The 144,179-nt window shown below is 35.2% G+C and overlaps 2 protein-coding genes across 3 annotated transcripts; both read right to left on the bottom strand.

Annotated features, from left to right (window-relative positions):
* Positions 1–33,969: 33,969 nt before the first annotated feature.
* Positions 33,970–100,635, bottom strand: LOC128859986 (hybrid signal transduction histidine kinase A). 2 transcript variants are annotated; one of them, XR_008454210.1, is made up of 8 exons: positions 99,748–100,635; positions 77,223–79,614; positions 76,729–76,906; positions 56,129–56,232; positions 43,144–43,314; positions 38,493–38,615; positions 34,659–38,087; positions 33,970–34,584 (listed from the first exon to the last, which is right to left on the bottom strand). XR_008454210.1 is itself a non-coding variant. In XM_054097176.1 (7 exons), exons 2-7 carry the CDS (start codon positions 79,152–79,154, stop codon positions 36,939–36,941), a joined length of 3,657 nt encoding a protein of 1,218 aa, XP_053953151.1. In that variant the 5' UTR covers positions 79,155–79,614; positions 99,748–100,635; the 3' UTR covers positions 33,970–36,938. The 2 variants fall into 2 exon arrangements, 1 of the variants encoding a protein (XP_053953151.1); XM_054097176.1 differs by having other exon boundaries at positions 33,970–38,087.
* Positions 100,636–107,280: 6,645 nt separating this feature from the next.
* LOC128861889 (capon-like protein) lies at positions 107,281–132,926 on the bottom strand. Its single transcript, XM_054100266.1, has 5 exons — positions 132,921–132,926; positions 132,770–132,841; positions 108,104–108,199; positions 107,859–108,026; positions 107,281–107,520 (listed from the first exon to the last, which is right to left on the bottom strand). The coding sequence occupies exons 1-5, from the start codon at positions 132,924–132,926 to the stop codon at positions 107,515–107,517; spliced, it is 348 nt and encodes a 115-aa protein (XP_053956241.1). The 3' UTR covers positions 107,281–107,514.
* Between the last annotated feature and the right edge of the window lie 11,253 nt (positions 132,927–144,179).

Raw genomic sequence — 144,179 nt, 5'->3', positions numbered from 1 at the left:
TACATAAGTGCGAAACCGAGTTGGATACACTTGGCTTGTACGCTCCGTGCAAGTAGAGTAGGTGTGTTTTAGGTCATAAATAGGCGTTAGCATGGCACAAATTCGTCGAACCCACTTACGTAGAACGTACTGACTTTAGAGCAGCGACGACAGCAAACAAATATTTTTGATGCAAATAAACATATGTGTTGGTTTTAAATGTATATGTATATATGTATATATATATATATATATATATATAATTGCCGCGTACACCATTTTTGGGTGTTTGGCCGAGCTCCTCCTCCTATTTGTGGTGTGCGCCTTGATGTTGTTCCACAAATGGAGGGACCTACAGTTTCAAGCCGACTCCGGACGCCAGATATTTTTATGAGGAGATTTTTCATGGCAGAAATACACTCGGAGGTTTGCCATTGCCTGCCGAGGGGCGACCGCTATTAGAAAAATGTTTTCTTTAATTTTGGTGTTTTCACCGAGATTCGAACCGACGTTCTCTCTGTGAATTCCGAATGGTAGTCGCGCACCAACCCATTCGGCTACGGCGGCCGCCGTGTATGGGTAAATGCTTATATGAAATCGCGTGCAGGAATTAAGCATGCACTCCCCGCCGCAAGTGTATCCCTGCAGGACATACAGCAAGTTCTTGGTATGTATGATGATTCGAGTTTCTTTTCGTCTTATTTACGATTCGACAACTTCAAAATCCTGCCAAAAGTTTCATTCTTCACAAGCAAACTTGCTGTAATTAGACACAAGGCAGGTCAAACCTTTCTCGGCGTGTTCCAATAGCCACCAAACTTGACCAACCATCGGGCAGTGTATACAAGGTGTATCTAATAATTGCCTTGAATTCATACATTTGCACGTCCAATATGAATCCCCAACACTGGTCCAAATATCGCTGTGAGTCTTCTGCCAGCTCTTTTCATTCTCGTAGCGCTTGCTCTTTCACAGCTTCCACGGACTAAATATTGGCATTTGAATTCTTGAATAGTCCTATTATTACTTTTATTTTATGAGAGTAATTACTCTACTTTTAACAAATTGAAATTTAAATACTCGTACAACTTTCTTTGATCTAATAGATGGTGGTGACCCATTTTTCGCAACACCTATTTTGATTCAGATTCAGATAATGCAGAATGAGCCGGCGCATTTCTCCGCTGCATCATTTACGATGTTTAATGCAATATTTGACTAGACTTTTCGGTGTGTTTGTTACTTGAATTTTGCCATCATCAAGTCATATACTACACTTACCTTTTATCGGTGTTTTGCTTTCGATTTTACGGATCCTTACACTTTGAAGCCTCTATTTACTTAACTCGTACGATCCAAGCTTGGAGTATGCCGCCTTTTTTTGGAGACTACATCAATATACTTGAACACATTTGAATTTCACTGAACAGCTTCCTTTATATGCATACTATATACTGGGAGCAATTGTACAACACTTCTAAAAATGTATAAAAAAATATATATATATGCATGTAAATATTGTAAATCGGAAAATTTATGGTTGTCGCTTTCGATCCTACTCTGACAAAATTTGTCAGTGAATGCAATAACAATTTAGCGATCTTAGCTCATAAGTACAAGTAGGAATATTTGTTGTACACTTTCAGGCGGAACGCTTTGAAAGGCAATATAATTACAGAACACTTCGTCAAAACGAAAATAATGCAGTGCTGCCAATTAATATGCTATTTGCTGGTGGCAGGTGGTTAGTGAATCGAAAGCAGCTATTATTATGCATCTAAAATATTAGTGCTTCCAAATTTCTGAATGGGTCAGAAACTTGCGGGCGTGTGAAAACCTATTGCTGTCAAAAAATTCCTGAAAAAATGCTTTAAAAAAATATAAATAAACAGAAAAAATAAATACATTACTTTCCAGCTAAATATTGTGCTCACTAAAAGCGCAACAACGACATGTCCTTTTCACGTTTCATTTGTCAACCTCACTGCTACTCCGCTCTCGCAAGCAAGGGAACATACGCACGAGTATTTATTTATGTGTATTTATAGCTGGTGGTGACTTTATAAATGACCTTACACAATCGTTTCGGCATAAAATGTCGCATGTTACTTATGTACAATACTTCCATTGTTGTTGTTGGTGAGTAGAAGAAAAAACATTACATTTTCAGACAATTTATATGTTGCTCATAGCGGCAAGCGTGAGCCACAGGCATTTGGCGAATGCCCACGCTCCTTCATTTTTATTCCACCGTCTGTTGACATGTTCTTACTTAGGCTTGCAAAATTTTTCTCTTATCTGGTAGCTGCTATTGCAGTACCTCAAATAAAAAAATAAAAAACAAAGGAAACGCTAAATTTGGTTCGGACCAAACTTTTCATAACCCGCGCATATTCTAGTAAAATAAAATTTGGGCTGGATGTAAATTTTTGGAATCAAACAAACTCATAGACTATAGAGAGTTATAGCTTCTAACATCAGACGGATGGGCGAAAATTTAGTATTGACATATTAAGAGTGCGTGTGGTTTTTTCATGTACCAAGTTTCATTGGAATATATATTAATTTTTGCCCCGGGTATCGTATGGGCAAGCGGACGGACAGACGGACAGATATTTGGTATATATATACAGGGTTGCCCATATTCGACGGACCCATATGGCAATCTTGTATCTTTTGACAGAGACGTCAGATCGCTTAATGACATACCGCGTTAGAAGCGTCAGTTCAAGCAGATTTTTACCATGAAAATTGTTGAAATTTACTTTCAAGAAAGAAAGTCAATTGTGAAAAGAAGAAGACGAAGAAGAAAAGAAGAAAATTGTGATGCCAAGTATTCGTCGAAAGCGTATGAGGCAGTTCTGGTTTCAACAAGGCGGCGCTCCACCACACACAGCTCGCACCACAATCGATTTTTTGAAGAAATTGTTTCCTCGTCGTTTGATGTCGAAAAATGGCGATTTTGACTGGCCACCGCGTTCGCCCGATTTAACGCCACCTGACTTCTTCTTGTGGGGATATTTAAAATCAAAGGTTTATATTAATAAGCCAAAGACCATAGAAGAGCTCAAGAACAACTTCCGTAAGGAAATAGCCGCTATTCTAGCCGAAATGTTAGCTAAAACTATGGAAAATGCTGCAAAATGGGCACAATACGCCGGACAGGCTCAAGGCGGCCATTTGAGAGATATCATATTCAAAAAGTGATGTCAACAAATCTACTTGAACCAAATAAAATCATTATTATCGTAAACATCAAAAAAATTGTGTTTTTCTTTGATTAAAAAAAAAAAAAAAAGCACATGGGTCCGTCGAATATGGGCAACCCAGTATATGCCTATATCTATCTTGATTCCTTTATATATTTAGCCGTTACATGAAAAATATACCCATGTGCATAAATGGTATAAAAAACCAACACTTTATTAAACTCCATATGCAAAGTTGACACTTCGTAATTATACCATTTCCAATGTTGTTTCTCAGAAAAACGGGTAAGAATATAACAACATAGATTAATGATGCCGAGTTAGGTGATGGATTACCTGTTTTTCGTTCTGCGCTAGATCTTGTTTGTTTTTTTAGAATAAAATATATTTTATTCGAATTTTCAACTACGTGTTACTGCATTACCATCGGATATGTAAACAACAAATTTTGTGTACTAGCGTATGAACTCTTGAAATCTGTTTAATTCAAGCTTCACTCCGATATACGATTTTGCATTTTGATATCGTTGCATATGTGGCAAGCCATCCAGTTCTAAGGAGCAAACGCTGCCAGAAAAAAACTCCTTTTTTCTTTATTAACTTTTTTTTGCTTCACAGTGAGGTTTGAATGCGAAGCCTACTCTCGAAGTGTAACTGAAGCATACTATTAATTTATATGCTCACATAAGAAATAGTAAATAGTTCACACGGGCACCCTTAGTTCACTGTGTAGAGAAGGCATATTTGAGGTGAGACTTCCGCAAGACCGGCGGGGCTTCACGAAAATAATGGCCAATATGAAAATAAAAGAAAAAAAACAAAAACTCCAACATAGTGCTAAAAAAAGTCTAACTACATGCGAAACGACATTTTAGCGAAGAACTTTTTCTCTTGCTCTCTTAATCAATCACACGTTTTAGTTAAAATTTACCACACCATTGCCCCATACACAAGTGAGTTGGTAGGTAGGTAGGTGAAATTGCTGAAGTACCACTCTGCCACTCCCCAAGTAGCACTAAAGCGCCGTTTTGATACCATCATGAGATCCCCAACAGGCAGATATTTACAGTCAGTCAGAGCTGTTAATGTAATGTAGGTTGACGCGATTTAGGTGGGAGCACTGCCATAGGCTGTCGAAGAGAAAAGTAACCCGTTATCTTAATTGTCCGGCTGCCAAACTTGGAGATTTACAAAGAAAGTGCTCAACAGTCTCTTTCTCTGAAACGTCCCCAGCTTCTACAATCGAGATTAAATAGTAAACCCGGCTTTTCTGCGTATGTGTCGATTGTCCAATGACCGATAAACACATTAATGAGTTTAGAAATTGAACTGCGTGGAGTCCCCAGAGCTTTCTGCGTGATGCGTCTATTGTACAGAGAACATAGAATTTTCGAAATAGCAGAAAAAATAAGGTTCTGATTTGTGCTTTTCTGAGAAACAAGTTGTGCAATTCCCCTTTAACAACAGGTCAGGAGGAGATCTCTGAAACCCATTCAGTCGACGCCTTACTTTCAAGCTCACCAGAAATTTCATTTCCCTTTATGTTCCTATGAAGAAGAGCGATTTGATCTCCTGCTTGCACGAGTTAACCAGTTTGGATCTGCACCATGGCGTCGTCAGCGCCTTGATCGCAGCTTGACTATCGGAAAAAATAGTGCTGGTTGTTGGTGAGTTGATTATCTCGGGAAAAACTTTAACAAAACTATTTGAACTTAAGAATGAGTTACGAACTTTTATTTAATAATATTTCTTTTAATTTGAAAGGCTCTTTTCAATATTTATTTTTATTCATAAAGTGCACTGCACTCGGATTATTAACGGGTGATTTTTTAGCTATTATCTTTTTAAACAGTTGGTTTAAACACCTGACGCACGTTTCGTGTTTTGCTTCATTGTCAAATATCTTCAGTTTGGTCTATAATTTAATCATGAATCGTCTTAGAAACGAGCAACGCTTGAAAATCATTGAGTTTTATTACAAAAATGCGTGTTCTGTTAAGAAAGTTTATCGCGCGCTTCTTCCATTTTATGGTCAGTTTAATCGACCCACTGAAGCGGCTATTCGAAGCGGCTATTGTGACTAAATTTAGAACCAAATTTACATTATTGAACATCAAACCACCAACACGCTTACGTAGAGTGCGAACTGAAGAAAATGTTGCAGCTGTATCGGCCAGTGTTAATGATGACCATCAATTATCGACTCGTCGCCGTTCGCAGCAATTGGGATTCTGTTACTCAACAACATGGAAAGGATTTAGGTGTGAAGCCTTTCAAAATACAGCTGGTGCAAGAATTGGAGCCGAACGACCTACCGCAACGCAGAATTTTTGGTGCATGGGCTCTTGGAAAGTTGGCCGAAGATTAACTTTTTTATCGAAAAATTGTGTTCAGCGACGAAGCTCATGTTTGGATCAATGGGTTCCTAAATAAGCAGAATTGTCGATTTGGGAGTGAAGATCAGCCAGAAGAGCTACCAATGTATCCAGAAAAGGTCACAGTTTGGTGCGGTTTATGGGCTGGAGGTATCATTGGACCGTACTTCTTCAAAGATGCTGCGAATCGTAACGTAACTGTGAATAGTGAGCGCTACGGTGAAATGATATCCAACTTTTTTTTGCCCAAAATGCAAGAGCTTGACTTGTATGACATGTGGTTTCAGCAAGACGGTGCCACATCTCACAAAACACGCGTAACAATGGACTTGTTGAGAGACGAGTTCGGTTAACATTTTATTCCACGTCGGGACCTGTCAATTGGCCACCCAGATCGTGGGATATAACGCCTTTAGATTATTGTTTGTGGGGCTATGTTAAAGCTCATGTCTATTCAGACAAGCCTGCTTCAATTAACGCATTGGAAGACAACATTAAAGCATTTATATGTGCGATACCGACCGAAACATTGGAAAGAGTAAGCCAAAATTGGACTAAGCGGATGGACCATTTGAAGCGCAGTCGCGGTCAACATTTGCATGAAATAATCTTCAAACATTAAATAATATGAACTGTACTACCGATTTAAATAAAAATTTCATGCATTTTTCTGAATTTTACGTGTGCTTTTTTGAAAAACTTTCCTATAGCTCTTAAAAAATCACCCTTTGTATCTTTTGCTACTGAGAAAAATTAAGAACTCGAAATTTTTTTCTCAATATATTACTTATATTTTTATATGCAAGGTGTCCGGTAGCAGACTAAGGGATTAGAAGCTAAATTGCTAAAGAATTATAATTATCAATAAGATTATTTCAATAACTACTACAGAGAGGACAAGTGCGGTCTCTATTTTTTATACATTATTTTCTCTAAATGTTGACCGTTACGCCCGATACACTTTTGGAATCTTGCTTCCATACTCCCAGCCACTCGCTAGAGAAGCAATGTTGGGGTGCCATTAACCTCGCGAACGGTTTTTTCTTTTAGTACTGTGATGGTCTCTGGGTTTGCTTCATAGACTTTACCTTTGAGGTACCCCCACAGAAAAAGATCCATATGAGTCAAAAGGGGCTACCTAGGTGGCAACGATATGACAACTTGAGTGATACGCACTCATTACTGGCAGAAAATATTCGTTTAGCATGCGCCAATATTTCAAAAAAATATAACTCAATTATTTCATTGCTTGACAATGCACACCAACAAATTATTTTGGGACTGTGAAATAGCTGTTATGTTATAGTAGTGAGTTTTACCCTTTAGGTGACCAATGGCGGCAATTTTGATTATTTACATTCACCTTTAAATATAAATGGGCTTCATCATTTCAAAATATAATATTTATCTTACGAAATCGCTCCAATAATGTCTTGCAGAAATGTTTACGTAAATTGTAATTGTTATTCTTAAGCGCTTGCACGATTTGAATTCAGAAGTGGTGAAGTCTAATATCTTCTGCACATTAGTTTCTGGACTTCACAATAGGGCTCCAGGGCCAAGAGCACCCCAGGCCTATTGGGGCTCACTCTGCATCTTCATGGAGAGTGTCAATGGCCGTAATCTAACCTAACTTTATTCGTCAATATAAGTTAAACAAACAGCGATATTCAAAGCAAGTTAGCCGCAATAACCAACTTCAAAAGAAAATTAAATTTTTGAATTTTTTTTAATAGTAAAGGAGGAATAGAAAGCTTTTCATTCCTCAGTGAGTTCCTTGGCGCAGCAACACGGAGCAAACCTAAATCATTAACTATAATGTCCTGAACCGAACCATAAGCAATGCTCAGGCCCTCTCCTAGCTCTCTGACGGTTAATTTGCGGTTATTGATCAACGTTTCTTTAACTTTACTGATTTTTTCGTTAGTTTTCAATGTCGACCGCCTACCACTACGCTGGTGGTAATAGGTCTATTTATAAGTTCGTGCGGTTTTACAACAGATGGCGTAACTTGATTATTATTCCATCGATCCACATTTCCAAACATTCATTGGAGAGCTACTGTCGTAAGGCACAAACGTCAGTATAAGTTTTTTATTTAAAGCGTAAACAACAATATTTTTACCACACTTGAAAATGTCGAATTTCGTGCCAAATAATGTGTTTTTGCGGGGAATTCTTCTTCATTATTTTAATATGAAGAAAAAAGCAGCCGAAAGTCATCGTATCTTGGTGGAAGTTTATGGTGAGCATGCTCTATCTGAGCGAACGTGCCAGAAGTGGTTTGCACGCTTTAAAAGTGGTGATTTTGGCTTGGAAGACGAAGAACGCGAGGGTGCGCCGCCAAAGTTCATGGATACCGAATTGGAGGAATTGCTCGATCAAGATCCGGCTCAAACGCAAGAAGAGGTTGCAAAAACTTTGGGAGTTGATCAATCAACCATTTCCAAACGTTTAAAAGCCATGGGAATGATCCGAAAGGTAGGCCATTGGGTGCCGTATGAATTGAAGCCAAGAGACGTTGAACGCCGTTTTATGGCATGCGAACAACTGCTTCAACGGCACAAAAGAAAGGGTTTTTTTGCATCGAATTGTGACTGGCGATGAAAAGTGGGTCCATTACGACAATCCAAAACGTCGGGCAACGTATGGATACCCTGGCCATGCTTCAACATCGACGTCGGCGCAGAATATTCATGGCCTGAAGGTTATGCTGTGTATCTGGTGGGACCAGCTGGGTGTTGTGTATTATGAGCTACTGAAACCGAATGAAACGATTACGGGGGATGTCTACCGACGACAATTGATGCGTTTGAGCCGAGCACTGCGAGAAAAACGGCCGCAATACGCCGATAGACACGACAAAGTTATTTTGCAACATGACAATGCTCGGCCACATGTTGCACAAGTGGTCAAAACATACTTAGAAACGCTCAAATGGGATGTCCTACCCCACCCGCCGTATAGTCCAGACCTTGCGCCATCCGATTACTATCTCTTCCGATCGATGCAACATGGCCTGGCTGACCAGCACTTCCGTAATTACGATGAAGTCAAAAAATGGATCGATTCGTGGATTGCGGCAAAACCGACCGAATTTTTCACAAAGGGAATCCGTGAATTGCCAGAAAGATGGGAAAAAGTAGTAGTAAGCGATGGACAATATTTTGAATATTAAATTTGTAACCATTTTACGTCAATAAAGTTTCAAATTTCGAAAAAAAAACCGCACGAACTTATTCATAGTCCTATTACATCATCCTCGATCGAGTGGAAAATGTTATATTTCTTTACGAGAAATATTCAATCTGAATGATACTAATTGTTTTTTACCACTTATATGATTTGAAGGGTCCCAAGTGTTTTTATACCGAGAGAAACTTTGGAGGTGGTGCCTTGATGACTTTGGCTGGTTCAAGCTATCACAGCAGAACACCCATGTGTAACATTTCCGGACATATGAACTCAGATGGCTACATAAATTTGTTTAGCAAGGTGCCACTTAACTTTATGAAGGACCTAGTACCATATTTCAGCAAAATAGTGATGATTAGTGGTTATATACCATAAATCCCTAACCATAACCATAATTACAGAAATACAAATTTTGGTTTTGGCACCACTAATGGAAGACAGTGACGTTATGATATGGAGGGGTCATCAGTATTCGGACTTAAATTCGATGTACAACTTGCAGCGTCATGAAAGAAGGCTCTCAAATTCCATTTTCGAAATTTCAAAATGTCGTTGCTTAAACGAAACCCCACTTTTGATCTGAAAAATAAGTTTGCTGGTTGTACTCGCTAATACGAGGGGTGCCTTTTATATGTCGGGATTTGGCAACCCTTGTGTTGCAATCTGGCAACTGACAGCTGTATCGCAAAGTTTGACACATTTTGGCTTTTATGTACTCAGAACGTTTTGAAATACCAGTGCTATTTGTGCTGTTTACAGTAACTTAAAAGATTCATCTCGGTTCAAAAATGGAATTAAATCGTGAACATTTTCGTGCGATTATTTTTACAACTTTCGACGTGGATTAACTTAGCAACATTGCATGGATGAACTTAATTCATTTTTTGGCGATGAAGCTCCATCAAGGACCAGTGTTTATCGATGGTATGGTGAATTCAATACTGGTCGTAGTTCACTCCAAGACGAATTTCGTTAAGGTCGTCCAAAATCAGTTGTTGTTCCGAAAACCATTGATGCTGTGCGCGAACTGATATTGCAAGATCGTCATGTGAGCTATCGTGAGATTGAGACAATCTTAGGCATTAGTGGGACCAGCATACATTCAATATTGCATAAACATTTGACTGTCAAAAAAATTTGTTCACGTTGGATCCCACACAATTTGTCAATCGCTCAAGAAAAGGCTCGTGTCGATTGGTCGAAGGAAATGCTCAAAAAATACGATCGCGGGGCCTCGAAACACGTCTATGACATCGTGACAGGTGATGAATCATGGATTTACGCGTATGAGCCCGAAAGTAAATAGCAGTCGACTGTATGGGTGTTTCAAGATGAGCCAAATCCAACAAAAGTTGTTCGTATACGAAGCACTTCCAAGCAAATGGTCGCCTGTTTTTTCGGTTTTCGCCTGGACATGTCACAAACGTACCACTAGAACAACGCAGAACAGTAAATTCTGAGTGGTTCACAACCGTTTGTTTGCCAGTTGTCTTCCAAGAAATTAGGAAAACCAATCGCCAAAGACGGATCACTCTTCACCAGGACAATGCGAGCTCTCACACATCGGCTCAAATAACTGAATTTTTGAGCACCCAAAACATCGAATTAATGGGTCATCCGCCGTATAGTCCTGACTTGGCACCGAATCACCGAATGACTTCTTTTTATTCCCGTACCTAAAAAACAAACTGAGAGGTCAACGTTTTTCGACACCTGAAGAAGCGGTTGCGGCATTCAGGATGCATATTTTGGAGGTAACTCATTCAGAGTGGCAAAAGTGCTTCGACAATTGGTTCAAACGCATGAAAAAGTGTACAGATCTTCATGGAGAATATTTTGAAAAGTAATAAAGTGATTTTCGTTGATTAAAATTTCTTTTTGTTCTCTAATCCCGAAATATAAAAGGCACCCCTCGTACTTCAATATTACTTATATTGTTATGAATATTGTTGTTTGCTTAAGAGGCAGTATCGAATTTCGCATTTAAGTTTGACTTTTTGACAAATAACAAAAAATATTTCAAATTTGTGTTGCCCTCAAATGAAGAACTTGTTATTTGTAAGACCTCTAGTAATAAATATTATTGCACAATGTAAAAAAATCTGTGTGCCTTAAAGTTTATATGCAAAAGTACTTCAGGTAAAACAAGGTGCCTTTACAAATTTCTGCACGCAAACCATTTTTTATAAACTTTCAGTACTTAAATTTTTATTCTTTAAACTTTCTCTTACACCTAATTCTACTTTCTCTTTTATATATTATACTTTTGAATACTAACCATTATCTAGGTGTATCACGGATATCATTGCCCTGACAATCAATTGTTGATAGTGGTTTTAAGTGGCAATGCGCATGGAAATCCCGCTGGGGCGGTCAGTCAAGTCGAGTCAAGAGTCGATGTTGAATAGTTTGCATGCACATTGTGCTACTGCATACAGTTACTTACACATATGTAGGTATGTAGATATATGTTACATCAACAAGTACATAGTATAACACAACTCTTGGCTCTAAGTGGACATGTGCGAACCCAGCAAATTACAAACTAATTCCTCTCATTCATCTTCAATGCTGGTGCTACAACCTTTCACATTTACGTACATATGTATGCACAGTTGATCGAAAAAGTGTTTTTCTTCTCTTCTTGAACTCTGTTTTTATAAAACTATGTTATATTATCTAAATAGTCGTGGACAAATTTTTGTATTATGTACTGAATTGTGTAGGTGTTTAAGCTCACATTCTTAGCTATTTTTGTCTGAAAATTGCCATTTTTAAAGAGCTGGATCACGCCTGATCTATAGCAATATCAAATTCACTCCAAGAACTAAAATCAAACAAAATGTTCATACTTTGTAGGTCGCAATATTCGCGCGCTAAAAGTTCGCGCATGAAACAAGCTGGGAGATCGTTTTATGCTGTTTTTTGTTTATATTGTAAATTTTCTTCTTAAACTAAAGTTACTTCGTATTTTTTTGGTGTTGTTCATAATTGAAAAATTTATAGGGGCCTTGGTATGTACATTTAAGTTTTTTTAAAATGTTACTTAAATAAAATATTTCACATACATTCGTTTGAATAAAAGATCACACGAAATAAACTGTGAGCTACTGTATATCATTAACCGGGACCAATGGTTTAATGGAGACAAATAGACCCTTTGTCAACATTGCTTCTGCTAATTTTTCGATTTGGCAAAATTTTCTAATGCTTTTAATATTTCCCATCTCTTTTTAAGCTAAAAGCGACCTATCTAGAGAGACCACCCTGCATAAATTTATGGTACATCGTTATAATACGATTTTGTTTTATATCATACTTATAAAAAGTTTATAGGGGCATCATCACAAAACTCAGACGCGTTCACATGAGAGTCGATTCTACGTTACCGGAACGACTCGGATTTATATCCAGTCAAGGACTGTCACTACAGCGGCATTTGCCAACGAACTAATGTAGAGGGTTTATGCAGCTAAAACAACAATAACCACAAAACTTAGATTTCAGCTGAATAGAAAATGTGTGGACCTACTCGAAGAAAATGTGTTAAAACGATTACTAAAAATAGAGTAGAGTTAAAAATTGCAATTTTACGTAAGCACCACATAGAAAGTTTTATTCGCTCCATGATTGCTAGCTGTGTAGGTTGCTAAGACATTAAAAAATATTACAAACGTTTTCTCTGTTTGCTTTTCATATTATTATCTTGGTAGAAAACATTGTAAAATCTCTTTATTGATGCGCTCAAATGAGAGTCCTTTTCATTTTGGTAATTTTAGAATAGTTTTGCACGCTAGTAGATTTTATTTTTTTCAGCCAACCGGTAATTCTAAATACCACAAGTAATAATAAGAAATAAAAAAAAAAAATTACAGTAGCAAAAATTTATGTACAAAGAAAATGTGAACAACGATTTTTCCCTTTTAAGAGTCCTAATTACTTGATGATGTGCTGGATGATACTTCGCACATTAAGTCGACTACGCAAACCGATGTTGATAGTCTTTCATCGTTCTTATTAAAAATTGTTCAGCCTTTGTTTCTCTATCCTCATTACTTCTTAACAGATTACTGGAAATAGGTGTGTTTATTTGTGTTTGAAAAGCTACTTCTACTCCATTACCTCTATTTTCAAGGAAGGTATTAAGAATGGCATAGCTAACTACAAATCTATTTCTAAATTGTCAACAGTTTCTAAACTATTTGAATACATACTCAAGCAGAAGGTGAATTTTTCTGTCAAGTACTTAACATGGTTTCGTGACTGGTAGGCCCATAGGCACTAATTTTGCAGTTTTTTCTGAGTGTTGCATGTCTGTCTTTAATGATAATCTAACTATTAGTTAACGCTATCTGTATCGACTTTTCTAAGGCATTTGACAAAGTTAGTCACTCATACTTGGTGGCAAAACTAGCTAATCTGTGAAGTCGTTGTGGTACTATAAAGTTACTGCGTGATGCCAACGAAATTTTCTACAATTTAATATGAGTAAAAGCCTCTTCTACTATCCTTTCTTGTTACTCTATAGGCAGCTCTCGTTACTCTACTTTGAGTGAGATCCGCGACTAGGGTGTTATTTTTGACTCAACGGTTTTCTTCCTGAGTTACGTTAATTTTACCATTGCCAAATGCCATGATATGCTAGCTTTCATTCGCCATTTTAACTCTGAATTTTATGATCCGTATTGCCTGAAGCTGTTTTGCGATCTTCTTGGAGACCTTATTTTGTTTATCACATTAAAAGGTATGATCGCATCCAAAGATCTGATCGTATCCTAAATGTTTCAATTTATAGAGTCTTAAGAGAACTGAATTCCTTCTCAAATTCTTTAGCCTTAAATTAATTTTTGTCTAAGTTTTATTGTATATTATTTTTAAACGAATTTTACAATTAATTTGAACCAGATGTACCCAATCGGTAAAAATATTTCTACTTCTAAATTATGGAAGAATAATTTTAGTATTCTTGTAGTTTAAGCACAGAATTTGGCAATAGTCTGTAAGTGAGCTATGTACTTATATAAGACTCAAGTAAATAAATAAGTAAGTAAAATACTTTCTTGACAATCCGTATGTGGTTACTGTCATATACGAGTACTCTTTTCCCATATGAATGCTTGTCTGACATTTCGAGCCATAGTCATCGTGCATTTTAACCTGTGAAGGCTATTTCCTTCTCCTCCTCCGAGAATAGTGCTGTTGCTGTTGCTGCACGACCTGCTGCTATCGAACATGAATTTAACATTAAATTAATTCGAATTCTTAGATGGGCGTTGGGAAAAATAACGCTTTTCAAGATAAAATAAGAGCAGAGGTTTGCCTTTTATTTGAACTTTGAACCCCACACTTCACATATGCACATACATCACTCACGAATTACTCGTAATAACATGTTGCGGCAATGCAAGTTTTTGCTTTGTTTCTGGTGTAAGTACTTGTACTTGTTCATCGAAAAGAATAAAAAAATATCGAAAGAATAAAAAAATTTAAAAAAATAGTAGTAAGTAAAGTAAGCCCATAAGTAAATACATAGCCGCCTCGGCTTATGTTTGGCAGGACCAAAAATGTATAAAGGGTGAAATGTGGACGATGAATGAAACTTGAGACACATCGAAAATGCAGTTTTGCAGTATGTTGAAATTTTTACGGGAGTCTTGTTTATTTACCCGTCAACAAAAAAAAAGTAATTGTGAAAAATTTACCTGATCTTTGAGTTCAATCAGTTTGTACTTTTCTATATCAAAATTTAATAAGTTGTGACTCCGCGAACTCGAAGTTTTACTAAAAATTCTGATTAAAAAGCTTAAAATATTGATGGTAATTTGTTTTATATCCTTTTTGTTATTTACACAATGGTTGAGACTTGAGTTGATATAGTTTTTGTGAAAGAATGAACCATATTTTGATAGACAAATTTTTAGAACTAAATAAGAAATAAATTTGTTGTTGAATCTTTTCAATAAGTCCCTATGCAGTAATAAATAAACGCAGTCTCTATATAAAAAATATAAAACAAAAAATTAAAGATGGATGAAAATTTAAATTCGTTCTTTAATTTCAAGTTATCATCAATTAAAGTTTTAATGAAATACGATAAATTATATGATTACGCCGAATTTGATACCACAATCAGAAGAAATGAATCAGAACATTGTCGACCAATCTAAGCCATTGCCTATATTAATTACTCATCATCGAATCCTCACCCAATTGTGAACCCATTTCGTCTCCTTCTCAAGAGTGCGTGACACTCGGTGAATCAGGATGCCATTAAGTTTCTGGGCTTTCTTCGTTCATGTGCTTCGTCAGAAGTGATTGTTGCGGCTTTTCAGCCGTTCCGTCCGTCGTTCGATAAAGATGTGGCCTGCTGAAGTTCAGTTCACCTTTAATAGCCCATGCAAGTGGATCTTGAACAGGGTAATATTGCATGAGTGAGTTTAAGTGTAAAAATACATCAATTATAGTATTTTTGGAATTAAATCATGTGTCGATCGACGATTTAGGCCCCTTGTTCTGTAATGCCTGAATGAAATGAAATATTGTTCATATTCTCAAAAGAGAGTACGATAAGACATTCGCAAAAAAATTTTCGAAATCGCATCTCATTTTCCCCTTCGCATTCGTAGAACTTTCAAACGAATGTAGCTTTCAAACGGCTGCAACATTCGTATTTTTTTAGGTACTTTTGAAAAGCAAGCGCAAGAACTAAAAATGTAGTGAAATCAAAGAAAAAAATTTATAAATTTCTTATATTAATACTTTTTTATTTCAAAAATTATAGTGGAACTACTAAGCGAGTTCATTTCAGCTACTGTTGATCGTCTGCAGATAATACATGGCCTACCCACTTCTCAGCCAGTTTGTAGGAAGGGTCAGCCTAGCAATATTGCTATCACATTTTCTGAGCGTATGCCAATTCAGTGGAATTTCAGTCGCCACGTCGAGCTGGTGCGATTTTTTATTGCAACAGATCCGAGTTCAATATTGTACGGGGCCAAAAAACTCGGGAAATACGATGTAGGCAGCGCTTGACAAACGTTTGCAGAAATCTCGTGATTGTCGCGGTTACTTTCCATGGCGCCGTAATGTAACCACGCAGCAGGAGAGATTTGACCTTAGTATTAAATATGTGCGATTTGGTAATGAAGTTGTTATTTATGATGTTTGGCTGATGTTGTTATTTCGCCACAAATGCGTGAAGATGCCAAAAGATGGAATAGCTTTGATAATCTTACACTCAACATCTAACTCAGAGCCGCCCTCGGAGGTGACTAAGCTGCCAAGGTAGTAAAATTTCTACACTTTTGTACTGTTGCGCACCCACTGCAGCCGGCCCTGATGTGATCTCATTGAGAAAGCAAAATAAGCAGTCCCAAGCAAAAGTTTAAAATTTTCGGCCCTGGTGATAACTTACTCCTGTATGTACCTATGCATCCCGTATGTAAATTCTATATTTTTGGGTGTTTTTTTTAGCTGAATGAGAACTATCGATATCGATAACTATGGTTTGACAGCTGAGAATGTCAACCTGTGTTGACATCTTCCTTCAGTAAGGTTTGGTAAGTCAATATGAATCGTTAACGCCAGAACAACACTTCCAAATTGTGGAAATTTATTTAAAAAAAAAAAAAATAAATCTGTTCACCAGGTTCATAGAGCACTGGCCGCATCATCGGTTCTTATTTTTTTGAAATGAGGAAGGAGCTGCGGTTACGGTGAACGGTGATCACTATCGAGCTTCTGACTTCTTGTGTCCAAAAATTAATCAGCCGAAACTTGCCATACAGAGCGCTCAACAATCGATTTAATGCAAGTTTCTGCTGCGTAGCTTAGCCAGATTTATAGTCAAAAATTGGAATCATCGAATGGCCCATACAACTTGTAGCTGAGGTGGACATATGCCGGATATCATATTAAAAAAATAAATATTATTATCTACTAGAAATTCATTTCGACAATATTTTTGGAGTATTTGTGGACTATGAACGATGACTAATTTGCGGCTGTGTTAGCCGCTTTATGCTGCTGATGAAGTTCATCAGATTTTTGATATCAAGTCCTGCAGGCGCAGAAAAGAAGTGAGAACCAAGATGCTTAAATCTTAAACCCGCGAGAGCGGAACAGCTAATGAGCAGGTGCTGAGATGATTCCACCTCATCCTCCATACAGCAGACGCAAAAAGGACTCGAAGTAATTGCGAGTCTCACGGCATGTACCTATACCCCGCGGATAGTGCCCCGTGCGGATGCCCACAAAATTTGAGAGCTCAGAATTTGGACTAAGCGAGGGGGGATGAACTCAAAGTTTCTAAGGATGCTTGGGTGCCCATATGTCAGATTGAGCCTATAGTTCGAACTCCTCAGTCTGATTACAGTACGTGCAGCGGCAATTCTGCCGTTATCAAACTCTTAAAAAACACTCCATATTTATCGTTACTGAAATAACTAACCCGCTAAAATTTCAAGAAAGAAAACACTAGAAAACAGAGCAATATTTTTTTTCTTTATTTATTCATATTTCTTTACTTATACTTTGCTTTAGGAATACATATTATATATATGCACTTCTATATATGCATTATGTATGTAGATTCGCACTCATACTCTTACATGTTGTTGCTTGGTGATTTTTTGTGTGTATGCATTTGTATATGGTAAAAAAAGCGTACATTAAACAAAAAAATAATTTCTCAAATTTTAAACATAAATTTTGACTATTTATGACAATTTTGGGGAGATTTTTAAACTTATTTTAAAAAATGTCTTTATTTATTGAAATATATAATTTAATTTTTTTCTTATTTAATTCAAGGAATTTTAGCACTCTTGCCGCCTATGAAGTTATGAAATATTTTGTTCAAATTTAATAGATGCCCTCTTTTCTTTCTTATGATCAAAAGTGTCAAATTAAAAGCAGAACTTCAGTCTCAATACTTTCATGGCTGTGTTCGTTTCAAATATTTAGAATAATAGGAGAATAAATATTGTTTAAAAACGACTTACAAAGTAGCGCCACTTTTCCTTTAATATAATATTAATCATATTTTTAAATGTAAATAACAAATGAGTAATCTCACATATACTTAAAAGAATGGTTGTTGTTACATAAGTTCTTTGATCATAAAACCAATTTCAGATTTTTTGTTTTTATGACTATTTACTTTCTTTCCTTTAATTCTAATGGTCTTTTTGATCTCTTCACTCTGTATATCCTATGCGCATGTATGTATGTAATATAAAAATATAAAAATATGAAAATATAAAAATACTAAACGTCTAGTATGAAATAAAATTACATTTATATCTTGTGCTAAAACTCAAAAACTGTCTATCTTAAAATTTAAATTAAAACCGCAACTTCCGCCGACAGCCTTTTTTGGAGTCTTTTTAGGTATGCGTGCAGATTCACAGAAAACCTAGTTTCTATCTCCCTAATGCAGAGCGTACATGCGTATGTGTGTACATGTACTTTAGATATCAGCACGTCAGCGCCTAAATGTATGCATTCAAATATAGCAGCTAATGGAATATATGTAATAAATTTATATGCATATAAAAATGTACACATGTGTGCATGTAGACATTATTAAAGCACATTTGATCTACCATAAAACCACAAAAAAAAAAAATAATAAAAATATATAAGCAAAATTCGTATACGCTAGGAATGCATAGCAAACAATTTTTTGTATGCATGTTTGTGTGCCCTGGCACGTAGGGTGCATTTGTCGATTTTCTAACCTGTTATATTTATTAGCATAAACATGAGCACCATTGATATATAGCAATTGCGTACGTACATGAGTATTACCCAGCGAATATTTAAGCTTGCGAGTCAGTTTTTTTATTAACGGTTTCGCTATAGTTTTATGCCAGCACCAAATAACAGATGGTTTTTGTTGGAAACTGTTTTATGACAGAGGCTGGGAATTGCCTTTTAAGCGGCAACGATTTGATTAATCCGCAGTGGGCATAATGCAATAGGCGCAAAAAAATGGAATGGAAAAGACGCTCACAGACGAATTATTAGACACAAGTTTCATGAACAGGCAGGTTTCCATTTCCGAATGATAAAAATTAGGCATAAAAACTGGCCTCTTTCACATTGACTAAATTTATAAATAAACACAAAGTTGTCCAATTATACTGTGTAATAACTGTGGGCAAAAAGTAAGGTGAATTTATTTGTCAAACTTCGCGGGATTAAAATTTCGCTCTAGTTATTTGTTTCATGATTTGGCAGCACTGTTAGTAACATCTGCGCCAACTTTCATGTGAATGTCATTATCAGTAATATATTTACGCTTGTGTTTACCAAACGACCAAGAGTGCATTTTTCGATTTTTACAATGTCTGATTTGATTGAGCAGAGAAGTGCCATCAAATTTTGTTTGCGGAATGAAACTTCGGCTGTGGAAACGTTTAGCATGTTGCAGAAGGCATTTGGTGATTCGACTATGTCGCAGAAAAATGTTTATAAGTGGTACAAAGACTTCAAAGAGGGTCGAGAACGTGTTGATGACTTGGAGCGCTACGGACGACCATCGACGACAACAGATGACCAACACGTCAATAAAGTGAAAGAGTTAGTGCTCAAAAATCGTCGGTTGACTGTTAAAGACCTTACTGATATGATCGGAATATCAGAAGGATCTGTGAAAACCATTTTGAAAGACCATTTGGCTATTCCCAAAACTCAAGAGACCACTCCGGGGAACGCGTTTCGAGTCGATTGGGGAGATAAAAGCTGAATCGAAGAAGGTGCTGATGGCTATACCGGAAATGGACTATTTGGCATGTTTCGAGGATTGGAAAAGTCGTTGGCATAAGTATATTTCATCGAGAGGGGATTATTTTGAAGGGGATGTTATTGATTTACAAGAATAAATAAAGATTTTTCATTTTACAACCAAATTCACCTTACTTTTTGCCCACAGTAGTATCTAAATTTCGTCGATTTCGACTAGCACTTGCCGCTGCAACGACCCTTATAGAAAAACGGCGGCAGCATAGTCATGCAAATAATTTGTTATCCGTAAATCAGTGTTGGGCGAATTCTTAATTACAAGGCGAGTAAAAATTAAAAACAGTACAATTAACTAAGCATTATTTGTTAATATTTTTATGAATCTCATTAAAAACTATTAATAAAAAAATACTGCCCAGCAAAAAATCGCTTAATCGTTTGGAAAAAAGTATGGATAAGAGTGTTTTGAGCACATTTTCTTAGATATCCTTGGACTAAATTTTTACTTCATTAAATTTTCTTAATTTTTGCTTTTTGGATCGAAAATTTGTGTGATAAAGCGTTTGGTACTCTGGATTGCAATATTAGAGGAAAATTTTCAGTATTCGGAAAATGTTTAAAGTATTCGAGGGATCCCGAGATTAACACAGGCTAAGCTAATCCTTACTGGAAATCCTTACGGGAAAACTGGGTACTGGAAAATATTGTCATCCCGGGTTTTTGGGATTCCAGGATTGACACACTTATTTGGTACTCATCTTTCATTAATTCATTTTTATTTTATTTCAACTTTCTAAATGTAAGATTTCGCAAACACTTCTTGTTTGACACTCATATTGCAGTACATTTTCTACTATATTATTTTGTTGGAAAATGTACTTTTTGACTACTTGACCATATTTTGCCCGGTAGTGATGTGAATGATGTATAGTTCTAAATTTTTCCCTCTTAAATCCAAATATATGTATTGACTTAGTAGTTTTGATGTCGGAGCTGTGACCATTTTTAGAAACATCTTTTTCTATCACTTGGTATTTCATACCCAACCTTTCGAATCTGGGCACTTTCCGCAGATAGTTACGCCCCAATATATTCGGCTACGGCGGCCGGACACATGCGTATATACAGATGAATACTATTTATGAGGAATTGCGTTCATTTTGTATCAGTAAGAAGTACTGAATTTTGTTAATGTATGCAGTAACTTCCAAATCAGGTAATACTTTTAGTTGAATTCGCTAAGATAAGTAGATTAATTATTTCTTTTAATTGCTCAATAGAACAATTAAGGAAGTTAATTGCAATTACTTTTTTAGTAAATTAGTATGTTGATTAAAAAATTTACTGATTAACGCCCAGTACATTGATACATGTTTGTAGTTCATGCCCATTATGAGACACACTCAGTCTCAGTCCATTCTGATGCTGTGTGGGGAACTTTTCTGTATCTCTTCTAAAACCAGTTTGGACTTTTCAAAAATTTTAGAAGCCCTCTGATTTCCACAGCACTAAAATCTTCCAGCTCATTAAAAAAATGGCTGCTTAAATAGTGAATCTACGTCTGCATAGAGCAGGATTGTGGCACTGAAAATGCGAGGTCGCCTCGCTCTTCCTCATTTCTCAATCGATTCTAAACAAATTCGAAGTATTTAGAATTTTTGAAAAATTTTCGAACATCGCGCAAATGTAGTCGAGTTCCTCATACGGCGAAAAAGGCTTTTGAATTTGTATGGTATTTAGTTTCTAGAAACAAACTTTTATATGGTACATAACTCCAAAATAAGCCATTGTCATTTAAGAATTCGAGTTTGTGCAAAAATTTCTGGTTGAGCGCACAGAAAAATGCATAAAACCCAATTAAGTGTTAACATTTGAACAATCTCAAATATCTATAAATATAATTTTCATACAAATTTAAATAATTAAAAATATACTGATAGCTTAAAGTCAAAATTAAGACCTCAAGGAAAAAACATTTGAAAATATCAGAAATCAAATATAAAATAAAAGAAAATACGGATGATAGTTATAGGCGCAATAGGCTTGCGTTAAAATTAAAAAATTAAAAATATTAGAAAAAATTAGTAAAAAAAAATTATTAATTATTTTCATTTGAAAAATTAATGAGACAATAACAGAAATACTATATAGCTAAAAAAATTCAAATAATTAAAAATGTACTGACACTAGCGTAATAGCCTTACAGCTAAAATAAAAGCCAAAATACTCAAAATATAGTAAAAAATAATAAATAAGTGTAACGATAATGCAAGAGTCATTTTCAAATTGAAAAATAAATAAATTTAAGTAATTAAAAGTTACCGTAGCTTAAAGCTAATTTGAAGGAAACAAAAATATTAAAACAAATCGAAAATAAAGTTTTCTTCAATTCTTTCGTTGGGTGTAATGTTGCATTGCTGCCGGCAGACACACACATTTTATCTATTCAATGAGTTTTTCAGCTACATAGAATATGAAAGTCCATATTGAAGTCTATTCTCCCTCTCCGCCCTTTCTGTATGCCTGCGTGTGCCCCAGCTGATTGTAGAAAACTGTAAGTGTGCGTGTGTTTATTTGGTTAACCAAATTTGCAGAGAGTATTTGAATATCCTCAACCTTCTTCGAAGCAATCATCAATTTTCACTCCAATGCGTATTTTGTATTTATATCATTTTCATCCATTTGCTGTTTGTCTTATATTCTACATATTTTGTGTATGAATGTACACTCGTGTGTGTACATTTATGTATATTTGTGACAGTAATGTGGTGGGTCGACATGGCGTATGATTAATATGAAAATTCTATAATTTAATACGTGTTGTTAGTGTACATGCATTCGATATACTAATAATTGGATAAATGATTGCTTGACTGTTTCATATCTTTAAATATATAAACCTAAGCTATCTGGTGTGTGGTTTAGCCAACTAACGGTACGTGTGATATTCGATAATGTTAATTTAATGCTTCATGAGCAACTACGTATCTACTATGCAAAGATACATACAGTTTTCGTTTAACTGACATGGACTGGCATTTCGCTTGTATGCATGCATATACAGTAAGTATAAAATAAGTTTCCAAAGCCATATTTATATATAAGAACGCCGCAAGTACATTAAAATTTGTGAACTTTATCTTACCATTTCAAACTACTGATATTTCAAAGTACTGATATTTAAATTTAGCGGGTACAAATTTTGTAGGTATTGGTCCTATTTTGAGTCACTGTACGAAACAACGTAGAAAAAGTGTGTTTTTAATGCAACCAAATGGTGATAAATTCGCGCCTTCATTAAAAATGTATGCACATATTTGTTACATTTACAAAAAAATTCAATTTAATAGTAAAATTTGTATATACTCGTATATATATATACATAATTGGTGCGTACACCCTGTTTGCGTGTTTGGCCGAGCTCCTCCTCCTATTTGTAGTGTGTGTGTTGATGTTGTTCCACACAAATGGAGGGACCTACAGTTTCAAGCCGACTCCGAACGGCAAATATTTTTATGAGGAGATTTTTCATGGCAGAAATACACTCGGAGGTTTGCCATTGCCTGCCGAGGGCCAACCGCTATAAAAAAATGTTTTTCTTAATTTTGGTGTTTCACCGAGATTCGAACCGACGTTCTCTCTGTAAATTGCGAATGGTAGTCACGCACCGACCCATTCGGCTACGGCGGCCTATTCGTATAGCCCTCGAAAAAATTATGAAACCTCAACATTTGACAAATTTGCTCTAGCTTTTTTAAACTGAAATTATTTTGCTATAAAAATATAGTTTATTTTGTAATAAAATTCATATTACGCCAAGTCTGGAACTTTTTACAAAAGTTTTAAAAATTCAACAAATTTTCATCAAAATTTCAAAACTTTCAATTAAAATTTAGGTACGCAGTTTTATAGTACATGAAATTTTGGTGTAATAAACAGGAAGTTTCGTAGTTTCTTATTGACGGTATTGCGTATTTTCACTATATAAAAAAAATTAGCTATATTTGTTTTATGGAAGAAAAAGGCTATAAACATCAACGCGATTTTCTAGCACCTTTAAGCTTCTCTTCTTCTTGATTGACGCGATAGCCCTTCAAGCGACAAAGCGCGCCAGTCGGAGGTTGGTTTCATGTGTAGAAGTTCAAGCAAGTGGGGAAAGTCCCTGGTCGCCATTCATTCATTCCGCTTGGGAAAGGCTAGGACGATTCTTTTGCATACGCTTCAAACAACTCACAACTTCCGGGCTTCGCCAAAGTAACCTCTGCGTAGCTTCCGAACATCTATTTGAGAGCGAGCTAATGTGAGAAGACGAAGCAGCCCAGGTTATCTGGTTGGGTTTGAGACCCGCGACGTTAAAATCATCCCGCAATGAAAACGAAAACAAAGCAACTTTGAACTAAAACTGCAATTTAAATGACTATAAAACAGCTTACCCATTTTTTATTCTGATTAAATGGCTTCAAGTTATCTTGAACAGTCTCCCAATTTTTGTAATTTTTATAGAAAAATGAACATTTGGATTTATGGTTTATGTTATTTTTTTTTAGGCAATGCCATATACTCTTAAAAGCAATAAAAAGCATAAAAAAAGGAAAATAGTCACAACTGCTGATAATTTGGAAGTGCTATATGTTTTGCTGTGGACTGTATTTATAATTGGCGTGTATATCCTTAATGGGTTGTTTGGTGATGTTGTTCTACAAATGGTAACATTTATTGTATTTCTTCTTTCTTTAAAATCCTCATTCTACTTATATTCAAAATCACTTTCTCCTACTATGGTCAGAATTAAAATAAGAAACGTTCAGTACCTAATGGAAGAGGAAAACTATGGAGAAACCATAATTTGCTTTGTAATAAGTGAAGTAAATAGTACTGGGTACTTTTTCGCACTCATCACAAATACGGCAGATACTTGATTCTATCAATCGACACGAGGAAATGATACTGAAATGAAACTACAATGTGTCATGCAGTATACAGTGAGAGTTCGTAAGACGTGCCTATCCAAATTTAAGAGCCTATCTGACGCTCTTCTGGAAGGAATTGTTTTGCTTGCTTCTATTCTAGACCATCTGGTCATTCAGTCTCATATGAAATCCATTGGCAATTGTCTCAATGCGGGCTTTGGTAAGCCGCAGAAGGGTCTGGTTCTTGGAAGATGGGTCGCTTTAGAGCGTAATTTCGCTAGGTAGTTTGCCTCTTCGTTCCCGTCATTACCGTTCTTCCTTACTGCCGAAGCATTGAAGGCAGCGAAGTATTATTCAACGCGTTTTGACGTTATTGGGGGTGACTGTAGTGTATATAAGGATACTTTGCTGTCGCAGTGGTACTAAAGAATGTGTCGAGTTTTTCCCTTTTCTACCTTCTTTTTTAAATGCTGTAACGCACTCGCTTTAACCGAAAACGATACTATTTTATATTAAAAAAATTTGCTAATGGTATGCCTCTCACTGTTTGTTTGTGCAATCTACGCAGCTCGTATTCGTTGGGCGAGAGGAGGAAAATCATTGTATTGCTATTATTAGAAAAAATATAGAATTGGGAACTTATTTTTTCCACATACTGTATATAGTTATCCATTCTTGTATGTTTGTCTGAGTACTTACGTAAATGCATATATTCATATTTATCTTTAATTCAAGTTAAAGGTGTAAATATCTAAAGCTTTACTTAAGACATAATTCTAATACCTATGAAATAACAATCGTTCCTAAGTCAGTTTTGAGTTATGCTAAAAGCCACAGGAATACTTAGAATACCATCGAACTTCTTTTGTTTAAAACTTTTTCAACATAAATTAATTTGCTGTAAACAAGACCAAACCCAATGGTACAAAGAAACTTAATATAACTTGAGCATCTATTATCTCCCCCTATTCTAAATATGTTGACTTAATTTTCTGCATATAGCTTTTTTCTCTTTTTGTTTGTATTTTGCTCACAATATTTGTTTTCTAATGCCCTGACTAAAAAAAAAAACAATTAGGTAATTTCGTCAGAGATTCTCAAAAGGTTGTCACTTTGCCCAGCCGCATGCCGAGTAGTCTACGCTGCTTCTTCGCACTCAGTTTCGTCCAAATGGTGCTACTCCCTTCGACTAGCAAAAACTCATCACATAAATCATCTGGCTCCTTGGTGTAATGGAATTCCTCGCAATGGTATTTCTCTGAACGTGAGTCGCCAGATACGAAGCCGCTTTCAGGACGTGACAGCGAGGCCGTATGCCAAGGTAATTGCTGGAACCAACGTGCCACTTTCGCCGTCGACGAAAGCTAGAAAGCGAGAGAAAAACAAACATTAAATAATAAATATAAAAATACAAGTACAAGTACATACTCGTACATATGTATATGAAAAACGTGAAATGAGTAGTGATAAGCAGAATAGGAGTAGAGGAAAATAATAAAATCGCTCAGAATAAATGACTAACGATGATATCGTCTCGCAGTCAAGTATATTGATATGGATTGAGCAAAATAAAAGCTACGCCGCTTGTAAAATATTTGCTTACAATTAATCCTAAATTATGAAGTGCGTGAGTTAATGTTTTTTCGTGCATACTACACGACCTCGTGGGATTTTCGATGTCTGATTTTATTCAAAAATTTCTTCACTCTACTTGTTTTTTTTTGTTTGCTCGCACATGTATGTGTATGTATGTGGGTGCTTGTGTTTGTTTACGCTTCCACTTGTTAGGCTGCTGATTCACTTTCATATCCTAATAGGTACAAGTAGACGCTTGAGCGCGTTGTGGTTCTTCTGCTGCGCGCAGACAGGCGTTACTGTGGAGCATGTGATAAATTGCGTCATTAAGCGCGGCGTCAAAAGGTGTGAAGGCTGTGGAAGTGGCAGTAATTGAATACCAAAACAGTCAAGTTTTTGCGTACCAGTATAAACAAATGTGTGGTTGCGAAAGGAAATCTCCCTCAATTAAAAAAGCTTTATGCGCCTTCGTGAAATATTTCATTTGAATATTTCAATAAAGAGGTATTAGCGATTTAAGTTTCATTACTGTTGCCGCCATTAAACAATTTACCATTAATTTTGTGTGAACTTGTAGCACACGTGCGAGATTTTTAATACAGTGCCTAGGATTTGATAAACATTTTGCCTTTTGCGAAATCAGTATTTTTATATTCAACATTTTTTATTACCATCTAAAGAGCAACATAATTTAGTTTAGTTGATATGTTATTATTATATTAAAATATATATAAATATATTATATAATAAGGTGCATAAAATAATGGAGCAGAAAAGCAGGAGTGATCGGTAGTATTTAAATTTATAGACAATTACAGCTAAAATAAAGCTGGATTCATATTTTATTAATATATATCAGCTGCTTTTTTATCGATAACTATGGCTTCACAGCTGAGAATGGCAAACTGGGTTAACATTTCTATTCAGTAAGGTTTGGCAAGTCATCATGAATCTTTTAACGTCAGCAAAACGATTCCAAATTCTTGAAAACAGACAAAGTTTTCAAAAGAAAAAATCTTAAAAAAAAAAAATTCATCAGGACAGTGCACCGTGTCACAAGAGCATTTTTACAATGGCTAAGATCGTTGAATTAAAGCTCGAATTGTTGAAGCATCCACTGTATTCACCAGATTTATTAGAATTGGCCTCTAGCGACTTTCATCTGCTTCCACACCCAAAAAATGCATGCGTGGAAAGCGTTTTTCATCAACTCATGAGGTCGTAACAGCTGTGGAAGCGGTTTTTGCAGCCCTTGCAGATTGTCACTTCAGGGATGGAATTTATAAATTGGAACAAGTGCAGTGATGTAATGTTGACGGGGAACTGTTCTTGCACTCTGCAGCTCCTCCGATCTGGCTATAGGCGGCTCTTTTTTTATTCACAAAAATAACCACAAAACAACCTGGCTTTTGCCCGATAGCAAAACAGAAAATCCAATCGACCATATATGCATTAGCCGAAAATAGCGCAAATGTCTGCTAGATGTCAGAGTAAATAGACGTGCTTATATTGGCTCGAACCACCAACTAGTTACGCATCCATCAAACTAAAGGTCGCGCCAGCAAAAAAGAATCGTAAGCCTTGTGAGAAACGCTTCAACATAAACCAGCTGAAAGACGGCAATATAAAATCCCTTTTTCAAAAGGCTCTATCAGAAATCGAGATAACTGATAAGTTCCAGCATAGCAGTACCAACCGTAAATGGGAGCTGTTGAAATTCAGACTCATCAATATATGCGAATCCACCCTGGGCTTCATATATCCCAATAGGTAGCCCTGGATGACTGAGTCAAAATGGTGACTGATTGAGGAAAGAAGACGGGCAAAGAAAATGCGAGATCAAGCAAAGAGCCTTAACGACAAGCAGCAAGCTGCTAAAAATTACCACCAGCTCATAAAAAACTGTGAAGAAAGCCTGTAGACAAGACAAACGCACTTGGATAAATGGGCTCGCGCACGAGGCCATACAAGTAGCTCAAGCCCAGAACACTCGCAAGCTATATGAAATAACAAGAAAAATGTCGGGAGCTCGTCAAAAAACAACTCGTGCAATCGGCGCGAAAGATGGAAGTCTATTAACAACTCACGATGAGCATTTGCAAAGATGGAGAGAACACTTTGGTGAAATTCTTAATAAACAATATTACTCAAATGGCGAAAATATCCAAAAAAATATCCAAAAAACAAAATATCCATCCAAACAGGAGATACTCGCTGGAATAAAAGCGCTTAAAAACAATGAAGCTGCCGGCTGTGACCGTATACCAGCTGAAATATTTAAAGCTTGCCCAGAACAGACTGCAAATCTTCTTCAGCCTATTTTCAATGCAATCTGGGGCGGAGAAGTGCTGACTGGTTACCAATGACTGGCTACAAGGTATATTAGTCGTCCTGCCGAAGAGAGGTGGCCTATCGCTCTCCAAAAACTACAGAGCAATTATGCTGTTGTCAGTAGCGTCTAAGATCCTGTCCAGCTTACTGTTAAATCACTCGAAGGATCCCGACGAAACTAATATCTCTTGTACGCGCGCACTACAACAATTTTAAATGCAGGATTTTGCACAATGGAAATCTGTTAGAAAGCATTCCCAGCAGTGCTGGCGTGTGGCAAGGCTGGCTGTTGTCTCTTTTATTATTTTTAATTGTTATTGATGATATACTAAAAAGCTGTATTGAGGGGAAAGGAACAGGTGTTTATTGGAACATCTCGAAGACCTTACCTACGCTGTTGATATACCTATGCCTTCTCTCCGTCAAACACACTGACATGCAGAACAAAATTGACGATCTGTCCTCAACCTCATTGAATACAGGGCGAAAAATAAATCACGAGAAAACGAAAGCCATGAAAATGCGATCCACTACCAGCCGCCCGTTCCTATTAAATGGTGATCCAATTGAGAACGTTGCCATCTTTAGCTACTTGAGTTGTATCATTGCCGCTGAAGACAGTGCGACACTAGAAGCTATCTTCGAGCATACAAAACTACGGATCTTTAAGACAAATGTACTATCAGTACTCTTGTATGGATTGGAAATCTGGATCCCAAATAATTGGAGCGAAATGAAAATTCACAGCTGTGTGAACAGATGCTTACGCAGGATATTGAAGATCTGGTGGCCCAACACCATAAGTAACAACGATCTACACGAAAGGTGCAAAATCCAGCTGGTAGCTAACATGAGAAAACTGCGAAAATGGAGGTGGATTGGGCATACGCTTCGCAAGGACGCAAATGAAATCTGCCGTCAGGCCCTAGATTGGAGTCCACAAGGTGCTCGCAAGATTGGCTGTCCAAAAATATCTTGGAGGAGAACTGTACAGAAGGAAGTTGAAACGTCAGGAAAACCGGGAACGAAAACAAGCTGCATGCAAACACTAGAATCAGATGGAGGTGTTTTACTGAGGCCCTATGTTCCAGTGGGAGAAAGAGGAACCGATGATGATGATGATGTATTGCTGTTCAAAGTGTCTATACTGAATAATAAAAAGTATTTCAAACTATGAAATTATGTTTTTAGTATCGAAGTGCAAAACTTATTAAATAACCGAGTATATTATATATATAAAACAAAAACAATTTTGGAAGTTATCTTGTAAATAATTTTATTGGCTGACATTCCTAGAGCGCTCGAGTTGTATCCCCACTTTTAGGCCTCTTTCGCCAAGAAATTAACTACAGAATGTAACCTTTAAGTTTTTGTACTCACTAACAAAACCATCCATGTGTACTCGATTTCACCTTAGCCATTCAAGACTTATTCACAAATACTCAAGTATGACCTTCTGTTATTTTATAAAATATGTAGGAACCTGCATGAAATGTGCCTGTTTCGACTGCAACTTGGCATTTTCATCGTTTTAGACAGTGCCCAAGCATCCGAGATTATTACCAAAAGATCTATGCTCGGTAGGAACGGCAGCAAAGCTTACAACTTCGATTCTGACTACTGGTACTAGAATCTACGTTCCCTTATGATGCTACGTTCCGGCCGAGTACGATATATTTTAATATCTATATTTAACTTTACTTATATAAGGTATAGCCTCGAGTGAAGTTATGTGACCTTGAAGTGAAAGTTTAAAAACGAGCATAAAATTGTTAAAACTTAATACTTTATTACTTAATCATTTATAGGTATAATGGCAACTTTTTTAAACAATCAATTAACCTTTACAAATCTTTAATACTAGATACCGTTGATTGTGTATTTAAGTAAATTTAACAATAAACAAACTTCATAATAGAATTATTATATAGGTATAACACTAAAATATTTTTTTGTGATGCTCCCATTACAGATCAGTATTCTAAGGATATACAAGACTCTGGGTTGATGATATGTATGTGGTTAAGAGCATTTCAGGTCGCTAATAAATTATAATGCGAATGCCTATATGTATATTACATGTATATATGTATGCATGTATGTATGTATGCAGAGAAGGTACATGTGTAGTCTACATACATTTGAAATACTAAAATTTATTGAGCGGGAGTTTTGAGTAAAATTTTCAATGTTTGGCTTAAATAAAACTTGCACAGTGTTCAAAATTTGGCAAAGGTTTTGATAGTTAATCTTATTTAATTAAGGAGTTGCATGGGTTTCGTCGCGTAAAAAAAGGCCTATTTTCAATATTTTGTTTTCTATGTAAAAAATTATTTATTTAATTCAAACTTTTTCCTGTCATATTTAAGGAATAATTTCTGAAATTTTCAAAAAAAAAAATTAAAACTCCTTCGTTGTGACGTCATTTCCGGTGACCCCTCGGAAAAAAGGTGCGTCCGCGTTGTCAGCATAACTCCTGACAGGATCATCAAAATGGAAAAACAAAAATAATTGCTTTAGTTAAAATCAAAAACTCGTGCTTGAACGAAGGAAAGAAAAAAAAGTAAAAATTGGAATTTCGGCAGACATTTTTCCAAAAAAATTAAAATTTCGGACAAATTTGCTTGACATTTTTTGTTTTTTTAATAGTTGTAATTGAAAAAAAAAACAAAATCCTTCGTTCAAGCACCAGCAAATGGTATCTCGAACATCTGTGCAAAATTTCATCAAGATCGGTAGAGTAGTTTTCGAGAACATTTGACAACCGACTTTGAAAACACGGTTCCGAGAAAAACGCGTTTAAAGTTTTGAGTAACAATAAAAGTGGCTTAGAGCGCACACCTTCCAAAGGCTGGAAACTATTATTCGGATCGTGTTAAAAATTTAGGATAATATTCTTGAGATGTTGTAGAAATTAATATGGGAAAAACAAAAAATCGATTTTTTGAACCCACGAAACCCGTGTAACCCCTTAAGGGTCCATGTTTTATCCGACCGGCTCCAGCTTACGAGATAATGGTATTTGGAAAATTTCGCTTGGAGCCACTGAGAAGCTCATTTAGAAACGACCTTACGGCATTCATTTTGAAATCGAAAACCATATAAATCTTAATGTATATTTAATATACCAAGAAAAAACCAGAAATGTGTGTTTAATTCAAAAAAATGTGTTTAAATTTTTTGTTTAAAAAATTTGTACAATATAAATTTTAACTTTTTTGTAGGTTAAAAATTTACACCGTTAAAATTTTACACCGCACTCTTTTTTAATATAATTTCAGTTATTTCTGAAAATCCTCTAGATCGAATCTTTTTAAAATGTGCTGTAAAGGTGGTTTCCAAATGAGCTTTTAGAGAGTTATTTCGTAAACTGGAGCAAATCTAAATAAAAATTCAACGACGTTCTGAATTTAGAAGTTCCAACTAAGTGAGATCAACAACCAAAACTCAAAATGAAAATTGAGAATCCGAGCACAGTGCAGTAAGAGAAATTTGTTTTATTGGTACTAGATTTTTATGATAAATTACATTTAACGCGTGATAACAATTGCAATACAATTTACAACAACACGAATAATACCTAAATAATGCATCTGTCACTTAAGTTGTTAATGTAAATTTATCAACCAATTTATTTTTTTAGTTTTATAATCTAAGTATGTGTGATATATCGTAAGAAATTGTAAATAATAATTGAGAAAGATCTTTTACTTTGATATGAAGCTGTGTCTACTTTAAGTAGAGCAGTTTGCATTGATATGGTTGAAAAAAATCGCGTATGTATTACACATATGTATGTATGTATGTATTAGATGATATAACAAGTTCAGAGCATTCTCGGCCATTGACTTACGAGTGCGTGCCTAATGGAATAAGATCTTACATCTGACATCTACGATTTCCATGATTTTAACGATATTTCTGACGATTGGCCAATTCAGTGCGTGCCTCATATTCGACGCCCACATTACTCCAAAATAATCGATGGAACCCCCGCTTTGCTATTGAAGTTGATACTGTAGACAACAAAAATGTTTTTGGTCACCTGATCCGACTTCTCACCTTCGCCTTAGTTGCACTGAAATATTGTATGTTTCGAGTTTTCTCTTATTTTACGTCGATTTTGGAACGCTGTAGCACACAACTGGCCTCAGCGAATATACACCCTTAAATCGGCGAGTGCCAGAGATCTCGTTTTAACTCTTCATCTATATGTACATATTATATATTCACAAGGTCTGTCTTATCATACCATCCATAAGAAATAGATCGCTGTATTGCTAATATTTTACATTCGTTACCAATAGGGCAAGCCATCTTTAACCCCTAAAGTGTAACGTTATTTTATATACTTTAAAGGTAATCCTCGTCGTTCTTTTTATTTTCGATTTTGTTTATGAAAAATGTAGCATTCAAGTTTGCCGCACTACTTTTAGTAATAATGAACTTTTACAAGAAATAAAAGAGTGTCCAATACGAGTGCATGAAGCAATAACTAGAGGTGATGTAGGATGTATAATTTTCACTCTGCGTCAGCCATCTTGAGCTACATAATAAATCCGTGATGCCCTCTTGGAAAAGAAAATTCGAAAGAAAAAGTACTTAAAGCAGAGAAAGGAAAACATTTGCTAAAAAATTTAGTAAGCAAATCTGTTGTTGTTGTGGCGCACAACGTGGTTAAGTTTGTTCATGTCCCAAAAAACAAAACATTGAAACTAGCGAAAAAGTTTGCGTGTATCGAATTTCAGGATCGAAAGTTGCCTAGCGATGCTCTTTGAAAATTTAATTTTGGCATTGCTCGAATGAGCCCGAGACGGAACATCCTTCAATCGACGATTCTATGCAAACAGAGTGAATCTTTTTTTTATTTAAAAGATGCATTGTCAATATACTTATATGTGACACATGCACGGGAATGGCTAAGTTAAAAATATAAATATTTAAGTGCCATTCATAAATAAAATAAAATAATTTTAGGGTTTACAACGACCTTTTTTAAATATTTTACTACCTTCTCATAAACTTATGTCATGGCATGGAATTACGGATCATAAAATTGTCAGACATGAACAAACTGGAAGCATTTGAAACGTGGCTTCTCGGAAGATTACTTAAATACCCTGAACCGGACAGTTCCTAATGAAGAAGTGATGTGAAGAGTTTGCGATGACAGACAGCAACTCAGCTGTATTAAACGCAGAAAACCATCGTATCTGGATCATATTCTTCGAGATCCGCAATATGAACTGTTACAACTCATATTGCAGGGCAAGGTCGAAGGGGGAAGAAGTATCGGGCGTAAGCAGTTTTCTTGGTTGAGGAACATTCTCTGTCAATCTTCGACATCAAAACCACCGCATTTGATGAATTCATGCCACCCACTTCTCTTTCTTTTACTAATCACAGCATCACCGTAAGTATTTAGGACACACGATGAGCCTCAGCCACAGTTTTCTGAGAATGGAAATAGAAAACCAAAACTTTGGTATCTTTGACTGTGATATAAAAGCTGGTATTTTTGATCGAGAATACGTTTATGCAGAACCACAAATTCCCTAATATGGTGTTATAGATATATACACAAATATTAAAGTTTATTAAAAAATATTTTCAATCTGTTTACTGAGCAAAAAAAAAAAATTACACAAAAAAACAAAATCGCACTTTTTGTCTGATGAATGACTTTTGATACTTGATGTTTACTAATTTGACAACGCTGATTCTAAATATATCCTCATTTTTTTGTAACAGCTCTTGTTTACGAGTTATAGCTATCACAAAAAATTCACTATATTTCAGTGTTAATTGACGAATATTTAAACAAATATTAAGTTTTCTTAATATTATTTGTTATGGCATCGTCAAGACGAGTTTGTATAAATGACCGGAATAGTTTTTGTTTTATTTGCGGAGAAACATATACGTTTCAAGAAAACCGTTTGAATGTGACATCGTGCGTAAATGAGGCGTACAAAATTTACTTCGGTCACCCAATGGAAATGAAAAATAAGCCTTGGATTTCACAAAAGGTATGCAAAACGTGCGTTGAGTTTCTACGTTTTGTGGACGAATAAGAAAGGAATAAATTTAGATACGAAACTGCTATGATCTGGATTGAACCTGTGAACCACCACGACGACTGTTATTTCTGTATGGTAAAAATAACTGGCATTAACTGAAAACATCGAGGCAAATGGGAATATCCTTCCATACGATTGGCACATAGACGTGTTTTGAGCCCTACGATGTCATCTGTACCTCAACCTGGTGCTTCACAGGAAGAACCTTTACATTTTGAGGCAAAAACAGACAATAGCGATAGTGACTTTGATTGTGACCTGGGAACACCAAAACCATTTAACCAAGATGATTTAAACGACCTCATTAGAGATCTGGGAAACTTTCCTTGAATATTTTGCTGAAGAAGATGACTTTGTATTTTGTAAAAATGTACCTGGTTTACTGGCTGCAATGGGAGTGAGTGGCGTTTATTTATAGGTTCATCAAAACGGAGTTTAAAATGTGTTCTCTTACACAATGGGAAGAAATTGGACTCATTGCCTATTGCACATTCTACTAAAGTAAAAGAAGAATATACAACTATTGTTCTGGTTTTAGACAAAATTAAATATGCGGAACACAATTGGGTCATATGTGTCGATTTAAAAATGGTAAACTTTCTTTTAGGCCAACAAGGTGGTTACACAAAGTTTCCTGTTTTCTTTGCTTATGGGATAGTAGAGCTAAAAATCAACATTGGATTAAAAAAAATTGGCCTGCTCGGGAAGCGCTAGTACCAGGACAACAGAACGTGATAAACCCACCGTATAATTTTACCTCCGTTACATATAAAACTGGGGCTTATAAAACAATTTGTTAAAGCTCTTGACAAAAATGGAAATTGTTTTCTTTTTCTGTCTAAAAAGTTTCCAAAATTGAGTGCAGAAAAGATAAAAGCGGGTATTTTTGACGGGCCACAGATAAGGTCGTTAATAAAAGACTCAAATTTCATAGACACTATGACAGCGATTGAGAAAATGGCATGGAATGAGTTTGTTTGGCTTGTTCAAAATTTCTTAGGAAATAAGAAAAGTTCTGACTATTCTCAGCACATCGAACAACTAATGGGTCACTTCCAAACGGTTGGATGTAATATGAGCATTAAGTTACACTTTCTTCACAACCATCTGGACTATTTTCCAGCCAATCTTGGGGATCTCAGCGAAGAACAGGGCGAGCGATTCCACCAGGACCTTCGTACGATGGAGGAACGCTATCAAGGTTAGTGGAACATACACATGATGGCCGACGATTGTTGGAGCATTAACAACAGTTCTATGCCTTCAACTTCAGCAAGGAAATCATATAAAAGAAAATTTTTTTAAACTTAAGAAGGCAATAAAATAAAATAATCTTTAAATCTATAGTGTTTTAATATATTACAAAAAGTCAAATGTGTCATATAGAGCTGATACAGGAATTTCAGTTACAGATTTGAAATTGTCATTACAAATTGGACTAAAAACATGTATCATAACCCAATCATCAGAAATGCTGTTGTGCAGTGTTATTTAGAAGACAAATTTCAAAAACGAGGGATTTTTGATCAGAACTTTTTTCGACCTTATACGTCTCGAAGATGAAGTAAAACAAAACTGGAAATGTCGAAAATAAAAGAATGCTAAGATATCAAGACTTTTTCAATTTCATCCATAATAAAAGCAAACATTTTGTATACGAATCTCACATATACTATTACGATGCAAAATTACTCCCTCGTCCACAAAACTCCAATTGGCAACGCTCTGCCAAATATACATTAAAATATATCAGATATCCGTTTTTTAAACAAGAATAATAGCAATGGAGCTCCCTTCATTCATGTATTAACATAACGCATACATACATATATATGTATACATATTCCGATGTGACTTTCCAACCAAACGAAACCAATCTCTAATATTTCAGTGCGCTTAAAATGCGGGCCATTAATCATTGGTCGTTTCTCAAGATTAGTGTTGACATATTTGAGGTCAGAACCTGTAATTGACAATACCGAAATTCACGGAGACCACCTCTACTTTGTTTAAAACCCTCTCACTGTAAGCATCAAAAAATTCAAATTTTCAATTTAAAGCCAACAAATTTTAAACTTAAATTTCACTTTACATTTTTTGGTACATATTAATACTGTTAACTAAATAAAAACTGTTACAATAAAAAACAAGCCGTGTTACAGTAACTAAATTTATTAATTGAAGTTCTTTGGAGCTTCCTACCAGTTTATTAATGGACTGCACTAATTCTAATAGATATGAAATTTCTCTACGATGGACCAATCTATCGCATCATCTGTATGTAATACTCCCTTAAGATACATAAGTATTTGTATCTATGTATGTATGAGTATTTTTAACATAACCTACTTTTATAACTATATAAGTATGTATAAGAAAAATTTTATTTCTGAAGCACAATCGACAACATTGAACGCCCAACGCTACTCTGCCTTATTGTGTATTGATAAAAATCCCACCCACCCTACTTAGTCCCAACTAGATCTCTATTATAATGCCATCCACACAGCTGTTGCCGCCTTTGCCTGTTTCCTGCTGTTATTTGGTGGTGTGACGCGCCCAAGCTGTGCGTTGTACCTGGCTCATAATTTGGCTCCGATTTGGCACTTTTTCGCTGGTGCTGCGCTGTATGAAACTCGGAGTGGCCGAGAGTTTTCGCTGGTTAGTCACGTTGCCCGCTTCGTCGGTGACCTTTAGCATCACTGTGTTGAAGCGTGGCTCGTTGTTGGCACTGCGTATGCGTGGCGATGATGGCGATGTTGAGTCCAGCGTCGACGAGGAGCGGCTAGATTCGCGCGTACCAGAGGTACTGCTCGCGGCTATGTTGCCATTAGAACTGGCCGATACTATTGGCCCGCTTAGTGGCTTCATCAGTTGTTCGTCTATAAGGTTGTTCAAATTCTGATCGATGCTGCTAAGTCGTAACGCTTCCGCTTCGTTTTGCTGTTGTAGCTGTGGGCTATGTGTATATGAATTGCGCGTGAGTGTGCTCATCGGCGATGGAGTCAGCTGACCCGACAGCGTGCTTGGCGAGCTGAGGAAATTGAAATTGCTAGCGGTGTTGTTGTTGTTGGCCGGACTGCAGGACATAGGATTGACGAAGAAGAATGAATTGCGAGGCGAGGGCGTTTGCTGAGCATTGGTCAGTGACGTTAGCGCGTTGGCATTACTAGCGCCCAGGTTAAGCGCCTGTAGGCGATTCAGCAGCTCCTGATTGACCTGAAAAAGATCTTTGGATAGCGCGTCCTGCTGTGATTGCGTAGCCTGCGCGTTAAGTTGCTGCAGTTGATTGCTAATGCTTTGCAATTGGTTCATTGTGGGGAATGAACTGTTGCTGCCGCCAGTATTGTTGTTGCTGCTGTTGTTGTTGATGGTGCTGCTGTTGCTGCTATTGGCAGCTCTCGCCGTCGTGGCGATATTCAAATGTTGCATTGAGGCGTTTGAGCTGGGTGGCGTCAACTGTTGTTGAACAGCAACTGAGGCCGGCGGTGATGGCTGCTGTTGGTGTTGTTGATGTGCTGCATTAATATTCTGGAAATTTTGTATATTTTGACTTTGCTGATTCAAACCACTCAGCTGATGACTGAGTGATGTTAGCTGCTGGTTGATGGAGCCAAGGCTGTTGATTTGTTGATTGATGGTAGCCAAATTGTTGTTGTTGCCAGTAGCTTGTAAAAACATTTGCAGCTGCGACGCGATCAGAGGAGAGGAGGTAAATATTAATGTATAAGTAATTTTCTGTTTATAATATTTTGTTTGACTTCACAAAACACAAAACACTGAACGGCAAATAGGCAGAAATGCAAAAACTTCCGAAAAAATCAAAATTGCAAAAACGAGCAAACGAAATGTGGCGGCAGAATAAAAAATAGCACAGCATGTAAACACAGCGCAGAAAAAAAAACAAAATCAAAAATATTATACTTATATAAGTGTATATGCATGCATAAAGGCATGCTGCATGCAATTACAGTGACGCCACTGGCCAGACAAGCACACTAGGGCTTCACCTTGTGGCTACGGCGGCAATGCTACTGTGCCATTTAAATAAAATTAAAACTGCAACAACAATGTGTGCAAATTGATAAATACCTGTGGTGCCATGCCGATGTTGGCCGATGTCAGTCCGGCGCTCTGTTGTTCATTATAGGCGCCCAGTGAAGCCAAATGCTCGAGCAGCTCGCGATTCTGCTGTAACAGTTGCTGAGTGCGTGCCTGGAAAGAGGTGAAATACATTATTTATTGTAGATACAAAAATTTGTTGTTTAATATATGTAGAGCCTGCCGTTTGACTGACTGAGTGGAAGCGCTTGAAACTAATATAAGTAAAACGGAAAACTTAACCAGTTAACTGTGGCGATCCCATTTAAAAGTGCGCACAGTTTTGTGTCGCCAGAATTGAGCTATGACGAGTATATTCGTCAATCACAGTTAACTGGTTAAAAGAGGATTAAGAAATGTTGAATTTTTTATTTCACACACACACGCCACTGCCCTGGAGAGAATATCTGGAATAGTTAGACAGAAGTACTAGAAGTACTATCTTTGCTGTTCATGTCACACGTTGCGCGTTTTTTCTACAAATTATAGTATGACAGCGTTAAATCCGAAATTTGAAGCCAAAATTTCATGCTTGTTGCACTTTATGAGGCTGGTTGTACTGCCTTTTCGTAAGTTATTTATGGCTGGAGAAGTTGTGAGTGTAGCTAGCTCAAGTTAGCCTGAAGAGATGACGTCATTTGTGTTTTTTTTTTCAATTTCATTATTTAAAAGTTGTGTCACTTTTGAATTTATAAACAAAATATTACACTTTTAGGGTAATTCAATTTTTTTGGACTGGTGCAGAAAAGAAAACATATAATCTTGGAAGTGCGTCATGAATATACAATTTTTCTAAAACAAAGTACTTGACTATAACTACAATTTTAGAGAACGATCGAATTACAGCTTAAGCTGTGTTCCATCACAGAAGTTCAGTTCGGTTTCGGTTTAGCTTCGGCAAATGAAACGCCGAACTTTTACGAACATTTCTCTAAATTTTTCAACTATAAAAATTTTATAATCTTTTAATATTTGTAAAATTTGTTGAAAACTGGTATCGAATCTCACATTTTCTGCTGATAAAATTGGTCAGTAAGCAGTGGTTCAATGCTCTGCTCTATACCGATAGATGATACTACCGGCGCGGTGAAAATATCGTTAAGCTATTGTTCTTACATAACAATGTACAGTCATTCAACTATGAGTATTTTTTTTCCTCATTTTTTTCTTTTTTGAATGTAAATATTTGTTAAATATTGGCTAGTCGAAAAAGTCTTTTCGTATCAATCAAATCAAACTTCCACTATTTTTTTTATATTTATAATAAACTTTATTAAACCAAATATGTACCATTTTGGTCGACCACTTTTTGCCATCAGTGTAAAACTTTTGTGGTTTCTCGGCGAAAAACTGCGACAAGTAATTTTTACAGGCTTCCCTTGAAGCCACCTTTACTCCATTAAGGGAGTTCTGCATTGACCGAAACAAATGGTAGTCCGATGGTGCAAGGTCAGGGCTATATGGTGGATGCATCAAAACTTCCCAGCCAAGCTCTCCCAGTTTTTGCCGAGTCATCAAAGATGTGTGTGGCCTAGCGTTGTCCTGATGGAAGACGAAGCCCTTTCTGCTGATCAGTTCTGGCCGTTTTTTTTCGATTGCTTGCTTCAATCTCATCAGTTGTTGACAGTAAAGTGTAGAATCAATCGTTCAAGTAGGTTGGAGCCACTCATAGTGGATGATTCCTTTCCAATCCTACCAAACACACAGCATAACCTTTCGAGGCGTCAATCTGGCTTTGCGACCATTTGTTGAGCTTCACCACCCTTGCACCATGATCTTTTTCGCACATTATTGTCGTATTTGATCCACTTTTCGTCTCCTGTTACCATTCGCTTCAGAAATGGTTCGATTTCATTTCGTTTCAGCAAAGAATCGCAGATGTTAATTCGGTCCATTAAATTTTTCACAGACAATTCACGTGGTACCAAAACATCGAGCTTCTTTTTGTAACCAGTCTTTCTTAAATGGTTCAAAACCGTTTGATGATGAATGTTTCGTGCCTTGGCGATGTCATGGCAGCTTATGTGATGGTCCTGGCCAATATTTTCCATAATTTCATCGACTTTTTCAACGATAGGTCGACCGGAGCGAGGTGCATCTTTCACATCGAAATTTCCAGAACGGAAGCGAGCGAACCATTGTTGTGCTACACGAACTGATACAGCATCGTCTCCGTAAACTTCACAAATTTCATTGGTGGCTTGCGTGGCTGTCTTCCCTTTTTTATACAAAAATTTCAAAATATAGCGAATTTCTTCATTATTTTCACTCATTTTTGAACAGCTATAACTTTTTTTCAACTTCTCCGAATTTAATTTTTTTTTTTTTGGTTAAATGAAGCTTAAAATGTCACCTTTCTAACACCGTATGATATGACACAATGCGATTAGTAGCACTGGAGATAGATGACTCCAACGGCATCTATTGACAAAATACGAAAAGACTTTTTCGACTACCCAATATTTAAAATCTCTATCTATTTTGCGCGTTAATTTTTTCGGTTTTTAACAAAAGTCCAAACAAATTATTTTGAATAGGAAATTTAACGGGCAGGTCCTACAACACTTTCAAATTTTTCTTTTTTTTTTCTTTCTTTAAAAAATCATTTACAATCTAAAGATTATCTTTTCAATGTTTTAAGCTTAATAGAAAGTCTAAAAAGGCCCTATAAATTCAGTGAAGTGATGAGCGTCGAAAGTATCGAAAGTAGGTAAGGGAGCGCGCACTCTGTGTATGCAGCCTATACTTTTTTATTTTTTACCCACATAATTCCTGTACTTTACTATTTGCAGTATAGGAGGCACTTTAAACAATTATTCGAATTGTGTAACTGTTCTTATTGTTTACACACAAACAAAGTTTATTGTTAGTATTCAGTTTAGTGCTTCGTGTTGTTATTTTTAAATCTGCTTTATAAAAATGCAAACTTTAATTGCGTTTTTCTAGATAACCGCGCTGTCGAATATAACTCAAAAAGTAATCAAGATATCAACTTACCATTTTACAGTTATATTCTTCAACATATTTGCATGTATCTCAAATTTTATATTAATTATCACTAAAAATATTGTTTTGATCAATTTGTTTATAAAAAAGTGTAATTTTTTGCTTTTTCACTTCAAATTTTAATTTTTTTTTCATTAAAAATAGGTAAGTGCGAAGCGGAATAACTCATTTTATTGACAAACTTTTGTGTGGTTGATTTCAGTTGATTGCAAGAGGCTGTACATTCTACGGCGCAAATTTAAGAAGTCCCTTTGAGCAGCTGTAGCGCATCCATTTTATTTTTCTTTTTATTTAAAAAAAATTATTGTTTATTAATTTAAGCATGAATATTAATATCTAAGTTATTTGAAGATAATAAATACTCTCAGTTTTCCCCAAAACATGATTAAAAAACTCATCGTCTGGAGGAGCTGCCCCCCTTAGTACTAAAATGCTCTATGCAAATATTTGTCGAAAAATTTCAGTGGCCGTCAATATAAGCGTTTACTCACAATTGAAAGAAATACAAATTGTGCAACTAAAAGTCTAATAAATAATCCTACGGAAGGCTACCCTTTCGTACAGAAGGTATTTTCACTGTCTCATCCTCTACAACGCAAGTTATGTATATGTTTATGTTAATAAGACCACGAATGTTAGCCTCATGTTAATAACATGCTGATAATCTTTAAACTGTTTGTGTAATGTTAAATTAAACAGTTTGATTGGATGAAAAGTACTCTTGGGTGGGGTGATTCTGTTAGAACTAAGCTGGTGTGTGATGCTTTTATTTAACTGTTTAATGATAACTGTTAATGGTACGATGCATTATTTTAGGTAATCAGCTGTTTTTTAAGTGAAGATATTCAGTCTTAAGTTGATATCAATGAACAAAGGCATTTTTTTAAAGCCGCTCGCTGTAGTTAATTGTATTATTTAAATCATATGAATGTAAAATCGGTTTATCGCGTTTGTCGACCATATTCAAACGTTCGAGCCATGCAATGCCTTCTACCAGCAATCTCCAGGTTTGTTTATAAGGAACTGTTTAAGGAGAGTGAAACCTTCTCTGATTGAGGTCAGTATGAGCTTAGTTCACCTGCCACCCCTCAGTGCTACCCAGTCATTGATAAGATAAATATTTCCTCATTTTCTGAAGGTGGCTTCACCTGTTTATATTGAACTTAATTAGGGTGTTTTAGGCGAGTTTTTTGCAAAGATGTTTGAATTTAAGCAAATCAGCAGAATATCTGATAAACCCATTAACTATCGTATTATCTTTGTACAAAACATAAATATAAATGTATTTAGATATTTTCTCTAGTTGATAGTTGGCGGCAGCCGTATCCGAATGGGTTGGTGCATGATTACCATTCGGAATTCACAGAGAAACGTTGGTTCGAATCTCGGTGAACCACCAAAATTAAGAAAAACATTTTTCTAAAAGCGGTCGCCCCTTTGGCAGGCAATGGCAAACCTCCGAGTAGGTCCCCCCATTTGTGGAACAAATAGGAGGAGGAGCTCGGCCAAACACCCAGAAAGGGTGTACGTGCCAATTATATATATATATATATATATCTAGTTGAAAAATCTAAAGTGGTATTCCACTACCTGTATATAGAGGAAACGAAATTTGAGAAGATCTTTTTTGACTCACCTGCGCCTCGATGCGCGCATTCGTTTCCGATATGAGCTGCTCCCGTACCAACATCAATTGCGCCAATGCCTGACGCGTTTGTATGGCCTGTTGCTCCAATTGATCCTTTAGTTTGCTAATTTCATGGCTCGGTGATGAGGGTGTAGTAGGTGATTTATCTTCATCAGCAGTCTGAAAAGAAGAGTGTGATACACAATAAGTAAATCGCTCCATAATAAGTAGCATAATGAAAGTACATAAGATCGAATGATTCCTCTTATAAATAGAAGGATTTGGCGTTTTTCTTGTAAGGAATTACGCAAATTGAAGTGTATGCCATGTCAAGAGGTGTATGAGAGTCCTCTCTTACCACTATATTGCCACTACAGTGCCACTATATAAAATAATTTAACTAATTTTCCAAAATATCAGACTAGTTATCGCCAAATATTATAATATGCATAAAATATCGCTTCTTGCGGTATGCAAATTTTAATTCATTACTTTCGGCTGATACGAGTATTTCATCGACAGCTAGAAGCAAATTCCATTTACCCTCCTGATTGTTTCAACTAATGCATACGTACTTACGCACATATGTATGCAATGTCATATGCAGTTGTGTACTAATTAGTTCTAATACGTGCACATGAATTCAAAAATCCGAACAGCTCATACAACAAGCATTGCTATTAAATCAAATCAAGCGAGCAATTTATTTTGGTTGTGTAAATTTGTTCACGAGTGTAATTACTTAGTTGTTTATTGCCATTGATTATTTGAAATCAAAATCAGAATCGGTTTAACCCGTTGATCATGAGCAAATAATAACACAATGAAAAACTGTAATTACTCGAGTCAGAAATACATAGTTAGGTGCACCCAATTACAGCAGCAAGTGCAATATTTAACTTTGTTCGAATACCTTCAGCATCGAATTATCAACCCTGAAATTGTACCTATTTTCTAGAAAGTTCCAACTAAGGAGAAAAAAAAGAAATTTGCTCAAGGCAAAGGTTATAAATAGCTAAATGGGGTTAGCTCTTGCATTTAAAGTTTATAACACAAATTGTTTTGACTTGGATAGTTAAAATGAAATCCGTCAGGTGTCGGAAATTTATTTTATGGTTACGTAGGCATTTACAAAACGAGTGAAAAACTACTCGAGTAAAAGTTGAGATATAGTACTCAATATTTAATGAAGTAAGATAAGATATTTCCTAAATTGAATTAAATACCATAAAGAAAATACGTTCTAATTCTGTTTAATATACGATAATAAGGTAATTCCTGCTTTAAAAATTATTTGTGTCTCCTATTTCGAACTAAATAAATGATATTAAAAACCCTATTTATCATTAATCTTCAGCAAACTTTTCCTGGATTTTAGAAAACATTCAGACAACCTTAGATTCGTACTGGAATATAAATTTCTCAAACTCCTTCAAAATTTAATAAGTGTTTTGTGTTTCACAGCCAACCTCCGCCAATAGGAGTAGTAATAATCCCACCACACAGATAATCCACCCTACACCTACACATAAGCTAGGTTGCAAAACAAACAACAGGGGCCAAACCGGCAGACTAGCAATAGAACGTCAGTCTGCAATTTTAGAAAAATTTATTGGAGTACTTTCAAAACCATTTATTATATTCCTAGCCCGCCTCAGTACCGATGTGATATTGTTTTTTTTTAGATTTAACATATAAGACTGAAAATATTTTTTGCAGAAATACGCAGAATAAAAAGATCAACCGGTCTCTGTTGTTTTTTATTTTAACTTTTTATTGCAACTAGTTCATAAATATTTACAAATGACTAACAAGCAACTTAATTATGATAACATTACACAATTTTCACTCTACATGACATAAAGCATTTCTATGGAGGTATGAGATCGCTAGGTTTAGTGCGTCTGAGCCTTCGTATTAATCCGTTGGTTTCAATTAAATTAAGTGCTTCTTCATTGATGTGGTTTATTAGTCTTTCCTTATTTGCAACTGCAATCTTTGCGATTTCAGTGTTGACGGAGTTTATTTTAAGGTCGCGCTCAATGTCGGAACTTCTGCAGTACCATGGTGCTTTGACAATGCACCTAAGGACCTTATTTTGGTAGTGTTGGATTTGGTTTTTCGTACTTTGACAGGCGCACCCCCATAGCTGCGCACCATAACTCCATACTGGCCTTAGTATCTGCTTGTAAATTAACAGCTTGTTTTCTATCGTGAGAGCTGATCTGCTACCCATGAGCCATTGCATGTTTTTGAGTTTGATGTCCAATTCTTGCCTCTTTTTCTTGACATGCTCTTTCCATCGAAGTTTGCTGTCAAGTGTCATACCTAGGTACTGCGCATAGTTTGAGTATAGGACCTGTTGATCATCTACGTATAGTGGAATATGTTGTATTTTAGTGTTTGTGAAAACTACGTGTACAGATTTTGTTTGGTTAAGTTTAATTTTCCATGTATTAGTCCACTGGCAGATCTTATTTAACGCGGTTTGTAATGTGGTTGTCGATTCGTTTTCAGTTTCACCAACTGCAATCAAGGCGGTGTCATCTGCAAGCGTTGCTGTGACGTAATTAGGATCAGACGGTAGGTTCTGTGTAAAGATAAGGTACAGCAGAGGCCCAAGAACGCTGCCTTGAGGTACTCCTGCATTTATTTGTCGAAGACTTGAATAACCATCACCTTGCTTGACTCGAAAATAGCGATCTGATAAGTACGACTCTAAGATTTCGTAGTATTGCTAAGGAAGTATTAATTTTAGTTTAAAAATCAAACCTGTGTGACAAACTTTTCCGAATGCCTTTGCCACATCGAAGAATACGCCAGAACATACTTTTTTATTTTCGAGTCTCGGTGAAGTAAATTAGAGAGTGAGTTTATTGAACAGTTTGCTTATTTATAGGTAACGGAAAATTATATACATATGTATTTAGGTAGTTCAATACTTTTTACATACTAAAGAGAAACATTCTTGGAAAGTATGAAAATAACTGTGAAAACGCAGTTCGAAAGAGAATAGGAAAATAAGCTGATAAAATAAACAGTAAGCGACTTAAGGGGGGAGACCAGTTTAGACTGATCAAAAAATCGACTTTTTTGAATGCATAAATTGTTATTATAAGAATATGTGGTAAAAATGTTAAAGCGAAATTCGCATTATTCCCAATTCTATGAGCACTTAAATGACCGCCCGTCGGTTCGGCAACGTAGCGCGCGGTAGTTAGAACGCCGTTTTTCTCGAAACGACTTTTTCCAACTGGTGGGCACTCTAGCTCAAAAAGTATTAGACCAATCGTTGTCAAATTTTTTCCGAGTATTCTTTATTCAATTCTAATTTATATGAACTTAATTCTGGGATTATATCATCATTAAAAATATTTGTTTAAACAAAATAGAAGAAAAAATATGGTATGAAAAAAGTACACTGTGTTCAAGCGCCTCAAAAATATGCAATTTTCAATATTATTTTATCACAATTAGGTTCATACTTTTAGGAAACATGTTGTTAACGAAACAAAATAATTCCTGTTGATTACAGAGAAAAATTGCAACTTCAGGAATGCCCACCAGCAAGCCACTCGGATGGCGATCGCCCATGAACAGCACGCTCTAATGCCACTATTTCCGGCGGAAATATCTTGAACAAAATTTAAAAGTTTACTTAAAAATATGAATAAAATACCCTCCAAGTTTAAAAAATTTCTGGTTATTCCCTCCTTGTTCAAAAATTCACGAAAAACACCAAAATTTCGGCCTCCCAAACCGGTTTCCCTCCTTAAACATTAGGACGCTTAGCATTTTTTCTTTAATTTTTGTATAAAATTTGATTAGTTTTAAAACGTAAACGAATTTTGCATGTTAGTGTACTGAAATCTTACCAGAAACATGTTTTATAATAAAACTATGTTTATAACAAATTCTCTGCTATTCTCATTCTAATAAGAGCATCTGCATTCAACTAAAAAGTGCTAGCCACCATAAAAGGTCATATTGTCGAACTAATTACGAAAGGCAAAACGAACAGAGTGGATGGTTATCCATGCATTTGCGTGCAAAATTTTTATCCTGATCCCGATTACTGACCGTTGGAGCAAGGCTATTATGGCAGTTACTGTAAAGAGCGGCACCAGAGCTTGACAAATAAACACCAAAAAATACTTAATTTCTAATGGATAAAAACTTGGTGAATTTCATTTTTGAGTGATTTTTCATTTTCGTAGCATTTTAGTAGATTCGTGAAATGCGATCCCGAAACGTATAGCGACATACTAAAACTCTGGAGAAGATTTTTTTCTTTTCAATTTTTGCTGAACTGTGTTATTCAATAAAATCCCTCAAAGGTTTTACTTGGATAACAAATGTTTTCTAAAAAGTCTAAATGTAACGAAGACTTCTTTGTGAAATATTAACATTTATTCACTAATGTTGAAAGTAAAATACAATGAAAAGATTGACCTTCTTTTCACTTGACCTTGCTTATAGGCATTGAATTGATTAGCATAAACCGAGAATCATATAAGGTAACAGGAAACTCACACCTGAAGGAAAGAAGTGCATATACATATGTATAGGAACACCTTTTTAAAGAAGCTATAGTCGATTTATCGAAAAATAAATACAGCTTAATGTTATTCCAATCCAATATTGTACTGCTTTCTAGTTCTTGCAATAGTTTTAACTTTCTGTTAGCTGTACTTTACTATCTCCGATTATCCCGAAAACCACCTTTCCTCATGAATTGTGAATGTCGTCATTTAAAATCTTTACACCTTCTTTTGATTCAACCATAAAAAACTTTTCTAAATAAAAAAAAATTCAACAATACTCATCACAATTTGCAAATTAGTGTTTCCATACGACGATATATTTGTTAGCTTACCGCCAGCTTACTGCAGTTCAATATTGACGAATTTAAAGTGAATTCTTTGGACAAAATGCGCATTTATACTAATTGGAAAAGGCTAAAACCTGCTATCATCAGAAAACTAAGCATCTTTTCACGCTTCAAAGTTCCATTCCACAAGACTTTACGCTAATGCATTCTCACATCGGGCTTTCTGATAGTAATTCTGTATTTTTAACGCACCTACGCATATTGCTTGGTTGCACTTGAATTTCTCCCAATGTGGTCTTCAATTTTTACACAACACTGTAGGTATTTACTATACTTTAGCTTATTTTGATACTCATACCCATAGTCGTGGGTTATCAAAAAACCGAATTAGTACTTTGGCCAAGGGGTAGAGAACTAAAAATTCCAAACTAGATGGCGGAATTGTAGCTGTTTGTGGCTAAATTCATCATAAAAATTTCAACGGTCCGTCAGAAAATTCGATGTGTTGATACGTGAATATACTTGTATGTCTACAGAGTCATACATATGTATATATAATATATATTGCATTAGCGACCGGTGTATAGAGTAATTGAGGTACGTATGTTTTTAGAAATTCTGCGCTAATTTTGGAGACGTCTGGTTGCAAGATGAAAAAATAAATACGATTTTAAATTTAGCCGAAAAAACTTTATGATACATACATACGTGCATGTACGGCAAGCTTTGACAGGAATAACACAGATATGTGCCTATGTGTGTACCTTCATTGCAAGTGAAGTATATTTATTCATACAAAAATACTATAGTATGTGTGCACTGTACACGTACATACATCGTGGGCATAGAAGACCAGCGTTTTGTTATTTTATTGTATTTTATGAAAAGTCCTTAAAGCTTAAGCTGTTATATTTTTAAACAAGTGCACATTTGATATGCATAACAAATAGTACTTTTATAAAAGGAGATTAATAATTTATACAGGCAGGCAATGGCAAAACCTCCGAGTGTATTTCTGCCATGAAAAAGCTCCTCATAAAAATATCTGCCGTTCGGAGTCGGCTTGAAACTGTAGGTCCCCCCATTTGTGGAACAACATCAAGGCGCACACCACAAATTGGAGGAGGAGCTCGGCCAAACACCTAACAGAAGTGTACGCGCCAATTATTTATTTATTTTTTGCATAGCTTTACACACGCACGTACATAATTTGAATATAGAAATAATGTAGATATATAATCTTTCACATTTTTTTCTATATATTGACGATACTAACAAAAGCAACGCTGCGAGTGTATTCGGTCATTCCGAAAAAAATTTTTGGCCAAAGAAAGAGCCTTAATATTATGCAGATGAGAATCTTAAAATACTACCAGAAATGGAAAACGAATTATTGTTTAATGATTTAAAAATTAAAACAAAATAAAAAATTAAAATTATAATTTAAACAATCTGTAAACAAAAAAATAAAATGCAGCCAACTAAAATTGAATAAAATAAAGTAAAATTAAATATAAAAAACTAAAAAAAATTAACGAAAATAATATAAAATGAAATAAATGAAAATAAAGTCATGTAAATAAATTAAACTAAAATGAAATAAAAAAATAAACAACATAATATAACATAAATTAAAACAATTGGAAAAAATATATATAACTACTTACAAATAATAAAATAAAATCAAACAAAAAGTATATAAAAAGGTGAAAAAGAAATAAAATGAATTAAATAGACTGAGGTAAAATTAAATAAAACAAAAAAATGAATAAATAAAATACAATGAAGTAAAATGAATTAAAAGAAAATTAGAATAAAATAAAATAAAAAAATAATTAGTTACTTCAAACAAAATAAAGTATAATCAAAAATAAAATTGAGTTTAACACCAAGAAGTAAAATAAAGAAAAATAATATAAAATGACAAATAATTAAAAAAATTAATAAACACTAAAATTATATGAAATAAAAAAATTAAAGCAAAATAAAAGAAAAAAATTAAAAAACTTAAATAAAAAAATTATTTATTTAAACAAAACAAAGTAAAAGGACAAAACTAAATGAAATTAATTACAAAAACGTAAAAAAGTGCAGTAAAATGGAACAAAAATGTATAGAAAAATGATAAAATAGAACCAATAAAATAAAATATAATAAAGTCAGGTAAAATTAAATAAAACTAAACATATAACAAAAAAAAAATTAAATAAAACAGAAGTTACTTTAAACAAAATATAGTAAAATGAAATAAAGTGAAATGAATAGATTAAGGGCAAAATTAAAAAAATTAAGTGGATTAAAATAAGGTAATGTAAATTTAAATAAAAATAAAAAATTAAAAAATAATATACTAAAAAAATAACCTAGAAAGATAAAATAACCTAAAGAAAATTCAACTTAATAAAAGGGCGAAAGATTCGACAACTTAAAAGAAACCCAATTCTGCAAGTCGTAGCTAAAGGAACTTATATATATTGTATATTGTATAATAACATGAACTAAACTAAAAAACATAAATAAAATTAAATCAAGAAAATAATTGTAAATAAAATACTCTGAAATAAGAAGAAGAAAGGCAATAAAAACAAATCAATGAAAATTAAAAAAAAAAATTAAAAGACTAAGAAGTAAAATAAAATGAAATAAAGTAAATAAAACGAAATGAAATAAAGTAAAGTTAAAAACAATTGTCATTAAATAAACCCAAATAAAATACAGCGAAATATAAAGAATTAAATTAAAAATATAAAATAAAGAGAAGTAAAATAATAACTATAAAAAAATAAAAAATAAACAAGAATTAATTAAACTAAAATAAAATAAATAAAAACAAAGTGCAACAAAATAAATAAAAAGTCGAAGTAAAATGATTTGAAATGAAAAGCGGGAAAACGTAAATAAAAAGTTACAAATAGAAACAAGAAATAAAAAGAAAACGGTCGTGTAATCAAAATATATTAAAACAATGTAAAATAAATAAAAACATAAATAAATATAAGCTAAAATAAGCTCTTAACCCATCTTCGGCCGCTACAAGAATTCGTCATAATTTTTCCATTTCCTTTTTAGTCAGTGCTTATAGGACCATAATCAAGAAAAATTAAAAAAATTCTGACCATCGGTGTTTCAGATATGGACTGGTCGAAAAATCGACCGCTGGCCAAAAACCGTCAAATATATTAAAAAAAAATACAACATTTATGAAAAAAATTTAGCACACGAAGTCAATTTATTTAATTTTATTTCAAATACAAACATTTTTTTGTTGTTTTATTGATAGAAAAGTCAGCTTTTATGATAATCATCAAAACATTTAGTATGTAAATGAATATTGCATTTTTTGCAAGTAAAAATAGTATGTTTCTTGCAAAATTTACACCGCCGAAATTTGTTTTCAATGCTTCTCATGACGGCGTGTACCCTTTCATTGATCCGAGGAAGGTTCGATGGACCTTCATCTCCATGTTCGTTTTCATACTCGTCCTCGTCCTTGTCGTAATTCAATAATTCTGTTGTGACTTTGGAACGAAAATCAATTTGTGACAATGGTTTTATCTTTTCAATTTTTGCCATCATACAATGAAGTTTCCATGCATTGACCATTGCGTTACCAAGAGCATTTGTCCATATTGGCCACCACTATTTTTTTCCTCTCGTACATATTCTATAATTTGCCACCGCATTATCATGGAGATCCACACCACCCATGCCATGATTATACTCTTGAATAACTTTTGGCTGCGGGATAGTGATAGTTTGTTTTTTCTTCCGACAATATCTTTTAGTGCTAATAATTGGATTGACTGTGGAGTTATTAGTTATAACATTGACTACAGCATTATCATTCCACCGAACAGTCAATATTTCTTGCTGATGATCAAGTAGTTGGTCAAATGTTCCTCGTATTTCTTTTTTTAAATTTCTCAAAGGAGTATCGCCCATTCTATTTTCGCGTATAGTACCAGTTGCAAAAAATCGACGTTCGTTCAGAAGGCACATTAGATGGTATGAAGAGAAAAAATTATCAAAGAAAATGATGTGGCACTCAGGGTCAGATACGTTGGCAAGCAAGTCTAAGACTGTTTGTGCGCCTAGACCAATAGTTTTATCGTGAGGGGTTGCTGCTCCCCCGTACAATGAACTAGAAAATAGGTACCCACTTTCAGAGCATAAGCACCATGTTTTAAACCCAAACCGGATTGGCTTTCCCTTGATAAACATTTTGCAGGAGTGGCGTCCAAAGTATGGAATCATATGTTCGTCTATAGAGAGATTATGGCTAAAGACTTCAAACTGCATACACTTTTTGTTGAGAGCGTCAGTAATTGGACGAACCTTCGCAAAACAGTCTGCTGCGTTTAAATTCGTGTTGTCAGCAAGATGGAAAAACTGCTTAATTTTTTAAACCGATTACGACTCATAGCCTGCTTCACAATTGGAACCGCCATGTCCGGTCCAACGGACCAGTAGTGGTCAATGTGTGGCAAAGTATGGTACCCCGATAGGTACAATATTCCCATAAACCCTTTTAGGATAGTTCCGCCCTAGTTCCATATTAGACGAATGAGAACTAGTTCGATTTGTAGGTATTTTCTAATAGTCCCGTACCATCCAATATAGGACAGGTTCGATTTTGGAGGTAAGGTACTAGTGCTGAACTAGAATTTTGGTTCACTAGTAGTGATTTTCCCTGCAGGGGTAGTACCTTTCCTATACTACAAAGATACTCACTTCCATCTCTTTCAATAAGAAAAAAATATTGCTAGATTTTGTTCTATCCTACATGACAGTTCCTGGCCAGCGGTCGAAGTTTACGTCCATGAAACAGTAAAAATTATTGCAATATCGATATGTTACTTTTTTGATTCTCGTAATTTTATCTTTTCTCTTCACAATAAATTAGTAACAATTATTTGTTTTTTTGTTTTTCATTATTTTTTCATCTGCACAAAAAACACGTAAAAATAGTGATAATTTCATTCTTTTACAAAAATCTGCCCTGAACCTTTTTTCTTAAAAAATTACGCTCTAGAAATTAACTAAATTCCAAATTTAAATCTTGTTAAAACTGATCAATAAATTTACATTTAGTTTCTGAGATATTGGAGTCCGAAGTTGGTGGTCGAAAAATCGACCCGCTGCCGAATGGGTTAAGCAGTTCATCCAATTGTGAGTATATGCCCAAATGTATTTCTATCCGCTAAATGACGATAGAGTCGAGATATTTCTGAGCATTATATTTTTAGTGCAATTTGACTTAAACGCAAAATATACGCATTTGTGTATGAATTATGTAAGAATAAGTAAACATTTGAAAGGAAAATAGTTATAATTGGCCACTGTGAAACAATCAAAACTATGCAGTATTCACAGTTATTGAATTCATGTATGCACAGGAAATAGTGGCACTACATTCGATAATCTCCATGAATTCAAACCTTTGCGTTTGCCTGTTTACCTAGCCAATCACTACATGCAGAAGTCCGCGAATTAAATCTGAAAAAAATTTGCTATTCGCACAGTTAGTATGGTTGCTCAAAACTAGGGCAACTAGAAAGAACATTTACCTTTACATAATACAGCAAACTAAAAAAAAAATCAGCTTAGGATAAGTGGGCGTGTGGTTATAAGCAGGAGAATACACCGAATGGTAGAATACAAGATTATGCAAATTTAGGTGGAAATAACATATAAACGTAACTTTGCCGCGCCGAAGGGTGCATGAGAGCGCTTTTTTACTTGAGCGCAACCATAAAACCTGTACTCTACAACTACTATAACTTAACAACTATATAACTTTATTAATTCTCGAATATATCAGACTTTTTATTACCAAGTATTATAATATGCATGCAAATCCTTTTTGCGGTGCGCAAATGTTAACTGATGCGGGTGTTTCATCGACAGCTAGAAGCAAATCCCAATTACCCTCCTGATTGTTTCAACTAATGCATACATACACACGTACATATACATATATGCTAATGTCATATGCAGTTGTGTACTAATTAGTTCTAATACGCGCACATGCAAGCATTGCTATTAAATCAAATCAAGCGAGCAATTTGTTTTGGTTGTGTAAATTTTTCCACGAGTTTAATTACTTGTTTATTGCCATTGGTTATTTGAAATCAAAATCGGTTGAGACCGTTCAACGCAAACAAATAATAACACAATGAAAAACTGTAATTAATCGGAGCAAAGCACGGTACAGCAAAGCAAAAAATATGCTGTCTCCCAAAGCGTTAGAATAAATTACCCACTTTAGCGAAATACTTAATAATATTTTTAATATAGTCTGTAAGATTTATGTATCTCTAAACTGAAATAAATAATGAATAAATAATGAAATAAATAAATGAGTAAAAGAATAAATAAATAAATAAATAATAAATATACAAAGTGAAGTCCAAAATAAACAAGCGTGACGTCATAAAAATGTTTTTGTTAGTGCGTTGGAAGTTACATCCCTACCTGACTTCCGTGAATGCTTGGTGACATTCGGTTCAGTTGAAACGAAGTTATTTCGTCTTAATTGTCAGTATGTTGTGTCATCTGCACAAAAGTGAGTTTCGAACAAAGAGCTAATATCAAATTTTGTTTTAAAATTGGTAAAACGTTTGCCGAAACATTTGAATTGCCGAAAACAGTTTATGTTATTGCCTATCTCGTGCCAGAGTTCGTGAGTGGTGGACATAAATGACAATGAACAGATCAGTAATCACCGAAAACTCCAACGAAATTGCTCGTAAATTTATCAAAAATGAACCGGAATCCTCGTTTTCGTTTCCAAATTCATGGAATCGGAGTTGAATATCTCGAAAACAGAATTCAACATTCGAAAGACCTCATTAAAGAGGCGGGAAAATACGGGAACTTCCTTTACAACATTGTAACTGGTGAAGAAACGTGGTGTTTCCAACACGAACTTGAAACTAAGCGTGAAAATGCCGAATGGAAGGCCGCAGCGAGTCACCACCACTCAAAATATAATTGGCGCGTACACCATTTTTGGGTGTTTGGCCGAACTCCTCCTACTATTTGCGGCGTGCGTCTTGGTGTTGTTGCACAAATGGAGGGACCTACAGTTTCAAGCCGATTCCGAAACGCAGATTTTTTTATGAGGAGCTTTTTCATGGCAGAAATACACTCGGAGGTTTTCTTTCTTCATTTTGGTGTTTCACCGAGATTCGAACCTACGTTCTCTCTGAATTCCGAATGGTAGTCACGCACATACCATTCGGCTACGGCGGCCGGGTTTGGAGAAGTACAAAATCAAGTCGATGCTCATTTGTTTTTACGATTATAAGGGAATTGTCCAGAACGAGTTCGGGCCAACGGGCCAAAACCGTCAGTGGTATTTGCTATCTTGGCATTTTGAATACCGCAAAGGAGGAAGCTGGCGCTTATTGCATAATAATCGACCATCTCATCGATCCACTCTTGTGACTGATTTTTTCACTAGAATCGCATTTCAACCATCAACCACTCACCGTATTTGCCTGATATGGCTCCCTGTAACGTCTACCTATGCGGAAAATTGAATTTGCTCATGAAATTAAAGCTTTTTACGAGCGTAGAGGTCATCCAAAAGGCTTGTACCGACATCCTAAGGACATTCCGGATTCCGGTCAATGCCCTGAAACGCTCTTTCGAACAGCTTTCAGATCGCGCAAAACAGTGTATCGAGACCAGAGGAGACTATTTTGAATAAATAAACTCGAAGTTATCTGAACAAAGCTCCTGTCTCAGTCTTGTTTATTTTGGACTTCACCTTGTATAAATAAATAAATAAATAAATAAATAAATAATTAAATAAATAAATAAATAAATAAATAAATAAATAAAGAATAAAGAATAAAAAATAAATAAATAAAGAATAAAAAATAAATAAATAAATAATATATATTGTATAATAAATAAATAAAGAAAAAAATAAATAAATAGTATACGAAACAGTTTTGCTTTAGCCGCACAGCAAAGCGAACTCTCTGTTTGTTATGCACGTGAATGTATCTATATAAATTTGTAGGCTCGCTTCAAAAGTTGAGACAAAACGAAGGATTATTACAAACAAAAAGAAAACAAAATTATAATTGGCGAATAAATTTCAAAAAACAGGTGACACTTTAAGTTGACAATCAACTTCAACTTTCTACTTACCAGCAAACTCGGTGATTTGCGCATATTTGAACTGGTCTGTGGCACCAATTCCAGATGATTCGGTCTTTGAGGGGGCTTTATGTCCGTCACAGCAGTCAATGGCTCTGGAAAAGCAAGTAAAATTTAATTGGGATTTAATTTTATAATGGTTGGTATGTCAATATTATGAGAAAAGTCTCAAATTACTTTGAAATTTTAATTCAGATGATAAATAATAATTTCATACAATTGTAATTTAAATAATAATAATTTCGTCAAGCAATCATTTTATGTGGGCAAATTTTTCAAATTTCAATGCCACTTACATGTATAAGTACGAGTATATTGCATCATGCACATACATATCAGTAGTACATAAATGCATACATAAGTAAATCACAAATTAGAATTTCTTAAAATCACCTTATACAAACTCTTTGGAAATAAACTGTTGTAAAATATTTAAATATCATAATTATTTATTTTAAATGGGACAAGGCCTTAAGTTACGAGCTATTAAAATTTAATAGCATTTCTTATAGCTTAATATGAATATACAAATCCAAAAATTATATGATTTACACTGAAATACAATATATTAAATCAACCCTACAATAATAACAACAGTTCTTGCTATTAAATTAAAGTCAATTTCATTCGAGTATATACAAAACACACATGTGTATGTATATAAGTATGCCACTTTGGCCTTACCGAAATAACTGATTCCAGTTAACTTGCACACATTGCTTTCTAGAAGGCTCCTCATCTAAAGAATGTATATGTAGATATTTACAATACAAATACAAATATTTAACATTTCGAGTAGAATTCTCAGTATACGACTACATAATGCGCACGCCCGCCTCATGAATTTTCAGTAGAAACCTAACCTTTGAAACCATTTGGAGGCGCAATAAAAACTATTTTTTATTTTTATTTTTTATTATTATTATTATTGCTTTTGTTATTGCTAATGGGCTTTAGCATACTTTAGACGCAATTTGTACTTCGCATTTTCAATTTTCAATTATGTGTGTATGTATGTTACGTATAAGTATAGCAGATGATACAGGTGAACAGATTATACACATAAATGAACCGCTTAATTCCCTCGAGTGTATTAATCTATTTCGAAGGTTTATTTATTGAAGTGTGAAAATTGTGAGAACAAAAATGCTAGGTGTTGATGTATATGTTTGCGCATCACTGAAATACACTGAAGTAGAGAATATTTGAGTATTCGTAAATATTTTTTGTATCGATTAGCAAATAGGAGCAAATGAAAATAAAGGGTGATATACGATTTTTTTGGTGTTTTTTTGAGAGGCGGGGAAGCTTAAATAGAAATGGGTTAAACAAAACTTTTTTACTTGACTTTAGTTCACATATAATACTCAATTTTGATTTTAATGTTTGTGTATGATATCCGACATGTGGCTGCCATGACTGGCACATGCATGGCGTAGTCTGAAGGTGCAATTTTTACACAGTAATTGCCGCAATAATGCACTCCTACTACTTCGGTAAAAACTGGACGAATATTGGCTCTCAAGTATTCCCAACTCTGCGTCGGAATTCACAGAGAGAACGTAGGATCGAATCTCGGTCAAAAACCAAAATTAAGAAAAACATTTTTCTAACAGCGGTCACCCCTCGGCAGGCAATGGCAAACCTCCGAGCGTATTTCTGCCATGAAAAAGCTCCTCATAAAAAAATCTGCGGTTTGGAGTCGGCTTGAAACTGTAGGTCCCTCCATTTGTGGAACAACATCAAGACGCACACCATAAATAGGAGGAGGAGCTCGGCCAAACACCCAAAAAGAGTGTACGCGCCAATTATATATATATATATATTTAACTTTACACATCCCCAGAGGAAATAATCTGAAGGAGTCAAATCGCGTCAACCATTGGCATGCCCGTTTCGTAAAATTAAACCCTCAATAAATTTAGTGCATGCTCTCGCGTACTGCTGAAATCACCCATTTGTAAAAAAAAATGTGCAAACGTAACTCGGGAGTGAGTTTATTATTCATGATAATACAACGAATTTCATGAAATTGCGTATTATTGTTTAGCATCCATGAGATCCCGAACTAAGACACAAATCTAATTCAGTGAATATGAAGAAAATACACGCCTATATGCATATTTACATATTAGCATTTTTGGCATATACACAGAATATAAATTTATTAGTTTTTTATCAAAACTCTAATCACTGAAACCTTGATTTTACTTTAGATGACTCTATTTCAAAATCATTTCACCAAATATATTAAAAAAAAAAATTTAAAAATATTTTTGCTCACACACTTCTGGTGACTTTTTTTACTTTTAGACAATTGTATTTTCTATTCCTTTTTATATTCGTATAATTTTTTAAATTACTCATACTCATCGTGGTAGCATACAGGTGAAATAATAAGAGCAGTACGAAATATTTGACACTAACTCCTTGTGTGTCTGTTAAATTTTTTAAAAGGTAAAGGACAGAAATAAAGGGTTTTCAATTGGCGCGGGTCGATTTTGGCGCCCTGTGGAAGCCATTTATTATTTTATTCCCTACATTTTTTCTCCTGTGTTTACACTATAATGAGGCACTTCCAACGTCAAAATTGAATTATTTGCTTAAGTTTTGGACTTGGTGCTATTTTGACACTTTATAATAAAAACAAATTTTATTTCAAGTATATATAATTACACATAGTTATTATATTATAAACACAAATGTAAAGAAAAATTCAGCAAAATGACTAAAAATTAGACTTTTTCATTACATTCAGTTCTGTATAAAGCAAGGCAGAGTTTTTATTTTTTCAGAATCCGGCACGGTTTCTTTTAAGAGTGGGATTAAATGGTTCACTACTTACAGCGCGACATTATGCACAGCGAAGAACATGCCAAGTCTTAATTCGAAATTTCTGGATTCATTTGGCGTACTCGATTTTTTCTTAAAAAAATCTGTATATTTTAAGTGTCTTTTTTATTGCCTTTATTTTTTTTTGGTGCATTTCTGATTCGGCGTGCTTCTGAAAATCAGACTTGCCACAGTTCAAAACTTTGTCGCACGGAGCGCATTTTCATTTGAATGGATCGTTAGCCACAGCTTCCAACCAGCTACTAAAATTGTCGTCGTCAAGCCACTTGTTATTGAACTTTTGTTTCCGATACTTGCATTGTTTTTTTCTGGTGTTCCTCCGAAGAGTCAGTCGAAGAGGGGGAACTCATATATAAGTATATATACATTTTAAATATAAAAAAAAGCTAAAACTAAATTATGGATACAAACGCTCCGGCTCTGAAAGTATTCGATGCGGTACCAGCTGGTGGTAGCAGAGAAAGAGGAAGGCCTCCTCTGCGTTGGAAAGATCAGGTGGAGAAGGACTTGGCTTCACTTGGTGTGTCCAATTGGCGCCGGTTAGCCCGAGAAAGAAACGACTGGCGCGCTTTGTTATAACGCCAATTAAGAAGAAGAAGAAAACTAAATTATTTGCGAGCTTACTTCAAAAGTGAAAAACACCAGAAAACTAACAATTTTCGCGCGAAGAAAAAATCGCGTTAGCGTTAAGGAAGAAAAAAACGGCAATGTTGCCGTATTAACGCTTTTAAAAGTATTCTGCCATAAAGAAAAAAAGTCTGGCATGAAACCTTACTGCGGATTTTTATTTTAAATGAACTTTTCTAATTTTTCCCGCTATTTCAAATTTTTTTCTGTCCTCCTGAAAATTCCTTACATTTACAGAATTTAACAAAATCAGTCCTTGTTTTCCCTACACCCACATTTTTCGACAAAAATCCCTACATGTAGGGACTTTTCTCTAAATTTACCATCACTGGTTGATAAAAATAATAATTATAATAAACTAACTAACTTTAAGCATATGAAAGTTTTTTTTTTTTATTTAAATGAGATATGAACTAACAAATTTTGGGGATTACGCTTCTATTTAGCACTGAAAAACAAATACTAACAATAACAAATGGGCTTCAATGATTTTTCAGCAATTGTTTTGAAAAATAATTTGTAGAAACTTTATTATAGATATTCAAACTATTAATAGTACAGTAACATTCTAAATCCACAAAATAGTTATGCCAACGTAAAAAATTGAGTTCACATAAGGACAAGCAATTGCGATCACAAATAACGAAAAATGTTGCGTGTGTAGACCGTTCCGAGTGCGAAACATCCATATCCTCGCATTCTAGATAAAACGTTCAACTGCCGATTCAAAACACTCTAAAGGTATAAATCACTCCTTAATTAAAAAAAACACTAATCAAAATTATTCAAATAGTAAAAAGATTTCACACAAGTACATCGAGTACACCGAATGTATACAAAAATGCAATTAAATACAAGAAATCGACATCAGAATAATCGATAATGTGGTTACGACAAACGCAAGACATCAATTTCAATTAGTCAATATAAGATTTCTATAGGGTATTTTTTTAAGAGCTTGGAAACTCATGTAGCTAAAAACACCCGATACAAAGATTAATCGCCTATTAAACTTCAAGCGCTTTCTTCAAAGCTTTTTACGAAAATGCGTCCTGCACTTGAAAAATAGTTTTTTTCTCATATATTGGAAGCTCTACTTTATGATTGCGAAATCAAAATTTCTGACAGAAGTCAGTTGTGCCAGATGATATGACGTCATTAATCACTTGAAAAACACTTAAAAAAAAGTGAAAACATTAAAAATGTAGCTCGCATATTGAAGAATGCTTGTGAAGTGGCACACTGCTTGTACATGAAATAAGCGTACGCCTTCATCAGCCCACAGCCCAAAATAGCACCGCTTGACGGATTTTAAACTTTTTCTGCAGAAGTAAACGGCATTTCACAATTTTTAAGTAATTTGATCATAAAAACTCAAAGGCAGAATTAAAAAAAAAAAATTTCAAGATAATAACAAAATTTGGCCCCCGTAGTCGAATGGGTTGATGCGTGACTACCATTCGGAGATGATCAGGTTCGAGTCTCCATGCCTGAAATAATAAATTACAGACAACGTTTTTTTAATAGCCAACGCCCTTCGGCAAGCTATGAGAAACCTACGAGTGTGTTTCTGCCATGAAAAAGCGCCTCATGAAAAGCCATTTTCCGTTTGGAACCGGCTTAAATCTGTAAGTTTTCCTATTTGTGTATTCCTTCAAGATGCACACCAACGCGCCAAGCATCCAATATAGGGAGAGTGCCCATATTGTATATATTATATATATGTAAGTATAATAACGTAATTGCCCCATTTTAGTTCGGCACTCTCTTCTTAGCTCTCGCATAAACCTTATTTATGCGCTATTTTTCCACATCCGGCTGCGTAATGATGATTTAGAACAAAATTATTCATTGTCAGCATAGCTGCACTAAGCAGATAATTCATGATACTCGTACCGTGAATAATTTCAAGCGTAAACCCTTCATGACTATTTTGACACAAGCCAAACTAGTATTGGGAATTGATTATCGACAGAGAGACCCAATCTAATTGTGGTTGCCATATCTCCTGACTATTTTCTGTAGAGTTACGTGCCTTCTTTGGCTTGACACAATGTGCCCCCTAACTACTTTTATGAGACTGAGGTCATTATTCGACAATTTAAAGTATTGTCGCGAAATTGGTTGCCACGAAGACCGAAAGAGCGCTAGTCAACTCGCTTCGTAAATTTGACAAACACTTGCTTGAGTGAGGCATCACACTTTCAATTGGTTAAATTCTAATAACTTCCAGATCGATTGGAAGAAACACTCTAAACAGCTCTGAATAAGTTTTGTTATCATATGAATTTGAAATCATTGTTATTCTAGGCATTCATAAATGTTTCTTCTTTCACAAACTTAGTCATTTCATACTTTGAAAATTAAAATTAAACACTATTTCATTCTTTTTTGACAATTAATGAATTTGAAATTGCGAAAAAACATGCAAAGGACGGTCATTCCACTGTGACATCATCCATCACACGAACAGTAACTGTCCGAGGCTGTGTTTGTAGGTGCGTGTGCATGCGTGCATATTTATATGTCATACGTATGTAATTGTGGGCATGTGGGCATGTGGAATTGTAGATTCAAATATGAACTTCGAAATCATGCCCCCAAAGTCCTTGTTAAGGTCATGTGTTGAATATAATTTTAATGAATTATATATATTAATTCTATTCTGTAAACAAAAACAAACAAAAAAGTAAGGAAGTACTAAATTCGGACCGAACTTTATATACCAGCGCACATTTTATCACATGGAATCAAACAAACTCATAGACAATAAAAGTTAAAGTTGTGCGCATGGACGGATGAATAGACAGACATGGTGAAAACGGCTCCTCCCATTATTCTAAGCCTTTTGATATGTACTGTATGTATCTGCCCATATTTATCTCGATTCCTTTATACTGTCACACACAACCGTTATGTGAACAGAATTATGATACCCTAGTACACAAGTGCGCGCGGGTATAAAAACAAAAGCAAAGAAAGGCGGAATGAGGAATACAAATACTATATTATTCAACGCGTCTAGTTGACAGTTCAGATTGTTCCATTTTCCATCTTGTCTATAGGACTTAGCAACAAAATCGTAAATATCTGTTTCTTTAGCCGCTGGCAACAATCAATCAGCAAGTCAACGTCAGCCAAAGTATACGGGTAGAGAGAAGAAATTGTGTGACCACAAATAAAACAAAGTTTTTCAGTTAATTATTTTCCAAATTGGATGAGCTCATTTCAGTCAAAAATGACGTGGCATCGAGTTTGTCCGCTAGGCAAAAGTGAGCAGTTGGGGAGGTGTCTACAGCAGGATATGGCTAATCGACATGTGCGTGCAACGATAGAGTGAGATGCTTTGAGGGATATGGAAAAGCGGAAACTTATAATAATTACAGTACGGTTGGGAGTACAAGTCCGCCTTTTAGATTTTCAACTTATCTCACAGCTAACGTTGTACTTATATGCCCACCGCGCTCATTACAAATTTTTTGCTTCTGCCTAGTAAGCATATTGCAGGTTTTTGAGCATGAGGAACGTCGACTTTTGTACTATTGAAACTTTCCTTGTTTCCTTATGAAGTCAGTGAAATAATAAGTTGTTACTGACCAGATACAATGTGGCGCAAAATTAGTCACCCTAGGGGAAGATGTTATAATTTTTGCAAATAGCGTCGTACGTCAATCATATTTGACACTTGTGAACTTGGCAGCTGCAGTACACAAATATACAAGTAATGGAGAGCTACACTCCGCAAGAGCGTGGAATCCTTGTGTCGATATTTTTGGCAATAATCGGTCGGTGGTATTGGCGCAGCGTAAATACCGAAATCGAATGGACGAGACACTGCAGTGCGTCGCTGCCATCTGACTTGTCGTGCGACTGAGAACAAAGCGGCTGTGGCTGCCGATGTCGCTGAGAAGGAAGAAACATCAACCAGACGACGGAATACACAATTGGGCATTAACTAACGCCTTCTGACCGCCAGTCGCGTCTAAATTACTGCCGAGCCATTCTCAATCTCAACAACGACAAACTAGTGGACGATTTTGTGTCGAAAGTCATCACGAGCGACGGTTCGCATTTCCCACTTAAGCACTAAAAATCCGCGTGTGAAGCACAAAGAACCAACGGCTCTGTGTGATGCAGTGTTATCGACCCTAGTCGTAGCATAGGAATAGCCTGGATAGATTCTTGATAGATATCATGAGGTTGCGAAAAAATGTGAGAAAGCGACAACTACATACATACATGGCTGATGGGCTGCAAACAATTGTGCTAGTATAGTGGTTGCAAGGTTAGTGTTGACTCCTTACATTTCATCACATTTCCTATTGCCGAAGAGCATGTTGCGTCGGGCCAGTAACACATTCGCAAAAATCAACACACTTAAGAAACGGAAACACTCATCGGATATAAGATTTTATGCAGCTACATACTTACAATTTTATCAACTCTAACAATAGAGGATAATCAATGTACAATAACTATTAAGAATATTTTAAGTTCATCGCGACAAGCTTCTTCTTTTACTTTTGAAAAGCATGCAAATTCATAAGCTTACATTTTGAAATATAAGGCGGAAGAGGTAATTCAAACTTAAGATGAGACTTGAGAGAGACCTCAAAGAAGAGTTTTGCACAATTTTTTTCGTGTACGGGTCTTTGAAGTCGGAGCAATTTCTATGACGAAAGCTAGAGATGCAGTGCTTTAACAACGTGTGTAAATATTAAAAACTTATTTCCGGTCCAAATAGTGCGATTATTGAAAAAAGGTAAAAATTATCTTTTCTGATGAAGCGCCTTTTTAATTGGTGAGCTATGTTAACGAGCAAAACTACCGCATCTGGGGATTAGAAAATCTCCAATGTGATCATCGAGAAGTCAATACATGCCCAGAGATATACAGTTGGTTGTGGATTTTGGGGCGGGCGCTCCGTTTGGTTTCAGTAGAATGTCACGCCAGGTCACATAGCCGCTGGCAAGCTCGGTAATCGAGTTATCAGCCACCTCGGCGATGTCAAATGGTCATCTCGGAGCTACGATTAGATGTTGTTAGACTTTTTTTGTGGGGTGCCGTAAAAGATCAATGTTATGCAAAGATCCATTAACGATTTACGCTCTTAAAGGCGAATATCGAGCAAGCCAGTTCTGAAACAGAGCCAGAAACTGCTCGCAAGAAGTAGGAAGACGGGCTTCGCTACAGCGAAATGTGTTTCATAAATAATGGGATGTTTATTTTTCTGTATAAATTGATAATATACCGAATCAAATTAATATTACAATTTTTGTTTTTTTTTTTTTTTGTTTTTAATCCTTTACAGTCTCAATAGGAAAGTGGACATGACATGGCACGGACTACATGACTCCGTACTTTAATTGGGAGAGAAGGTTTCGCACTACAATTGAAGAGGAGGGATGGCACAAAGGCATGAAACCTGGCCATAGAACTTTTGACATCTATACAGACGGCTCGAAAACTCCAGACGGAGTGGGAGCGGGTATTTACTGCTCAAAACTAGGAATAAGGCAGCCTATCAAGCTGCCAGACCACAGCAGTATTTTCCAGGCGGAAGTTTTTGCTGTGGGGAAGGCCGCGGAGCTAGCCTATACTAGAACAAGAAATAACTCAACAATTAATATATACGTGGATAGTCAAGCAGCAATAAGAGCAATAAGCCCATAGTGTATTAAGTCCAAAAATGTTCGACGGAGCAGGGAGGCCATAGAAAGGCTAGCCGGAAACAATAGGCTGCATATCTACTGGGTACCTGGTCACAAAGGTATGATTGGGAACGAAATAGTAGATGAGATAGCAAAGGGTGCGGTGAGACTACCATTTGAACAAGATAACGACATACCAAAACCGCTAAACACAGTATACAACGAAATGGACGACTACATGAAAGGGCAAGTGGAAGCTAGGTGGACTAACCTGACCACATGCAAAACAGCAAAAGTCATGTGTAGAACTAACGACAAAAAACTGACTCCATTCGTACTTACGCTCTCGCGAAAGGAATGCAGAACTATCATAGGTATGCTAACAGGCCACAATCTATTGGCTGCATATGCGTACAAGATAGGGATTGCTAACACGGACAAATGCAGAAAATGCAGAGAGGATGTTGAGGAGAGTTTAGAACACCTTCTGTGCGTTTGTTCGGCTTTATTAAAAACGCGACTAAGATGTCTGGGAGCCCCATTGTTTGAGGGTCTGGAAGACGTCTCAAAAGCGGAGCTCCCAGCCCGACTTAGATTCGCCAAAAGCGCTGACATCCTACATGATGTCTACTTCAGGTATTCATAAAGGTCGGTCTCCATCTGGTATCGCTAGGGACCAATAGGTCTATACGTGGCTTATTGCCAACCAGGCTAACCTAACCTAACCTAATCCTTTATAGTGAACGATCCGGACCAAATTTAGCACTTCTTGTTTATTTCAAGAAATTAAAAATTTTTTTCTCTTTTTACAAATTGCTTACTTTTTAATTTTTCCTAATAACTGCCTTAGTTTTAAAGCTATTTAGCTAAGATTTTGCAGAATAATGTTTTTTTAAATTTAACACCAGTCATTTCTAATAATATATTTATATATACATGCTAATATTTATATGAAAAAAGAAGTTTGGTTTTTGCATTTTTTATAAATGAGCCCTTAACGACTCCAAGGGAATTTTTCAAATACCGCTAATGCAAAAACTATAACCAATCTGATAAAATGGAGAACACTCAATTCAATAAGGTAAACCATCACACCCTCTGCTTAGAGCTTACACCGTATAATTGAAGGATTTTCGTTCTATTGACAAAGTCTAAGTGCTTTTTGAATTACATTTAGTTTTCTTTCAGTATACACATAGGTATATTGTTTTTTTCTATAGTATTTTCAGCGTTTTTTGCATATCTATTATTTCAACATGCAACTTCAACTAACAATCCTTTCTAACGATCACATTTTCCTGCATGCTGACTACCTGACCAGACTTATCTATTATATTTAGCCTTTTTGCTAGCTTCGGCTGGCAATTAGACAATTTTTTGTTCGTCTGCTCTTAAAATATTCTAATTTTTCTTATTCCAACATTTCTTTACACTTCTTATAAATGTATATGAAATTATTTTCGTTCATAGTTAAGTAAGATATAAATATTTGTGCAATACGAGTATAAGCATTTGTCTTTAACCGGCCACTGCTTGGTGGATTCACCAACGCAATAAATTATAAAAAGAATTTCGGAAAAAATGCGACACATGTTTACACAATGATTTTTATTTTTTTATTAATTTATCAAACCATTATTTATGGGAAAACGTGAATTTATGCGGATTTTTTGCGCATTTTTGCAGCTTATCAGTCATCCCACCAGCTAAAAATACACCAAGTGGCTGAACGCAATGTATGAGTCCAATGATTGCTGATATTTGTGAGCTCATGTGGCATTTAGTGTCGATGATGAAGTCAAGTGCTACCCCGAAGTACTGAGCTGATGTGTAATGATGCCATGGTTGTGATGTTTTTCTCATAATTTTTTGTTATGTTACTCAAGGCGTCGGTGCAAAGATACATTCATGCTTTTTATCTATTTATTGTTTAAGTTATATATTTTTAGTAGTTTTCTGTTTTTTATTTTTTACATAAATTCTGTATACTTTTTTCATTTTTATTTATGATTTTTTTTCTCCTTTGTAGCTGAATAAATGCTACGACATCTGTTATTTCCATTTTGCTATCTTTTACTTTCAGCTACATCGAAAAATTACAATTTTTGATGGTGATGACGTCAAACTGCCATCGACATGATTGCCATCAGTCAGCTGAGCGACTCACTGCTGGGTGAGGAAAATTATATTTTTCTAAGTTGGCCAAAATTCAAAATGATGACTTCAATGCCGGTGCACAATTTTTTTTGACCGAGGATATTCTACATAGTCGTGTCACGCTTTTTGTGTGGCTACTATGTATATGTGGTTGTGCTTGTGTGACATTTGTTGCTGATGAGTGCGTTGGGGGGAGTTACGATTTAGTTAGAAAGCTTTATTTTTTTGGAATTAAGTATTTTGGGGTTCAATTAGAACAAAAACTGGCAATTTATACCTAATTTTTATGTATACTATTAAATTGTTTCCATAGTATAAAATGTTGTAAAAACCCACAAATTACATTTAATTGAATGGGTGTCTCATTAGGAACACCTGTTTTGAATTTAGCGCAATTATCATATTTTGTACTTGCCGCATAGCAATTGTTTTTTTGTTTTGTAGCAGTGAAGTGTGAGCAAATACGTGGGTACGAGTTCCACGGAGTCATATAAAATTTGCAGAAAAGTGGAGAAAAAATGGAGAAAGTTTTTATAGATGGTTCGAAAATATTATGTGCGCCAGTAGTAAAGCAAAATTTTGTAAAAGAAACCCACCTGAAAATACGATTTTTAATGCTTATTAGCCGATATCCGGGGCTTTGCTGTCGAGAATTGATTTTTTTCGTCAAACATCAGATGTTAGAACTAAATCTTAGGTGATAAATCATGGGGAAAACAGGTTGCGAAGTACAACTGAGTTATTAGTCAGGCAATATGTTTTGTTTTTTCGCCATCAGCACAACCAAAAATATTTTGTTTGGTTGCCCGACTTGTGAGCATGCATCATATAACTGGCAATGTGAAAAATACGGATCTTCTGGTTGATGGTATTATAATAGAAAAAGCGAGACGGATGGATAATGGCAGTAGTTTGAAATCAAATAGCATATCGGTGCGAATATTGAGAATGGGTTGACTGGGCAAATCTCCTCCATCTGACTTTCCAATAAGAATGGTTGTTTCGGAGACATTTTCTTCACAGTAAGTCTTGGGCTGGATTAACGTTCCGCAATCAGAATAACTGGCACGCCGCCTTTGAGAGACATTTTATGTAGTGGCACACCTGGAATATGCAACAAAGTTAAAAGCTCGAGAGAATAATTTACACCTTCGTTCGCATTCATGGCTCTTTTAATCGCTTTAAATTACGTAGTTGATTGCATTAACGTCGGGGTTTTTTGCTTTCAGAATGCTTTGCTCAATGGATGATCCAACGACACAGAAGTCCAAGGGAAATGAAATACATTTTGTGATAACATCAAATGGTATTTTACCTACAAAAATATTCAACAGCTGATTGGCAAATGTGGCTGCTGATGCAAATCATGTAAAAATACGTGTATATTCATCTTTAGTGTGAACATGTTTCCAATGATGCAATGCTTTGAGGTAAGCCTTTAGCTCAACAACTGGTGTTGACGCAGGCTTCAAAGGAAGAGTTTGTCGAGAGTCGCCAGATAATAAAATAGAGCCCGTAGGAACGGCTGGTCATATGAAGGCAAAATCTTTAAAAGTTCGATCAAGCACTTCCCGTGATATTTGGTGACCCATAAAAGTACTTTGCAAATTTTTAGAACTTTAGCCATACCAGAAACTTTAAAAATTGTTCGACTCATCACCGATGCACTGCAAAACACTGAAGTACTTTTCAAATTCAACTTATTTCTGCAAATCTGCGTCTGGTATGCAAAAAATGTACGTATATACAAAGTTTCAAAAATTTAATTAAGGCATTGCCATGCAGGCAAATTAGTATCCTCCAGGTGCATTGTTCATGATTTTGAAAATTAACAAAATTGAACAGCACTTCTTCCCTCTTTCTGTACAGTCGGCGCGATGAGTTTTTAAAAAATGACAAAAAAAAAACACCCCAAATATGCTGGACAAAAATATTTTTGGAAAATTTTTTTTTTTAAATATATTTTAATATAACATAAAACTTAAAAAAATCTGTACCAAAATTTTCACATTGAATAAATTTCAAACTAATTAAATTTTTTCCAAAATTTTTTTAGTTCACTTCTTAATATACTCAACCCTACAAATAAACCGAATTTTACAAGAATTGATAACAATGTCCAAAATACTTGGATCACTTGGCATAGAAGAATAAGAGGGCTTACTTTATGAACCAGACATAAAAGCTTGAGGCTAGGTCGGTATTGCATTGTTGAAAAACGCCTTAAAATGCTTTTTTTTACAACAGCTTTTTATAAAACGGTTGCCAAAATAACTCGAAAATTATTCAATTGTACGTATGTACCCATATATTGGAAATTCGCCGAAGTTACCAAGTTACCTAAACCTGAGAAGCCACTTAACGAAATGCCCTCTTACAGGCAATATCTCTGTTGGCAGTATTGTCGAAGCTTTTTGAAAAAATACTTTTAAAATAACTAATTCCTATTCACCAATTCGGTTTCAGATAAAATCATTCAATGCTCGATCAAATACAGAGAGTCGTAAGTACCATAGAAAGGAAAAAGTGTGTTCAAGCGTTCTTTTTTAATGTATCGCAAGCAAGTATGACATGAGGGGCTCTCTAAAAAAAAATTCGAACTAACATAAAAAAACGGCGCGATACGGGTCTTCTAATTTCGCCTCTATTTTCACCCGCCACTCTCAGAATGGACCTAATTTTTGCTAACCTGAATTTGTTGCACAGTGTAACCGCAACAAGAAAAATAGCTTCTTTTCACAGTTTATTTTGTTTATTTTTACTAAAAATTCATTTTCCGAACATGAAACTGAATGTAAAAAAGTCAAATAACACTGTGGAACAAATTCAGGTTAGCAAAAATTAGGTTCATTCTGAGACTGGCGGGTGAAAATAGAGGCGAAATTAGAAGACCCGTATCGCGCCGTTTTTTTATGTTAGTTCGAATTTTTTTTTAATCGTCCTTCGAAGTTTGCAGTCAAATGCCGATTTTCAGTATATTGTTTCATAAGTACCACAAAAATTTTCGAAATGAATTTTTTCAAAAATTGTAATTGTTGCACAGGTCTCTAGCAATAATTTGGCTTTTACAGATTGAAAAAATATCAATTAGTCGACGAGTTATAGCCAAAAAACCATATAAACAATTTTGCTCCGATTTCGAACTTCGAAGGCCGATTGAAAAAAAATTTGAACTAACATAAAAAAACGGCGCGATACTGGTCTTCTAATTTCGCCTCTATTTTCACCCGCTACTCTCAGAATGGACCTAATTTTTGCTAACCTGAATTTGTTGCACAGTGTAATGCAAGGTACTTCTTTGTAAAACACGAGAATGCATATTCGTCTCTAAAAAACATAAATGCAAATGTTCCACAGGGAAGCATTTGGAGTCTTCTGCTACTACTATCCATATATCTCCTTTATACCCATGACCTACCATCGAAAAATCAGCATGTACAGTATCGGGTAAAACATTTGCAATTCAAATAAGGTTATGCAAATACGCTCGATTGCTAAGCAGTTAAATGCCTGTGACCTTTTGTATTATTTTTAATACAAACAATAGAAGTTTATTTATATAGACGAAAAAGGTTTATTCAAATTCATATCTTAAACCTAAAATCTAAAAACAAGAATGCAACGTATGCGAATGCAGTACAATATTTTTAATAAATTGAAAGAAAAACTTAATATTTCGTCGCAAACTCATGGCTGTCAATATCTGCGCTGCGCGGCCTCGGCATTGATGCTATCAAATTGTCGACGACGGTCTGGGGTATATTTCTACATACTTCCAGGACATTTTGGAAAAATTGGTCAGTATGTCACAAAGAACTGTAATCAATACTCTTTTTTAGAATTTTCCATAAGATTTCTATAAGGTTAAGATCTGGGGATTGTGGGGCTCACTCGATTATGTTTAGAAGGACGATTTAAGTATTTTTGCCGTATGCTTCGAGTCATTGCCCTGTTGGAAGACCTACGAAGTGTCATTTCGCACTCGGTGTGTGGCAGCATTACTGACTCCATAATGTATCTGTAAACATACTGATCCATTGTATCATTAATACGATGAAGCGGCCCCAAACCGGAAGATGAAAAGCATTCCCAGACCATAACATAGCTACTATGTTTTACTGTTGTAACACAGTATGATTTTTGAAGACGTTTGCTTCGAGCGCGTCGGACGAAGCATATGCCATTACTTCCTAACAAATTAAATTTGGACTCGTCACTGAAAAGGACAGTTTTCTACTTGCCTGTAACAGTTTATGTGATCGTTAACGAATTGCAACCGTTTTTGCTAATCAGTGGTTTCTTTGCGGATAGTAACTAGCCCGGTGACAAGCGGCAGTTCTTGAACAGATTGGTAACTCAAGCTCTTTTACCAACTGTGGAGCACTTTTGAAAGGAATTTTCTTTATCTCTCTTACAATGCTAGCATCTGTTTGGCCCCCACGGTGCGCTAATTTTGTTTTTTATAAAGAAATAATTTATGAAATTGACGACATATGAATATTATATTTTATAAAAATGTCTTTCTTATATTAGGATTTTCTTTATTAAAGTCACCAATAACACATAATTTGTCCGATGTAGGACTGTAACATTTGCGTATGACAGTCGATAACACTATCGAAAATGCAACGAATAAGCTACTAGGAGGTGTTAACCATATTGTTTCATAGGCTAACATATGGCTAATAAAGCTAAACAAAACCAAATCAGCACATATAGAGATTTCCCTAAAAATCGCTTCTTACTATACAAGTCAGTCATTGATGCGTCGATAATTCGATACGTGGACGTGGCCAAATATCTGGGCCCAATACTTGATGCCAAACTGCTCTGGAAAGCTCACGTCAATATTTTTAAAATTTCCTAGTTCACGCAAGGCATTAAACTTCACTGATTTTTGATTTCAAATGAGTTATGGGGTTATACGCAGTTATGACTTTCAAAAAAATCGATTTTTTTTATTGCATTTTTGTAATGTACATATATTCAAAAGTATACGCACGAAATTTGAAGTAGATCTAAGCAATACTTTCGGAGTTATACCTAAATATGTAGAGATGGCTCGGCACGTTTTAAGGTAGGTATTGAAACTTTAAACGTGTTTTTTTCAAAACGGCATTTTTCAAGTCGGTGTACACGATATCTCGAAAACGGCTTGTTTGATCGGTCAACCGTTTTAACTCAATCTTTAAAGGTACATTTTCTAGTAATTAATCGTCCCTTTTGTAAATCTGATACTTATTTTCCATTTTATAATCAATTTACGGCCAAATTTTAACGTAAAAATCGAAATAATTTCTTTTAAAAGCTGCCATTTTGTGAAAATTCACTATTTTGATTAGCCGAACGATTAATTACTAGATAATCTAATATATTAACAAAATTTGTTTGGTTTTTTGATTTCAGATAATCCAATCCTGAGTTACGATGTACACCGTAAATCGTCTTTTTTTAAAGGAGGTTCCAGAAATCGCCTGCAGCGCGCTCTATAATCAACATTTTCATAAATAAAAAAATTTGCTACGTTCTTGAAGGATGCTTTTATAACCGCCAAAAATTTTCCAATTAAAATATTCTGAAGTTTCTTCAGGATAAATCCTTGACAACCCGTCTTATATTTGCTTCATAACTGCATACAACCCCTTAAACACTCCTCATAGTGGTAGCTAAGTGGTGTTTTTCTGTACTTGCAAATACACAGTCATACCTGCATATGTGCAAGTACTGAATAAATATTTATTGGTAAGCAATTTCTTTTTTCGTTACACTAAAAATGTGTGCTAAATATTCAGTACTGCATATTTATTTATTTTCCAAGAAAAAAATCAGAAAAGAAAGCATTAAAAACTACTTTCAACCAAGATGGCCCCTTAGGTAACTCCTCACTCGCTTCCGCTAGACCTCTCCCGGGTGTATGCCTAATGTTAGTCAGATGACTTTAATCGCAACACGTCAACGATTTAGAAAACTGAAACGGATTTAATAACGCTGCTACAACAACAATTAATAAAAATTATGTTAGTTGCTCACAATCGAGCTTGACAAATAAAAAACTGCTGTTTATAAGTCTAACAGAAATAGATTTTAATACTGCTAATGACTCAAATCATCCACAAATTCGCAGTGATAGGATTTGGGTACAATATTTCTGTGTATGTATATACAAATTTTATTACAAAGCGCTTTATTTTGTTTTTACAAGATTATGAGTGATTCCGAAGAAAATATTTTTAGTTTTATGATTTTTCAATTTAAGAAAAATTTTGTATTTTTACATTCCAAATGGTTAAAGCAGCAATAAAATTTTAATGTGGTTTTCAAATCTTACATTTACTTTTGTTGCTGAAAGACACACCTGAAAAATCAAATTTAAGATTTTATACAAGCAATTCTAAGTAGAACACCTGCTATTTATGGAAAAATATAACAGAAAAAAATTCAAATATTTGATGCACCAGAGGTATTGCGAATACATATACATATGAATGAAATATATACGTGTGCGCTAGGGTGTTCATTCCACGTTTCAAAATCAGTAATTTACAAAAGTATTTTTTTGTCTATTTTCTCAACATAATTATTTAGAGTATGAGCGAATTACTGAAATAAGGGGCTTATTATTTACAATTTAGTTTAAGTAAATATTGTAGCACCGCTCTAATATTTCAATAACATAAAACAAAGTATCATCTGCTTCCAATAGGTCAGTTGGAAATCAAATCAACCGATGGCGAGTTCTGGAAGAGGACTCTCTTTCTGATCATCGTCTTATCGAATTCCTACTGGGAATTGATACAATATCAATACCTTCCGGTAGGAATCCTCGAAATGTGCACTGGGACAGGTATGGTGAGCTAACAGAGCGATTACCAAACCTGAAAAAACTCAAATCAGTAGAAATTATTGAAGATGCTACTAAGAAATTAGAGGGTACTTTAATCAATTGCTTTGAGGAACTGTGCCCACTCAGCAAATCAGACAGGGGAAAGCGGTTCCTTGGTGGAACCCTGAACTGTCGAAGCGTCGTCTACGGTCCAGAAAACTTCCTAATAAGGCCTTAAAGACACAAACAGAAGAGCACTGGGCTAATTACAGAGAGAATATAAGAAAAAAAGTACGGAAAGCCAAACTTGAGTCCTATAGAAATTGAGGGAAACAGCGAGACTTTGTAAGGTCCTTCATTTAGACCACTCAGTAAGGTTGGATTCCATTCGAAAACCTGATGGTTCATACACCATTTACAAATCGGAAACGTTTAATGCTCTACTCGAAACCCATTTTCCGGGTAGTAGAACTCTCTCTGAAGTTGAGAGTGGCATGAACAATAACGGTAGCAACGGTGGAATCTCTAGGAACAGCTGGTATATTGCTAGTCGGATAGTGACAAAAGTATCAGTAAGGTTTTCCTTGTCTTCCTTGGAGAACTTTAAGTCCCCTGGACCTGACGGAATAAATCCAGCAATGCTTAAAAAAGGAGGAGACAGGCTGTTTAAGGCCCTGAAAAGGATCTTCACAGCCGTTCTTGCATTTGGTTATATACCATCCCAATGGCGACGCGTAAGAGTAGTCTTTATTCCGAAACCAGGAAAAGATGACTATTACCTAGCAAAAAGGGAGCAATCAGTTTGACATCGTTCGTGTTGAAAAGTCTGGAACGAGTGGTGGAGAAACATATTCGCGTGGGGGTATTGCCGAGAAGTCCACTTAGTAGAAATCAACACGCTTCCAGAGTGGAAAATCATGTGAATCAGCCTTACACGATCTTGTTAGCAAGATTGAAGCCGGGCTGGAAGCTGATGAATACACAATGGCCGTGTTCGTGGACATTGAGGGGGCTTTCACTTTCCCTGCCTTTGCTAGAGCACGGCTACGAGTTTTGGGTTGCGATGTCATGAGAATGAGTAATATTCATTCTCTAAAGCTGGAGGATATTTACAGATTTGCCAAAGATTCTGGAAAACTCTTACAGGACTAACTATCTCTATCCCTGTCTCTATTCTTTCCTGTCTCTTTCTCTGATACTTTTTTCCTTCCCTCCTTGACTATCCACCCCCTTTCCAGAGCTTTAAATACAAGGGGCTTTTCAGCCTGAGTGTTTTAGGAACCACCAAATCTCGTGGTCCTCCTTGGCTCGACCTTTTCAAATTTCAATTTTCAATTTCATCATCTGTTTCAAAATTGGTCTCAGTTTCAGCGATAACCCCTTTGTTCGAGCGAAATTTCTTACCGGCGAACATTTTTAGATAAGTATGTATGTATATCTAAGCTCATAACTTGCTCAAAACTTTTTGGAAAATATGGTGAAAAATGAAATTTATTTCTTTGTGAAATAAATAATTGGCCATCATTAACAGGGCTCTGTCTGTGGACGTTCTACTATCATCGGAAACGGTATACAGAGTTCTTCCAATTTTGCACCTAATCACTTAGAGCTGGTCATCGAGTAGCCATTGTCTACACAGATTTTTCAAAAGCTTTCGATATTCTTTCGCATAGAATATCGTTGTTAATGCTTGAAAAGTAAGGTTTCCATTCAAATCTCCTTTTTTGGTGAAGCTCTTACCTCTCTAACCGAACCTCGTATGTCGAGATCACATCCTTTTGCTGCCATCTCTGGTGTGCCTCTGAGTAGCATTCTTGGTCCATGTATGTCGCATTTATACAGTTACAGAATTCCTAATAGTCGTATTTCCATAGTAAATCAATTATTGCATCTGGGTGTTGTTATTGGTCCAGGGTTTTCCTCTGTTTATTACATTAATTAGGACTATTCCAAATTGGCTTTCTGTGAATTTTTGCGCTAGGAAAACGCTTTATAACTCTTTAGTGAAGATAATTTTTTTTAGCTTTTTTCCAAATCGCGCTATTTATGCAAAAATCGATTTATCAAACACTTCTTTATAGTACGAGTACAATAGCTATTTCTATCTGCAATCGGCGAAAAAATGTGCTTACCACTAAATTAAAAATGTTTTGCGAAAGTTGAGCTCAGGGAAATACTCTGCAGCCATGAATAGTTAAATCTTTCAGGCTGTAGTGCTAAATCCCCTCATGATAGTGTCGTAAATAATAAATTAAAAACTGTAAGTGGGTCAGGCCGGCTTCATGGAAGACAAGTTGTGCAGCCAACATTCCGTTTTATTACGTTGCAAAAAAAAAAAAAAAACAGAAAAATAGGTTACACAGCTTATGCCATGAACATTAAAGGAACATTTCCAGAATCTCAATTCATTTCATTATCTCACTTTGAAAAAACTCCAAAATATGTTTTAAAATTGTTTTTGTTTTTTTATATAGACTTACCTTTTTTGTCCACCTCATCATCTGTCAACTGCTGTTCTGAAATGCGTTCAACATCTAGCAACTCCGATGAGACATCCGAGCGTTCGTCGTTGTGATCCAAGGAATTCTTATGAAGATTGAACTTGTGACATACTTCGAAGGCTTGGCCGACGGTGCGTACAATTCGCATCGCCTGTGACTGAAAGTTGAAAAAAAAGAAAAACAGATATTAATTAAATAATAAGAAAATTTCAATGGTAATCTCACAGAAGCACGCACTTGTACGTGGAATGTGCAGTTAGTGTAGAAGAGAAAAGTGTAATCGAAACCAGTGACAATGCAATGACTTTGCTTGTCTAATTGCAATCCTACCCTTAATTCTCTTAATTTCTCCTTTTCAGTGAATCTTATTCGCTCCCTTAAACTTCATTAACAATTACTGCGCATCCGGCCATTGTCTTAATTAATTAGCTACTTAATCTCTACCTGCTCACTATTAATATCTCGTATCTCACCTCAAAGTCCAATGTTAAATTAGCATTATCCACATAACAGTTTCCTGTTGCGTCTACTGTTATGTTGCTCAACTGAGCAGTGTAATTGCGGTTATCAGGTAAGACCATTAAAGCTGTGCTATTGCTGCCGGAACTCAAATTATCACAGCTCACTTTGTTCGCATTCGTATTGACAAACCCATTACTCAGGTCCATTGCAGTGTTAACAGCCGCGTCTGTCGCGTCCATGTCATGAACTTTGCCATCGGCACCGATATATTGTGAATGCTGTAGGGGTGAGCTACGACGTCGTATTCGTGGCTTATCTGCTACTGGTTCGCGAAAGGAGAGCTTCTTACGAGGTTTTTCTCCGCGCGGTGGATCGGTGCTGGGCACACCAGCACTGCCACCGCCACTTGCCATACTACTGCTGGAACTGCAATTGCCTAGTGGTGTGTTGTCGTAGTCTGTGAACGATTTCCGGCGTTGCAGCTGTACACGTTGTTCGCCACGCTGAAACAGTTGATGGTGTCGTCGTCGATTTTCTGGACTGTAGCTGCCTCCATTTCCATTTACACTACCGTTTTCTCCTGCCAAACTAATTAGAGCAGGTGAAGTGTTTTGTCGCTGCAGAATGCTACGCTTTCCACAATCACTGAGGTTTGTGCCATAATTATCAATGACCGACCTTGATGTCTGGTACATGCGTGCATTGGGTTGGGCATATTCAACACCATTGTAGTCGCTTTGATTGTGACACTGTTGATTGTTGAGCATTTGGGCCGATGTTGATCTACGCTCCGGCAGTGGTGTGCCTTCCGGTGTCAATTTCTTGAATTTAAAACGCGTACGCAATACACTTTCACCACGTTCCTGACGGTCCCTTCCACGTTCATGGTCTCGTTCTCGTTCTCTTTGTTGTTGCTGTTGCTGCTGTGGCTGCTGGTGGTAATGATGATGGTATTGCTGATAGGACTGCTGCTCCTTTTCGTTCATTGGCGAATGGTTGGTAGATACTTTACGTTTGGTTTTGCTCATTTCCCGTTTGACCGGAAGCTCTTTCTTTATCAGATAGACAATGTCCTCGTCGTTGAAGAGAATATGTCGCGATGGTGGGGCACCAATGCTGATGCTGCCCGAGGGCACACACTCTAGCTGTTCATCACTGGTATGTTGTTGCCTTTGCTGCGTCAGTTCGTGACGACCGCCCTCAACTTCATCGGTGCCATCCACAAATCTATAATCTTCTGGCTTTTCTTCATCCATCAAATCGTTATTGGCCTGACGGTAAGCTTCCTTGGCACGCATAATATTCTCAATGAACGTGTCGTCCATGAACTGACTACGCCCATTCTTCTGCTTTTCCCCACTCAATTCGTTCTCCACAGTATTGATAAGTTCGTGTATATCTAAACTTTTGTTTCTCGCTACTACCTGCTTGGGCTTCTGGCGCTGGGTGGAATTTTTCAGTGGCAGCTCCGATTTATTGTTGCTGGTTTTCTCTTTATTCAACTTATCGCCGCCGAGAATGTCGCGTATAAGGCCACCCCCGCTGCGAAAAATATTCCGATGGTAATGTATACCTGCCTCCTTATCCTTATCCGTCGCAATTGTAGTTGAGGCATTAGTATTTGTGCTTGTGCTGCTGGTATTGTTGTGAGCGCTGCTATTTGTTGACTTTGCGGCAGATGATGGCTGTTGTTTTGGCTGCTGCTTTTGCTGGTGCAGCTGTGGTTGTTGCTGCTGTGTTTTGTCAGCAGTTTTCTTGTTGCGTCCCCAAGGCAGGAAATCAAACGCCTTAGTGATGGGACTTCGTGCGCAAACTGACGCATCCACCTCATTGCGGTTTCGCCACAGTCCACGCTTTAATGACGAAGTGCCTGAAACTTGACCGGTGGCTATGCTTGGATTTCCTATAGGTATCGGCTTGATACTGCTATCGTGCTTCATCATTTCCTGTTCACTAATTACCGCCAGTTCGGAACACTAAACTTTCACTGAGTTGCTACACAACTTTTCACGGCTCTTGGCTCAACTCAAGGTTCGAGTGTGTTGCCCCAAGTGTTTTCTAGCGATTCGCGCACTGCTATTCCGTATTAATTACCGTAGATTTGGCCGAAATTTCGCATATGTCATATGTACACAAACGCATTCACAACAAAAAACTTGTTAAAATTTCAGTGACCTCGCAAACTTTGGCATATACGTATAACAACGAAAACACGGCACTTCTCCGAAGTTTATTCCCTTTTGTTATTTAGCGTCTATTTTTTTGTTTTGTTTTGTGTTTTTGCTTGTTTTGCTATACTTTTGTTTTTATTTTATTTTAAGTATTGCGTGTGCAAAATTGATTTTGAACTTGTATTTCTGAGAATTATCGCTTTGTTGGGTGTTGTAGAAATATTTGAAATACCTGCAAATCATCGCAACTATAATGATGAGATACATTTGTATGTATGTATTGTATCATGTTTTCGCACAATCTTTGGGGCACACTTCGAAGTGTCGAGATATTTCGCATTCACATTTATAAATATACATAAATATATTTTTGGCACAATAATATTCGCGTAGTGATTTTTTCCCCCGTCATATTTTATATTATATTTTAGATGTATGAGTACATACATATTTCGGCATATTCCTATACAGCTAAATATTATATGAAAAAGAGTGCAAACATATAGATAAACAAGTTAAAAACTGACTCTATTGAGGAGGAGCTGAATTTTGTATACCTGGCGAATGATTTTAGTTATCTGAAGAAGATTTTTTAACTTATGAATTCTTTCAAATACTGTACAGGGTGGTACATCTGGCATTTGGAGCTATCGACTTTCTTAACTTTGACAGTTAAAACGACAGCAGCAATATTAGAAATTTTATTTATATTAGGCATTAAGAGTGGCTGCGCTCTTGGGCAACACTCAGCACCGCTCTTCTTATCGCCTGATAACATTCTCTTCGCTTATTACTCTTTCATTGTGATAATTGCATGACAGCGGGACCAGAGATGATCTTAGTGGTACGCGAAAATTATGTATCAAGCGTAATTATAACATGTTAATTTCAAAGCAAACGAATATTGGCGCATATCAGTCCACTAAGTATGATACTTGCGCTAACAATATACAAATTTTGTTTGTTACTAAAGGCAAATGGAAACGCCCAGTCTGTTTATTCACCAGCCATCCAAAGACGTTGAAAAGTTAAAACACGAAATCGTGGTTGCCATTTGCTAACTAATTCCGAAAGAAAATTTGCAGAAATATTAGTTCAACAGTATTCGATTACTGCTTCATGACAAGATCTATTTTTTCAAAAACCCAACTGATTGAAATATTTAAACGCCTTTTATTTATAAGCAAATTACGTTTAAAAAAAAAAAAGATGTAAAAATTTTGATTCCCTACATGTGCCCAAGGGCGGCTGATAATACTACGACCTGGTATACATTAGTTTACACCAGCCTCAAGTTGTTACGTTTGAGATTTTATTTGAAAGACAATTTTTATGACTTGAAGCATTTCGGGTATTAAGAAGGTGTGGCCAAGATCAGACCGGTAACCGACTCTCAGCGAATTTGAAGGAATCAGCTAATTGGCAGACGTCCCCGGGGTCATGATAGGGGTTTGTTCAAGAAAAAACTGAGATTGCGCTGATACGAAAAAATCAGCACAGTATACGTTCATGTTTTTTGTTTTGACGGGACAACTAGCAATTGCAGTGCACCAAGTGCACCAAGGTGGCCGTTTCTTAATAGATCAGTGCCAAAGACTTCAAAACCGTCATCAGTCCAACCAGCTGTCTGCCGTCCCTTCTGCTTAATGACAGGAAGATTTGCCACACTCGGACATGAAAGGTAACATCAGTTTAGCCCATCTGTAGCCTCTCTCAGCCTGCCAAGCTCGCTTGCTAACCGTGGCTTTGATGGTTGCAGATGGGAGTGGCAGAACGGGTGCCGGACCAAAGAAGTTGGTCCAGAGCCCATTCTAGCTAAGGAGTCAGAGGTCTCGATACGTTCATGTTACTTCGATGCCCTTTAAACAGCGACTGATTGTATGAGTGTGTGAATAAATTTGAAATGAACGAACAGAATTCTGCTGCCGAGTACCCGGTGACGTAGCAGTCGAAAGTGCTCGCACAATTTTGTTTTTACCGTAGCAGATTGCCCAAACTTGGTAATCTATCACACTTGGTATTCAGTGGACTGCAGTCACAAAAAGTGCATCATATTTGGTGGCGAAAACCAATAGATACAGTCAGCAGATACTGTATTGTCGTTAGAGATCGATTTGAATATGATTAGTGAAAGATTCGTACAAAACACACTTTGGTTTTATAAGAGTTTTACCTGAATCTATTATTTCATATATGTATGTGTAAAAGATTAAAAAATTTGCAATCGATTAATACTATAGCATCCTTTCTGGTTTATATACTCATGGGACACAACTCCTGTGCAGACTGCGAATCAATAATGGCAACGTGGGTGCAGCCAATGGCGCCTATTACTCCCTTAATGTCAAATTTGCAATGAAAACTGAAAATCAAACCTCTCGTAGTGCAGTTGCAACGTTTAGCAGCTTTCGGAAAGCTAATCTTGATTTGCTTATGCTCGACTACTAATGTTTCTCGAAACGCTAGGATGGCTCATTGCACTGAAATTAGCCATTCCTAGGCAGTATAAAACTGAAATACCATAAACTAAATTTGCAGAATAATTAAGTGGCGTGAGTTAAATATTTACTCCGATAGCCAAGCGGTAATTAGGGCTCTATGGTCTATTATGGTGCATTCGAAACTGGTTAGGGAATGCCTGGTCACTCTCTCTCGATTGCATCAGAATTCTTCGATATAAAGATAATTTGGGTACCTGGTCACAGTGACATTACTGGAAACTGCGAAGCCGACGAGCTGGCCAGACAAGGGACCTGTGAGGTAGTGTATCCGCGATAGGAGAGGATCACGATCCCCTTGACCACCTGCGCTCTACTCCTGGAAGGATGGACTTTGCACCAACTCAGCGAGCGTTGGACAAGTACACGAACGTGTAAGGTCGCGAAGTCCTTCTGGCCACGTTTGAATGGGGGGTGTTCGAGGGATATTCTGAGAATGACAAAATCTCATCTCTCAAATTTCGTGGACATCGTCACGTGGCACTGTCCGGTATACACGCCGTGAGACTCGGAATTACTTCAAGTCGTTTTTGCGTCAGCTGTATGGAGGATGAGGTGGAATCATCTCAGCTGCCAAGCTCTCGCGGGACTAAGGTAAGGTTAACACAACCGCAGACTAGTCACCGTTCGTAGTCCACAAACACTCAACCTTCCCCATCCCTTTCGTCCTTTTTTTCTTCACCTCTTCTTCCCCTCTTGCAATGGTATCACAAAGGATGAACCAAACTTCTTTCGTCCAAGTGGGCCCACTCTCTGGGCAACCATCACTACCTAACCTAACCTAACCTAAGTGGCGTGTAAATTTCGGTGTATAAATGTTCAAAAGGAGTTCTAGATTTCCAAGTGTAGTTATGAAGCGGTTTCAATTTTTGGATAAAGTGGATTTCAGAAATCCGAAAATATTTCTTTCCACTTTTCCGCACTTGTAAGGTGGGCAGAATTTTCCTACGGGATGATAAACAAAATTATTTTTATTCGTAGCAGAATAATAACTAACTGAGACAAAATTAATTAAAAAGAATTTACATGAAAATATTACTGTAAATTATATGGATAAAATAAAAAAATATAAAATCATACTTTTCATTCATTAAGTACTTCACATATTTTTATTTGTTCGTGGTTCTATCATCAGAAGGTGCGAGTGAAAGTAGCTATAGGAGACAAGTTCTCACCACACTCAGTTATTTGTTATACATATGTATGAATGTATGTGTGACGGAGAGCTGAGCGAATGGATATAAACTAGCGACTTCATAGTTGTCATTTTCAAACGGTTTAAAAGTTAGAGAAACAGAGACGCAAGAGGGCAGTTAGACAATTAATTGGATCCTCTTCTTACTTGTTGCTATTCCTTTGAAGGTCAGTTCATTGTAGAAAAGCATGTAGAAAAGCATGGCAAGTGACCGCTACTTCTTATTGTAAAATACGTTATTCCATACACAAGCAGTCTCAGCGGTCGCTTTTATGATAATATACATTTTATAGAAATAATTATTTTTAAGTTGTTTTGTTAGTAAAATAAATTTAATGGACATTTCACCTTAAAACAAACAGAACACAAAGCCAAATTTATTTAAACATTCTATCCTGCTGATTCCCGGTAATCGGACCTCCTGCTGAAGTTGATTTGTCTGCTTACTACTCGTGTATATAATTGATTGGCTTAATTATTTCCCTAATATATCAATAAAACCATAAGTAAATAAATAAACGGCAGTAGTCATTTTCAGGTTCAAATCTTTTACCATACATACGAGTAAATGTTCATCAATCGATTCATAATTTCATTCGGTACTAATTGGGTTATTAACATAATTTTCTGTTGTTGCTGCTATCCGGATATTTACGAAGATCTTCTATTTTATATTGCTATTGCTTTGGAATTATATAATTCACGATGTGTGTGCTATAAAATATTTATTACTATCTCTTTCTTTCTCCCGCTACCACAAAACATATTATTATTGCAAACACTTGCCGGAGCAAGAGACTAAAACGATATTTATACAATAACTTCTACTATGCCGAAAGATCAATTAATTGCCACACGGGTGTTACAGTGGAACAATATTTTAACCCAACGCAAAATTTTAGTATCAACGCTAGCTAGTAAAACCCCAAAATGCAGGTTGTTGGGGGCTTTTAGAGGATTAAAGTTCAAATTCTGGTTACAAAATCGAATACGAATTACTTGAGATATTTTGAAAAAAATTATTTATAATAAATAAAAATAATAAAATTATTTATAACATAAAATTCAGACATATACATTTAATAAAATTTAGTGAGCAATATATTGTAGAATGCTTTAACCCCGTATCATCTTGTATTTTTAAGCATTTCTCAAAAGAGGCGTTGTGAAAATGTATAAAAAGTCAATTAAAAGTTTTACGCGTTTTACAATAATTTTAAACAGCTTTCACTATGGAAAAACAATTATAGTTAGTTATATGTAAAAAATCATGATCCACACTTCATTTCGTCCACACAATGGCTTTCGAATTCGCCAGACGCAAATTCGATGGACTATTCCATCTGGGCCATGTTGGAGAGCAAGATGAGGACTAAAAAATATGTCAGTATGGATGCGCTGGAAAAAGCGATTATACCAGAATAGGCCAAAATACCCCAAGATGACATTTGTGCAACATGCAACTCATTTTTTGACCGTGTGAAGGCTATAGTCAAGGCAAAAGGTGGTCATATCGAGCTAAAGTGAATATATGTTAAAAAAGTAATAATTTTTAAGCAATTTTGTCTTTGAAATCAATAAAAACTAATTTCACACAAAAATGTTATGTTTTTTTGAATAGGTAACACTTCATATCGTTCACCCTGTAAGTATACTAATAAGGAATTTTAATTTGATAATTTAATTTTAAAAAATATCTGCCGTTCGGAGTCGACTTGAAACTATATGGTCCCTCCATTTGTGGATCAACATCAAGACGTACGCCACAAATAGGAGGAGGAGCTCGGCCAAACACCCAAAACAGGGTGTCCTTCACATGCTGAACATATATATGTATATAGTAATATGCAAAATTTTAAACATTTCTTTCTCCATAAATTCTGGTAAAATAATTGAAACTTAAACGCACTGTAAAAAAATAAATGTGAAGAAGTGGATCAAACTCCAGGATCTGCTGCATGCAAAGCGCTTAAAACGAGTCACCAGACTATAACATCACAATAGGTGAAATTTGCATTATTTTACCCATTATCGCATCAACAAAACTTAAAGTATACCTCATCGTAGAAGATACGAGACTTTCCAACTTAGGCAACTTGATAGGGGTGATAGATTTAGGGTGATAGATTTACCAGGTTTGCCCATTAACTATGGTGAAAAACAAAATTGTGTGCGCAACTTCCGCTTCCACGTCACAGGAATGCTCGCAAGGGTGATAGATTACCACGTTTACTATTTAGCTATGGTGAAAAAGAAAATTGTGATGTGAACCGAATTCTGCACGATTATTTCACACATATTCACCGTCCAATCAGTCGTTGTTCAGACGGCAACACAGTGTCCATTGGTTGATTTGTTTTGTATATCACCAACACAATCTCATTCGCTTTGTAAACACATCTCAAGTGACATCAGTCAATCAGCTGATTCTGTCAAATAAGTTCAGAGCCAAATAACGGTATGTTAAAGAGCTCACCTTTGAAATTTTTTCACCACGAGTACTCTGCAACCGAATTCTGCCCACTCATTTCACAAGCTATTCCCATTGTTACAGATGTCGAACTAAAAAGTCAATCCCATTCTCTACATACATATATGTTACAACATCAAATATTTTGAAATCAACTTTAACTTCTGGAGTGGTAGACCCTGGCCGGAAATAAATCCGTTTCCTATGTACGTGCGTACCATAGCCTTACGTTTCGCTGAGTGGGAAATATTCAAACTAAAAAATACATCCACTCCCCTGCATCTTTCTTTTTCCACTATTCCACCAACAGCTGGAACACCATTCATCTAGTTAGTAGGATTTTCATATTATATATGTACGCATAATGCAAATTGGAGTACGTAGGTGTGTATGCATGGCTACTGTAAACGCATTTTATACACCAACTAAAATGACGCACACATGATTATGTATGTTGTAATGCAATTGCACAATCTCCACTATAATTATTTTTAAAATACAAAGCTAAGGCGCATTGACGGTTCAAGCAGCTGAAAATAATTTCAAGGTTCTTCTATTTTGTATTCAAATGCGACAAAGAAAGGGAGAGCATTTTTGTATGTACTTATGTATGGGCATATTGGGCGCAGAGTCGTGCCGTGAAAGTAAATTTAAAAATATATGTTTATATGTACATATACATATATTATATGTACATATACGTGGAGATTAATCGTTTGTGCATAGGCGTCACCGGGTCTACGAAACAGTTGTGTGGTCAATAAGTCAGAAGCTCCATAGCCACAGCATGCAAAATGGTTCATGGAGAGCCACCAACAAGTTTTAATGGCGAACACTTCCAACATTTCCATTATTTGTATGTATGTACGCATGTGTAAGTGAACACGTTTTGTACTCGTATTGTATGTTTGTATATAAAAATGTAATTATAATTATATGCATATAGTACATATAGAGGAGGGGGTCTGAAGAAAAATTCGCGAGAATTAGCTTAAATGGTGACTAACTCGAAAAAAAATTGGTTTTGTTTTGGTACCATCCAACCCGCCTGAAGGAACTTGCATAACTTTCTTTTTTGATTTGATTTGATAGGGTTCGATAATTGCTATACTTCCTTTTCAGTTTTTATTCATCCCCGAAATCATATTTCACTAGTGAAGTGTTGTAAGCAGAGCGGAATACAATGTTTGTGCAAAATATCAAAGGCCTCAAAAATCATAAAATATTCACCAAGAAGTGTTACATTATTTAATTACAAAGCGTGAAGTAACAGAGGTCATAGGTGCGTCGACCGGAATGGCAATTAATACTTTACATGATAAGTTGGCGATGAAAATATTGTCGGCCCGATCGGTGCCACGATTGCTCACGGTGGACAACAAGTGGATGCAGCTGTTAACTTCGCAGCTGTGCTTGGAGTAATTTAAGCGTGATTCGAAGGAATTTTCGCATCGAGTGGTCACCGTTAATGAAACCTGGATTCATCATTACACACCATAAACTAAGCGACAATCTGAATCTGAATCTCGTGAATCTGCTCCAAAGAAAGCGAAGACAGTCCCATCGGCCGGAAAGGTTATAGTGACATTTTTTTAGAAAAAGAAAGAATGAAAGCATTGGCCAAAATTACATTGAGTTATTGGACCGCTTTTGCAAAAAAAATTAAGAAGACACGGCCGTATTTGGCGAAAAAGAAGGTGCTGTTTCACCACGATAAGGCACTAGGACATTCATCCGGAGTTGTCGCCACCAAAATGCATGAACTACGTTATGAATTGCTGCCGTACCACCCGTATTCACCCGCTCTGGCTCCCTGCGACCTTTTCTTGTTCCCTAACGTGAAGAAATGGCTCGTTGGAAAAAAATTTAGTTCAAACGAGGAAGCCATCGCCGAGACAAAGGCGTATTTTGGAGAGTTCGGCAAATCCAATTTTTTTGATTATTATTTATCTTTCTAAAAGGGGACTATGTTAAAAAATAAAAAAAAAGGTGTGTGTGTCAGCTCCGACACGCGACTGGAGTTTACTCCTTAAGAACGATTACCGTGATATTTAAAAATATATTTAATATGCAAAAGGAGTAAATGAAGACCTTTTCTAAATTACTGGAAAAATAAAAATTTATTTATTCTATTCGCTATAGTAAGCCTCCTGGAATGAACAATTTTTTTGGGGTTTTTCTTTTTTAAGCTGTCGTTGCAATGCCCACTTATAATAGCACTACAAATATCAAATAGGTATTTTTGATCCGTACTTAAATCTTTTTCACTGGATATATCTGGTAGTGTGAATATAATTGGTTTATAATTGACGACAGAAAGCTTCTCACAATCCTTCAATTTTTTCTCTATTTCACCGTTAAAGCTTTCAGACGTAGAGCCATCAATGCATTCAAACAAATGTCTAAGCGGTAGTTCATTGGCGTGTAATTGGCAGATCAACCATTGTAAGGGTTTTTGAAGACAATCTCCTCCAAAGCTTCAGATGATATCACTGGTATATGTAGGTTCTCAACGAACGCACAAGCACTAGATAGGAAACGGAAATAAGTACCAAAATGTGGGCAGTGTTATTTCTGACTAGAAATTAGCAACCACAAGGAAATATATATTTCCTACAAGTTTGCACAAACAACCAAGCGCTACATGGCAGGCAGTGCTATTTCTCACTGGAAATTAGGAACCACAAGGAAATATATATTTCCTAGAAGTTTGCACCAACAAACAAGCGCCACAAGGTATGCAGTGCTTTTTCTCACTAGAAATTAGCACCCACAAGGAAAATATATTTCCTACAAGTTTGCACCAACAAAGTAGCGCCACAAGGTAGGCAATGCTTTTTCTTACTAGAATATAGAAAAAGGGCAACGCGTCACTTCCGTCAGCGTACACTTCCGGTGATTCACACGATTTTACTACCCATATTTTTCATACCATGGGCCTTATATTATATATCGTTTCTTAAGGAGTAAACTCCAAAAAGTTTTGATAAAATGGTGTCTTCACTTCTAACACGGATAGTTATTGAACCCTTCTCGTATAGTCCTTTAAAGTTAAAGATCTTTGGTTTCTGTTAAATCTTTTCAAAATTTAAAAAATAAATTATAATTACATAATTTAAAAAAAAAAAACGTTGTTTGGAAAAATATTTAAATTTCGTTCAAAATTTTTACGAACTATTTTTTCCATTTTTGAAAAACTCGCCACCCAGAATTTTTTCTTCGGTTTTTCACAATAGTCTAGTAGACCCGGAAAATTTCATAGTAGGATTTCCGAATTATATTCAAATATCATACCACGGCAAACCAGTGCAAAATGATTTGTGTCTGCTTACAAGTCTACGTGGCGAAGCTTCGATCGATTTGCAAGTGAACGTAGTATACAAGGCGCATACCAGTGCAAAGCTAGAACAGAATTTCGCATTGATTACTAAGCATAGTCTTAGCTATCAAAGAAAGAAAGAAAATAAGCCTGTTAATTTTTACCAAAAAATAATTTTTTTTTCAAAAAATTCTTCTTGAAAGTAGATTTTATCCTAACAAATTAAAAAAAAAACACAGTTAATAAAGGTTCTTCTTCTAAGTATATTTTATCCTAACAAATGAAAAAAAAAAACAAAAAAATTACAAAAACTTTCTCTTAAAAAACTCTATACCCAAATTTTCGACATTGAATAAGTTTCATAATGGCAAAGTTTTTTCTTAATTTTTCCAGTTTCCTTCTTATTAAACGGAAGCCCATTGAGCGTTTCCCCTCAATAAAATAAGACGAAGTTTATTGAAGAAGTTGGACGGAGAAAAATACGCAAAATCCCATAATAATAATATAAATAATGCTCAAGCCTACGATAAACCAATTTTCTGAAAAATTGACGAAAATGTCTAAAATACTTAAAGCATTTCACATGGAATCGCTCTAAAAGAGGAGGCATTTTTAAATTTTTTTTAAATGAGGACCGATCCAGTCTAATATTTCTATAACATACTTCAACCCTTCCATTCTTACAGTGGCTGGTTGAATACAAAAATGCTGAAGGTTTCATGATAGAATTATACATACAGGCGGACATTAAAGCATAGGTACATGTGTTTTTAAGATACTTCCCTACTACTGCATAAATATATTATATACGAGTATGCTTTCGTATGCACATAAAGGTATTAGCTGCGGTAAATGTAATATAAAAATATATTTACCTACGTAAATGTATATAAATACGTACATTTTTCCATCATTACAAGCAATAATATGTACGATTTGTAATTACAGCGAATTTGTGAAAAAAATTGTTTTTACAAGAAGTATTCAACATTGCCACTGCTGATTGAATTATAATGTGCTGGCTTTGGGCGGCTAGCTCGAATGTGTTAGTCGGCAATTTGGTCCACGCTAATGGACGTAGACGTGTTGACAGCTTTTTGAAAGTTGCAATTGTGTAAACCATTAGAGAATTCGAGAAAATACTATACCATGTATTTGTTTCGGAATTTCTATAAATATTTTACATTTAATTAGGAAATTACAATATTTCAGACAAATTAGATGAAACTAACATCATTTTTCAGCAAATTATTACAGCGATTTTGTATCAAGTGAACAAAGTAGTTTGGACATTGTCGTCAATAGTTTTAAATTTTTAGCTCTGAATTTCATGTGAAGTAAATTGAAACATTAAAAAAAAAGAAAAATATTGAGGTTTGTTCAGTGTTGAAAATTGTGGCATCGAGTTTTTTGTTTTTTTTTAACACCTTTTTTATAATTTTGTGTTTAATTTTGAAAATAAAATTTACTCTTTAAGAAAAATATTTGAGAAAGCACTGCCCACTTCATGAACTCAGAGTATTTCTCTGAGTCCAACTTTCTCAATAAATTTAGAATTTGTCTTTCTTTATTGACGAGAAACCCTCAATAATAATATATTGCGTAAAATAAGGAGCTAACTGAAAACAATTTTCGAAAAATTTTATAATTTTGTGATGTATTCAATGATGAAAATTATGGTGTAGAATTTTTTAAAGTGAAAAATCTATATTTTTTTTTTAATTAAATTTTTTTTTTTTTTAATTTTCAAATTAAAGCATACTCTTACAGAGTAAATTTAATAAATAAAAAAAAAAAATATGAAAAATTTATTAAAAATAAGAAGTAAACTGAAAACAATTTTCGAGAAATTTTATAATTTTGCGATTTATTCAATAATGAAAATTATGGTGTAGAATTTTTTTAAGCCAAATATCTACAGATTTGCTTTTAGTTTTTAAATTTGTTTTTAGTTAAAACTTTTTTTTTTAATTTTCAAATTAAAATATACTCTTAAAAAATAAATTTAATAAATTAGAATAAAAAAGAGTATTTGAGAAATTAATTGAAAATAAGAAGTAATATGAAATATCCACAGTTTTTTTTTTTTTAATTTTTATAGTGTATAATTTTTTGAAGTGAAATATCTAAATTTTTTTAAAATAAAAATTTTTTCTTTTATTTTTTTTAATTTTCAAATTAAAGCATACTCTTACAAAATAAATTTAAGAAATAAAAAAAAAATATGAAAAATTTATTAAAAATAAGAAGTAGGTAAACTGAAAACAATTTTCGAAAAAAATTTATAATTTTGTGATTTATTCAACGATGAAAATTATAGTCTAGAATTTTTTGAAGTGAAATATCTGAAGTTGTTTTTAATTTTTAATTTTTTTTTATTTAAACGTTTTTTTTTTAATTTTAAAATAAAATATACTCTTAAAAAATAAATGTAATATATACAAAAAAAAAAAAAAAATATTTGAAATTTTTTTATTATTGATGGGATATAGGACTGCCCACTTCACGGATTTGTCGTATTTGTCTGAGCTCAGCTTTCTCAATAAACTTTAGAATTTATCCAACTTATAAACTTGAAAAAATCTTATAATTTTAAGATTTGTTCAATATTGAAAATTATGGTATTTATATAAAATTATTTTGTTTATAAAGCGATGAAATTATTTCTTTGAGTACTATGTAATTTATTGTCAAATAAAAAGCATTATACTATGTTGTACTATTGTTTAAAAACATTATTTGAGAAAAAAAAACATTTGTTTTTTTGTTGAAAATTTGTGGGAAAAAATTTCTTTTTGTCAGTTTTGAAAAACACCCCTTCATAATTTGTTTTTTCGTTTGTTTGTTTAATAAATAAATAAATAAATAAATTATTGCTTAGGCTATGCACTGCAATTTTCAAATTGGCTTTTTCCATAACTTTTCATCCTATATTGGTAGATCTACCCAAAAAGACAAAAGTGCGTTTTTTATATTCATAACATAGTATTCATAATTCATATCATAATGTTTTCTTTTGTTAAGCTTTCATTGGGGAAACGTAAAACAGATATCCATTTACTTTATTGCATAGCAAGGAAGCTGAACTATTTTTTTTTGCTTTTGTAAATTGCTGTAAAACTGTAAAAAGAATCCAGTTGAGGTATATATTATATATTCCTATGCATATGTACGTATACATATATATTTAATTCTTTTTTTTTTTAATTATCAACATTAGCACCAAAGTTTTCTGCAGATGATTGCTTCCACTTCATTGCATTCCACTTCATTCCACTTTTTAAACAACATTATTGTGCTAGGTCCCTCCATTTGTGGAACAACATCAAGACGCACACCACAAATAGGAGGAGGAGCTCGGTTAAGCACCTAACAGAAGTCTACGCGCCAACTATTTATTTTTTTTTTTTATTTTTTATTGTGCTATATTCTTACTGGCGAAAAGTAAAAAGAAAATTCTTTAATAGCTGGATATATGCTCTTTCATTTTGTATCCAAATTAATATCATAGACTGAGTATAAATTTTTAGAACAGTTTTTTAGAAAATTAGTCTTTTGAAACTTTAAAGTTCTTTAAGTAATAAAATTAATAAGAAAATTAAAAACTGCATCATTACTTTAAAGTCTATAGTTTCATGTGGATACACAATTTTTTGGAATAACTTTTAACCATGTAAATGTGTTGTAAGCGGTGAAGTGTGGAGGGGTTTAACGAAAGCCAATATTAAATTTTTAAAATTTTCAAATTTTTTCAGATAACCATGTTCAAGGATTTCATATTTCTGCAAAATTCATATAATATCCAGTTACCTCAAATTAACTGAAAATAAACGAACTTTCTAAATTCTCACGTCATCATGTTTTACGACACCAGGTGATTAATTACTTTAAAGTTGGACACATCCATATATATGAATCCAACTGTATCTTTTAATTTTAATAAAATACTACAATTATTTTTGAATAAGAGAAGATAAGATTTTCATTTGAAAACTTCTATGATTAATAGGAGCGCCTCTTCATGCAGAATGAAAACAATTCTTCACTCGAATGCACGCGTCCTATTTACTCATACAGTTTTTTCTGTGCCATATCATCAAAAAGCTCGATGCATTTAATTTACCAACAACATTATGCAATTTCAAAATTATAGAATCAGAACATTAGGTCCTATTTTAATAAATAAATAAATGTGGCTCAGAAAATAAATTTTATTTGTTTGCATTTACAGAATTTTAGTGGTGAATTGTTTATTTTATTTAAAAACATTAGAGTCAACACGGATTAGTGACAGTTACAGTTATAAGGACACACTCATATACATACAAATATTATTCGTGTCCGAAAAACAAAAATCACCAGAATCTGCCGACATCGGCCAGCCAACGGCAGCCACTACACAATTCACGCGTGATTATTTACGATACTATTTATTTGATGCAATTGAGTTGAAAATGTTTGTTTAGTCGGTTCGTACTGAATTGAAGCGTTCAATTTGAACACAATAGTCGCGCCGCCATTATATGTACGTATGTCTGGTAGTATGCACGAAAAATTACTTCATTTATTTAAATTTATGAATTGCGTTTAAGTCAAAAAATTGGAACAGGATTTTAAAAATGGAAAAATATATGCACATTAGGCTGGATCACTCGCGCTATAAAGAAATGTTATTCCATATGCCTTAAGGCCGTCGCAAATGCAGGAAATGAGACTTACGTTGAAAGCCGAATTAACAAAGCCAAAGCGTCGTTCGGCATTCTTGCACCGCTCGAGAAAAATTTCGCTATAACTGCGTACAAATTTTCACTGTTTTATTGTGCGGCTGTACAACTCGAAAGGTCACCGCAATGATCACAAGGTGTCTCCAAATGTTCATTAATCGCTGCCTGCGCCGCATAATGCAAATTTTCTGTCTTCGAACTATATCTAACACCAAATTACTGAAAAAGGCAAATTAATCCGATGTAGTGACTGAAATTCTCAGAAGATAATGGTAAGTGAGCGTCCATACCCTGAGAAAGAGTTACGACAACATGGCCAAACAGGCGCTGCGGTGGAACCACTTCCAACAGACAGAATGAAATGTAAGTACACCACGAGCTACCTGGCCTCATTCAAAGGAGGCTGAAATGAAGTCATTGTATATGACCTGGAATGAATTTAGAGTCCTTGCACAAAACGCCATAGTAGTTTTCTTTCGGAACCATAAAATGTATGTATTACATTTCGACTTCACGTGGCTTGTACGTAGATTTACGTGAGCTAAACCGGCCGCCGTAGCCGAATGGGTTGGTGCGTGGCTACTATTCGGAATTCAGACAGAATATAGGCTCGAATCTCGGTGAAACACCAAAATGAAGAAACTGCTCTTTTGATAGCGGTCGCCCCTCGGCAGGTAATGACAGACCTGCCATGAGCAAGCTCCTCATAAAAAATATCTGTCGTTCGGAGTCGGTTTGAAACTGTAGGTCCCTCCGTATGTGGAACAACATCAAGACGCACTCCACAAATAGGAGAAGGTGCTCGGCCGAACACCCATAAAGGGTGTACCCGCAAATACTTTCAAAAATTTATTATTGAATTCCGTAAATAGAACGTTTAAACATTTCATATTAATTAACCATTCAAGCCTTAACTATTCCATCATTTGCGGTGACTTTTTGCAAAATATATTTTTTAAAATCAATTTTATTTATAAAAACGCCGACTTTTCAAGATAACTTCAAATAGCTGCCGCGCACGTAAATCTTAATATAATTCCGAAATATTTTAGCTGACGTCTTAAGATTTAATAAGTCTTACAATTACGAAGGAAAAACTGCACTGTTTTTTGGTGAAGCACCCCAATGTGCATGCATGTGAAAATCACAATCAAAATGTCGTAGCTCCAACTGCGTAGTGCAGCCGGGCATGCAGATGAGACGTGGAAGTAAAAGCATTTACATAAGGTAAAATAGGTATTACAATTAAAATCTATGTTTTTTTGTCACTGGATTTCCTAAGAGATGTGTGAAGCTTTGAGCGTTGACAATGGCGTGTACCACAGACGATGAGTGATAAGTTTTATGATCGTCACACTGACGCACTGTGGGTCAAAAGAACCTCAGACATGGCATGGCGGGAATTGGTTGAAATCAAATTTTGAAATTGGTTGAGTAGACTAGACTGTCATTGAATTTTACATGTACGTTAGGCCGGGTCGATTTGTGGGGAGGCAAAAAATCGCCCATTGATCTGTGAAAATCATATTCTAGGGATCAAAATAAGAAACTTTGCCGAAGGAACCATACCTTTAAAACGAATTCTGATGTCCCCCAATTTGGGTCGAACGAAAAATCCCACTTTGACCCATTTAGAGTGCTCCAAGCGAGTCCAAATGTATGACCGACCGAATGTATGAGGCCCGAAATTCAAATAAATTGCTGAAATTTTTTATTGCTGGCAGATAGAAAAGAACGAAAGGAGGTTTGCAGTCTGGCCTAAATAAATTGTGTGTCCAATAAGGGTAGCTGTAATTTGTTTGATATCGCGTTCCGTTTTTTTTTTTTTTTGTTTTTTTTAATATCAGTAAATTATTGATGCCATAAACCTATCTATGTAACCATTTTCTCTCTTCAATATGCGACTTTATTTTCTAGCCTGATGCCTGAACTTACAGGAAGTTGCATGAAACTTTTAATTCTTAAAATATTCAGCAAATGACGTACAATGAAATAGCTTTGAACCGGCATTAACCCCGATTTGAGAATTACTATGCGAGTTTTAAGGAATTTACACGACATCTTGAAACTTTTTAGATTCGCCTCAAAAATGTTACCTTCATGTGCCTGCATCGCCTTTACGTCGTACTGCAGGTTCCATGTCTTCTTGGTGCAATCAATACTTTAAGTTACTTTTCAAAAGCTTCAATTAATGGAATTTTTCGGTCCGCTCATTGCAATACAATATTAATTTCTTAAAGTTCCAAATGGATTTAGAAGCATAGTCAACTGAAATCTCTACTGACTGAGGACTGTGACTGATTATATCGCTGCGGTGTGCTAGAATTTCGTACGATACTGCTGGCATTGGATATCAGTTATGGGTATTGAAGTACATTTCAGAAGTTTCAATTCAAAATGCCTTAAAACGAAGTTCATTACTGGGGTAATATTGTAGCAAGATAAATATTTCACGATGATTTAAAAATTTCAGGTTAAACAGCTTTGAATTACCCGATCGTATAAGTATTTGGGACTTAATATAATAATATCCAATGCAAGTGGTTTATAAGCAAAAATATTGGGAAACAACTAAGAAATGGAAAATTGCTAATATTATATATACTTAGTAACTGCGCGATGGTCACGTATACGCCATGTATACCCTTTTTCCCTAACTATCTCACTGTGCAACATGTTCAGTCATTGGCTGAGTGCGAAATGATTCAAATTTAGAATAAAAGTAAGTCTTTAACTCATTTATTAAAACCTTGAACATTTTTGGCACTATTAGAGCAAATTCGTTTTGTGGCCTAGTTAATTTGTGAATTATTTACCTGAGGTAAAAAATTTACCTGAAATTAAGTATTTGGCTCATTTAGTAAAATCTCCAATGTTTGTGTTATTATCGGATAAAATTTTGTTCTTGACCTAAAACATTTACTTGATACCTAAACTATTTACCAATAAAAGAGAGCACAAATACCATATGACAACAGCCTACAATTTTTGTTATCCAGGAAAAGTTTCGTATGTGCATGAAACATTTTCAAAAAATGGTACTCACTCTAATGTACTTGCATGGATATCAGGCGAAGAAGTATATACCCAGGCATGAAAACTAATGTTTTTCTATTTTTCACCAGAATAATAGATTTTTATAGTATCCATTGCGTATACTTTATTTTATAGGAAAAAAGCTCAACTACTGTTTTTTACGTTTTTATTAAATAGCAAGAAGAACAAAGCTAGAAGGTAAAAAAAAGTATTGTTTTTTATTAGCTAGACATATCCTCTTTTATTTCATATCATGGCTATAGTGAGTAGAAGTCTTTAGAACCATTTGTGGAAAATTTAGTTTTCTGAAATCGTGAAGCCCTTTAATATTAAGTTGATGAGAAAATGAAGAACTACAGCATTACTATATAAAATGTATAGTTTTACCAACATATGTAATTTTTTCTAGATAAATTTTGCTGTCGCGTGGCGTTATACCTATTATGCTACACATACGTTGTTAGGGCAGCTATTTATTATTTTACTTTCGGTAGATTTTTACTGGCTTTTTATAGAGATTTTATCTGAGAAGAACTCTAGCAGAAATACCGCGAAATTATTTTCTAGAATTTTTTTCCCTTAAGTTATCCATTGTAAAAAAATTATCAAAAGTACGATTTCGTGAAAGAGTTAACGGATCAAAATGGTCTATAAAAATAATTCTCAGAAAATTTCTCTATTTCAAAAATGTTTCACTGGTAAAAAATTATAAATCTCGCTAGGCCACTCAGCAATGTTACCGGAGAATGCGAAAGGTGTTGAAGATTTTAATAAATGCTCAATACTTTCATCCCGAGTTAGAATTATGGCGCCGCCAAAATGTTTGCTGCACCGTTTTATGATATCATCTATACCACTTTTTTGCTTTGATCAGTGTTTTTCTTTGTTTTCACCTATCTAATTATGCGCTATTAGTAAAATACTAAATGGTATTTCTGTCGAATATTTCTAGTCAAATAACGATTTTTTAAATTAAAATTCCATGTGTCGGCTAATGTTTGGAAAATTATTTTTGCAGTCAATTTGTTCATTTGATTTATAATTTTTTCACCTGTGCATACGCATTTATCCCCTCCTCATCTTTCAATTCATGTTTTCTCCGCATTTTACCTACGAAAAATTTCAACAAAAATAATAAAACATGTAATTAATTAATTTTTTTCTTGTGTGACTTGTTTTGTTCTGCTTATGGCATACGGACAAAAATAAAACTTGTGCGCTGTTTTTCTTTCTTTTTCGATTTTCCATTTATATTTTTGGATGTTAATTGGCAACATTTGGATTTGGATTTTGTACGCTTTGGCTCAGTTCCTTTTTAATGTGAAATTTATGTGCGATTTATGTTAGATGTTGGGAAGTCATTGTTGTGAGTGACACTAACTATATATAGGTATGTAATCTGTAAAAAAAGTTCTAGTGCAAAACCTTTATGAAACATTTCAATTTACTGCGCACTATGCCAATGGATAACTCAACCATTAAAGAGCTTTTCAAATATATTTTCTGGAATCGATCTCAGTTCTCATATGAATTATCTGATATATATTTTTTTGACCTATACCTAGGCATTGACCTGGACTTAGACCTATTCCTATAGACCTAAATATACCAAATTTGTGTAGAATATTAGAGCAAGCCTGGAATGAGGCTAACCACTTTTTCATACCGAACTCATCTAAATCATGCGACGTCGTCGGAAAAATACCTTACTTGAGGTTTTATTTAAATAATCCACAAAAACTAAACAAAAAGGGGGTCCTCGAAATGGCGATGAGGGTTTTGTAAGAGATATCAGATGAATATAGTGTTTGTTTGAAGATATTTGTTGAATTCGTGGTCAAAAATTAATTTATTATTATATGCGTTTTACTGAACAAATCTCCAATTTCTCGATGTAGTTTTGTTATCAAACACCGCTTAATTACAAATGATATTCTTTATATACAAATTGACTAAGTTTGTTGACATTATTGATAACATTTTTAAAGATGCTTCTTTAATACTAAATTCCTGTAACTTTTTTGACAGAATGTATGCGCATACATACAGTTAGAAAAATGTGATCTATCTGTTCGACGGCATGATTTATCCACTGGATGATGTTTTAAGCATTTTTGTATTATATGTACTTATGTACGTGTGTTTGGGCGTGCTTCTGTTTAGCTGTGCTTTAAAATTGGCGGCCAACAGCGCGTTGTTGATGGCGTCAACAAAACACATATGTACACGAACGCACACTCAGAAAAGTAAACTAGTAACTGCTAACAGCTGAAATTTGCGTTTCGTACTTTCGTATATTAAAATTTTCATGGCTTTTGTGATCGAGGAAAAATTATTTCGAATGTCATATTCAAAAATATGACTTTGGTTGACAGCAAAACGAGGTAGGATTTGTGGCGCAAATTACAGAACATTAATTAAAATTTATCTAAGTACGTATGCATGTAAGCACGTATGTAAAAATATTTAAAATAGTAATTTCAAATATTAGACATTTCTGTAGGATTCACGAATTTGTGTACACCTGCCACCAGTTTTACTATACGCTTATGTGCTGCTTAGCACAAATACACTACATACATACACATGTACACTACAATTCACTATATAACTATATAAAACAAACTGCATGCAGTGAGTATTAAAGTAGTCTACAAAATTGATTTGGCAAAATTGTTCTATCATTTTTTTGTATACTAATTTTTGAAATCTCAACAACAAAGTGCTGTTTTTTTTGATAAGCGAATGTAAAAAATCATGCACTTCAGTTTTTAGTTAGTGCTTAATTACAACGAACACTTGACCAAATTATTTAATTCTTAAGTTTGCATTTTATCTTTAATTTCATAGTTTTATTTCGAGATGTCACTGTTGTATTTTTTTTTTTTTTTATTTTTTTATTTTTTTTTTATTACCACTCAACACACATTTTTAAAATTTCTCATTTTGCATTGGATTTGAAATTTCTCAATTTTTAACACTCAACATTAAATTTTACTTAAATAAATTCAAAATTTGTTTTTCACTAATCTCCCATCAATTTAACCTTTAATTTTATTTCATCGCGTTCATATTGAATTTGCTTTAATTTCATTCAGTTTTTATCCATCAAATCCACTTTACGTTTATATGCCGCTGAATACTAAATTTGTCTACGTTGTGATTGACTGCTCCATACGCGTTTGGATACTCGTGCTAGCCACCGTCTGCGATCAGTTCGTCGGCGATCGATCGATCCGCGATATCCACTGCACAGTCTCAGCGTCGGACAGAGACACAAATGACCTGCTGGCTGATCGAGTGTGCCAATGCCTTCAGTGGTCTGCTCTGGTCTGGTTAATTTCCATTGATGACGTTTCATGCAAAGCTTCAAAAGCTTTTCCAATACCATTTTCCGTCTTGCATACTCTCTATCTTTCTATATATCTATCTCGTATTTGCTCAATTGTTCTCTTTCTCTCTCTCGGTCTTCCAGCACGCTACTTTTTTTATCGTCATTTTCTTGTTTCCCAATACAAAATGTTTCTTTGTTCTATAGAATCTTTGCATTTCACCGCTACTTTCTGCATCACAGCAATTGCCACCTTACGCTCTTGCCTCCTACGTGGCGTTTGTGTGTACGAATGTGTACGCAAGTGTTGCATATGTTTTTGGGGTTTCACGACTTTTCGTGACGTTCAATTCTTTGTTTTATTATTGTTTTTGTGCGCTTTTTTGTTGTTTCCTTTAAATGTATTTTTCTTGTTTTTTTTGTTTGAGCTTGTTTTTGGGCTATTCACATCCATTACTCGGATTACTAGTAAATGGAATTGAATAATTGCTGATATTTAAAAATAAACTTTCTTTCGAAATTTGCATTTTCATTGAATTATAAATAAAGCCAATCCATTAGTGTCCTGATTGTAAGCAGCGGTTTGTTTTTATTGTTGCCGCTGATTGCCACCATGCCCGCACAGGTATTGCGAGCGTTCTTATTGTTATAGTTGTTATGGTACATTTATTGCCGCATCAATATGCCCGCATGCTCGGCTGCTCAGCTAACTTTGGCTCGTAAAAGTCTATACGCTAGTGATGTTGTATATATATACACACACATATATATACATGCACCTTTTATGTAAGCAGTTTGCTGGAAAAGTTTATAAACACTTGTAGCCACTTTTTGTTGCACACTGTTGCTAATAAATATTATTTAATTTTTTTTGTTTTTTTTTATAAACATTTATGCATTTACATACCTACACATATACAATGTTTATAGTGTAAGCCCATTTGCTTTGTTTTTGTTGACTCCAACTTTATTTTGCTCATTCATTCCTTGTGAGTATTGCCCTAAGAATTATTGACCCGCCGCGTCTTTATATTGACGTCATTGGTGCGCATGCAACTTCACTCATGCAAACATAAATATTTATTGCTTTGGGAACTAAATATGTTTTAGTGTAATCCCTGCGGTTTTTTGTTTTTGTATACACAATACATTCGGAATAATCTCAAAACCAATTTTCCTTTCACTTTAAGCAAATTTTATTTTTTAATACGAGTTTTTTTTGAAATATGCGCCATAAATTCTTATTTACACATTAGGCCTTATCTCGTAATCAAAAAATTTTGGCAACAATGTGAGCAAAGCTAAACATGTTTTTAATGAATTTAAGAAAACCAAGTACGTAAGTACTATTTTTACTCATGACATTCCAAAAAAGTAGAGCTTCTGAAAAATGGGCTTATATGCAATTTTTGTCCTGCTATTATAAGGACTCTGCAGAGACAAAACAATAAATAAATAGGTGAAAGCTGCACACTCGAGACAAATGCTTGCAAAAGTACGCCGCAGATGGATCAAAAATTTGCAGCAAAACTCTTGCAATTTTTTGCGCATCAGACCGCTTCAACTCATCAGTTTCTGACAGTAAATTAGTGATCAAAATCAAGGAGCTGGTAGCTGCCCATAATGCCATACTACCTTGAAAAAGTTTCCGGAATATATTCAGAAAATTCAAAATACAAAATGTATTACTCAAAAGAACGAGGGGTGCCTTTTATATTTCGGGATTAGAGAACAAAAACAAATTTCAATGATCGAAAATCATTTTATTGTTTTTCAAAATATTCTCCATGAAGATCTATACACTTTTGCATGCGTTTGAACCAATTGTCGAAGCACTTTTGCCACTCTGAATGAGGTACCTCCAAAACATGCATTCTGAATGCCGCAACCGCTTCTTCAGGTGTCGAAAAACGTTGACCTCTCAGTTTGTTTTTTACCTACGGGAATAAAAAGAAGTCATTTGGGTGCTCAAAAATGTAGTTGTTTGAGCCGATGTGTGAGAGCTCGCATTGTCCTGGTGAAGAGTGATCCGTCTTTGGCGATTGGTTTTCCTAATTTCTTGGAAGACAACTGGCAAACAAATGGTTGTGTACCACTCAGAATTTACTGTTCCGCGTTGTTCTAGTGGTACGGTTGCGACATGTCCAGTTTTTCCGAAAAAACAAGCGACCATTTGCTTGGAAGTGATTCGTGCGCGAACAACTTTTGTTGGATTTGGCTCATCTTGAAACACCCATCCAGTCGACTGTTGTTTACTTTCGGGCTCATACGCGTAAATCCATGATTCATCACCTGTCACGATGTCATAGACGTGTTTCGAAGCCTCGCGATCGTATTTTTTGAGCATTTCCTTCGACCAATCGACGCGAGCCTTTTTTTGAGCGATTTACAAATTGTGTGGGATCCAACACGAACAAATTTTTTTGACAGTCAAATGTTTATGCAATATTGAATGTATGCTGGTCCCACTAATGCCTAGGATTGTCTCACGTTAAGTCACATGACGATCTTGCAATATCAGTTCGCGCACAGAATCAATGGTTTTCGGAACAACTGATTTTGGACGACCTTCACGAAATTCGTCTTGGAGTGAACTACGACCACGATTGAATTCACCATACCATCGATAAACACTGGTCCTTGATGGAGCTTCATCGCCAAAAAATGAATTAAGTTCATCCATGCAATGTTGCTGAGTTAATCCACGTCGAAAGTTGTAAAAAATAATCGCACGAAAATGTTCATGATTTAATCCATTTTTGGACCGAGATGAATCTTTTAAGTTACTGTAAACAACACAAATAGCGCTGGTATTTCAAAACGTTCTGAGTACGTAAAAGCCAAAAAATGTCAAAATTTGCGATACAGCTGTCAGTTGCCAGATTGCAACACCAGGGTTGCCAAATCCCGACATATACAAGGCACTCCTCGTAATATTATCGACTTCAAAGCACTCCTCATCAACTGCAAAGCATTTATGGCAGCGTTTCATCCAGCTCTTGAAACATAACTGAAACTCTATTTTCGGTATAGCCATCAGAACCGTCCTCAATTTTTTCAATACTTTCTTTCAGTTATTAAAACCATCAAACAGAAAAAAATCATAGGGAGCCATATCAGGTGAATTCGTTTGGCTGTTGCATGTCTATCGTTTCGTTCTTGCTCATAAATTCACGGGTAATATGGCACTGTGCGATGGAGCGTCATCATGGTGCAAAATCTACGAGTTGGTTTCCCACAAATCCTCTTTTTTTTGGGGGAGAATGGCTTTACATTAACGACTCATGACGCTTATTAACAGTCTGACCTTCTGGAAAACATTTAATTCAACGGTGTACTCTACCATGAGCATCTCTTTCTTTTTGCCTAAAAACGACGTGGTTTTGTTTTTTTATTCTTGGTTCATTCGGAGCTCTCCACTCATACACCTGATGATTCAATTGCGTGCCATACTCATAACCCCAAATCTTGTCTGCAGGAATGATGCGTTTGATGAAAGTTGGGTTAGATTCGGCCTTGGATAACATGTCTTTGGCGACATCCACAGGTCTCTTATGCGGTTATTCATCAAATTTGTATGGTAAGTGGCGCCGTCTTGTTGGAACCAAACTTCATCGAAGTTTAGCTGTCTAATTTTTTGGAAACAAAAATTCCTCGCCATTTACCGTAAGGCAGCTCCTTTCTAATTTCGAAGTAAATAAATACCGATTTATTTTTGTTTTTTAAGGTAAATTTTCACAGTTTGGAAGCGTTGTTTTGGCGTTAAACGATTCATGATGACTTGCCAAACCTTACTGAACAGAAATGTCAACACAGTTTGCCATTCTCTGCTATCAAACCATAGTTATCGATATCAATAGTTCTCATGCAGACTGAAAAATAACCGAAATAATCTCAAAATTATAAGCAAAAAAAATAATGTTTTTGTTTTTAGGTACAAACTGTCAGGATTTCAATAAATGGCTTGCCTGGTAATATCACTAATCTCAGGGGAATAGAAAGTTTATAGCAAGTACTGAAGACGAGAAAATATTTTAGACTTCCTAAAATTAGATCGCATTGAATAGCCAAAAACACCAAAATTGCCACAGAAAGACTAGCAAATTTTATTATTCGAATGCTCGAGTGAATTGGTGGAGCTTCTATTTAAACTAATTGAGGCTCGATAAAATATTTTTTAGACTTTTCAGTATTACTACATACCACAAAATAGTAAACAAGATTCGTTTAAAAAAGCCCTCTGAGAGCCAAACGGCACTTCGATGTTCGAAAATGCGAAGCATATGTGTAGGGTGGCCCTATTAATGGCTTTTTATCATATGCTATCTTGACAGTGACAGCTCTTTCCTGACAGAAAGTCAGTATCACATCTGCGTTGGACGAAACTAAACGAATGCTTTACGCCTAAGCTCGTTCTTCTTGATTGGAGTGGTAACCGCGATTTTGCCCGAGTTTAAAACAGCGCGCCAGTCCTTTCTTTCTCGTGCTAACCGGCGCCAGAGCCGGAGCGTTTGTATCCTTTCGGACGGCATGACCCAGCCAACGTAGCCGCTGGATCTTTATTCGCTGTGCTATGTCTATGTCTGCATCGTCGTATAGGTCATACAGCTCATCGTTCCATCGCCTGTCATTTTCGGACTCAGCCAACGATCATACATAGGAATTGGGTGTTTTTTTTTTATTTTTATTAACGCTTCAATGCTGTTGCTCTCATTATAATATTGTATTTACTTCGTCAGCTTCTAGTTTACTGATAATTGAAACTTATTTTAATTCCTGTCGTCGAAAACCAATTTTCTCACTTGTGTTAAAAAAAAAATAACTTTTGATAAGCAAATGACAATCCTGCTCAAGATATTTTCCAAGTGCTGGTGTTCGCCAACAGCTGTAATGCTCTATGTTACCTATTTTAATCTGGTTTGTAGATAGGTGGATACCCCATTCATAATATTTCTATATTAAAGGTTTCTGAAACTACTGTGGTTTGATACTCGTACTGTAATATTTAGAATAACTTAAATTTTTCTATTGAGTTGGGGAATAAGTTCATAGCGTTTTTATATTTTCATTTATTTTACAACGATTTGTTTGCTGTTTGGCAAAGGATAAGTATCCGTTCGATAGAACTCATTCTGCCCTACAAAACTTTTTTAATTGTATTTTTGAGTTATTTAAAATTTTATTAATTTTGAGACTTAGAAATGGAATACCCAGGAGGCAAAAATCCACATTTTCGACAACCGCTTTTCTTTGTTTTTCGTCGAGGTCAAAACGCTGCCGAAGCGGCTCGGTACTTTTGCGACGTGTATCGAGAAGGTGTCATATGCGAGCCTACAACACGGAAATGGTTTGTGAAGCTCAAAAACGACGTCTTTGACGTCGATGACACATACCGCAGCGGAAGAGCTTCTGAATTCGATGAAGAACGTCTCAAATCACTTTGAAAGAGAACGGTCGCCAACCCAGTCGTGAACTGGCGGAAAAAATTAACTGGGATCATAAAACGATTCTCAATCACCTTCATTCAATCGTATTTACCGAAAAATTGGGAGCCAGAGTGCTTCATGAGCTAAACGAAAAAAAAAAAATAATAAAAAACGTCGCCTTCAAATTGTTTCTCAGCATCTCGCCCGCCATCAAGTAACACGCCGTCACAAACACCGGTTTTTGCACCGAATCGTCGCGGGAGATGAGAAATGGTGCCAACACATCAATATGAAGCAAAGCAAAGAGTGGGTGGCCCCAAAAGATACGCCCAAGCCGAGAGTCAAGCCGGATCTACATCCAAAGAAGATCATGATGTGTGTTTAGTGGGACTGGGAGGGCATGGTGCACTGTCAACAAGGAGTTTTACATTGCCCTGCTAACAAAGAGGTCCCTAAAAACTGGCTCAACAACTTCCTTGACACCAGACCAAGCGATTTTTGGCGGAAAAGCATCAAAAAATTGGCCGAGAAGTGAGAAGAGGTAGTAAACAGCAATGGCGAATATATACTTGGTTATCTTATTGTTTTTTGTTTAAGTAAAAGTATTCGGTTACGAATGTTACGAACTTATTCCCGAAACTAATATATTAAAGTTATCGTGATTCCGTTTTATTTGGTACCATTATGAAGTACGGAAAGTATTTATTTTTCGAAAATTCGCCTCTATAGTTTACAAAATTGTGCCAAATGGCAACATAACAAATTCAAGTGAGTAAATTACTAAATCCCTAAATAAAGGAATAACAGTTTCGGGATTCGGGTGCTGGTTCTCGGCAAGAATAATTGATTACAAGGTTTGGCCATCGGAAGCAAAATTGTGATGGCAACTTTGGCTGTTACGTCATAGTGGGTTTGACAGAGATAGATAGGCGAGTATAATAAAAACAAAATGCGTGAAGTGAGTTTGTTTGAATGAAATCCGTCTTTCAATCAGCCTTTGTTCAAACGTTGATATTTTCGTACAAGACGAACACGGCCTCAGTTTTGCCGACCTCTGTCGTAAACGCTGTCATATCTCTTGTTACGTCAGCAAGTCAGCTGGTTAGTTAAAAGTCCCTAAGAGCCGGTTAACGGCCTCACTAGCACTAAGTTTCAATGTGATATATTTTTAGTAGCGTTAATAGACATGGTGAATAAAATATCCCTTTAACTACTCGGCACCAATGGATAATGAAAGAAACTTTCTGCACCTGGTACGAGTAACTGGCGTAACTTTGTAAAGAACAAAGGGAGATCGCTGATAGATGGTCAAAATTCTTCACTGATATGTAAAGATATGTAAATGGTTTAAAAACAACTTTACTTAGGGGGAAGCGCGAATAAAAACGAATATTGCCTGTGGAAGCGAGATTAAAAATTAAACCGCACTCGTTCGTTTAACAATTCAAAAGTGAGATTATTTTATTATGTTCTGTCCTTATTGTATGCCTAAAACTAAGATATAATAAAAGAAATAGCGGAAATGGAAGAACAGTACATGGAGCGTTAGAGAGAGTATAGGCGAGTAAGTAGTTAGGTAAATAGAAATCAGAAGAACGGAAAGTATAGCTGTAGAAATAGAGTCAATGATCGAAAGTAAATAGAAACAGGTAAAGAAGGTAGCGATAGCGAGAAACAGTAAAGTATATACTTATAGAAAATAACTTAATATTAAGCTTAAATATAATTTACATTTACATATTTTATTTTAGTCATTTACATTTCCATTATTTAAAATTATAAACAATATTTCTACTAGTTACTTAATTTATTATTAATTTTCATTTATTAAATTCAATTTTGTATTATTTAATTCTATTAAAGTAATTTGCCAGAATCAGGCTTGACAGATGGCTTATTTACACAATCGCATGCAAGCATAATTAGGTATCTCCACTTTTATGTCCGCAACTGTATAATTGAATTCTGAAAAGTATACATCTGCACTAGTTCTCGATAAAACCATTTAGAAAACATTTTTCCTCAATTAGTTTTCTCCACAAATTACTTTGACTTACTTTTGCATTTGGCCATTAGCCAAGTAAATACCTCTGTGCGTGTGTACTCGTATATGAAAGTTGAGATATTGTTTTTTTACTGCTAAAATAATACACAGTTATGAGGTAAATAGGCAAAATTGTCACTGGTAAACATAAAAAACTAGAAAACTATGAAAGAATAACATTCGAAATTAAAAAAAGATGTTACAAGGTAAAAATTAACATCTCCAAGTTTCTAGGAAAGCGCGAAAAATTCCGTGAATGTATATATGTGTGAATATTATATTTATATTGCATGTACATACGTACATTCGCGAAATATGGCATTCATGTGTGCGCGCCTTTATCAATCTCAATTTCAATTTCATTTTAATTTTCATTTTACTCTTTGTTTTTTAGTTTGATATTCATAGGAGTTTGTGTGCGCTTAATACCCACCTTTTTATGACTTTTGAAAACGGAGCATTTGAATGTGTCTGTGCTGGCATCTCGTGCAATATAGCTAAATATTTTTAGATCGCTACTATCGTGCGACACGTAGAAAATTCTATAGATGGGATGATTGAGTAGTTCGATTTCTTCCGCGTCATTAGTCCAGTTCTTTTTCTGTATATATAATATAAATTAATTCGTGTTTTAAGTAATTTTTTAAATATAAATAATAACAAAAGTATTTAACCAACTTTTCTCCGGCGTTTTTTGAGCACCACTCGAACTCCATTCACCGAAATGTGGATAGTCACTTTGCGCTTTTTCAGATTTTGCACTTTGCATTCGTACTGCAAAGAAAAACAAAAAGGGAAACGAATTAAAATTTCTCATATTTTCTTTTAATATAATTGAAAATTAAAAGGTTAGAAACTATTTTCCACTCTACCACAAAAATTTTAGTAAATACTATATTATAATTTTTAGATTTTCATATTTAACCCTAACGAAACCGAGTTTCTTTATTAAATTTATTGGACTTTTCGGTGCATGAAATTAAATCTCTCTATCACACAACTAATGACTGCGAGCAGCAGGAAGTCTTTTTTTACGCATCTAATAAAGTCTTTAATTATGCATCTGAAACCCTACATACGGCCATGCCTGTTAATATTGACAAAGGACAGGGCACCCCTAAAGTGAAGATTTGCTACTGACTTAAAGTCGGATTTGATTTTCATATCAATTTGACATCAATGTAAGCTCAGCTGCCTATTATCCAACTGTTTGCTATTTTTTTGTAAGTATGTAAGTAAGTACGTAAATATTTGTTAAAGGAAGGATGAAAAGGACGTTGTGATAATATTGACACTCGTACTTAGTTTTTATTGCTGTTGTTCCTAGAATGCATCAACAGTTTTGTCGCAATGTGGGCGTGCAAACATAAGTATACATGCATATCTACTCGTATATCCATCACGAAAATGGAAAAAAATACAAGCAGAACAGTGTCAAAAGTAGAATGACCACACGTGGAGACTATGTAAGAATCAAGTTGTTAGAAAAGTATGTACTTATACGAGTATAATGTGTATATGTATACGGTTTAGTACATGCCGAGATTTCGGTATGTTTTTATTTTAATACCGAGATGTCACGATTCATTCTAAAAATAACTTTCTTAGATAGGGTAAAATTTTAACAACCCTAGTGTAATATTAGAAATGTAATTATAGAAAAAAATGTTCAAAATTTAATATGAGGGGCGCCTTTTACATTTTGGTCTCAATAATGAAAATTCAGTAAAATAAAAAAGAAACTCGCCTAATTGTTTTGCAATATATTTTTCTTGGAACCAATGCAATTCTGCATTCGCTTGAACCAATTTTGAACGCACATTTGCAACTCAAAAATGGTTACCTCCAAGACGATCTGATTTTAGGCTTCAACAGCTGCCTAAGACGTTAAAAAATCTCTACCATGCATTTTGTTTTTGATGCTCGGATACAAAAATAATTCCTTAGGGGCTAAGTTAGGGTTGAAGGCCTATTAACCTGGTTCTTTAAGTGCTCAAAAACTCTATTGTGTGAGTGGAGTTGTCAGAGCTCGCATTGTCGTGGTGAAGGACAATTGTCTTTGACAGTTAGTTTTCTTAAATTCACCGAAAACTTCTGGCAAGCAAAAGGGTTTGCTCCACTCATCTTTTGGCCGAGATGAATTTTTAAACTCCCTTCAAAAATAACAAATAAAGGTCGTAAGTGAAAATGTTATGTGTAAGTTAATGCTAATAAACGAATTACATCTGATCATGCTTATTGCTGCAAAGGCGCAAAATACATATTACAAACAACCCTCATATTAACCCTTAACAGCCGAAAGGCCCCGCTGCGGGGACATAGTGCTTATGCGATAAAAAAATGGAAGGCCCCAATACGGGGACATGAAAAGAATTCAGTTTACATTTCATTTATTTATCATCGCTGTAGTTTTCTTTAACAAATATTGCAACTTTGTACATCCCTGGTTTATTGATCATATAAAACTATAAATCAAGTAAACAAATGGAATTTATATCTAAATAAATCAGTTTAAATGTTTAATTTAAGGTTTCATCCTTACATACTGTTTAGAATTTCACCAAATTTTCCGTCGTCTTATGGGCGAGTATTACAAAAAAAAAGCTCCCGGCCGTTAAGGGTTAAACATGAATAGATTTTCAATGTTATTTATTAAGTTTCAAATAACACAAAACAAGTTTGAAGCAGGAACTGGTGCACATTTTAATACATTTTTATAACAGTATTTGCTTAAGTTTGGGTTTGATGATCAGATGGGAATACGAGAATACTTTTGAAAGTATTGCAATTATTTAACTTAAGTGCAATATAAAATATATTTAAAAAATTTCAAGCAACCATAAACAAGAGTCCTCAAAAGTAAGATTTAGACATATCGCACACTAAATACAAAAGGGTGACAACTCAAAATGTACCTTCTGCTCAAATATGAACGAGACTTTATCAATTAAACGGTCCGCGGATGACATATGGCAAAAATAAATTTTTTGTTGGATGGTAGGACTGTTATAAGCTTACATGGCAAATTTCAGCGTGATATGTCACATAGTTTGTTTTCTGTGCTACTGTAAACAAGTCAAGCTCGAGTGTGGAAAATTTTGAGTTGTGACCCTTTTGTATTTAGGGTGCGATATATTTACTGCACTCCATGAGAAAGGGGTCAAAGGCCGCATTTACTCTATTTTTATTTACCAAACACTCTACTACGTGTCTAAAACACTGGGAGTTTATAGTATATTTCATATGTACATATAAATCGTGTCTGAAAGAAAGGCAGTCACTTAAGGTCCACTCTTCAAACCGTGATCTGAAATTATTGCAAATAGAACCTTCCGACGAAAGCAACACTTTGCTAATAAAAGTAGCATTTGCTCTCGAATTAACAATGTTGTACACTCAAACACACAGATCCCGGAAAGGCCGATCTTATATCTCTAATATACTCCATATCTGTACACCCAAGCAAGAATAAAAATAGTAAATACAGTGAAACCTCTCCTAGCTGACACCTATATTAGGCCGACACATTTTTTCTATACCAAGTATTAGTTTTCGGAACAAATTACTCTCTTTTAAGCCGACACTCTCCTGGCCGGACGTGGATAGTTATTTTTCATAAAATTTACACAAAAACCTCTATTCAACGGACGCAAACCTCTAATCGAAAGATATTACCATTTATTTTCTTAACAAATCAAACGCAAACCTCTGTTGAGCGGACGTGATCTTCCGAATGGCGGACAAATATAAAAAATGGGAAAAAGGGTACTTTCGGTATAAATTGTTATGATATTTCATGCGCAAGTGAATTGTGTTAAGTTATAGCGCATATACGTATGTAATACGATGGGAAGATCAAACCTTAGTGTGAAGGATTAGCCAGCAGGTGAGTTTTACTAATCAAGTCTTGTAAACATAATTTTTCCAGATAGAAAATAATAAATTATTGTACATTGGGTATAATGTTATATATATATATAATTGGCGCGTACACCCTTTTTGGGTGTTTGGCCGAGCTCCTCCTCTTATTTGTGGTGTGCGTCTTGATGTTGTTATACAAATGGAGGGACCTACAGTTTCAAGCCGACTCCGAACGGCAGATATTTTTTATGAGGAGCTTTTTCATGGCAGAAATACACTCGGAGGTTTGCCATTGCCTGCCGAGGGGCGACCGCTATTAGAAAAATGTTTTTCTCCACCCATGGGTTTTTACGTGTAATTTTCTCAAAACCATGACTTGATGAGCACTTTTGTTCCACGCACAAAAAGGCATCGGAAACCTGATAGATATCTGATAAAAAAAAACTAAGAACCGTATTATTTAAAGTTTTTGACTTTTTTTGCATATCTCATCCGCTGTAAATGGTATTAGGTATTAGAGGTGCGATATATAGAAATCGGTGTGCAAAATGAAGGATACATCCGAAATTGAAATATCACCACTACTCCAGGAAATCTTTGATACTAATTGCTTACAAGTACATTACATTTTGTATAATAATTATTTTAGGCTGTTTTAAGAATATTATAAAAAAAAAATTGCTTGAAAGACAGCCTGCCAGTTTGAATCAACTTCGCCATTCAGCATATAATTTTGATGTTGGCGCAATCTTCTTTTCGATTAGTTTTGATATTTAAAACTATTGCTATTTTTTCTTGTTACTGTTTGTTTTTTCTTAATGTAATTGTCTAGTAACATTTTATCATTTTTAACGTAAATGATGTAAGAAAAATTCGCCTGAAAGGTTTAGGATGTCTGAATACCATTTTTGCCTTCTCCATATCTTTGGTATATATCCAAGTGTATTATTTGTTCTGGATATCCTGATAATTGGCTTTTGAAGCAGGGCAATGTCTATTTGGAGTCATGCCGGGAAGATGCCATCAACGACAGGTGATTTTAGTGAGTCGAAACCCGTTCAAATCTTTGAGTTAATCTAACTTTCTTCACTTACATATATTCACTTTCGGTGAAGGTCTCCTTTTCTGAGGTTGGTTGGTTGATATATTGCAACTCTTAGAACACTATATGTTATAGAGTGTAAAAGCCTTCCTGGTGCGCTCAATGGTTTTGCAAAAACTTCTGAAACTGTTACTTTCCGATTTCCTTACAGGTGTAAGATAAATTATAAAGAGTGAAAACGCGTTTGTATTCGGATCTGTCACTAATCCGTTTTGATCATCTAGGCCATTATTACACCAAGGAACGTTTTGGGCAGAATTTATTGCACTTGTTGGACAACTGTTATTATATTTATTAATAATAGCTTAAGGAGTACTTCCGCGAGTGGTTTCTAAATGTAACGTTCTGCTAATATTCTCATCTGATAGGAAAATAATACTTTGATATTTTCAACAACTCCATAACTCTTAAAAAGGCAAATTTTCACTTCAATTTTATTATAAAAAAATATTAAAAAAATTTCATACAGTACACCGTGTTACAGTAAAAGTTATCTATGAAAAATTACATATGCACGTGAAACTATAGATTTCACTAGCTTACACCAAAAATGGTCATCGACCAAAAAGCGTTTTTTAAACTAATTTGAGGTCGCTGAAACCAAAAATCAGTTTTATTTTTTTTTTTCAAAGAACGTTTTGCGAGGTATTCCCAAAAAACCTGTTTTTTTGGGCAATAGTGCAGTTATTACCTGCAATCTCAAAAACAGTGCGCGCCATTTCTTTGAAGTGCATACATTTCGAAAGGCACACATATAGCCTACATGGTAATATATAATTCGTGTCAATGGAAGTCGTAGTTTTCGCAACAGCTGTTAAAAGTTAAAAAATGGCATTTTTGACGTTTTTTACTAAATTATCAAAGTTTATTAACTTTTTTCTGGGACAAAAATTTTTTTTATATCGACATAAGATAAGTTTTCTGAAAGACAATTTTGTCATCTACATTTTAAGCCTAAGTTTGTTTGAATCGACGAAAAATTCTTGAAGTTATGACGCATAAAGTCAACACGTGTGATTTTGCAGCTTTTGGCTTGGCTATGTTTGAGGTCGAAAATACGCTTTTACTCCCAAACTTCTTCTTTTATGTTGCACGGAATATTCACGAAGTTGCATCCAGCAGTAGTCGCTCATCATCCCTTAATCCCAAAAGCCCTCATAACGCTTTTCAATAGTAGCAATATCGTGATGAAATCGCTCGCCTTGTTCATCACTTTTAGCCCCCAAATTCGGAGGAAAAAAATCCAAATGACTGTGAAGTAGGTGCATTTTTAACGACATGCGAGCACCTGTTAACAAAAACAAAGTTAATTGTAAATTTTCCAATAATTTTCCAATCAATTTACACTACCGGTCAAAAGTTTGGGTTCACTTATATTATTTTGGAATTTTACACAATCAAGACGGCTTATTAGTGTTTTTTTTTTAAACGTGCGTTCTGATACTAGTTTGAGTTTTGGAGATTGTTATTGTTTACAAAGTGACTGTGGGAGAAGCGTAGATCAAGCATGGACGTGTTATGACTTGCTGCATTCTGTCAATGCGTCTAGCGCCTATTACGCGTAACATCTTATTGCTGCAAAACTCGCTTCAAGAGTTATATTTCTAATTGTTGGTGTCATCTTTGTTATCAAAAAGGTAAGAAAAACAATTTTTTGTATTCCAAAAAATAACTGTTTTACAAAAACTTACATACAAGTCTAGGTTATACAAAAATGATCTTCTAATTATTAAAATTTAAATAAAACTACATATTTCTTGTTTTATTTGTGGAAAAATGGGTCGGTGTAGAAACACGAGCAGTCATTGCAGCACTACATGGAGAAGGCTATTCAACGCGAAAAATTGCTTCGAAATGTAATGTCTCTCAAAATGCTGTCATGAGAACGTTACAAAGAAAGAGCGATACTGGGTGCAATCAGAGCCGTCATTGTTCTGGGAGGCCTAAAACTACGTCAAAAGGAGAGGATACGTTCATATGTGTTGTAAGCAAAAAAAATCGTTTTCTAACAGCCCCTGAAATTCGCGAACAACTCAATTCCTCGCGCGAAGCTTCAGTATCTGTTTCGACGGTACAGCGACGACTAAGAAACTACGGCCTAAAAGGGTGCGTCGCCGCCAAAAAAACCTTTACTTCGAAAGCAAAATAAAGTAAAGAGACTTAATTGGGCTAAAACACATTAAGAGTGGACAACTGAACAATGGTCTAAAGTCTTGTTCACGGACGAGTCCAAATTTGAAATTTTCAACAAACGACGCCGCCAATATGTTCGTCGTTTTGTCGGTGAACGCATGAGGAACCAATGCGTGGTTCCCACAGTTAAGCATGGTGGAGGGTCAGTGTTAGTCTAGGGATGCTTTGCTGGAGACAAAGTTGGATACATTGTGCAAATTGAGGGTATTATGGACAAAAAAGTCTACCACAACATACTTCAACGGCACGCTTTTCCGTGTGGGAAAATACTTGTGGGCAGCGGATTCGTTTTCCAGCAGGATAACGATCCTAAGCACACTTCAAAATTTTGCCAGGATTACATTGCAGCCAAAGAAAATCAAAAACAACTCAAATATATGGAATGGCCTCCTCAGTCGCCGGATTGTAACCCGATCGAGTTGCTGTGGGACGAGTTGGACAGAGAAAATTGCAACCTACTTATACAAAACAACTTTGGATATTTCTGCAAAATCGCTGGAATCAAATAACAGCAGAATCTTTGCGTAAATTAATTGATAGGTTGCCCAGAATATGCGATGCTGTAATACGAGCAAAAGGCGGATATTTCGAGGAATCGAAAATATGAACAAATACCTGCGGGTTTCTTTAAAAGTTAACATATTTTGTATTAAACACAATTAATTTCTGTAAAATAACGATATTAAAAATATTTGACGAAGAAAATCACGACTATTTGAACATTTTTTACAATTTTTCAAGTGAACCCAAACTTTTGACCGGTAGTGTATATGATAAATATATTTTGGAGTATGTACGTTTTACAATAAACTAGTGTTTTAATAGCAATGCTGCATTCTCTGTTTTTAATTTTCTCATCAATTCATTTTTCTAGTCACCCTATAATATTGATATGGATATCAAATTAAAGTGGACATATACAGTTATTAATAAACGTGTTTGTTTACTTTTCCCGAAGACAAATACAACACAATAATGTCCTTTGAAAAATGATGTATCCTTAAATATCATCGAAAATTCCTCATGAACTATTTTGGAAAAAATTTATGCTTTAGGTATATATACATATGTAATAATACAGATTCGTCTTCATTCTTCGATCTGCTGTGTAAAAACGTAAGTTAAATTTTCCTGCAATGGATGCCCTAAAACATCTACTGTATTAGTCCTGGCGAGAAGTCTACTGCAAATCAAAATGGCCGCTGGCAATGGCGCTCTAATATTCGTTTGCGAAAAGATTTCAGTAAAATACAGGAGATGCTTTCCATTACAATTCAACCGGGCTATTCGGGTCATGTTCTTCGATTTCGATGTAACTTAAATATGTTGCTCTCTGGTCAAAATAATGAGACACGTATTTTTTTCTTCGCCCGAAAAAAAGTTTTTTCAAGAGTTATCGGCAATTTTGTTTTTCGGCTCAAACTCGATTTTTTTTAATTAGATAAGAAGAATTTTTTTTTAAATGCCCATAACTTAGTCAAAAATGAACCGATTTTAATAATTCTGGCTTCAAAATGATCGTAATTACTTACACGAGCGATTTCAGAAACAGTTGCAAAAAAGTAGTCGAAAATTTTTTATTTTCCAAAAAAGCAACTTTTGCAATTCTTGCAAATCAAGAACAAATTTAGTACTTCTGCTGCCTAGAAGATGCTTGTTTTAAAAACTTTTTCACACAACTTTTAGTATATACTTCTTTTATTTACATCTCAAAAAATGTTACATAAATATGCCTACAGGGGCATCAATGTAATTTCAAAATGTGAAAAGCTCTAAATCCCTCAAGAACTTATTACTAACGATTGTGTGAATTTTTGCCATAAGGTTATAGTTACATTTGGTTGTGCGTTCTATGCATGTTTTCGAGTTTAAGTTCCAAAACTTTTCGGCAACACTAGCTTATTTAGTTATATTTCCTTTTCACCTCTCTGCTTCATTAGAGTTGGATGCTGCACGATATTTTATTGTGTTGCATTTGAGTATGCTACTATTGCCTTCCGGCAAAACTCTTTTGTACCTTACGCCCTCAAACTCTTTTCACAAGTTTTCTTTGACAAAGTTTTACAATCACTTCACCACTAACATAGATTCTGTTTCTCCACTCCTGTTTTATCCAAAAATCTCCGCAAATCTTCGAATCCTATTACAAAGTTTTTAGACACCTTCATGTTGAATGCTGCCGGCTTCTTAGTTCACTCAGAAGCCATTCTTGGCATAACTCACATTCAAATTGCACACACGGCATTTATTCATACACGGCTACTCACATACAAGCACATGTATGGAAATGTACATTATGGTGAAAACATGTGTCAGTGGTTTAGTAATGATAAAAAAAAATTGTTTACATACATGATTGGTCAAAATAATAGACACGTGGGATTTTGAACAGATTCTTAAATTCCGAGTAAACATTTAAAACTTGATGAAACTTTGTAGAAGTTTTATAAATCTTGTAAAAAGTTTGAAACTTCGACTTATATGATATTTGTTCCAGAGCGAACTGTATTTTAATAAAAAAAAAAAACAAAGAAAGGACAAAAACTGGTAAAAATAACGCATTTATATTATTTTGGCCAGGGTTATACATACCGATTTCATCGATCTTCGCAAACTCTTCTTCGCCAACTTTTCGAATGAGGCTGTGTCTACTAGAATAACCAGGAGCCCGAAATAATGACCCCCCAGAAATCTGAAGCTCATTTTTTGAAGTACAGGATAATCAAGCACTACGTGTTACATAGATTCTACCTCATCGCTATAGCTCCTCAGAAAACGTTAATCCAGCAACCCGTTAGTATTTCTGTCCAATTTTGAGAGAATCCGAATTTATTGTACATCGGGTGCTGTGTAATCAATTGCAAAGACTCCAACCCCGACTCCAATTGATCGAATGCACAACCAACTATTAAGTAATCCCCCGTTATGTTTGATAATAGTCCGCATATATACCGTAAAATATTTTTCAAAATAGTCAATTCCACTTCAGAAAACATAAAATGTATTTCAGATTAGTCAAATCTACTTTTAAAACCATGAAATGTACCAACAACTGTCGCTTTTGTTCGACGAAGGCCTTTGCTTGACAATGCCCGGACCAAATGTAGCTAGAAAGCCATTATTTGTCTTCAAATACAATTGACTATTCTGAAGTATATTTTACGGTTTCCGAAGTACTTTAGGAAAAGGTGTAGAAAAAGTCATGCAATAGAAATGCAAATATGAAAGTTGCAGCTTACTGAAAACCGCAGTTTTTTTTAAGGAAAGTTGTATGATTCAAATCTACTGCTTTCAAAATGCGAAATGGGATGACAAAAATTAAAACTTCTTATTAAAATTTTAATTCATTTTTAATTACAGTATTTTTTAGCAGGTTTTTTTAAAATACTAGTAAGTAGAAAATAAAAATTTGTAGTCATTTTGGTCACACCCAGTACAGTGTGCACTGCACAGTGTTTCGACTATATACAAGTGAGTGGAAAAAACTCAAAATCAATCAAAAATTATTTTACATTTCCCCTAATAGCAGAGGGCGTAAAGCGCTCAAAATTCGCTCCTACTCTTTCAAGCTATCACCAAAAGCAATAAAACTCATACAAAATATTCTCTTAGTAAATCATTGAGAAGATCTATTTTGCGTAAACTCCTCAAACACTTTTATTACTCATTTGTTTGTATACAAAGAGCGCTGGTCGTTCTGTGAGCATTCGCTTCGTTTTTATCCCCCGAGTTTTGTAAATGATGCGCTCTTTATTTGAGCTCAAGTTTATATGAATTTATCAATGATAAGTAATTTGATATTCAATATTGCCCCTTTTTGCATTGCTCAATTATAAATATGCATTTCGAGCATACCCTAACCAAGTTCTGCTTTATTTAATGAAAGCAATACATTTGCGAGAATAGTGAATTTTATTTCATTTATTTTTTTTTTTTTATAAATAATAAATAAAACTTATATGAAAATAAAAATTTCAAAGAATTTCAAAGAAAGAAAGTAAAAGATAATTCATTAAAGCTGAGGTTCATTGAATTTAATGAAAGTCGATTAAATATATTTTAATATTTAAGACTGATCGTCGTTCGGTTCGTCAAAATCTGTACTTTTGAATAAACTTTCATTCAATTTGATAAACAGCAAATTATTAAGATTTTCAGAGCTCATCCTGAAACGATGTTTGGTTAATATCAAAGATAGAGCGCTAAATGCTCGTTCTACAGAAGTTTGGCTGCTTGATACAGACAAAATTATTTGTGAAAGCTTACTAAGAGTTGGTTCAGCGATTCGCAAATTTATCCAGTACTTTAGTATGTCAGAGTTGAATGGCATTTTACTTTGATGAGCCAAACTTTGAAGTTTTTGTCGAAGTGATTGTATATTTTGTGGCATGTCGATTCATTTGTATCACCATTGTATGACACATATTTGCTTTTATCTATGTTAGAAAATCTGCCCATTTTTTACACTTTTTTACACACGCGAAACACTTGCAAACGCAAACTTGTCACAAAAATGCTTTAATAAAAACAAACACCGATAGAAATTCGAGTAGCAAAATGTGTCAATATAAAAGAGTGATAAAAAATGATGCTTTCAAAGAAAACTCACTGAGCATACAAAATGATTGCTACTGTTGAAGAGAGTTTATCATTTTTAAATAATCTGAGAGGAGAGAATAAGCTAGCGAACATCGGTTGATGCTTTCAAAGAGCGCATGTTAAAAGAATGTCGAAAGAAGAATGTTAATAAATGATTTTTTCGCTCTTACAAAAAATAACTGATGCTCTCTTGTTTGGTTTTAAGCAGAAATGAAAAACTCAAAACAAAATGCATTGAGTTGAGTTTTTATCAGCTGAATGAGGGATATTTTACTCATCAATGATAAGTATTTACGAACTCTGCCTAATAGCGAATACTCGTCAAAATGGAGTTGACTCTGTCAAAGTAATATCTTTATTGGCTAACGTTGGACACAAAAATTACCCATTGTTTTTCAGATTCTGCTTTGCACTATAAGAAATACGAAGATTGTACTTGAAAATTACATATGTATATGGATATAAATATTTTACTACACTCATTTCTCAGGTGATTTTTTCAATGCTCGAAACAAATTTTCCGTGTAATTACGCAAAATGAAGTGGTATATCGAAAAATTAAGAAAATTCAAAATTACATATATTTACAGAGTCGCATGAACTTGTAGAAATATATTATATTATATATTCGCAGACTGCATAAAATTCTCTAACGCATACATCTCATTTAGAGACGGCACTCACAATCTTTTCATGTTAATAACCTAAAACATTCACATTTCCAAATATACTTTTTCGTGAAAAAAAGAAAAAAAAATACATAATAAAAATCTTGGCGAGAAAAATCCATGCCACTAAGAAAATTGTTTAGAGTTGAAAAAATAATACTTGGTATTGAAGGGCTCCCAGCTAAACGTAACTAAACTGATTAGTCAATATCGCACCAATTCTATTGATCCTTTGAAAATGTACCATTCCAAGAGAGACGGGTGAGTAAATGATGTGAAATTTTCTATTTACGACTATTACTTTACTCTCTTTCAGATAAACAGGTTTCTCAGGATATCAACTGTCACAATGACTTTTTTCACCTGCCTTTACATAGTTGAAACACTGCGTGGTAGGAAAAAAATCGTTTTATTTTTAAGTGAAATTTATTTTGCATTGCACAGTACATACCTAAATAAATACGTGTGTATACATATATACATATTTGTAGATGTATATATATAACTAATATCTAGCGGTGGTACTTCGGCGCTGTTTGAAGAAAAGACAAGGTGAGCAAACAACACTTTCTTGTGCAGTGCATTTAAATGGAATTGGGAATCTTAAGGAATAGGGATTTATTAAGGGTTCATTCATTATACTTTTGTTGAGAACATTGAAAAGTAATATTTGCATCATCACAGCTACTAAAGCTGACGCACACACGTGAACAAACGCATGTTTTTGTTCAAGTAAATGTACCTAAGTCGAAAGTGTAATGGCAAATCCAATTATGTGTATATATATACATATATGTGTATGTATGTGTATACATGTGTGTTAAGTATATTTGTGGGGCAATGCCTATAAGTTCTAGCGCCTTTAGATTTTTCTAATCACAAAGGCTTCCATGCCATGCATGAAAGGAAATATGTCGTATTCAATTCGTATGTAAAAGCAAGATGCCTAAGTCGCACTACCTTCACACGTTAATATGTTCTCTCTAATTTATTGAACGCATTTTATGCATACAATTTTCTGAAGGTTTGCAGAAGGTCAGAAATAATTTCCCCTTCCAGGCTGGGGTTGTAATCTTATGTTCAGTTAGGTTAGGTTATGTGATTTACTCCGTAGGAGGGAAGTGGTATACTTCGGCAGGAACACACGTATGCACATAAAAAACCATTCATTATGGTGCCATAAACTAAAAAGAGGGGGAAAAATGGAAGGGGTTTCTCCCTTTATATTCATGTATTTATGTTTTTGTAGCATTAAGATCTATATGGTGCGCACATTTATTACATAGACGTTTGCTTCTGGCGTTTGGTTCTTTATAGCCATAATTAGTTCTAGTTAGAAAAAACATTTTCTATCATTTTGGAGTTTTGTGCCCACAGAAGGTTTCGAACCTGGACTGCACCGAATAGTAGTCACGCATCATTTATCATTGCAGCACTAAGGCGTTTTTTAATAGGTGCGCTTCAACTTTTTCCCGATAGGGAGGGCGAACGACGCAATATTTTTTATTTTTCGCTTGTCATTTGGAAACTTCGTTTACATTTCATCATGGAACGCTACACACTTGAGCAACGATTGCAAATTGTGCAAATGTTTTATGAAAATTTATAAATTTTCCAAAAAATCATCTTCAGTGATGAAGCTCACTTTTGGCTCAATGGCTTTGTCAACAAGCAAAATACGCGTTACTGGGCAGAAAGCAATCCACACGTGATTCATGAGGCACCGTTGCATCCCGAAAAAATCACTGTTTGGTGCGGTTTACATGCCGGCGGCGTAATTGGCCCATATCTTTTCGTTGACGAGAACGATCGCCACGTTACTGTGAATGGAAATCGATACCGCGACATGATAAACGATTATTTTTGGCCGCAATTGAATGGTATGGACTTAGACGACATGTGGTTTCAACAGGACGGGGCCACAAGCCACACAGCACACGCTACAATTGATTTGTAGAAGAGTAAGTTCGATGAGCGCATTATTTTCAGAAATGGACCGGTCGAATGGCCGCCGCGCTCGTGTGATTTGACGCCTCTAGACTATTTTCTTTGGGGTTATGTGAAGTCATTGGTCTACAGTAACAAGACGGCGACGATTTGTGAGCTCAGAGCCAATATTGAACGCGAAATTGCTGGAATTTCGGCCGATTTATGCAAAAGAGTGGTCGGAAATTGGGTTCAACGATTGGACTTCGTAAAACGTGCACGCGGTGGTCATGCAAAAGAAATCGAATTTCATACTTAAATGAATATGTTCAAACTCGATAATTAAAAGAAATAGTTAAAAAAGTCAATCCGTTTGTGTTTTATTCAAAAAAAAAATTGAAGCGCTCTTACTGAAAAACGCTTTATTTATCATTTAAAATTTGCAAAATATACCCGTAATAAGAGAAAACGCTTTGGGAAATAAAAATAGTTAAATAATAAATGCACCTGATATATACATAAATACATAAATTGAATGAGTTTAGTAAACTATCTTTTAGTGAACCCCAAGCGGTTTTTAAGTTACAGTGATCACCAAAGCTAAAGTTAAATTAAAGTTTCGAATTCACTTCAAAATTTCACACATTATTTTCAAGATATTATACTTTAACAAAATGCAAATTCTGACTACCCGTAACCCTTTAAATAGTGCATTTAATTAAATGCAATTAACACAGAGCAAACGAAGTTTATGGTCCGATCCAGCTCCGGTTAAGGCAAGATGACCTGCTGCTCGGAGACTATTCGAGAAATATCAGCCAATAAGGATTTATCATTCACTGTAAATGATAGAGTTTTAGCAGCAAATAAATCTAACTTTTCTAATTTGAAGCTGCTTGAGGCCAAGATATACAAAACCTTGATCCCCGTGCTTACCTATAGTTGCGAACTATAGGCGGTAAAAACTACCGATATTAATAAACTGATTTGAAAGAAAAATATTGCGAAAAATATATTCAATCATGAGCTGGAAGTATTAGCAAAAACCGAAACTCTCATAAGATTTAGAAAATCTCAGAGGATAAGATGGCTCAGACACGTGTTTAGAATGACCAAGGGGAGAACAACTAGAAAGCCAGTTGAGTTACACCCTGTTGGAGGCCGAAGAAAGGAACGCCCCAGAATGAGATGGCTCGAAGACGGGGAAGTTGAACTTGAAAAGCTAAACATGCGGCGGTAAAAGGGGTAGCCTTAGAAAGCGCAAGGTTGTGAATGAAGCAACGGTTAACAAAGGACTGTGATGCCAAGAAGAAGAAGAAGGAATGCACAATCATATGAGTGTCAGGCCAAAGAGGTTCACTTGGGACGTAGTGGATGCATTGGCCAGAGAGGCTGCGGCCTTACTATTAATAGCGCCTAAGCCCTTCCCTGCTATGGGACAACACACCATCAAGAGGGAGTTTAAAAGAGAAGAGCTATGGATGTATGATGGAACCAAGCTATGAAGAGGGTATACTCAAAAAAGGCTCAGGCCTTCATAACTCTCCCTAAAGGCAAATTGAGATTATTCACTAGCATTCTCACAGGTCACTTCTTGTAATATGGCCAACTGACTCCTGTCGTTTCTGCGACCAGTCTTCGGAGACTACAACACACCTTCTCGAATGCAATATTATAGTGAGAAGAATGATTAGATACCTCGCTCGAATGTGGTCCGGTAGAAAATATATACGCTTTCCCTAACCCAGTTCCGTCTTAGGTTTATTAAGGAAGCTGGGTTCGGATGAGGTAGTGCAACGAGTAGTGAGCATAAAAGACCGTGAGTTCGAAGTGTAAGCCCAATTCTCATTCATTTTTTCATTCATTTGGATTCTACTATATATCGAAAGACAAAAGACGCGCATTTGAGGTTTTTTGTTCGGTGGAAAATTGAGGGAATCGTGAATTTTGGCCAGGTTGGGAAACTTGATTTTAAAACTCCATAACTCTGGATAGATACATTTTTTTAATAGCAATAATATAATAATTAATTTAAAAATAAATATAAATGGTAAAATAAAAAAATAATGAAAATCAGAAGACAACTGGCCACGAGGTTCAGGGTTAAGTATAGTGCACTAAATAATTTACGCAGTAGTCAGATAGCTAAAACCGAGTTTTTGAAAATCAGTCTTGAAGACAGAAATGACTAAGTCCTGAAAAAGTTTTATTCCCTCCATATTTCAAAAACCATTTAAAAAAAACCGGTATCTCTTATTTCTGATATAAAACCGAAATCATGTTTCGACTAAAGCAGAAATATGTCGCTACATTTTCGTTTGTCAAAATCTGATCAGTTTATAAAAGAGTGTTGCATTTACTGAAACTCATTGAGACAATGAAAATATTAAATGGGCGCAAGCTTTTAAAAGAACGAAAACTTCTAAATTTGGTAAGACGACATATTTAATTTTACGCATTATAAATTTCAGATAATTTTTTCATCTCAGCCGGAAATTGGAAAAGAAATGAGTTTGGTCTCCCTCAAAAACTCAAAACTGATGCACAAATCTTCAAAGATACAAATCCATCCAATACATGTGCAAATGAATGAATGTATTTGTGCAAAGTATGAAATGAGTGAGTTATTAAGAACAGATGTGAACAAGGGCAGATGTGGCAGGTTTGTTTAGGTAAGAGTCGTGCATAAATTTCTTATTATTTATTTTTTATCCATCAGTGTGCACATATGCTACTACATACATACATATTTATATGCTATTATGCAGACCAAAAGCTGTTAGGGTAAATAAATAGAGCTTACTGGCAAATATAGGCCAAAACAAATATACGTAACTAGTTATGTATGATAGTATGTATGTATAAGCAACTGCGAGTAAGGCATAATAAGAATGGAGTGAAGTACAGTTTCAAGTTCACATTGGATTCTACTTCCAGGAAGAAAACATAATTTCACCCTATAATGTTGGCATATTCCTTGTCAACGAATGTGCCGTAGGATGTGTGGTGGACAACAGCTTTGCCGTTGACTTCATGACAATGCTTGGCAATGACCTCATTTTTCATGTAAAACAAACAAAAAAATGGGCTTGACTGGCAATAATATTTGCTTCATTGTTACTTTCCTGTTTGGTAACGTTTTGCTTAACTTCATTATTATTAGAATTTTTTTTTATGGGGATGTGAATAAAATGAGCATTTATGTATTGCTATTATCCACACCGAGAGAAATCAAGTCCAATATTTCAAATAGTTGATATGCAATTTATATTCTGGACTGAAACCCCAAGGGAGGCGCAGACGCGAAAGACCAGACAAAAAGTTGAAGCTGATGCAAAAAAACCTTCCTGGAGACAAATTTAATACCTAGCACTAAATAAATCAAATTACAAGTTGTTTATTGAGGTCCTATGTTCCACCTAGCAACTATGGGAGAATACATATAATTTATATTCCATAAAAAGGGCAACATATTTTTGAAAGCAGATTCTGTCGTCAATGGTATGTTGAGAATAAATTCCAGTTGTAATAAAATGAATATTTCAAGTAGCCGAATTTCTCGTTGATTTTCGATAATTTTTTTCTCTGAAGTTGTTGCGTATTTTCTTCATACTATATAACGAATGGACATCGTCAAGGAGAAAAATTACCAAAAATCTATGAAAATTTTGCACGCCTTCAAATTTGCATTTTATTGTACTAACATTTAATGGTGTAAAGAACTCAATTTTTATTTTTTAATACTGACTAAAAGTTTTGAAATTATTAGGTTTGAAACTTGGATTATTATGGTCTTTGCTATAGAATCAACGTACGAGGGTTCCCTTTAACATTTTGCGCCTTTGCAACACCCCGAGTAATGAGTAGAAATTTGCATTCTTTTAGAAAAATTTGGTATTTCTTAGCATAGACTTACATATAATGTTTTCACTTACGACTTTTATTTGTTCTTTTTTCAGTGAGTTTAAAAATTCAACTCGCCCAAAGATGGAATTAAGTCGTAAAAATTTTCGTGCGATGAGTTATGAGGATTTTCGACTTTTTAGTCTAAGACAAGAACTAATCACTTGTACACAGTGCGGCTTTTAAGAAAAACAACTCGCTTTTGTATGAGCTTTCTATATTTCTTTTTACGCGATTACTTTTTAAACGATTTTTAGTAAGTTATGTTACAATAACTATTTTTCTGAATTTTTTGTTTGCACTTCGGCAAAGGTGAAAAGCTGGGGTTTACTTATATGTTTATTTCATGCATATTTTTAAGAGAAATCTTGGAAGAAACTCTTAGAAATCTGCGGTAGCTTCGGTAAGAGCAAATTATTTGTGAAAATTGGTTCTATTGAAGTTTACCAATTGTCTAACTTTAACGCAAACCATTTGACAGCAATAAACTGCAATCAGATATATTCGCACATACATACATACTTATATGCGTTTCAGCGATGGTACACAACTAACCATTTATATCTCAATACAAACAAAAGTTTGTGGTAACATTTGCCAAGAGCCAAATTTTTATTTATTTAAGCGGTTTGTAAGGTCAAAAAAATTAATTCTTTTTTTTTTCGTTTTAAGCGATTCCTAATATATTTCAGAATACTCACACAAAGTTACAGAGCCTAATTCTCAATATTTCCGTAGATACAAAGCCAAAGGTGGGCAAGCGTTAAAAAAAATTTAAGATTTTTATACCAAATTGAAGTGAATTTTTTTTTTATAGAAAGGCATTTTTTTCTTTAAAGCCTCCAAAAAGTTGAAATTTTTTAATTTCCCTCAGTTTTCTTAGTTCATCTAGAATATCATGATAATTAGAAATCCATTTGACTTTTTTGCTTTAGATAATAATTACGAGCTTTATCTTGTACGCCACTTGGAGACTCCAGCGCTGCAGCGCTCTACTAATTTCTATGCTAAACATTTTTTTCAACTTATTTTAACCAGTACAAACATTTTTTATACTTTTTAAATATTCAAAAAAAAATCGCAAAGAGATGCAATTTTTAGACCTCATAAACTAGGCTCGCCCCTTAAATACAAATAAAGAGCTGCGTACTACATCGCCGTTACGGAATGAAACGGGGTGTAATTTTTGATGCCAAGCTCTCGAATCGTGTTGACTTCATTGGCTCCAAAGCATGTGATATGCATGATTTTGTTAAAAGAAATTCGAGAAAATCGAAAGAACGCAAAAAGTATTTACCAAATTGGTTTTGAATAAGATTGATTGCCCAATGATTCTCCCCATTATATATAGCGACGGAAATTGTTAGGCCTAGGCATTTTCTGGTTCTCATACATTTTTGGTTAAAATATTATTAATGGTAACATAAATTGGAATGAGCCGACCAATATCTTCCTAACTGACATCTCGCCGCATTGTCTAAGAAATAATCACTTGTTTGTTCATTCAACTTCCTCTTTATTTGCCAATTCGATTTCGAATGTAGGCGATCATACAATTTTATGTACATAAATGACATTAAAATGTTGCATTATACAGGGTGGGCCATATAGCGTTTGCTTTTTGAACCACCTATTTTTTTGAGAATGACATGTCAAAGGTGTTCATAATTTACTTACAGGTTTGACATTTACGAAATGGGACGCCATACGCTTGAACAAAATTGAGAAATATTGAAAACATATTTCCAAAGTGGTGAGTCTTCTTCTTCTTCCGCGGTTACAGTAAATGGTGAGCGTTACCGTGACATGCTCAACGAGTTGTTTCCAAAAATTGAAGGGGATGACCTGGACGACATTTGGTTTCAACAGGACGGTGCAACTTGTCACATTGCCAAAGTTACACTCGAACTTTTGGCTACAGTTTTAGAAAATCGAATAATAAGCCGAAATTCCGAAATCAATTGGCCGCCTCGGAGCTGTGATTTAAGCCCGTTTAACTATTTTTTGTTGAGAGCCGTTAAGGACAAATGCTATGCGAACCATCCAGAGAAATTGGAGCCCAAACAATCGAAAATGTGCTTAAAAATTGGGTTGATCGAATAGCCTACTGTAAAGCCAGTCGTGGCAGTCATTTGAACGATATTAATAGGACTATGAATAAGTTCGTGCGGTTTTTTTCGAAATTTGAAACTTTATTGACGTAAAATGGTTACAAATTTAATATTCAAAATATTGTCCATCGCTTACTACTACTTTTTCCCATCTTTCTGGCAATTCACGGATTCCCTTTGTGAAAAATTCGGTCGGTTTTGCCGCAATCCACGAATCGATCCATTTTTTGACTTCATCGTAATTACGGAAGTGCTGGTCAGCCAGGCCATGTTGCATCGATCGGAAGAGATAGTAATCGGATGGCGCAAGGTCTGGACTATACGGCGGGTGGGGTAGGACATCCCATTTGAGCGTTTCTAAGTATGTTTTGACCACTTGTGCAACATGTGGCCGAGCATTGTCATGTTGCAAAATAACTTTGTCGTGTCTATCGGCGTATTGCGGCCGTTTTTCTCGCAGTGCTCGGCTCAAACGCATCAATTGTCGTCGGTAGACATCCCCCGTAATCGTTTCATTCGGTTTCAGTAGCTCATAATACACAACACCCAGCTGGTCCCACCAGATACACAGCATAACCTTCAGGCCATGAATATTCTGCGCCGACGTCGATGTTGAAGCATGGCCAGGGTATCCATACGTTGCCCGACGTTTTGGATTGTCGTAATGGACCCACTTTTCATCGCCAGTCACAATTCGATGCAAAAAACCCTTTCTTTTGTGCCGTTGAAGCAGTTGTTCGCATGCCATAAAACGGCGTTCAACGTCTCTTGGCTTCAATTCATACGGCACCCAATGGCCTACCTTTCGGATCATTCCCATGGCTTTTAAACGTTTGGAAATGGTTGATTGATCAACTCCCAAAGTTTTTGCAACCTCTTCTTGCGTTTGAGCCGGATCTTGATCGAGCAATTCCTCCAATTCGGTATCCATGAACTTTGGCGGCGCACCCTCGCGTTCTTCGTCTTCCAAGCCAAAATCACCACTTTTAAAGCGTGCAAACCACTTCTGGCACGTTCGCTCAGATAGAGCATGCTCACCGTAAACTTCCACCAAGATACGATGACTTTCGGCTGCTTTTTTCTTCATATTAAAATAATGAAGAAGAATTCCCCGCAAAAACACATTATTTGGCACGAAATTCGACATTTTCAAGTGTGGTAAAAATATTGTTGTTTACGCTTCAAATAAAAAACTTATACTGACGTTTGTGCCTTACGACAGTAGCTCTCCAATGAATGTTTGGAAATGTGGATCGATGGAATAATAATCAAGTTACGCCATCTGTTGTAAAACCGCACGAACTTATTCATAGTCCTATTTTTTCATTCATAAATGACAATGTTCAATCTTCAAAATAAAAAAAAACAGTTTGAAAAAATATTGATTGGTGTTTTTTTTATAGCCGATTCAAAAAGCAAATTTTACATGGCCTCCCCTTTATGCATGCTTATTTTACTTTTAATTTTTATTAGCTACGCATTCATAAATGACAATGTTCAATCTTCAAAATAAAAAAAAACAGTTTGAAAAAATATTGATTGGTGTTTTTTTTATAGCCGATTCAAAAAGCAAATTTTACATGGCCTCCCCTTTATGCATGCTTATTTTACTTTTAATTTTTATTAGCTACGCTTTCTTAATATTAGCCATTTTTTTGAAAGGGCTGTAAGTTGATTTTCACAAACAATTAGTTAATGATAAAAATTAACAGTTTTTGTTTATCATAATTTCTTTAGTGCATTTTTATTAGTGTAGCAACATTGTAAATTACAAACTAATTTTTATAGTTTCCCGGAATTTCGGGTTTTCCCCATTTATGATACAATATAAAGCCATCCACGGGTGCCAAAAAAATTGCTTCTTGTTGCTTGAAGCATGTGCATAGTAGCCTACAGCGAGAAGTGCACTGGAAAAAATACAAATTTTATATTTGCTTTCATGCGGTTAAAGTTGTTCAGTCCGCCAAAAACGGCGTAGAAGTTATCGATGATAAATTCTTATGTTCTGGGCACTCTCATCTAAAAAATGATACCGATTTTGGAAGTACCGAGAGTACTATATGAAATAAAAAATAGTTTAAAAAAACTAAAAAACACGCTTTTATTGCTAATCGAACTAAAAAGTAGAAAATAAATTTTAATGACAAAGGGACCTATAATGAAGTAATAGCAAATCGAACGATCAGTCATAGTCAACTACCTCAGAACAGAATTATAACAAAAATTAAGATACAAATAGAATAATTCAAATTAGAGTTAAAAGCGTGGGATGCTTGATATAGTAAATATTACAATAATTCTATTGGCCACTACCTATGTACAGAAGCTTATGAAAGCTACATACATACATACATACAACCCGAGCTAATAAAAGTGTGTTAAAAAGTAACTTAGCCTAAATCTTAAAGACGATGGAAAGCATATTGGACTATTTTCTGGCGAATTTGAATTCATAATTTAACTGGTAGTTTGCTAATGCGTTGTACTATATACCGCCTAGGACCCATATTGCACATAGTAACCAGGGGGGAAAAATATATAAAACGAATTCTGATGTCCCCCAATTTGAGTCGAACGAAAAATCCCACTTTGACCCATTTAGAGTGCTCCAATCGAGTCCAAATGTATGACCGACCCCCACTAACTTTGGACGGCCGATCCACCCATGCCAGTGGCACACCCTCTGGAACTCCCCTGGGGGGTTTCCCATACAATCATTTCAAAATATCACCTTTACATGAGAAAAGAAACTAAATAGTTCGACCCAAATTGGGGAACATCAGAATTCGTTTTAGAGGTATAGTTCCTTCGGCAAATTTTCTTATTTTGATCCCTAGAATATGATTTTCACAGAGCAATGGGCGATTTTTTTGCCTCCCCACAAATCGACCCGGCCTAATATATATACATTTATAAGGTCCGAAAGTTATCATTCCGTAAGACATGTCGTGTTAGAAACACCAAAATTGTAAAAACAAAAGATGGAACACGAACTGGTTGGCCTGAAAAGTGAACTGGTAGTATTCCATAAATAGTTTACAACTAGTATTTTTCCCTGCAGGGTAGCTATGTATAAGTACATATATACTGTTTTTGTTTGAAATCAACGCAGGAACCGGTAGTGTATACATATATGACTGAGTGGCCGCACATCCGTTTGTCCAACATGACAATGACATGGCAGGCGAACACAAGTGCTGCGCTTCACAGCGCACCTACCCGCTCGCTAAGGCTTGGCGAGCTTATTCATACATACTCATACAACCGCAAAGCAGACACAACTTATCTACATATAAATGTGAATTGTCTTTTCATTTAATTTATGATAGCGGCTGCCAAATGGTAGGATGCTTAGCTACCGAGCGGTTGCAGCCTGAAGGTTTTGGAAGAACGTGACCACTGTAATTTCCCCAATTTCCTTTTATTCAAAATGGGAAACCATCTTTGTTGTTCGTTACTCGATCTACATATAAATGTCTACATGCGTGTATAATATGTATATGCATATCTATATCAGTGTACATATATATATACCCATGTATATATATACCCATGTATATATATATATATATATATATATAAATATATTCACACATACACGCCTAAAACTATTATATTGTTTTTGTGCCCTTGGCACAGTTTGGTTGGTTCTTTGTTTCATTGCATACAATGTGTTGCTTTTGCCATTGCCGTTGCCCTTTGTGTTACTGCCAGGCGCGTGACAGGGCACATCAAATCACTGCTACTTCTAAGTCACTGTTAATGCTTATTTTGCCGCTTCGTTGATATCCTTTCTCACACAAAGGCCGTCAGGATTTCCTTTGAACTCTCCAAGCGCTTACATACATTGGTTTGCATATGCCTGTGCGTGTGTTTGTAAATATTTGTGTGAACCATTTACCTTTAAGCACGTTCAGCATGAGATATGGGATACCAAGCCATAGGAGTGACATTAATATTAATTTTAAATGCGAAATATTTAGTATATTATACGTTAAATGCTTCTTGCAAATATACTTAAAATTAGCGTTGATTGTCAAACATTACTTCTCTATGGTTGCTCAAATTGTCAATCTTTATTATGCGAATATTATCCTTGGGTATGAATAACTTTGAATTAGGAGAAAAATGGCTAGGGAGAGATGTGATTGTAAAGTTTTCAATATATTTAAGTAAATATGTATATTATATTTATATAAATGGCGCTTACACCCGTCTTGGATGTTTGGCCGAGCTTTTCCCCCTATCTGTGGTGTGCGTCTTGATGTTCTTCCACATATTGAGGGACCTGCAGTTTAAGCCGATCCGAACGGTAGATATTTTTATGAGGAGCTTTTACACGGCAGAAATACACTCGGATGTTTGCCGTTCAAAAGTTAAAGAGCTTTAGTAAATAATATTCGGCAGTTCCCCGTGTTTGCAGTTTTCCTGTAAATTAGGAATGTAAGAGTCAGTTTACACGCTGACTCAGGGTGAAAAGTCACACGTGTCGAATTTGGTAGTAAAAAGTGTAGAGAAATCAAATTGGCATCAACGCACGGTCAACGAAATAGGGGTTTTTTGACATTTCGCTTTTATCGTATTCACATCTTCGTACTTTTATTCAAGTGCACTTTGGTCTCGCTCAGAACGAACTAATAACCAAAGGAAATTGTCCGCTTAATCAACAAAATCACGCAAGGAAAGGCACGAAGAGTAAATGTATGAAGATTTTCGGAGAATTCTTTAAAAAATAATGCACAAAGAACCCAGGGTGAAAATTTATTGTATAAATTGGCTCTAAATTTGATGTACAAAGCCGCCCGTCATAGCCAAAAGAATTTCCTTGAGAGTAAATCTACATATATTATGTTTATGTTACATATATTTATGTAGTTGGACACTTAAAAAAGTGTTGTAAACTCTTTTTGGTCGCAAATAAATACATTTTAAAAGAAAATTAAAAACTAAATACATTTTATTTGTTGTGTTTTTTACTCACCCGAATCCGGCGCATGGCCTGTACAATCTCGGCGCGAGTATTTGGACGTGAAACTTCCTCCCAACCGACAAACTGCAAGAAGGAAAGAGCAAGAAATGTAACAATGAATTATTTATGAGCTGAAAAGGCGCAAACTTCTAAATACACATACACACATCTCCATATAAATGATTAGGAGTACTAAAAAGCAACTTATGTATTGCATAGTGCTTAACTTTAAAAGGGCTAATGGTGAGTGTTTTTAGAGAGAATCATTTTAAATATTTATTATTTCACATGCATACACAGTTGCGGACAAAAAAATATGGATACTAGAAATTTGAGGATATACATATAAATTTACACACATTTTGGTTTTCATGATTACTTTTCTCTATGTTGCCACAACCAATCGACAATTTTGGGCAAACTCAAAATTTCACAACAATTTGGCTACCACAGTTTACAAAGCACAAATAATAGATAGTTTAAAATAATGTTAGATAAAATGTGTTTACTGCAATCGGCTTCCGTTCATAATTTTCTTTAAATCTACCCGACCTCCGAAGAAATCTAAGTAGATCTTGTGGTGTCAAGGAGCGAAGGTGGTCGCTTTGTAACTCATGAGTGCCAAAGACCTCAAGCCTGATTCGAGCGAAGGCCGGGCAGACGCACAGAAGGTGGACCACTCCTCTTCACAGGCTGGGCAGAGTGCACTGTCTGGAATGCCCACCTTTTCCATGTGCTTCGCCCATAGAAAGTGGCCCATCATCAGTCCAACCAGCTACCAACCTACCTACTTACATGACATCTAACATCAGTTTTGTCCATCTGCAGCCTCTCACAGCCTACCAAGCTCGCTTGTGGGCTAAAGCAACCCGTTTGCTAATCGTGGACTTGATGGCTGCAAAAGGTAGTGGCAGAAGGGACTTTGGACTCAGAGCCCTTCCTAGCTAAAGAGTCAGAGGTCTCGTTATCCGTGATACCCTCGAGTCCCGGGACCCATGTTAGCATCAGGATATTATGTCTAACGACATAGTTCAGCCTGGATTTACAGAACTCAACTACCCTCGGATTGATTGGATGACTGTCTAAGGCCAAGAGCGCAGCTTTGCTGTCACTTCAGACACATACAGATCTGCCTCTCCACCTGTTTGTCACTACAAAGTTCACAAGTTTGGGTGAGTTAGTTGGAAATTTCAAGATAGCATACGAATCCATTACTGTTGAACGTTGTAAAGGTGTAATAAATTCAATGCAAAACGTTGTGCAGCAGTAATAACGTAAAAAGGATTTTTAGAAAAATATTAATATAACTTTTCCCTTTGGTATGCATTTTTCATGATTTGGCTAGTATTTTGTTTCGTTCTTAAGTATTTTTCTCAATTTACACTTTTTCTTCGAATAAAGAAAAACTACTTTAAATGCAAAGCAAAAGCAACAAACAGATGTATTAAAAAAGTTTTCTATCTGCAGAACCTTATTTGTAGATAGTAACCACAAACATTTATGAAGGACGTAAATTGGACACATTCGAAAATTTTTTTTTTATATTTTTAACACAATTAAAAATCAGGTTTAAGAAATTTAAAGTTCCGGCCAAATTTGTTGTTACTTCAAACAATATGGGCACCATGCATTGATTAAGTTCGAGCGAACCTATTGAAAACTTCTTAACCACATATTCATACGTACATATTTTTTCCAGAAAGATATATTGTATAATATTGCTAGAACTTGAAAAATGTAGCTTGCCTGGTTAGGTAACTGATAGATAGCTTTGACACTATCAGAAAGCTTTGACATTGGACATTATATGTAGAAAATGTGGGTATATATACCAGTAAAAAAGTTGAACTCAAAACCAATACTTTAATTCTGGTGAGACGTATCGAAAATGAAAGCAATTAAATTTAGTGCACTTGATGAACACATTTTCCATAACATCAACTTTCATGTAAGTGTGGAAATAAGCAGATAAATGAAAATATCTCAAGTGAAGAGTCATGCAAACGAAAAGTATGCAACAAGAAAATAAAAGATTGAAAAGGAATCTAAGAACAATAACAGACGGGACCTGCATCCGCTCGACCGCAAAGTGAACCGAAAATAAAGGCAAATACCTCAACATCTACATTTCAATGAAAACTTTTGTCTCACACAAACTTAATTTCCCCCTCAGAAATGAAAAGGATTAAATGTACCTACGGCTTGAAAAGATTCAATTTACATGGCAAATGGAAAAGGGTTTGTATTAGAAAAGGGATTCAAGAAAAGTCAATTACTTATAATGGAAAAGTAGGAGAGAAGAAAAGTGATTTTGAAGGTAATGCATGACAAATGAAATAGTGAAGTAGGGTAAAAGGCAACAACGAGGACCACTATCATTTCATTGTGCCGCAAAACTTGTGTTTGTTTTATTTATTTTAGAAGTTGTCAAAGCCTTGCACACGCATTTGAGTTAACACTGCGTTAAAAATGGAACAGCAAAAGTGACTTAGCTTAGAGTGTGCCAGATTATGTGCTGGCATTTGCGTGATTTGCATAAATACCATATTACATGCAGTGGAAAGTTGGGAAGGATTTTCGGGAGATGTCTTCAGTGAGGCACATCTCATTATGTACACATTCCATTGGGTCACACTACGAGCATGAAGCGAAATCCATCGGATTAAGTGGTTGTTCCATTCTATAAATTTCAAAAAATCAATTATTTTTTTGCATGACTTCACAAACACCTTTGTAGCTTGAAAAGTACCTATTAAATGTTATAATGGAGCAAATTATCTAAGTATATAATATATATATATATAACTGGCGCGTACACCCTTTTTGGGTGTTTGGCCGAGCTCCTCCTCCTATTTGTGGTGTGCGTCTTGATGTTGTTCCACAAATGGAGGGACCTACAGTTTGAAGCCGACTCCGAACGGCAGATATCTTTATGAGGAGCTTTTTCACGGCAGAAATACACTCGGAGGTTTGTCATTGACTGCCGAGGGCCACCGTTATTAGAAAAATGTTTTTCTTAATTTTGGTGTTTCACCGAGATTGGAACCGACGTTCTCTCTGTGAATTGCGAATGGTAGTGACGCACCAACCCATTCGGCTACGGCGGCCGCCGTAGTACTTATTATAAATTTTGACTTTTGGCGCGACCGATGCGTTCCATGCCATAAACTTTAACTTTAACTTTACATAAACGCTCTTTTCCGGACACTACATATTTCAAGCCGGTCGGACTCATGACTTGAACAACTTTTAAACAATTGACTAGAAAACTTAGTTGCATATATTCAAAAGCACATCTAGCTTTGAAAATTCTACACTTTTTTTAAAGCGTCGCCCTCTTGGTGTATCGAAAAAATGCAAGCAAAGAATAGCTTCTATGTATAGCTATATGGATTAGAAATTGCAGGTACATCTGATCCGGCCACCATTTCTTCTACATTGCTCACAAAAAAAGTTATTTATAAAATTTATGAGAGTAATCACCATCATCATTTGGCGCTACTGCTCTGTGTGTGCTTTGGCCTATTGCACAAAATTTCTCCATTTGCCCCGATACTTAGTTAATTTCTTCCAGTTATCTTTCTAGTTCGTCATGTCGTCTTCTAGTTTCGTCAAGCCATCTTGATTTTGGTCTACCTCTTGCATTCGCATGGTATGGCCTTAGTCTTAGTCTTTGAGCTTTGATGAATCGCACAACATTTTCTCCTCTTATAAGTTTGTCCAGTTTATGTTTCCATTTCGTGTGCCGTTTTCTTTGACTGCGCCCAAGAATAGCCTCAAAATTTTTTTCTCGAATACTTGGAATTTGTTTTTGTCTTTTTCACTTATTCTCTCAGACTCCGATCCGTAGCAAAGAATTTGTCGGATTATAGATTTAAATTGGGTAATCGCGGACGGAGTACAACATCTCATTAGCAATGTTCATGCGATGCTGCTTTTGGCGAAATTGCGACGACCCGTCTCAAGCCCAAATCATTGAAAAAAATCGAATGGCATTACTCAATTGATATGTCTAGGTCCTGAGCAACTTCTCTAACGGTGATTTGACGATTGGCCAATACCATTTTCTTCACTTAAACAATTTTTTCGTCTGTTGTTGAAGTGCTTCGGCCTCCGGCATGCTTTTCGTCGTTCACATTTTCTCAGCCTTCTGAGAACATTTTGTACCACCGATAAACGTTTCTTTGGTCTAAAGTAGCTGCTCCGTATGACACTAAATTTCACACTAAATTTGATACAGGTTCTTTGTTCCATATTTTTGAATAGGTAAAAATTTAAGACGAGAAGAATCACGTGGAAGCAAAGCAGCTGTCAACAATTAACTGAACATTCAAAATGGCTAAACTCGTCGGCCTGAGTGAGAAACATGAGTACCAACATTTCGCCACAAAAACATCGAAATTCGAATATACGTAATCTGCGAAAATTCAAAACTCGCAATACTTTTTAAATACACCTCGTATGAATATGTTTGTGGCTTATTTACATAGCACATGTTTCACATCAACTTAGATTATTGATAAATAGCTCAAAAATGCCTTAACATACGTTTCCCTGGGAAAAGAGTTATAACTGAGATAAAAACGATAGGGATAAACATTTTTAAAGCAATTTGCCAACCTAATGATGTATTACAATTTTCTAAACCCCTTCGGTGAGCTCTAAGGGTTTATTATTTATATATGCACACATATATGTATATAGTTATATGTATACCTATGTGTAGCGCAAGTGTGGATGATGATGAGTGTACTGATAAGGTTGGCTGAAAAAGGTCGACAACTTCACGTGAGTCAGTAAAACATTTTGACGGATTAGTTGAGGCTTAGCATTTTTGTCCATGGCTATTAAACACTTAAAAAAAGGGACTGAAGTTTGGGATACATGATTATTAAATGTTTTTTTTATAAATTAACAATTAATTATGCGTCGATAAGTTAAAACAGAATTCTTTAGAGATTTTTAATAGACATACGGTCCTTTTTGGTGAATTTCCAAATCAGACATTATGGCACCAAACAAAAATTTGTAAAAATATTTACTTCTTTCAGAAACCTTTCACCAAATGCTTGTTATCAGATTTGTGTAAAGCGAGAGAAGATGAAAAAGAAGCAGAAGTGTTTCAGAATCTTCTTTAGTGAAGACTTTAATTTAGTCAATACATCGGATAACTGTCAGATATTTGTATATTAAGTTTAGCCCAACTGCAACAACTGGAGTATTATCCACATATCTAAGATAAAGCTTAACATATGTACAAGGTGGCGCAAAATTCATCACCCTATCGGAATATTTATGACTTTTGCAAATGGCGTCGTAGGACAATCATATTTGATATTTGGGTAAAATCTCATATAAAATCAAAAAATATTTACAAACAAACTGCTGTCACTGCTTAAATTGAAATGTCTGGGTGGATTCCGTATTGTACGGACTTTCACTTGCACTTGACGAAGTAATGCCGTTATCTTCCGTCTTATCAGATTCGAAGTAATATTCGTCAAGTGATAAAATAAATAATGAGCCTGCCGGTTCCCCTGAAATTCGTTGTGACTCTACCGTCGTCTCGCATGGTAAGTTTACATTATTATCATTACTAATGGCCCCTAATGTCTATGAATAAAATCTTGACTCTTTTACTATACCTATGCGTATCTTACCTCGCGAGCTCTACAGCTATGAACTAATTTGGGTGGCTATAAGCCGACACGCGTCTGGAACCGTAAAACGGCTTGGGCAACTATATGCCGACACTAGTCCCCAAAGGGTTAATACAGAGAATCTCAAAGTATAATTTTTTTTATATTGTGCTTAAAAAAACATTCCCGGCGTTCGGACGAATGCATACCGAATGGGCGAGTTCGCAAATCTCCAGGCTCACTAAACTGCGAATATTCAGCTCATGTGTGAAACCTGTATTTTTGTACGGAAGTGAAACATGGCTGGTCTCTAACAGCATCACACGAAGGCTACACTCTGTCTACTACAAATACCTCCGCATCATCTGTAGGAACACCACCAGCAACGACGCGCTTTTTAAGTGTTAGATATCCTACTTCTTAAGCTGCTTTGGGAAGAGTTACTCTCCTCCTCAGATATTGCAGACTGTTATCGGCCTTTAAAACAGATCTGTTTGAATTCTGTAAAAAGAACACTCCAATTTTAAATAAAAGGTTTTATAAGTTGCCAGGGTACAATTGCACACTAAAAAGCTTAAAGAACCACAACATTACAAAATATTTAAATTTCTTTTATAAATTTTCCGATTTAAATCTTTCAATAAAATCTTCTTCACAAATGTATTTAGGCTGTTATGTTAGAAATATGGTTTCAAATTCTTTCCTAATTGTAGTCAAAGGCATTCTGTACTTACTGCCGATTCAGTAATTCAGCCAACTAGAAATCAAAATTATAAGTGAGCGCCGTAGCCGAATGGGTTGGTGCGTGACTACCATTCGGGAGTGCGTAGGTTCGAATATCCGTGCATGAAACAGTTAAATTATAGCAAGTTTTTTCTGGTAGCCCTCGCCCCTCGGCAAGCAATGGCAAACCTTCGAGTGTATTTCTGCCATGAAAAAGCTCTTCATAAAAAACCATTTACCCTGTCGAAGTCGAGTTAAAACTGAAAGTTCCGCCATTTGTGGAACAGCATCAAGTTGCACACCGCAAACAGGAAAAGAAGCTCGGCCATGTATCCAACAGAAGTGACGAGTTCATTTTTTATTTATTTATTTAAGATATGCTCTAAAATTCTAGTTATAAATATATCATGCCGCTGTAGACCTTGAAAGCGAATTCTTAGCTTTAGATTCTTCTCGTTCCTGCTTTATTGTGCAAGCTTCTCATTAAAAACACGAAATTATCATAATCAACGTCCTAACCATGCCTTTTTTCAACACACGGAAATCACAAAAACACGAAAAGTTTTAAATTGTTTCGGTAAAGCAATAATGCCTTTGGATATCTATTTCAACCTTCTCATTTATGTTGCATTAAAATAAACTATAAAATATATCGTAATAATTTCTAAGTATATGTGGGTATATTTACATCAACAATCCATCAGTTATAAGAAAACAAATTTTGTTTACAGTTGCATAAGCCCAGATGCTTTTAGTACGCTTACCTGGCAGTCAACTCGTTTGTTTATTTGTATTGCCTGTAGCCGGGTCAGCGTACAACTAGAAAATCAGCGCATGCAACAACATGCGTCACAAGCAAATTAGAACTGTAAACAAATTTGAATTTAGAATTTTGCCACTTTGATGCTTGGCATCAAAAAGCATGCTTAGTCGGGTGGGTTGCATAAAAGATAATGCAACTACATACATACATATGTATGTAAATATTGTATGAGCATTGCGTATACGCACTGATGGTCGCTTGTAATAAACACGTTTTTCATTTCGTTTGATGTGCAAACGAATTTCTATTCGTCTTTTTATCTGCTGGTTGTTTTGTGATTTCGTAAACTTTTTAAATAGCGGACAACAAAAAATTCTGCACCTCAGTAAAAGAAAACATATCAAGAATCATAGAAAACTTTCTGTTTTTTTATATTTTATATTTTCCACTTTATAAGTTATCCGCTACAGTTGCATTATCGGTTTCCTCTTATGACTAGAACAAAATTGAAAAATTTTGTTTGTTTTCTGCTGCAATTGTCGCTACGCACCTTGTATTTTATCTAAAAAGGGAGAGCTCTTCAGTAGTTCCTTAACGGCGGATAATTTCTATCAGAACCCTTTTTGCGTTTTTCTATCAGAAATTAGCGCACTAGCACTCGGTAGCTCACACATAAGCAATTTCACCTATCGCTGCCATCTATTGCGCAATTAGACAATTAAACGGTCAAAATGGCTTAAGCGAGTATAGTGCCAGTCAAGAAAATTACGCATGTCTATTTACTTTTTTATTGGTTCCACTTAATTGTTATTGTCACATCTTATCGATGATGTTGTTGTTGGCATTGTCCTGTCTGCCACCATGTCGCAAATACTGCCACCGCATTGCTATTAATATTTTTATAATAAAAGTTTTTAACGTCGGCCCCCATCTACGTAAGCAATATCCTTGATGTTGAACATTTTATTTCTTTTTTATTTTTCATATTTTAAATACAAACATGAGTGTTGCACTAGAGCTCGTGGTTTTTAGGTTGCACACGCATATGAATTTTAAAATAATAAAAAGAAATTATTATCAAGCGTGCACAGCCACTAGTATTTAAATGCGCGAGGTAAAAAAACAAAACAACAATAACAAAAAAATATACGTAATACGTGGTCATCGCACCGAGATACGTATACGAGCATGTAAGTAAAATATTCGCATATACATACTTATCACTGCATTAAATAACTACACTACAGAGACTTATTGGCAAGTTTTGACAATTTATTTGTTTCTCATCTAATTTTACAATTTTTTTATTGAAATATAGTTCATTCATCCACAAAAACTATTTCAACCCAAATTTCAAACTTTGTGCAAATTTAAGAAGAAATCAAAAAAAAATGTGAGCCGTCATGGGACGCCTGGCAGATGTGAAACATCGTCTGTGTACAAGTAATATGCATAAAAGATAATATTATTACAGGAATTAAATATAGCCTAATGAAAAAATGAAGTATTACGAATTTCTTACAGAAAATGATAACTTTATTTAATAAACATTTATTTAGATGTGATATCAAAATTCGATATTAATATCAAGCCACAATTTAAATATTTTCATCTGTGACTTCAGCAATAGTTATATTCGATGTTTCCTCTGCCGGTATTACTGTGACGATTGGTCGATGATAACTAAAGTACGGTTCAAAAGTATTGGATAAAATATTATCAAGATATCTCACAAATAGAGCATCTATTGTTGTTCCATATTTGGTAGTAGATTCTCTTGTATTGTTGTTGATTTGCAATTGAAGTTCTTTTTGAAGTGTGCTTTGAGTGATGAAATTTTTTAAATTTTCAGATGGCGCAAAATTAATCATCCAGTTATGTATTTGAATATCATTAAATAAAATTAAAAAAAAAAAAATTAAATAAAAAAAATGACTGAGTGATGAAATTTTTTGAATTTTTAGGTGGCGCAAAATTAATCATCCACTTTTGCATTTGAAAATTATTAAATCAAATTTAAAAAAATAAATAAAAAAATGACTTTGAGTGATGAAATTTTAATTATTAATTTTAATTATCCAGTTTTGTTTTTGAAAATTATTAAATAAAATTAAAAAAATATTAAATAAAAAAATGATTTTGAGTGATGGAATTTTTGAATTTTCAGGTGGCGCAAAATTAATCATCCAGATTTGTATTTGAAAATTATTAAATAAAATTAAAAAAAATAATAAATAAAGAAATTATATTGAGTGAAGACTCTTGACCTTTACGCCCGCCATTGCTTGTCTGTTTTTATACAGCAGTTCTACACTTCACAAATTTCAATTAAGATTGACGTACTGCACTATTTGTAAAAAATATAAATAATCCGATAGCATGATTAATTTTGTATCACTTTGTATGATAATCAAATTGTGTCTTTAAAATATGCCTTCCTCCATAGGCTTAAATTTTTTATTCAATTTCAACTTTTGCTCATTACGAGCTGGCATATCTCGAATTTCCTATTAAATAAGTTTGCTCTTTTCATTTCGAATTAATAAAGCAATAAATTTGGCATTGCAAAATAGTTCCACTTGGTTTAAATAATTGAGTAATGAAATTTCTTTCTGCTGTGGCTCTGCTTTCTGTGACCTTTTGATATGTTTCAACTCAAACACTGAACTTCGTCATTTCTTCGCACAGAGAGTGCCCCTCAAGGTGCCCACTCTAGCCAGCCTTCCAGTTTCCCATGAATTCTCTGTAATCGAATTCCTATTACCCACATAGCAAAATACCGAACACATTAAAAAACACATAACGCACCAACATTTACTAAGCACTCACGAGCATCCAACTTGCCGCTCTTTAGCAACTCTACATTTGTCTCTCTAACATTGTCTTTACATCATTCGTGAGTTGTTCCTTTGAAATTGGCTTAGCACTTCTCATACTACTACACATAAATACTACTGTACATGGCAAACGTCGCCACGCCAACGATTTGGTTTACAAGTGAGCCAATAGATGTTTCACATCAAAAATTGCATAAAAGTTTCAAATTTGTTAATACAAATTTTTAGAAAAATTTCGAATACGAAGTATAGTCTATTGAATTATGTTGCAAGTTTCATCTGGCTCAAAAATCGCGTTGTTGTTTGACATATTTATTTGGTGACGGCATTAGATGTGTTCTTCTGCATAAAAAATATCGAGCACTTTGAAACATGATACAAATATAGCAAGGTAGAGCCGCTGTGGGGGACTTTTCGCAGTTTTGCAAACCATTTTTTCCCCCTCATTTCCGTTGTTTGCTTTGGCTTTGTTTTTCCATTCAAATAACTGAGAAATCAAAAACATTTAAATTTTATTTTGTTCTTCTATAGTATAAACGCGTGTAAATTTCGCATATAAACTTAAATTAAAGAAATTGAAATGAAATTGAAATACAATTCAAATGGCTGTATACCATATAATTGAGCAAATAGTTGAAAGTTAAACGCAGGTAGCGTCGAACATATTTACGGCAAAGAATGGATACCGCCAAAAGGGACTTACATATATATATTAGTTCAGAATAAGATCAGTGAATTATTTTAATACAAGGCGGTAAAAAATTAATCACCCTCGCAAGATTTATAAGTTTTGCAAATGTTGTCGTACGTCAATCGTAATTGGCTTTTGTGTACTAGACAGCTCCACAAGGCGACAAAAGAAACTCTAAGTACCGAGTAACGGAATTTGTACATTGTAACGGAAGCAGTGGCGCACCCCGAAGTGCGATGCTATGATGATGATGATGATGAATATGCAGCTACAGTGTACAAGTAGACAAACAATGGAGCAATATGAAGGTCAGTATAAAGATTTCCATCACCACCGGCTTACGTCTGTTACATAGCAAATCTCTCTAATTTCGTCATTTTGTCTTCTGTCGTGCAATGTATATCCTGTTTTTATCTGTAGTGTTTTCATTTACACAGTGCTAACATACGGCTGGGTTAAGGATTTTATTTTTTATGGAAAAATTAAATTGGATGACTAATTTGGTGCCGACTTGTAGATTTCCTGTAAATTTTAGTAAATTGCAAATTTTTCGAAATTCCAAAATCCGGCTCGACAGACTATATCTACAACTTTATTTTACAAGAAATTTTTTACTTTTTATAGATCCAGCAACATTTCAAAGAGAAATCATGCAGTCCGTGGAGTAACTTTTTTCATTGTACTTTGGGTCACGTGATTTTTTATATACTAGTTATAAATATAAAGTTTATTTATTTATTTCCATTGTAATCCCCTCTAAAAACAGTTT

The sequence above is a fragment of the Anastrepha ludens genome, chromosome 4, assembly GCF_028408465.1.
Source record: "Anastrepha ludens isolate Willacy chromosome 4, idAnaLude1.1, whole genome shotgun sequence".
Lineage (NCBI taxonomy): Eukaryota > Metazoa > Arthropoda > Insecta > Diptera > Tephritidae > Anastrepha > Anastrepha ludens.
This window is presented reverse-complemented; position numbering and strand designations above follow the sequence as displayed.

What these genes read in the sequence shown, in the direction of transcription:
- LOC128859986 (XM_054097176.1), bottom strand. Translation starts at nt 79,154, where the DNA reads ATGATGAAGCACGATAGCAGTATCAAGCCGATACCTATAGGAAATCCA. An exon ending in ATTTAACATTGGACTTTGAG is followed by an intron (nt 76,907 to 77,222) that starts GTGAGATACGAG and finishes TTCAACTTTCAG; the next exon opens with TCACAGGCGATGCGAATTGT. An exon ending in ACATCGGCATGGCACCACAG is followed by an intron (nt 38,088 to 38,492) that starts GTATTTATCAAT and finishes ATCGCGTCGCAG; the next exon opens with CTGCAAATGTTTTTACAAGC.
- LOC128861889 (XM_054100266.1), bottom strand. An exon ending in AGGCCATGCGCCGGATTCGG is followed by an intron (nt 108,200 to 132,769) that starts GTGAGTAAAAAA and finishes TTTTCTTTGCAG; the next exon opens with TACGAATGCAAAGTGCAAAA. An exon ending in TCAAAAAACGCCGGAGAAAA is followed by an intron (nt 108,027 to 108,103) that starts GTTGGTTAAATA and finishes TTATATATACAG; the next exon opens with AAAAAGAACTGGACTAATGA.